This window comes from Pagrus pagrus (genome assembly GCF_965226575.1).
Source record: "Pagrus pagrus genome assembly, chromosome: 6".
Taxonomy (NCBI): domain Eukaryota; kingdom Metazoa; phylum Chordata; class Actinopteri; order Spariformes; family Sparidae; genus Pagrus; species Pagrus pagrus.
In genome coordinates, this window is record NC_140190.1 from 30827140 (window position 1) to 30928358 (window position 101219).

At 41.3% G+C, this 101219-nt stretch overlaps 1 protein-coding gene across 1 annotated transcript; it reads right to left on the bottom strand.

Annotated features, from left to right (window-relative positions):
• Positions 1–46002: 46002 nt before the first annotated feature.
• On the bottom strand, positions 46003–99935 carry tns3.2 (tensin 3, tandem duplicate 2). Its single transcript, XM_084354372.1, has 27 exons — positions 99826–99935; positions 93714–93888; positions 92078–92128; positions 91875–91997; positions 91728–91792; positions 88753–88836; positions 88504–88616; positions 88000–88060; positions 87822–87897; positions 86810–86939; positions 86499–86564; positions 84931–85035; positions 79416–80318; positions 74654–74784; positions 72717–72810; positions 72568–72636; positions 53715–53871; positions 51673–52127; positions 51402–51485; positions 51131–51262; positions 50109–50204; positions 49279–49356; positions 48953–49030; positions 48550–48718; positions 48379–48447; positions 47757–47786; positions 46003–47221 (listed from the first exon to the last, which is right to left on the bottom strand). The coding sequence occupies exons 2-27, from the start codon at positions 93861–93863 to the stop codon at positions 47080–47082; spliced, it is 3711 nt and encodes a 1236-aa protein (XP_084210498.1). The 5' UTR covers positions 93864–93888; positions 99826–99935; the 3' UTR covers positions 46003–47079.
• Between the last annotated feature and the right edge of the window lie 1284 nt (positions 99936–101219).

The following is a 101219-nucleotide window of genomic DNA, read 5'->3' on the forward strand; positions in this document are numbered from 1 at the left end:
GCGTCTCCCCTCGACCCCACAGGATTTCAAATTATTAGAGAGAAAATGTTCAGATTCTGCAGGCTCAGCATCGCCCCCCTGTCCGGCATATCCTCCTGTTCTGCAATAACAAACGCGAGAGGGGGGTACACACTGAGAAAATAAAGCAATCAGTATCGGCCATTGTGTGATTTCCACCTCAGTAGCAGAAAAAGTGTTGAGACTGCATTATGAAAAACAAGCAGAGGGTAAAGAAACACCCCCGGAATAGCAAAAAAACGTCTCTGGCTAAGATTAGTTTTCTTATTACTTGACGTTTCTTTTCTCTTGCTGCATTTTTTCATGCTTGAAATATTCAGCTTCTGACCTTTGGCTTGTTTATTGTCGGGGGTCTGATTTACCTAAAGCGCCCTTACCGTTTAAACTAATTCAGCAAAAAGACACTTTTGGGAAACTGTGCCCGCTTTGTGTGAATCCAGTTTATTTTGTTGTACTGTAAAGGTGGCAAGGTTCATCCTCATGTGCTGTTATTGTTTCCCCAGCTGAACCGGCCTTGAGACAATATATATACAGCCTAAACGGATCTGACATTCTCAAGTTTTATGACATTTCTGCTTGATCAGATATCTCGCAGCGCAGAAGAGATAGTGGAGATGTGGTAAAGGTCAACCAGTCAGGACATAGCATAACATTCACTTTATCCTGAACATCCACAGGGATCCTCCAGATCTCAAGATTGGACAGTCAGTGTCTTATAATTTGCCTTGGGACAGTTTGGGTTTCATAAAAAGATAAATCAGATAACTGCTGGCACCTGCACATCTCCTTTTCCAAACCATATGTTCTGTGCTGCAGTCTCAGCGAACTCTAATAAGAGACGCTATTCGTCTTACTCAACGATCTTGTCTTCACGCACCTTTGTCTTTCACCCCTCTGTCTTCTCCACCTTAAGGAAACTGATATTCTCTCGTTATTAATCTCTCCTTTGTTGCAGCGTCTCTCTCAGGCAACATTCCTCTGCGTTACATTCCCACAATGCAGCACATTTCAGGCCGTAAATCATTGATTGGAAACTGAAAGTCGATGACGGTCCTCAGTAACACTGGCACAATGCACTTTATAATTTGAGGTTTTGTGGGAAAGAAAGGATCTGGATAGATTTATTTGTTTCCTTCCTCCGCATGTGATTCAAGCAGCAAATGATCCCGCTGTCAACATACGCTGTCTTCATATGTGAGCTATACCCTCAGTATGCACTGCACTCCCTGACCACGTTATGACCTGCATATCACTTCATACATAAAACAGACATTTTACATGCTGCGCGCCGTGGATCATGTTGACAGCACTGCTATTTAGTGTTTTGTAAGTTGGACGACTTTCAAGCTCATGACAATGCGCTATAGTTGGTCCGTATGCTGTACAGTATGTTTAAAGTTCATCTTGTTTCTGTGTTTTTCACTGTCACATCAAAAGCTATTATCTCTGTACGACGGTCAACTGACAGAAACATTTATGAATCGATTAATTAACAAAATAATTAATATTTATTATTATATTATATATTATTATATATATTTTTATCCCAACTTGGATCCTATTTTTTTCAGTCTTTGAACAAAAAATATTTTGTTCAAACTGAAGTTGTGAACAGTTTCAGATTCTTTAAAACATTTTATCTGGACGCACCTAGAAAGTCAGAAAAATCTCTTATTGCACAGGAAAACTTTGTGCACAACTGTGACTACTGTTTCAGTGTTCAAGGTGATTTAGTTGTCTTTACACAACATACGGCTGCATAGCAAAATGAATGTTTGTTAGGTCCTTCATGCTAAACAAGCAACTCTGACTAAATGTGAGCACCAAGCATCATTATTGTAAACATGGAGTCCACCTCCCCTCGCCCTACCTTAGTCCTGCTCTTTGTCGGCTCAGAACATGGTCGGCCTGCTGGGTACTGCAGCTTGATCCAGCGTGGTGTGGTTGAGACAGGTCTCTGTAGCGTTGTGAGCCTAACAGTCTCTGATTTCCTGCCGCTGTCAAAGCTGAAGCAGAAAAGGTTTTTGTAAACTTTAATAGATGGTTACAATGGACATTTACCGTCTGCTTGTGTTCCTGTTGTTGTGTTTCCTGATACATCTTTGAAGCGACATTGAAGTGTTCCTAGACCATAGCGGTTACTTTCATCATTACTAGGGCTGTTGTTTTATTTGAAATCATTGATCTGTATGAATTTAGCCACTAAAGTCCAGAAAGGTGAATTTTTTGTGTCTTGTATCCACATAATATGGATCCTCTTCACACAAGATAATAACTTGTTTGCACAAGAAAACTCTCACTTTTTGAGAGCTTTTTTAGTAGCTCTGTCGATCTGTAATCACATGCATGAATTCAAAATTACTGTAACATTGTAATCTGATTCCACTGTCATGTCATTAATGCTCGCAATAAATCTAGCCTTGAATCAGGACCAAAATCCGGCATGACAGCAGCTGCAATGAATTTTAGGACAGGCAGCATAGGTTGCATTCAAATTAAACTAAAACAAATGATGTGTTAGTTTGAATTTGTAAAGTTTGAAACTTTATATTTTAATGCAGTGATAGACAATAGTGAGCCCTCAACGGGGATATTTGCATTATTACAGGATAGCAAAAATAGAGAGCATCAGTTAAAAACAGCAATAATAAATATGTAAAAACTAAAAAGCAGAACAGTATCAATAATTATATATAAAAGAGAAACAAAACTTGAAAAAAAATTACTTTTTTCTTTCACAATACATTCTTTATCAAGGTTTTTAAAACTATTTGTCTGCGTCGTCATATGTTTTCTTCTAAAAACATTTTCTTAGAAGATTGAGAACATTCCAGAGGGCTAACAGATTTGAAATTAATTAAGCATTCCTTTCCACAGTCGGGAAAAAAAAGAGCTATCGTCAGAATGTATTTCAGCTCGGTAAATATCTGTAGAACACAGCCCAAATGTTTGCTGCTTTGCTATCAGGAGAATGATTAAAATGTAATTCTGTTGAATGATGTTGACTGTGGCTTACAGTGGAAAAAGCATAAATAATGTGCGCTGCCAGCTTCGTGTTGAGGAAAATCATTCGGTGCTCATTAACTCAGCCGGGGTGCTGACAGCGAAGACAGGCCTCGTCCGTCATGGGGGAACAAGAGGATCTGCTAATGAGGAGGGGTGATTTCTGCAGGCTGATAATTGCCTCTGGGATGTATTGGGGCTTTTAAACAAAAAGACTCCCAGCATTTAGTACAATCCAGCAAAATTACAGTGGAACGATTATAGGGATTAGTTTACGGCTTCATCTAATCAGAATTGATATCGGGCATTACCACCTAATGCTTTCAACCATGCTTTTTACTGTAGCACAGCAAAGAAGATGGGATGTGACTGATGTTGGATGCCAACTTGGGTGGTAGACATCTGCCTTTGTTAACCACCATCCTCAGACCCCATTAATTTGGCTGTTTTGAGGTTAGGACTGACAGTGAATGGTTTTCCAGAGTGTTCAAGGTCTACAGTTGTTGTTGTAACTGTATCTGAAATACTTTCTCATTAAGGTCTGTGTGGATATAGGATGCAGGTAAATAACTGTGTCACTAAGGTCCTGTTTAGGTTTTATGTGTTTTCCACTTTGGATAATCCTGAAAGTTTCCACATACCCCACAGCAGCCGTCACAGTGACCTTCTTGGAAAGCACAGGGCTGACTTTTGAGTAAACTTTCCAGAAATTCTAAGTGTTGTCGTTATAACGTTTGAGACTTCTGTAGCACAAGTTGTCACCCTTTTTTCTTTAAGAGATAATGGTGCAGCTTTTATTGAAATCTATTTAATGCCACGCACGCTTTTAAAAACAGCCGTTCTTTATTGATGCTGTAATGGGGGATGCTCGACAGGAATGAACTCTTCCTGTTATATCTGTTTTCAATATATTGGTGGAATGAACATGGCCTGACTGCTCTCTGTCACAGTCTGCATGACATGATTAGAGAAACATCTGGACACAAGAAGAGGGAGACAACAAGGGGAATGTGCAGAAAGAAAGGTGAAGACAGAACCAAAAAAAAGTTAACTAGCTGAAGGTTTTTAATCAAGGCAGCTGTGGGAGCAAAGAGAAGCAAAGAGGTTATGGTTCAAGCATGTGTTATGATGTGTTTGTGGTAAAGTCTGTGCTGTTTGTTTGGGCTGCAGTTAGATATGCCTGGCAGCTCTCAGCAGGAGGTCTGAGTCCTGCCCAGCAGAAGCTCTCTCTAATTGTGTTATGATCAACGGGGGAAACCCAGAGGCAGGACTCAGACTCAGAGCTGGAATGAATAAGAAAAAGGTTTCTCATGGAGTGAAGGATGATGAGGGCGATGATAGTCAAGTCTTTAATTGCATCCATGTTTCCCTCACTTGCATCAACTCGGTACTCAAAAATTTCCAACCAAGGTCCAATGGAACGCCTCACGAGGGAGCAGTTGTCTGAAGTCATGCAAGAATGGCGGCGCTCATGAGGAGGGGGGAGCATGAATTGTATGTAGATGTCAGTATTTGTATTCAGCCATTGACTAAAATATGAATAAACATTTTTTGTTGTTTTTCCTCATACGTTTTGTTTATATATACAAGAAAGCTGTATTGCTGAGAGTTCAATTGTGTGTGCACTTGCCAAAGAGATGTAATCCTGTTACAGACAGCCAAGTTTTTTGTTAACGTTTGGCGATGTGCAGCTGGAGTATTTGGAGGCCGGATGTTGGAAACTTCTGACTTTGTGTAGATTGACAGAATTGGTCGTTTTCATCAAGGATGCCTGGAGAGATGCAAGGAAGCCATGTAAAGAAAAAAGAATCAAGGGAAAGTGTAATCAAACAGTAATCAGACGGCCTTTACTCCGAAGTGTCATGTGAAGTGATGTTCGCCATTTTGTTCAAATGTGCCAGATGTAGAAGCTGAGTATTTATACATTGTGGCGTTCAGCTGAATATTTTCCGAGAAGGCTGGTCCCGTGTATTCTCGCTCTTGGCTCCTCAGATATCCCTCCTGGAAGCAGAAATAAGAGCTTTGGAACGGCCTGCAAGATGGGGGACAAGGACAACTTCCTGTTAAAGCAAGGAGTGAAGAAACGTCAAATATGAGACTAGAGCCTCGTTTCCAACAAGCAATCTAGTTCAGTTCCTTGCACACTTTTTGCGTTTCCATCGTCAAAGTTGTAGATGGTCCCAAAAGAACTGCCCCATGCCTCCCTGTTTTTCATTTCCCTTCTGCTGAGGTACCCAGCTCAGTGACTTGATACTAAAAGGTGGAGTCAAAACATTGCAGACCAATGATTGGTAAATCAGAACGACCAGAGTCGTCTTGTTGAGAGGCAGAAAAAAGAAGGTAATGGGAGCGGAGCAGAGGAAAAAAAGATAAACTATTTGTATTTTGTCAATCAACAGTCAAGTAACATATATGTCACAGTGTGTCAGTTAATAAATGCATCAGCGTCTAAAGAGTTAAGAACTTATCCCACTTTTTTCAGTTTGTTTCCTAAGTGCTGGAAAAGTGAACAAGGTTTCCCCTGAAGCCCTGGTAACAACAACATCTAAGAGTAGCCTACTGTCAGCTGTGGAAAAACCTTTCAGTATAGTTACCATGGGTTACGTACAGGTTTGTATACCAAAAGTACTTTGGTGGAAACAAGGCCAGGGTATGTACCCAGTGATGTGAGTGTGGCTGGGTGAAGCTAGCTTGGAAGCTTTTAGAGGGTCTACACGATGACCGGGCTGCAGAGTGATGAGTAGGAGAACCGGCAGGCATGCAGTGATCCTGTTGCATAGGAATACAAGGTAAGTTCAACAAAATCATAATAATTTCAAGTCACTTTCATTTTCACAGCCTAAAATCACAATCACATTGCCTCAGCGGGCTTCACAATCTGTTCACTGAATGACATCCTCTGTCCTTAGACCCTTGAGCTGAGCAAGGTAAAACCTCCCAACAAACAAAACAACGGCAGGGACTAAACTGAAACAACCTAAGGATGGGCTGATGAAGAACTGCGGGTCATAAACAGCTGAGTAGATCGTAGGTGTGTGGATTGGAGCAGGTGCGAAGGCGGGACAGGAGCCACGCCCACATCTGAGCCACACACAAGGAACACAGGAAACACGGGGGATAAACTGGAGGAACAGCCGTGACTGTGACAAATTGGTCAAACAGGCAGTGTGGCACCTTGGCTTGAACTCATGCCTGGAGGCCAGGTACAGCATACTTAGCAGCATACTGAGGAAAGATCACAGTCATGTGCTCACAGCGACCGACTGTCTTTAGGTCAGCAGTCCTCCCACGGCTGGCCGGGCGGAGGAGGAGGCTGCCATGGGAAGGAGATACAAGGCTAGACAATCTCGCCTGGCGCTCTCAGGTTGACCAACTCAAGTGACACTTTCCTGAGTGTGGGCCAATTCCAGGCTGCTAAGAGGATCAGTTTCCCCTTCCTGTCCTGACACACATACCCAGCTCGAGCCACTCAGAAGTCTTCAGGCCCGCTGCTCACCAGGCACAGCCGCTTCGAACACTCCTCCACACCAACTTTCTAAAAGCCATGCGGCCCTGCAGCATGGACGGGATCAGAGAGTGTGTCGCTGCAAAGACAAAGTCCTCACTAAGAGGATTGAGATCTTAAACGTAACTAACACAAAGTCTAACTGTAACCACAGGTAGGCAGCAGGCAAACGCCAGCAGTGCAGTTCATAAAACTTCAAACAGACTGGAATAGAGTAGTAGACAAATGATTTCTGAGGAATGCACCTGGGTTGAGACTAAAGCGCCTGAAGGAAGAGGAGCATAGAGAAGAAAAGCATGACACAGTGGGGGTGAGACACAGAGAGGTGTCTAATCTTGGATTTTGGAATGGCGAGGCTTGTACCGAGTCACATGTAGTGATGTCACCTCCGGAGGGCCGGCCATGTGTTACAGGTCAATAGATCCTATCGAAGAATCTAAAAATGGACTCCTGGGAGAGAGGGATGAAGAGAGGAATGGAACCATTTGCTAAAATAGTCGATAAACCTAAATTAGAAAACAAACAAACAAAGAATACATTTTCTTACTCGCTTTAGTGTCATCAAGACATGCAATGCTCTCAGGTTTCAAAAGGACTGTTTCCTCCAGGGAAAACTGCTGCATTAGTAGTCTCACATAGCTCCACACTTTGTACAAAAAAGAGTCGAAGGGGACTTATTTTTTGAGGAGAAACATTTACACGAGGTGAGCCCTAGCATTAAATGGGCTAAATCCTTGCTCAATAACCAGCAGATGATCCAAATCTTCATCAAAACATGCAGTTGTCAGCGTGTTGTTTTCTAGGCCGGAGCTGGTTGTTGTTTCACGTAGCTACGATGGCTATTTGAACGCCTGTTTGAAAAAGTCGACCAATTGGTTGCTTATACCAACAGCCTACTTCCTGTGAATCAGGAAGGACTAGATTATATCCAAACACAATGAATTAAAACAAACATACAGTTGAAATCACAAGGTGTTGCTCTTGGACCCAGAGAATTTTTTTACACGACTTAGCTTAACCCATCAGGTCTGTTTTCATTTTATGGATTTACATAACTTTACTGTTCTGGTTCACTCTCACTGCTGTCATCATCAGCAATTCAGGCCATTTCAATGAAAAATGTCTGATTAGCCCACTTTACACTTTTCCTCTGCAGCACCAAATGGTAAACAGACGAGGTTAACAACTAGCTGGTGAATGTAGTGGAACACTGAGCAGCTGAAGCCTGATATTTGATGAAAATTCAGACCTGAGCTTGTGTACTTGCCTGCTGTCAGAATTATGCCTTGGTCGCACTACATGACGCTCAAAGTGGTCAGATTGTTTAATTTTTCTGAGCCTTGAAGTCATTGTGGTTTGCACACTACATGACTGATGTGCAACAGGGGTTATACATTACAAGACGTGACACTGTTATGACACGATCCAAGCAGCCCAAGCTGTTTGTGCGCTGATTTGCAGAGAAAATACAAGGAAGAAAAAGAAAAGAATATGAAAGTTAGGATAGATTAGGGTGTGTGGGCAGCAAGGATTATTTTTGCAAACGTATAACTGTCTGCTTGTATTGTTGCTCACAGCAGCAAGTGTAAATTTGCTTGTAATCTAAAACAAAACAAAACAAAAAAAACCCATAGGAGAGTGAAAAATCAGGGCTAAAGTCCTGTAGAGTGAACTTTACTTTACTTACTCACTTACATTAGGACAAACCGCCCTTTAAAATGTTATTACAGAGAGATGATGAAAAGCAAAGGGAGCTTATGGATTTGAAATCAAAAGATGAAAGCTGTCTCTCTGATAAAGGGACAGGTGTTAGCGCTGCAGAGTGCGCTGCCAAAAAGGCCAGAGTACAGCCTATTATGTATGAATGTAACCCCTGTATATTCTGACACATGTTGGAGCCTGACCTGACACTGAGCAGGTGTGTGCCAGAACGGGCTAAAAAGGCAGCATGTCCTGCACACCAGCTGCAGAGTGGCTCTGGCTGAACCCTGCCGTTTGCTGAACCTGTGCGCCTGACGTGCTGTTTGGATTGCGGGTGACTGATTAGGTTGTGATGTGGAGCCCTTCCACAACGATGCATCTTAGCTGCTGCACTCAGGCAGTTAACAGCTGCTCTGAGCAGCACCTAGCTGTGGTCTAATGGATGGGCTCCATGTTGGACATGTGGAGGGGCTGACAGGCTGTATAGGAAAATTCACTTGCGGTCATGATGTGCGACATATAAGATGGTGTACGCAGCAACCTCTCAGACCCCTAATTTATCAGATTGAGCTGTTAAAGTAATGCTCAAGCAAAACTGTAGGGTATGAACAGGGCTGCAGCTAATAGTTTCCTTTCAGATTAATCTTTACAGTGTTGTTTATGGATGCCGTGACAAGTTCCAAGAGCCTAAGATGAAATCTTAATTGCTCTTCTTATCCAACTAATGCTGCATTCTTATGGGTTCAGGCTAACGGACAACACCTGGACGGCACAGGAGAAACCAAAGAACAGCCCAGACGGTAAAACAAAATACACATGACGATATGTTGATATATTGATGTCGCATTGGTCGTTAGTTAAGAAATAGGGTCCGCTGACCCTATTTCTTAACTAATGTTAGCTACTGTTGCTCTCTGTTCGCTGAGCAGAGAGAGGCACTGAGAGGAGGAACTCAAGAACGCACACAAAGTCACTGTCGCGGAAAATCCTCCTTCATAAAGAAATCCACAGTCCAGCAGCATTAAACGACTTCAACACATCATCCGCAGGCTTGTTTAGGCAACCAAGAGAGACGGGGAAGGTATCATTTTTCATGTCACGTTACAATCTGCTCACATATGGACAATAAACAAGTGATAAGACATGTAAATTGCTATTCATTGTTACACAGAGCCCCTTTAATAGCGTCTTGTTGTCCAGATCATGTTATTTTTCTCATGTGAGGGAACTACGTGACATCAGGTTGTAAATTCCATCATGAAAGACGGCGCCTGCAATGTTGTCCACCGTTACCATTGCCTGTACTCTCTGCCAGACTCACCTCCAGGTGAGTGCAGCAGAACAAAACAAAACGCAAAGATTCTTCTTGTTTACTGGTACAAAACAAACCTAAACATTCCATGACCAACATATAAGTAATCAAGTGAATATCAGCTACATTACCATCTTCGTTGTATCCCAGCTGCTGGGCGATCTCAAGCCATATATTGTCCTTAACTTGGTTGTTGAGGGAGTTGTTGTGGTGTTTGTCATACAGTGTTGGATGCTGTGAGACCAAATTAATAAGGTTTTCTTCCAGTTTGACCTGGACATCAGCTGAAACAAAGGCTTTCTTTGGTCAAACATAAATCTCTACATCATGGTCCATCTAGATACTTTACTCTGCACTCAGCTTTTCAAAGCACTCCTACAGAATAATCCAGTTCTTCACAAGTTCTCTGTTTGGCCAGTTTAATCCAAACACTGCGAATTAGCCAAAAAATGGCTGAACACAGCTGCTGTTAACCGTTTGTGTCTGTTGGTCACAACTGTGCTTGCTTCCTTTGGTCAAAAAGTATTTAGTATTTTGGTATAGTATGCTAAATATAGTACACAGTTCATGTATATATGGTTGGAACAAACTGCTTTTAATCATATTTCCACCAGAATTTGGGAAATTGTACGGCTTTTGTTTGTTGCTAGCATGTTCAGGTTCAGTAAACAGCTAACCAAGCCGGCCAAAGATTTGGCTTAGATTGGATTTTTGTACCTTCTGGTGAATGTTTGATACTAAAACATAGCTTTTCTGTAGATTATTTATATAAATTACACAATGTGTGTGCGTGTGCTTACTGTATATGCACACATGTAACTGTGCTCCTCGCATCAGTGATTCTGCAAAGGGCATGTTGAGCTCTGCAGATTGTTTAAGTGAAGAGAGAGTGAGGGCGTGTGGGGGGAGAAATTAATGGTTCCCCCTGCTTATCGCTTAGCAGAGAAGTGGGGGGAGTGAGGCTGTGGTGGTAGAGGCAGTAAAGTAGGTTGGTAAAGTAAATACTCCGTGCTCCTCTGTCAGCAGTGGAAAAAGACAGAAGAATGAAAATGTAATCTCACTCCAGTTTTTAAATCTGTCTCCCCCGCAAGACCTTGAGAACAACACGTTTCCCATCAAACGGCAGATTAATCTTGTGTAACTCATGCACGGTCACAACCCGGTCCTCTCGCAGTGCTGGGAAGGCTGCGTGGGAGTCCGGCGGCAGAGGGGTGAGGGGGGGGACGGGAGGAAGGGCTCAGTGCGAGCATCATATCATCTGATTTGTGGGGAGTGTGGGGGGAGAGAGCAATAATGAAGATGCCGGGAGTGAAAGCAATATCGCTGTCTGGGCCAACATCTCTCTGAAGAGCTGCCTCCTATAGGTCGTGTTTCCATGCCACCTGCTCTGCATTACAAGGCTGCAGAGCTGCTGACGGGGAAGTCTGTTGGCTGGTGTTCAAGCAAACCTTGTGGGGAAAAAAGCTAAATATTTCCTGAATGAGATACCAATGCAGACAGATGATGAACAAATCATTTTATAGTGATTAAAAAAATAAACCTGTGCAGACTTAAGGACTTAAAGTGTCAGTACAAAGACACAACTTCTACAGCATGGCAATTATCAGTATTATAAAATGAAAACAGTCACGATTGATGTCCCAGTCAAAAATGTGCCCCAAAAATGCTTAAGTGCTTCTGTTGCAGATTTCAACCCCTCAACTGGAAGAAGATAGTGAATCTTGACACCACAAATCATCCAGCTCATCCTGTTTGTAATTAACACGAGGAGAATGACATCATCTTTTTTCCCAGCTCGGCAGATTGTATAAAGCAACAATCTTTCATTTGAACACATGATATGTAACTTGCTATGGCCAGACAAACAAAAAAGGTGAAGACTCCAGATGGTGAAATGTTAAAACCAAGTGATAATCCAAAGCTGTCACGCATCGTCTACGCACCGCAAATACTGAAACTGAAAATATGCATTCTGTTACGCTACAGCCTACATTTGTACTTTTTAAACAGAAACACATTTTAAACTGTGGTATTTTGATGTCTCTCTAATGGAAATGACATACAATATGTCCAACAGCAAGTAGAGATGGTGTGTTTTCTCACAGAATCTTTCAGTTCCCTGGTGATCGATCTCCTTCCAGCCAGCAGGCACCTTATTAAGGTTTTTTTGGCAAAAGGACATTGCAGTTTATAAGATAAATCCTCAATTCAATTATATGAATCCACTCCTCGTCCATGTTGTGCTTTCAGTGCGAGTGACAGGATAATAGAAACAGGGTGTCAAGCTCAAAACGGCGTGTTATGTCGCTCACAGCCAGTTAGCACACTTGAATAGGAAACAAAGAAATCAAGCTGATTTTGTCACTGGCGCTCACTCACGTCGCATTCAGTTAAGACACGGTGTTAGATAGCATGCAGGTGTTCTGGAAGTGAGAGAAGCATGATGACAGAACAGCGCGTGTAACGCCGTGTCAAGTCTTGCCGTGTCACCCTTTTTACACAAAAGTCTCTCCGCTCTGTAACTACCTCCGGTGCCGGCTTTAAAGCGGAAATGCCTCCCCTATTCCGCGTTCGTACGTTTTATACAGAATGAAGATATAATTACAGCACAATGATTCTGCCTTGAACAAGCTGTGTTTAAGGATTATGGTGCTCTGTTTGGTTGTGGACACGAAAAGTGAGAGGAGAAAGTTTTGTGAGGAATGAACAAGAAAATTTGAGAATTAAAGTTGTGGAAGGCAGCCGAACACCTATTTTCTGCCTCTTTGAAAGGGATTTTGAGGCATTATTGACGCAAAATTCACCTTTCTTTCTTTTCTGTGTTTTAATAATGCAGGACCTAGTCACAGTCCAGAATGAGTGAAAATGAACTGCTCAGCTTGTACATGTCAGATTCATATTTCCTGACCATATAGTCTAATGTATTTTTGCCACGACCGCCTGTGAAATTCCTCATGTGAACTTTATTTCTGACACAAAATATTTGGGAGCTACTTGACATAATGAAGACGAGAAAGTGAGTGAGAGGGAGAAAAAAACACTGTCACGCACGCACATGGACTCATCAAGGCTCACATACACACTCACACATGCACACACGCACATACATATCCTTTCTTGGAAAGCCACAAGTTTCTAATTATATCCTGGGTTTCAAATAAAAAGCGTTTACAGCCAATTCGTTTGCGTAAATGCCATTCCTGTCTGTGTGGAGAGATGTAACCATTCCTACCCCCGAGACAATAAATAGTTTATTGCTTTTATTTGTCATGCCTTTATGTTGTATTGCCAAGCCCTCAAAAGAATAGAAAAAAAGCATATTTTCCCACTAATGACTGTGTGTGATTTATAGAGCCTGTCTTTGACATGGGGGTGTCTGTGCTTTCAAACTGAGCATAATTAGACCTCTGGAGCTGCATGCAGCGCAAAACACATTCGACAGAAGCGCTGTGTTTCCCAGAGAGCCTCTGCTGTGTGCGGTTTGGGTACAATGCTGAGCGGACGGCGCATGAGAAAAACGCCTGGAGGTTTCCCTTCCAAACACACGCACGGATCCACGCACGCACACAGAGGTCAATGATATCTGAAACAAACATAATGATTGGCTTTGACACACTTTCAGAATCAGATACAAGGGGAGAAGAAAGAGCATATAGATTGGCTCAGTGGGGATCCAAAGAGTTAGTCAAGCATGAGCTGTTCCCTGCAGAGTGGAGAAAGAACAGATTCCCCTCCCTCCTTCGTCCTCACTGACCCTGAATGCTCACCGAGTGATTTTAACAGGTCACAAAGGAGCAGGAGTTCACACTTTTTTTGACGCCCCTCACCCCCTCTCACTCCTCCTCTTCTCCCCTTCTTCCTGTCTCTCTTTGCCTTTGTCTGTCTCTCTTTCCTTCTGTGTGCGGATGAGATGAAAAAGAGTGAGAAGAGATGTTTCTGTTTTGGGTCTCCGTCAAGTGATTTCTAATGACACACTGCTCTCGTACCCACAACATGTATTTTAGAGTAAATGAATCAGGCAGTACATGGCCTCATTAAGTTGAAAGTGCCGCTCTCTGCCGCAAAAGTACATGGTGCTTTGGAGCCGGCCCGTTCACACCAGGAGGCTGGCAGAGCTGTAACGGCAACATCACACACGTGCAAATAGAGTTTGTGTGTGTGTTTGGTCAGTTTGGTGGTGTACTCACTGGAGAGGCTGGAAGTGTGTGTGAGTGTTGAGCAATAGGTTAAACCAGTTGAGACGTAATCAGATGAATTCAAGAACTCAAACACTTTAAAGCCACAGCAAGTTGCTTTGAGTTGGCTTGTTTAGAGCTCGATGCACCAAGACGACAATCGCATGTAGCAGTCAATCGTCACTTAGTGTCTTGCGGTGACGACTTCGGCTGTAGTTGGCTCTTACCACTGGGTGTCTGGCTGATGATGGTGCTGAACGAGAGGTGTCTGATTTGCTGATTTTCTCATTTGGTGTGATTTCTTTTTTTTACTCTACCGACTTTCCATTTCTCTTTACGGCAAGGAAAAAGACATTGTGCTGAAAATACGAATTCACTCAACAAAAAGCAAACAAAGCAAAACATTTCTAGTCTCAGTTGCAAGTTTTAATCAAACATGTTTTTGTTTCCTTATTTTTAGGAACACCATGTACGGGCATATCAGCAGCCAGCTAGCCGTTGACTGTGATATGTACAGTGTATTCAAGTTCTGCTTTTAAACATCTGATAGATAACCTTTGGTTACATTTTGTCATTATTTTGTCTTTGAATTGTGTTGTGTTACCTCTCAGGACACTAAAGAGTGCCTGGTCAAAGGTGTAATTTTTAAGAAATGGACAGAATGAATAATTATAAGAGGCAGCAAACTGTTTCCTGCCACTTGCTATACTCTTTTCTGCAGTTGTTTTTTGGAGTCTGCCGGCAACCTCAGATGACGTGGGGAGTCACAAAGGTCAATGGATGGACCCCAGACTGGGAGTGAACGCAGCCTCTTAGACAAGCCGATGCCAATTTGAAGATAGGGCATACAGTACAGAGGCGATTTACAGCAGCTCTGACCAGGACTATGACTCTGGGGAGGAGAAGACATGGCAAGCATGGACAAGAGAGGCATGAAGCAGCAACGGAGCAAGAGAGTAAAAAGATCACATCTTACTCTGTGAATTGAGGATGTATTTTGACCAAAAGTGATTGTGGTACTATAGGATTAACCAAGAGTGTGTTGGTGAGTTTTATTTAATTTATGTTGAGTACGATAAGTTAACGAGCTCAAGCTTAAGCTCAAGAAACTTGAATTCAGGACGGGCCGGGGCTAGTTGGTTAGCATGCTAACTTCAGGGGACATCTCTGCAACATGGTGTTAGATAGATAATAGTTAATAGATGTCTTTTGATGTCAACACTGTTGTCATTTCACATCTGTTGATGATGTTAGTTCACTTTTTGAATATTTTAAACTTTTAAAATACTGGCCATATCTTACATATTGCACCTTTAACTGTACAAATGGCTTTTGCTCTACATAGCTAAATATATTTAAAACATGTTAGTAGTGCTGCTGCATCAGTACAATAAGGCTCATAAGTAAAATTATTAAATACAAAAATATGATCCAGGTCTAACAAAAGAGAGTCTGCTTTAATTTGTTAATTTTTAAAATCTTTGCGAAACGTCCAATAAATAAACACATTTTTGTTTTGTTTATACTGGACTACACTTCATAAACTTCTGAGTTTGAAAATAAAATGGAAACTCTCATTCCTCTTTACTTCAAATATTAGTCATTTTCAGTCCATACCTACTATGTTTAATCATGTTGGAGAATTAGAGACCTGTGTGTGTGTGTGAGTGTGTGTGTGTGTGTGTGTGTGTGTGTGTGTGTGTGTGTGTGTGTGTTTGTGTGTCGGTGCAGAAGGGGATAAACACAGCATTAGGTCTGACTAACACAGATGTCTAAATGTGATAAAACACTGTCTATGTTGTGCAAGAAACCACAAACGCTGCAGAACCAGGATGTGATGACAGACACTGCACATCACCCAGACACAGATTCATACGCACAACCCCCAAAACAGGTGGAGGAGTCATTGGGTTCATTTCCCATCAAGCTGTGTCAAAACAACTTTATTTACCGGGTACTTCTGCTTTATTAGGCTTAATTCTGCTGACTAAAAAGACAAGAGAGGAGAAAGAATGTCATATGAAGACATTTCTGAGCCAGATTGAAATTAGAGACATCACAAACCTGCAATTTATGCCTCAGCAGTTCTTTGTACTGATCATATCTGCCCAATAATAGTCACAAAGATTCATTGTTTATGAGGCCGAGAGTTAAAAGGAAACACAAACTGTTTACAGCAGCTCATAACTGGTTTGATCTCCTAACCGCCTCATTATAAATCTAATCTGTAATAAACCACACACCACAGAGGAGGTGAAATTAGGAGAGAAATGGGAACAATTTATTGCATTGATAAATTTCAACTCTCCATTAGCGGTGGTCCTGCTGATTGTCAGGACAGATTGATAACATTGATTTTGCAGCATGTCACAGTCACCTGACTGGCGAGGACTGGTGGAGACAGATCAGGAGGTTTCAGCAGCCAATCACAGCTCGGCCGTGCAGTCTGTCAATCATTTCACCACAACCAATGGCCCACCCTGCAGCTGGGCTGGAGTCCTGCCTCCTGAGCTGTGCAGTCAAAGGGTTAAAAAGAAATTCACTATGGTCAAATCATCTGGTGGCTCGATCAAAAGCAAGAGAACACAGAGAGGCTTATTTCATTCCTCTGTTCTGTTACCCAAAATGCAATACAGATGATTGACTGAAGACTGTCACCATGCATCTCCAACTATGTTCCTTAATATTACATACAGCATGTGTTTGTTTATTTTATTATTTATTATTTGACCTTTATTTAACCAGGATGGTCACATTAGAGCCACTGGATTGCTTCCCCAGTCGCAACACAGAGACTAAATGATAAAGAGGAAGAAGCATAAGGGAAAGGTAAATTCACATTTCTTTTTATTATATAGCATTTATTTATTTCACAAACCATTTTCAACAGAATTGTTTGTTGAAATCTTATTCTCTCAAGAGTGTGACATAAAACAATACAGGGTCAAAATGAAGAAGAGGAAGCAAAAGGCATAGAAAAAGCCTGGAAAATAATTGAATGGAAGCCAACGGTAGCCTGAATGGTAGGGAATAGCATTCATTCATTTGACAATCAATTTAAGGTCCAAAAGCCAACATCAACTGCAAACAAAGATGAAGAAGGAGATAAAAATGAAAGAGGGGAAACAATGTAGAAAAGAATTAAATGGAAACCCATGGCTGCCTCAAAAGGTTGAAAAGTTGCATCCTAAATTGTAAAAAATTGGACCATATGTTGAGATGCTCTGTCCTGCACGTTTGTGTGGCATGAACCAACACTGACACTGTACACTAAACAAAGGAAATGCATTGAAATGAATGAAAACAATGGCTGCCTGCAAGAATCCAAAATGCAGTACCATTAATTGATGTAACCATAATAAGGATGGTTGCTTGTGATCTCTTCTGTCGTGGCCGAAGTGGCAGCATGACTCTACTTCACAAAGAAAAACAAACAATACCACACACACAAAACCACACATGACCCACATATGTAACAACAGTGGTGGGAAAAAAGAACATGAAATACTTTTAAAATGTAAATCTCCCAGTTTGCAGCTCCAGTTCTCCCAGTATGAGGATGGTCGAGGCTCTAGGCTTTAATAAGATGTTGCAACTCCTCTGTGCTCTTACATCAAGCACAGCTACCTGTGCTGCGGCCATCGAAGGGTTAACCCCCCCTGGCCTGAGCATATACATGCAGTAATGCACAGATCATTAAACACATGTTAGCCATGCATGCATTTACTCCACGTCCCCCCTAATCCTGCAGCCTCCATGTTCTTTACATGTCTTTATTTTAATACCCCTCTCCCCTTCTCTCTGTCCCACCACCCCCACCTCTAACCTAAGTGGCAGGTGGGACATAAAATGTTGGGAGGTCTCAAGCTCAGGACATCAAAAGGATGCATCATGGGTGAGTCACCCCCACTGGCTCCAGATCGCTGCCCCGCATCATGAAAGCAGAACGGCTCGTTGGCGGCGAGGAGAATGGAAAGTGGGCTACGATTGGTCACAGAGGAATGTAATCATTGTGCGTTTTATTATGTTTAGCAGCAGGGCCACAGGACGCTGCAGCCCTTACCTCACACGTCATTCTACTCAGTCACTGTATGTGTGATGCAGGCTTGCTTTGATTTTGGAGTGTGTGTGTGTGTGTGTGTGTGTGTGTGTGTGTTCAGATGAGTGGGCACGCATTCCTCTCATTCGTTACATGAGTGTGCTGCATGCCTGCATGCTTTTGAATGGTTTTCGGTAAGAGGATGCCTGGACCGTTGTGTGTAGCATTTGTCATGTTTAAAGGACACTTGGGAGTTCTGTGTGAGCAAATAAGAAAACATTCTTCTAAATCGATCTGGATTTGTTATAGTGCAAATTAACAAAAATCCATAGAATATCTAACCTCAAAACAAAAATGTTTTTAGGGGCCAAAACTGTTGGATCAAGGTCAAGCTGTATTTTAAAAGAAGTAGTTTGTGAGAAGGTAATACGTTAGAATGTTTGAGTGCTTATACCTCCAAGCTGGTGACAAGACACATTATTGTCTAAATGGCTTTTCTATACAAGTGCTAGCCTGGCTTGACTTGGTTTGACTCGGCGCATCAGCCAAGTACGGCAGGGATTTGCGTTCCCACTACTGCAGGGCTACCTGCTCGAAGGTGTGTTTTTAACTAATGAGGCGCTTGTCTTGACCAGTGGTCCAAGGGGCGACTGTAATTACTCGTCCACTCTTCAGTATTATGGAAGAATCACCACGAACACAGCTCTGCTTATTCGGAGATAAACACATTTCATTTTCTATAAATTCTTCACAGTAAAAGTCCCTCGTAATTTAGTTAATTAAAAGTTTTTACTGTGAAGCAGCAAAATCAGAAAATGTTGGGTTTTCACTCGCAGTGTCTTAACACGACTCCCAGAACAGCTGAAAGCGAACATGAAGAAACAGTAAAATTAAAGCAGATGTCTGAAAGTACAAACAGGAACGCAGGAGAGAAACTAAACTTGATACCAAAGAGAGGTAGAAGTTAGAAGCTACAAAAATACTGAGAGCTGAACACAGAAACTTTTAAAAATATCTTTCTCTCAGGTTTCCTGCACAGACAAGAGTTGAGTCTTGTAACATATGTTTATTTGTGGGGGATAAAGGGGTCATCATGGATTAGAGGCTCATGCCTGTGAGATGTAAACATTAATTGCATACTTATCAAGCTGATTTGTAACATTAGCTATCTTGGTTAGCTTATACAACTGCTCACAACAAGGTCTGTGGATTATCTTGAGTAACCGGCTCATGATTTCTGTAAAAAGTCATTGCTGTTGAGTTTTTCAAATGTATTTTGTTTTTGGCACTTTGAGCACTACAAGTCAAGTACTCTCTAATTCCATTATATTCAAGAGAAGGCAAACATCTCTTCGACTGATATCTCCAAATCTCTGCCACTTACACCAAAACATCTAGATGGATAAAAAGCACTACAGGTAAGAGGAAAAATATGTCCTTTTAATTTTCACATGAGTTGTCACTTTAACACAGTCGAATTTGATTATCCCACTCACATGTGGGCGGTATCAATTATGTCAAGTTGAATCATTTTTTGTTCAGATCATCCAGCTGGAACAAAGGTCTTGGACCATCCTTATTCTATTTTTCTTCTTCATGTTTGGGATTCATGTAATGCTGAATAGAGCCTTTGTGATAACAGAGGATGTGAATCACAAACGTGTGTCACACCCGTCTCTGATATTCATTAAGGATGGTTAAGAATTTTTTCCATCCTCATCCTCCAAGATGTTAGTCACACAAACGGTATGAGAAAAGAAAGGAAAGGAAAGGGTGAGGGCTGAGTGATGGCAGAGTCGTCCGATGAATTACCATCTCCTCCTTGGAATAACCTTAGTGTGCGGAGAAGTGTTTCGGGGGAACATTTCGGGTGGAGAGGGTGACAATTTGCTGGTCACCTTTCATGGCAAGCTGGGGGAATGAGGAGGCAAGTGTGACAGCTCTATCAAGCAAAGGAATGAGGGAAAGGTGGAAGGCTAATATGGTAGGAATCCAAAAAAGCCCAAAAATGTAAAAGGTCCACCATGACTGAATGCCTGTGCCACTTTAACACAACACCTCCTTGCAAATCCACAGTAGACAGACTGTTTCAGGCATACACATGCACTCCACAAATGCGATGGACTGCCATGGAGAATGGAGGAGGGCAACGGAGCAAGAAGGAGAGAGAGCAAGCACAGGGGTTTAGACAGTGCCATTTATAAAGCATGGCCCTCTGCCTGCCTCATAAACTGTGCATTATTCTGGGAAAGCAGGAAACCAGCTGGACTTCAGGAGAGAAGGAGACAAAGTCAGAGAAAAAGAAAAAGAAAAAAATATAAAGAGAGCCTTTTCTCTTTGTTTCTCGATGATACAGATGGCTGTTGAGAAGGACATCAAGGCTATCCACTTACAGGCATCAGTATACCCCAACAAAAGTACATGTTGGATCAGATCTTTTACCCCCTTCCCCAAAGTTTTGTTGCCGCTGGAAGTACAGGAACTGGCTCCAATAATTTCTGTAACTTGGTTAGGCATGGTTGGACAGAACTTTGAACAAACTCATCTTTCAAGCATAGCCCATCCTTAAGGATGCTTCCCTTTAGAGATTTTCTTGGCACATCCAAATGGGACTGACCACATATCCTATCTGGGCTGGGAATATCTAGGGATCCCCTAAGGTAATCTCCAGGACATGACTGTTGATAAGGACATCTGGGCTATCCTCCTACAGGCATCAGTATACCCCAACAAAAGTACATGTTGGATGTTCAAGCAGCATCCTAAACCACCCTCTTTTTTGTTTTGTTGCAGTGGGAATTGCATCAACTGCTTCTGATATTTTCTGTGACTTGTGGACAACTCTCTACAAACAAGCATGTTCTGCCCTTAAAGGGACTTGGGGCCGGATCAAGAAATAAGACTCAATAGTGACACGACGGCCATCAGCCAAGCCGGTGCGGGAGCGCACATGAACTCTTCACAGCAGTGCCGCTGATGCCTTATCCCCTACACACACGAAGCAGCCAGGAAGCCGGCTCGCTGTGTGTAGTGACGCACAAGCGCTGCGATTTACCGTTACGGTTGATGCAGTCTGAAAGGTACAGGCGAAAGCAAAGACGGCATATTGGGGGACAGAAATATCGTCTCTGATATGGGATTGCTGTGTGTAAGCGGCTAATGTTACTACACAGACACAAACAAACCGTTAGCCTGTGGCTACATCCAGCTGCTAACGTCACCTCCCAGATAACAGGTTGGGCTTTCGGTCCCATATATAAAGGGACATATTTCTATTATTAGAAATAGTTATTTCTAACTATTCGGTTTCAGACTAAAGGGCCGTGGAAAATGTCTGTAACTATTCAGTGTTACACAGCGGTCTGAACTGGAAACATCAAGGGATCCCCCGAGATAATCTCCAGGACATGGCTGTTGAGAAGGATGTCTGAGCTATTCACTTACAGGCATCAGGACACTCCAACAAAAGAACATGTTGGATGGTCGAAAAGCATCTAAAGCCACATCCCAAAGCAACTATCCGACTTCTGATATTGGAATCCACCAATTTCTGTAACTTCACCACCAATCCTGCACACTTCTTGCAGTTATTGTTGGTGAGAAAGTAAGTTACACTTTTCTTTAAAGCTCTCTTTTGTCCACAACTATTTCTGAGCCATACTTTATACAAATGAGGGCAACAGAATGCCTTCGTACGAGAGACTTTCTGAAAATGTGCGCTGTTATCCCGCTGCGTTGTATTTAAACAATTTTGAGCATGGCCATTTGGAACAGCTATACGGATTTTCTGTCCGGCGTTGTTGGACAACCTGTTCTTTTTGTGTATATCCTGGCATTAAGCAGGCTGTTACAACAACCTGGACCCAGCGAAGTGGCTGAAAAACGATGTATGAATGGACTGCTCTTTTTCGCCGTGCAGGACCTTCTCTATTAGTAGGAAAACCTAAGAGAAAAAAATCTCCCTCCTGGGGCTGGATATCTTTTGATTTTTTTTCTGTTGTTTTGAAAACGATACCTAAACAACAAATCTGACCCATTTGATGCTAACTTCCAGAACTTGCTATCGTACAGTGTTGGTACTTCAAAAGGTGGTAGATACCCAACCCTATGTTGATGAAGGTTCTCAGTCATCCAGGTCACGGTAATTCTAAGTGCTATATCGTACGATTAGTCAGCATTTCTAAAAATAAATATCTTTTGGTATTTTTGACTCATTTCAAGAAACAAGATTTTAGTGAAAAAGAAAGACGACTTGATCAGAAGGAGACTACACAGTGCATAGACCTTTAGAAAAATATAAGTAAGGGTTAAGGTCATGCTATCAAGACTGGAGTACAGCTGTGAAATGCACCGCCACAGCCTGATAAAGTCAAGTGAATGTATAAATAATGATAGGCTGGCAGGGGAAAAGAAAGAGAGCTGATCTCTCCTTCTTTCCCTCTTTCTTTCTTTCAATGCTGGTCTCCTTCGTCTTCCCCCAGTCTACCAGAAGGTCTATGTTTAGACAGGATAGAGTTCTCCAGGCCAACATGGGTAAAGCTCTGTCTCGTCTCTGCATGGCGAATGTGTCAGTGGAGAGAGTTATAAGCCGTGCTCTCCCCACCACCCCCACCTCCTTGGCAAGTGGCAGTCAGTCAGCTGATTTGTGCTGCTGAGGGGATTTGGTGTTCCACGAAGGCTATTTAAAAAGCACCGACACCTCTCACTCCCTCTCTCTCTCTTTTCCACTCTCTCACTTTTTCACTATCTCGTGCACTGGCTCTCTTTCAACCACACAACATACCCCTCACCCATTCCCCTATATTGCTCTCTGCACTCCCTTCCCCCACCCCCCTTCTTTTCAATCTGTCTTTTTCTCTGCTCTCTCCTGCCTCGATGTCTATTGCTGCATGTATTCCCGATACTGTATCTCTCTGTGAGTCCAGAACCTCTTTACATCTTCTGCTGGAGGTTATGGACAATTTGAAGTGACAAGTTGAAAGGTAAATTTATGCTTCTCCATCATATGGAGGTAAAGGTATTGAGTTATGTTCAGTCTGGGACTCAATAATTGTCAAAGAAGCCCTCATATATGAAGGGATTGTCATTTAGATAGAGATGACTATTTCCAAAACCAACTCAAATGAGGATTTTCTGATCTGGTGTCTTTTTGCTTAAAGTCTGGTTGCCTTTCAGAAAATAAGCATACTTGGTTTAGGTCAGAGAAGATTGCATTTGTGTTAGAATTAAACTATCTGGAGGAAAATGGAAATAAAAAGCAAATAAATCACAGTCTCACTTATCAAAGTCTCACGGTCAGCCAAGAAAGTACGCCACACATCGGCTGTGTCATGGGAGGTTGACTCTCATAAAGCCCATTGGATGTATACAGAAGAAGCAGTCAAGTAAACAAAGAAAGGAAAAGCGCCTATTTGGCAATATTTCAAATTTAGAACCAAAGCTAACAGGGAACCTGATAACATTAATGAAGAGAAACTAGTTGGTTATTGCACTGAGAAGTTGGAGGTATGCAGCCTGTCACCTGCAGTTCTTCATATAACAGCTAACTGAGGCTACTAATTCTTGTTCCATTATTCCATTATTATTCAAAAAAATTATCTTTTCCTTACATCAACCAGGTGGTTTTTGTGCACAGCATAATCACCAAATAAAACAGATAACTGTACCTAAAGAAATTCAAAGTTGCAACATATCTTTGGTTTGCAGAAACATAAGTTGCCAGCTGTTATTCTTTTTTTGTTTGTTTGATATTTTTTATTAAAGATTATGGCACAAGTTAGACAAAACATTGTTCATTCAGCACTGACAACACCAACTGAGTGTGACACAAGCACAAGTTGAGCTTGTGTGAATTCTATTGAGGGCAACATCCCACCAGTTCTCCCCCAAGCTCGACCCAAGCTCACTCTCCCAGGCAGCCTTGACTTTGATGGTTGGTGAACTGTCATAGGTCAGGAGCTTGTTATGAACTTTTGAGATGAGCGACTTTTGAAAGGAGTCTGAACTGAGAAACTCATCCCACAGATGACTTGGAGGTGAAGAGGGAAAAGTTGGGAACAACAAAGATTAAACGCAATGTCTAACTTGAAAATACCGAAAAATGCCATCCTTATACAAATCTGTGAAATTATTTAAGGCCTTTGTCATGCCTTTGGGAAAACGATGAATCTGATAAGGGGGGTTGAAATAAGTGATTTCTAGGTAAGCTAAGGTAGACGCTGAAATAAATTTAAAATGCCTTCTGAATTGGTACCAGATTTTGAGAGTGGAGCTTACCACTTGGCTATTTGTACAGCGAGAGGGGTTAGTTGGAATAGGAGAGGTAAGTAAAGCTGATAAGAAAGGTGAAACACATGGATGCAGCGCCAGCGTACACCATGGGGGATTTGTTGATTTAGACCAAAACATAATTTTGTGAATGTGTGACGCCCAATAATACCGAGAAAATGTTTAAGAAGTTCAGCATCAAATTTACAAATCTGAAGTACATAACATATTCTGGGTGCCTTTCCACGCCATAATAAACAGGAAATATCTTGATCAATAGTTTTGAAAAAACATTTTGGTAAAAATAGGGGAAGGCATTGGAATAAAAAAAGAAACTTGTGCAAGATATTCATTTTTACTGTGTTATTTCTTCCAATCAGTGACAGAGGCAAACTCCTCCATCTTTATATTAACGGTGAGTAATTGGCAGAGAAAGGAGAGGAAACTGTTCTGGTTACCCCGAGATTCCATACGATTTTGCTCCGTCGTCCTCGTCCGGCAACCCCCACCAGCTGCGGTTTGAGTCCACCACGGCGCAGCTCTGCCGAACAGCTGTAGTTATGAAACCAAGGAATTCCCGCGATAATTACATAATCACGCACGACTGCAAGTATAAGTATGTGTTAACACACAAGGATTAGAAGAAGAGCTTGTATTTGTCTCTTTTTTGAGGTTTTTGTGCTTGTATCAACACGGAGTGTTTTATTGTGAAAATTAATCGGATGTCTTGTTGTTGTTTCGTGTCTGACTTCCTGTCTGCTCTGTGCTAAATTTGGCTGAATTGCTGCGTTGTGCTGTGGCATCCGCTAGAATAGAAGTCCTGCGTACCTGCTCCGCAGGGCTGCAGACTGCCGGACCTGGGACGCAGCAGACACGCAGCGCAGCGGACCTGGTGGAAGTTAACACATAGACTAGAGTGCAACCGATCAGCTCTGCTGCTGTGACGGAGCTGTAACGCAGCCGTAACGTATCCGGGGGAATCTGCGCGTTACATTGATCCCTAAATACTTGAAGCCAGAAGGGCTCAATTCAAAAGGAATAATAGGAGTTGTAATGCGGGAGCATTGATAGGATAGCATGTGCTCTTAGAAATATTAACTTTATAACCAGAAAATTAGCCAAATATCTGGAGAAATTATAAAATTGCTGGTATACAACAATAAATCATCAGCGTAAAGTGAAAGCTTGAATTCCATCCCCAGTCGTGATATTCTAGAAAAAATGGGGGAGGACCTCAGATAAATTGACAAAGGCTAAGTAAGGGGGATAAAGGACATCCCTGATGGGTGCTGCACGACAGAGTGAAAAAATAGGATTGAACGCCATTGGTGGAAATACGAGCTTGTGGGGATGTGTAAAGGAGGCGTATCCATAAAGTAAATTCATCATCCAGACCAAAATTTCCCATTAGACACTGTCAAACGCTTCTTCAACGCTGAGTGAAATCACTACTTCAGAGGTCGTTTGAGACCTTAGCTAGGATCTTCCATCCACATGTATCAAAGAGATGGGTCTGTAAGAGCTGTAGAGATTTGGGTCTTTGTCTTTTTTTAGAAGAAGACTAAAGGAGGCTTGTCTTAAAGTTGGAGGGAGAGAATGATGCAGAGATTCCTTATATACAGAGAGCAATAATGGCACCAATCCGTCTGGGGCATCTGTCCGGGCCGGGAGCTTTATTATTTTGCATACTTTTAATAGCAAGGTTAATTTAATCTAAGGTCAATGGCTAGTCAAGTTTTTTAGCAACAACTGAATTTATGACAGGAAAACTGAGGCTATCTAAGAATGACATGGCCACTCCTCTTTACTCGCTTTAGAGTGGAAATCTGAGTGAAACACCTCAGAAATCCATGGGCATTTCAACCTGACCTGATCTGTGGTACACATATGAGTTTCCTGCAGAAACACTGTGGCAGCTTTGAGATGTTTCAAATGATCTTTTAATGGGGCTCCCCATACCTTTAATATTCCAGTTTACAAACCTCACTAATGAGCTAGTAGGTGTGATTCCCGAATCACAAATATCAGTAGACATTTATGAAATACTTATATGTAAAAAGAAATTGAAGCTGAAGCCACACCCACAGGAAAGGGAGAGAAGAGAAAAGATGAAGGAGGGGAAAAAGAGAGCGAGAGAAAGAGAGAGAAACAGCCACCACAACATGAACACAGGGTGGACCTAAAACTAAACAATCCCTCCCCCCTCCCCCCAAAGCACTTACAACGACCCCATCCCCAAACGATGGAGAACCCAGTGCTAACAATCCCTAACAGAAAAGCTCATGGATTTTGACCTTAGAGTGACAACTTAACTTAGCTTTAGGCTCCTGCTAACTTAATAATGACATACAAACAGGAACAAATTAGCAAATCCACTTAAACTACATAGATGTAACTTGGTGTATAGAGTAAAGAATTAGTTATTGTCCATGCTAGTTCAGAGATACATCATTAGCTTCAGATCTCACTTCTCTTACTTGTTCAATGTCTCAATATATGCCCTGGCGACCTCTGCTGATCTAAACTCCTTCTGGGTTCTGTTATGCGTAACACGGAGGCGTGCCGAATACAGAAGTCCAAATCGTATCCCTGGTATCTCACTGAGCTGGCGGCAGATGTCATTGAAGGCGGCAAAATAGAGATGACCATTTCACCAATCTTGATCCATTGTTGGTCTCTGGCTCACCGCAAAATGTCATCAGAATCCACATGATAATGTAGTCGAGCGATAATAGGGCGGGGGCACTCACTGGGTTTCGGCCTCCACTGCAGAGTGCGATGAGCGTGGTCCAGGAGGGGCTCTTTGTCAAGCTTAAGAGCAACCTTGAGCAGAGTGGAGATAGCTGCGATTGTGATGGAGTTGTGTTGGAGAGTCCTCAGGAACACCCACTATCCTTATATTATTGTGCCGTGATCTGGACTCAAGATCTACACATTTATTTTCCACTTTAACCAGTTCAGCAGACAGATGCTCCACTTTAGCCTGCAGTGCAGCAATGTCATCAGTGCAGGTTGAAGTGAGGTTTACATCTCACCTACTGTTTTCTTCAGAGCGCTCACATCAGGCTGAATATTTGTAATACTGACAGATAATTCAGAGCCTGTAGCTCTGTCTTGATGGAGTTAATTTTCACTCAAAGTCACTTGTAGCTCTGTCTTGAAAATAGCCGCCATCTCGTTACGAAGTGAAGAGAGCAGTTCTGCCTCGGAATGAAGTGCAACCATAACACCTGTGGGCATGGCAGCTCCATCTGCTGGTGGAGAGGAGTCACTACGAGGTGGGGATTCGGTGTGCAGAGGAGGCCGCTGCAGTAACGCGGCAGAAAAGTTTCCCGTTTTGGGTTTAGGGGGCATTTTGAACAGTCACCAGTCCAAACTGAAGTCAGAGAAAACTTATACCAAAACCAAAAAAAAAAAATGTTTTGGAAAGGATTGTAGCAGGAACACCGAAAGTCACGTCCTACTCCATTGATCGCTAAACCAGAAGCTCCACTAGCTGTTATTCTGCCGATTGTGTTGCTTTTGTCACAACATGGTTGAACGTTGAGCGCATTGTGTTGGCCAATCAAATACATGTAGATGCACGTTCCTGGTAGATTACTCTAGAACCCACCTGTTTCCTTGGCCTGCAATTGCCATAACAAAGGAGAAAATACCACCATGATAGCAGTTTCCAGAGTTGCAAAACCCTGTTTCACCGCATTATCCTTTAAATCTCTGTGCAGCGATCTGATGTCTGATAAGTCGTCAAACTCAGGGATCTATTACTGCAATCCTCCTCACACCCTGAATCATATTAACAGTAATCTCCTCATCTGTACTAGTAGCAACATGCTCACACCTGGGCAGCATTAGTGCTATTTTCAATTCAACCATCTGCCAACATTATTTCCGCCGTTGTTACTGTTAGAGGGTAATCATTCACATGACCACAATATTTCACTTGTCAGGAAAACTTAGTTCATTTTAAGCCTTTGAACAAACATCCAATACTGTCATTCTTGTGATAAGTAAATGGAGTACCATCAAAACACTAGATGACTATGTCATACATTGTCAGGCCATGCCCTGCATGAGGTCGTCAAGTTTATCCTTCTTTTTTCATTCACTCCATGATGACGAGAGCTAGATCACAAAATGTACATTTGTTTGGCGCTTCTGAAATAGAGACCCTGGTATGCTGTTTTTATTAACATAATCTGTAACATCCATCGAGAACAAGAAGCACAAACTACCATTAACAGTTATTGTAGGCTCTATGGAGTCTTTGAAGCCCATTTCCACCAGTGAAAAAAAAAAAAAGAAGATGAACATGAACCAAATATCCCCATGAGATTAAAAAAAATCATAACTATGAGCTAAAAAGTCAACATTTATCTCATAAGTATGACTTTTTATGTCATAATTTCAACTAGCTCAGAATTTTCATATATATATATATGCACGTATATATAATGTAATTCTCTTTTTAAATCAAGGCTACGTTTTTTTTCTTTAACTGGCAGAAATGGGCTTCCATACTTCACAGCCCTGACATGTACTCTATTCTGAGAAGGTACATGTCAGCTCCACCACACCCTGATCCATAAATACAGATCTGTTTTAACATGCAGAGATGCACATACCTAAAAGGTATATTTCTTAGATCTCACTTACTTTCTCAGTGTGAATCTGCTTTAATCTACATAGCACACATACATGCATATAGTCAAACTGACAAACACACACATGGATACAGATATATCACACACTGTAACACATACCCTTTCCAACCAGTGAAAGTAACCATGCAATACTGCAGGCTTTACATTCTGGGAGTGTCTCCGGCTCTTGGGCTCCTGTGTCAGCAGTGGTTGCATTCACACTGTTACATTTACAACGGAAACAAAAACATGGCCTTGGGACTTGGCAATATATAACACAGGAGTGTGTCTCGGTGTGTGTGTGTGCATGAGCGTGTGTGTGTGTTTGCCTTCTGAGAATGCATGTTTATAGGTGTGTGTCCGTGTAAAATGTAAGGCAAAAAAGAAGAGAGTTATCTGTTATTTCTACAAATTGGTGCAGAATCCTCAGAGTGAGACATGTACAAAAAAACTGAGCCCAGCATTAAGAGGAGATACCAAAAATGGACTAAGAAAACAAGAGAGAAAATGAGTAGCAGAGGTAGAGATTAGCAACATGAACCAGCAGGGAATGAGTACATAATACATTTTGCCCTGTTATTAGTCCCCCGAGTTTAAAACATTAGGTTTAAAATACCAAATGAGTTCACTAATAGAGAGTAGTTCACTTCTTCCTGACAACAAAGGAACCTAAATGTATTGTATGCATGAAATCCCAGGGTTATGAGCTGTGTGTCCTTATAAGGCTGTAGGAACTGTGCAGGGGTGTGGTGAGTTTATCAGCTCGTGTTTTAGCTACTGGCAAAAACTTTCTGCATCTGACCCGGTCACATATTTGATTACTGCGAATGTGACAGGATCAAAAAAAGACTTAATGACTCATGTATTAAGTTGGACATGAGTCTCATGACTTGAAAGATGTGATGTACTCCCTAAGCCCAAAAAAGAAGAGTCTTGGCATTCAGAGACTCAGCGGTAGGAGAAAGAATAGCAACTCTTATCTTCTACAAATTTGAATCAATTCACAAATGCTACAAATCAGTTTCTGTAATGACATAAGTTAATAAGGTCATCCTGACGGGAGGAAGCAGGCTGAACTTAACTGCAAGGGCACAGAACAGCACCAGGTCAGCATATTGCCCCCACATATTGGAGTCATTTAGAGTACTATTGGAGTATTTTTTCCTTTTAACTCAACTCGTCCTGTTCCCACTTATCTCACTCTCCTTCACTCATCTTTCTTAAATGTTTCTTCTCTTTTCTCACAGTTTTTCTTTGCTTCTCTTACCCACCTTTACTCCCCTTTCTTCGACTTTCCTCATCTACTACAAATTCTCTTGTCTATTTCACCTATTTGTTCCCGTCCTCTCTTCTCTCCTTCCTATTCTCGGCTTTATCTAGCACTTCACTACACATTTCTTCTGTTGTTTCCCGTCTTCAACAAACTGAAACACGTCCAGTTGCCTACGATACAGCACTTGGAATTACCATGACCTGGATGACTGAGAACCTTCATCAACATTTTCCTGTCTTTTCTTCCTCCACTCTCTTCTTTCCATTTCCCTCCCTTACTCTCTTCTTATCCTCTTATCTTATCCTCTGTCTGTCTTCTTCCTCTTTCATCCCCTTTTCTTCAACTCTTCTTCCCCTATTTGTTCCCTCTCTTTCTACATCCGTGTCTTCTAATAATTGTTCTCTTTACCATTTATCACGCTCTTTTCTCTTTCTTCTCTTTAGTTATTATAATTATGTGATTGTTGGCTTTGCAAAGGCATCTAAATATTTATTGCACAGAACAATACATTAAAGGTTACATCTCTTTAAGATGTAAAGATACAGTCTTTAACACCCCCTCCCTGCCTCTGTCTCTCTTTTTATTTCTCCCTCTCACTGTTTAACTGTGTGTCTCTCTGTGTGTGTGTGTGTGTGTGTGTGTGTGTGTGTGTGTGTGTGTGTGTGTGTGTGTGTGTGTGTGTGTGTGTGTGCGTGTGTGTGTCTAGTCATCTCTGTGGGACAGCCTCTGCCTCCGTCCTCAATCGTTGTGCCGGGCAGAGCAGCTGAATAAGCTCATTGTCAGCCTGTGGAGAGTGCAGGTGCACCTCTTCTTTTTCACCTCCGACCCTCGGCCCTCGACCCCACAAAGCCCTTTGTGAACTCTATTTACTGGCGACTCCAATGAAACTGCAGTCCATTACCAACATCTCCTCTCTCCCTTTCTCTTCCCATTTTCTACTCCTCTCAAGAAACCAATTAGCAACAATACAAGTAGGTTAGACTCTCTATTCAGAGTGGGCATTGTTGAACACAATACCAGGAAGCATTGTGAGCTAACAATTAGTGGCAATGGGGCAGTGTAGAGTGTCACTGACATTGTTGGGAGTTGCACAAGGCTAGGTTTGTTCCCAAAGAGGGAGTTAGACGGGGTGGAGGACGAGAGCCGAGGGGTTCCCAGGTGCTGAATTAGCCCAAACTCGGCCCATGTGTCTTGGTCACACAAGATGCTTATCGGTGGCAGGGCTCAGGATACAGGAATGTGTCCCCAAGAGGGTGTGTTGCTCTCTCTGGGTGTAGATGTTTATGTTAGAGGTAACCCTACCTGGATGGGATTGTGTGTGCATGCATGCATTCCTGTATTTGTGTTTGAATGAGTGTATGAGCTGAAGTGTTTGGATGTGCATCAGGTTACTTGTGTTTTTCCATTCCTCTCTTTTGTTTTTTATTTTTTGTGCAGACATGCAGCTGATTGGGCTTTGTATGAAGGTGTGTGAGAGCACTAAGAGAAGGAGGTGTTGGCTGAGGGTCTTCCCCTGACCTTCTGGCCTCAAGGTTGAGACCCCGGGTCATTAGCCCATGCTAATGCTAACAGCAGCCTAGTCGCCAAGTGAGGGCTCTGCCCCCACCTGCCGCGAAGAGGTTTTACCCGGCTGGTGACTCTGTGCTAGAAGGTCACGACCAGAAGGTCAAGGGTTCAGCCATCATTGTTATCTTGCTCCCGCGCCTTCCACTACCAACACCCCAAACACACCCCCAACCACACCCCCGAACACACCCCCGCTGCAGCATGACATCATAGCACACAGTCAGGGAGTCTGGAGGAGGAGGGCCGGGCCGGCAGCATGGAGACTGAGCCGCCGCTGACAGCCGACACTGGCTGGGCTCGGCCTGAATACTCGCCTGTGTTCAGTAATGACAAAAGTAAGACAACCGCGAGATTTCATCAGCCCTGTCTGACACAATTAGATGTTCCAGGTAAAAACTAAGAAGGTAGATTCTCTGTAGAGGTCAGAGAGAGATGAGCTTTAATCCAGTAGCCTCGTGTAAGACTTTGTGAGACAAATTAGCCATTTCAGGAACACATCTGGTAATTATCATGGTAAACCTCAGTAAACTCAACGTTCCAGAGCAGCTGCAGCAGAATAAGGACACACTCACGCCTGCAGTTTGTTTTCTTTGATTTGAATCATGCCTGAGGCCAGTCTCACAAGGCAGGATTATTGAGTTAGCTGGATAAATGAACTGAGTGAAACCCAGAGGAGCTATTTTTTACTTCACAAGACTTTTTTATAGTATCTGAGGGTGTTTGGCAAATTATCCTGATAATTTAGTAATACTAAATCTAGTCATATTAAATTTAGCAATTCTAAATTTGTGATAAAAGCGCCAGTTTCATGTGAACAGAAGAGTAACCCAATCACTTGATTATTTTGGTGACCTGTCATGCTGTAACACTGGACGGCTTTTAGGATTTAGGGGGCGAATTTAAACGAATTAACAGGTCATGCTGCACTTAAATGTGCTCATAGTGTACTTGTTTCCTTTGATGGTTACTCAATGAAAAACCTAATGAATCCGAGAATCAGCTGAGACTGGACTTGTAGGCTCAGCTGATGCAGTCAGTCTCTTCTGCAGCATGATATGAGGGACCATGGTAGCCATGATCCGAGGAGGTGTGAGATGATTTATAAATTTATGGAGTTCAAAATGGTGCAACATAACTGAAAGTATTTTACAAGAAACCATAACTTAGATCACGCAGTCATGGTTATTACAATAGACGGTGATAATTCAAAGCAATTGGTGGACTTGTCATTCTCATACCCAAACAGGTTGATTGCCAACTCCCAAATCTGACTCCCATACAAGATATATCACCGTCCCCAAAACAACATGACTGCTGAAGTGTACCAGCAACAGGTGTACCCCACTTTTGTTGTACGTTCAGTTTCAGAATCAGAATCAGAAATACTTTATTATCCCCGAGGGGAAAATGTTTGTGTTACAGCTGCTCCCATTCAAAGTTCAGAATATGCAGAAATAATAATAATAATAATAATAATAATAACAATAATATCAATATCAACAAAAACAAAACAAAAATACAAGAAAGGTACATATATGCAGCGCAATAATGCCACACTCAGAGCGAGGAGTTGAACAGTTTGATAGCCACAGACAGGAATGATTTTCTGTGGCGCTCTGTGGTGCACCTTGGTGGGATCAGTCTAGTGCTGAATGTTCTCCTGTGGCTGACCATCACATCATGGAGTGGATGGGAGCCATTGTCCAAGATGACATGTAACTTGGACAGCATCCTCCTCTCTGACACCACCGTCAGAGAGTCCAGCTCCACTCCCACAACGTCACTGGCCTTGCGTTTCGTTAGGGTTTAAGCAAGAAAACTATTGAGTTAGGTTTAGGAAAACTTAGTGGTTTGGGTTCAAATAACTGCGTAACTTCAATTATAAACATGACACTATACATAACTACATTAGTAAATTAAAATAACTCACTGTTTCCTTTTGGTACGAACAGCGGTCTCCTGGAAGAAAGTCCTGACCTCCTCCTCTTTATACTGCTTTGTCTGACTTCCTCCTTTGCTGCTATAATATTTACTGCAGCCACTAGAGGTGGCTGCCTGATAACAAACGTCATATGGGTTGTAATATGTACTTTCACAACTTATATGGTTGTTTTTTTGATGAGGATAGGAAATGCTGTTTTTGGAAATGGATTCACCTGTGGTGAACAGGATAGATTTATCTGAACGCACCTGACAACTCGGAAACACGACTTGCCGACTTTGAGGTCATATATGCAGAAACATGGGGACGAAAGTAAAGGGAGAGTTTGCCTAGATTAGTTGGAAAAGCATTTTTGAACATCAACAAGTCTGGCAAAGTTGGTAACAAGTCTGGCAAAGCAATATTTTAGTCATTTTAGGGAATGTAGTGGTAGCAGCAACAGGTCTGGGACAAAATCACTTTTTAATACGAGGAATCATCCTGTCGAGTCCATGTTGTTTCCACATTGCAGCTCAAAAGCTCATGAACACACCATAGTCAGAAGAATAACTTCCCAACTCGCAAAATGGGACCATTGTCTTAAAATTCACTGCAACATGGCCCGATTTGTGTTCTCGGCACAAAAATCCTCAACACTGTAGTACATCTACTCTCAGAGGAAGATTAACATACATTTTTCATTTCAACTACATCTTTCCACTTGGCTCCCTAAAACTGTAAAGTAAAAGGCTAAATTATCTTAAGTTCCTAAACTAAGCTTCGGTTTCTCTATCCTCAAAATCTGTTGAAATATAAGGAAGGCAACCTTAGTGAGAATGGACCTCAACTGTACTCAGCAGCAGGGCAAAAAGCACATTAGTGGCTTAAATGACGAATTAGACATGACCTGTGTGCTGTGACTCATTCTAACCATCTCTTTGTACCTGTTAGTTGCATTTCCTGTGTAACACATTATATCAGCATGTGTTTTTGATGTGACTAACAGTGCAGTGATTGCACTGCACTGTTAGTCACGTCTCCTCACCATGCTCCTTATGTTGCCTGCCAGCATGTCCAGCGACTTAGCTGGAAACATTGGTAGGGCCGTTTTGATGGCAATACAGAGTTTCAGCAATGCGTCTGCAACGACAGTTACAGCGACAGCGACAGCATCCACCACAGAGCCACCACAGCACAATCACTCCGTCTGACTACCCGAACAAGATAGCGCTCATTCGTGTCAATGAGCTTTTATTTTGGTACTTCTGGTGACAGGCAGTGTGAATTTGCTAAATATTTAGTTTCACCCATGACATTTAGATTTAACATTTAATATTTAGATTTAGATTTAACATTTAACATTTAGATTTAGATTTAGATTTTTTATTTAGATTAAACATTGACATATTTATACAAGAGAAGTAAATATCACAAAGTTCACAAATACTGCTGTAAATCTGGTCAAAAGTAACATTAAAAAAATTCACGTTTTTTTAACGTGGTTTGTTTCTAAATGTGGCGAAAAGTTACTGTTTATTTTAGCATGCACAACTTTACAATTGGCGCCCCATAATTGCCTTCATGTGTGTTCAATCAAACTGATAAGGTGCACCTGCAGAGTTACCTATATATATGGTGACTTACCACATATGGCTTGTTTTGTCCTCAAGGAAGTCTAATTTGGACTGAAATGTTTGCATTTACATTTTTTTCACTGGCTGTACAGCACTGTAATATATAAATTGAGACATTTAAATTCCAGATTCAGAATCTGTTTTTTGTGTTCTTGTGAAAAGACACAAAAAAGACACATTAAAACACTGAAGTCATATTTATAGTTTAGAGTTAACTTTACATATTTTTGATCACGCTGTTCCTGTTTGTATATTGCATTATGCTGTTTACATAACTCCATAAATTAAATAATGATCAGTTTATTAGTGTGCATATAAACATACTCATTGTGTTAGAATATGTCACATGGTTGAGAGCCATAATAAGATTACACCTGATCGATCATGACTTGCCTTCTTTCATGAGTTCTGATACATACATAAGCCATGTTGCCACTGCAGGAACTTTTACAAGAAATGTTTTGAGGACTTGGTAGGTGGTTCTTTCCAAAAGTACAGGAACTTTAGGGGTGGGGCTTGCAGCACTGAACATTTCTGATTGGTCAAGCACTTGCAGCATTTTATGTTAGCTAACACTTCCATTCCATTCCATTCCACTTCTGCAGCTACCAGTAGTCTCACAGTCAATCTCCTGAATCTCCTGAGTCAATGTGTGAAAAGTTTTCCATACGATAGTGGACTAATTTACTTAATTAGTGCAAGTCTTGAAATTAGTAGAAACGCACGCGATAGGCTGAAGGAACATCTTTAGTTTCTTTTTAAAAAAAAATAAAAAAAAAAACTTCCTGGGACAAAATGTTTCAGGTACTTTGGGTGGAAACACAGCTACAGCTGTCTGTCCAACAACCACCAGGTGGCACATGTGAGCAGTCCAGACTACAGTGAACACATCAGGGCCCTGGGTTTCTCTCTCCTCCCTCTGGAACCAGACACGCTGTTCTATTTTCTCATTGACTCAGTCCGTATCTACAGAGCCCTTCTAGGGTCGTGGTAGAAAAAAAACTGGATCTGGAAATCTGTGCAAACGGATTTGTAAACCATGCTCTCAGATTCAGAATCTGTGTGCACGGCTTCAGCATGCTTCTCACTGATCAGCACAGCACAGCTACTGACAGTCCTATCTTTCTACATGGAGTGATGGAGCTCAGGACTTGGGAGATTTCAATAATCAGTGAAGTTAAATGTGTGTAAACGTGCACATCGTCTCTCTTAAGGGGGAGACACACTTAATGTTTCTGCTGCTGGAGTCATTTGCAGGTAATGTTATTAATATGTTCCTCATCAAAGATGAATTATTTCACCCACCCACACCCCACTCCTATTAATCTCAATGATAGTTCTTATGACCTGTCCAGTCCGATGAGGACTGAGATCCGCTCACCACATTACACACTCAGAGACACGACCACAGTGCTCCTCCTGCTCCAGTTAAATACAGCATTTCTTACAATGTAATCTGTGTCAAAATTTTAGTTTTTAAAATATGTATTATATGCCGTATACCTGCATCGCTGGTTAATGTAATATCACAAGTCATCTGGGTTAATCTGGGTGTACCGCAGTGTGCCACAGCTAATTAACAGAGATCTCCACACTGCCTTCGAGCTGGGCATAAAGATATATGTCAGACTGTATGTTTCACTTATAGGCTTGTGCAAGTACAAACAGTAACTTAATGTTACACATCTTTAGTTTTTATAGCTAAGTTCACAGAAGGAGGTTAAAGTTAAAAGTCATATTAACATAGTGTTGGACTACATACACCCGCTTCCTGTGGAGTCAACCAGCCGACATATGGACAGCGTCACTCTGCCATTGCTGAGCACATTCTGGTCATACGGGGTACAGGGTAAAATAGTCATCAGGATCTTCAGGATTCAAGGACTCTACCACCACCTAGCGTCAGTTATCAAGTGCAGACCCCCTTTAACCGCTTGCTCACTGCAGTAACGCAGCGGCAAACAGGTCATATGAAAGGAGAGACATCTGTATAGGTGGTTGTGAAGGACATGCCTTTAGGGACAGATTTCATTTTTCAGCACTAGTTGAATCTCCTTAAGCCTCAGATATACTTGCCTTTTTAACTGTGCAACCGGCTGCATCGTGAATGTAGTTATTCACACACTTGTCTCCGTACTTCACGTACTACCACACTAGTTGGCACACCAGAGAACTCACTCCATATAGAAATTCCATGTTTGCATGATGTAAACAATAAACATGGCAACACTTGTACCATTTGTTTTGCAAGCTTCTACATCGACCTCTGATACTGACATGTCGCCAGCTGCTTTAACAAGAATATATGTCACTGTGCAGCGGCAATAAAACATTGTACAGATGCAGGCAATTGTGGATATTGTCTATTAGCTTGTCTTCAAAACTTTCCACAACTGTTGTCCATGCTGCTGTTGGCATGCTTACTGACCCTTGACCCTGTCGCGTACTGTGTCTTATGGACGTGTAGCATTCATTTCTGAGGATGTGCACAACCAACACTGCAAATGGTCAAGGATACACAAGACTGTGATCATATGAATGCGCCTGTCTCGTCATGACGGTATTGGGCCTGATGCTCATTTGTTCCCGACTTTGCTCATCTGTCAGTTGGGGCCATAATCGGTCAGATATCCTAGTCTGATTACAACATAATGGAAAACTACTCAGCTGTTCTCACTGAGGAGGTGAACATCATGTAGTAATGTTCCTCGATTGCAGACAGTCAGACAGTTGAAGCTGTTGTGGGCATTTTTAATTTTTCGCCTTTTGTTTCCCCCTGTACTCCGGGCAACCCTTGGTTAAATTTGAGGGTTGTGACTGGAGCGATGTGGGGCAGCGAGCGCCGATACTGGAGATTCTCCACACTGGTATCCATTGTGCAGCCATCCCAAACGACCCCATTCTATTCCTGACTGCCCTTCTCATTTTATCCCTCGCTCTCACCCTCTTTCGCTCCTCTCAGAGTTTGTTTCTTTCTTGCCCCTTTCCTTTCTTCAATTAATGAGTTCATTGATTTTCATTTGTTGATTTCACGAGTACCCCCTCTGTCCTGGCCCCCTTTTTTAGGCTCTGCTTTCTTTCCTTGACACCAAAGAGAAAGAAATCTGGGTCATGGCATCCAAAAACTCACGAGGTAGAAATGCTGAATGAGAATAGTGACAGGGCAAAAAAAAGACAGAAAGAGGAAAAGAAAGATGGATGCAGAGGGCCAAACAGGACAGGCAGCATGTGTCTCTCTCCACAGGAGACACACGTCAACTCACTGCTTTGTTCCCACATTCTGTAAAGTTTTTAAGTGCACAGGAGAAGCCAAATAAAAGACAGGAAATAAAAGAGAAAAGGAGAAAGAATGAGGCTGAAACTGAAGATGGAAAAAAACATAGTTGAAACGTGAACCAGAGGTACGTCGGGTCTAATAAAACACTGTGGAGGGAGGCAGGAAGCAGCACAAAGAGACACACACAAACACCATTCCTCTGACGTCCCTCACACAAAACAACACTCGCACAGCACACTAACATGTACATTGTGTAATCTTAAAGGGAGATTGCTGTTAATTGCAACTCCGGTATTATTTTAGTAGTTTTGTCCATCATTTGTATTAGTTAAGAAAAGAAACACGAGTGATCAGATTATCCAGATGATCAAAACCATGTAATTTGAAGCTAAACTGAGTGCATCTGAAATGTTGTAAATTATCCCTCCACGCACATAAACACTGTGCACAGGTCAAAGCGCTAACACTTTATTTGAAGGGGTGTCCATAAAACTGACATGACACCTGTCATGAACATTAAGGAATCTTCATGAATGTTTATGACTGCTGTCATTGTCAGTTATGTCACTTTTAATGCAAACTTGTTTTACATGTCTTTGTTAAGACAACTGGACATAAACCAAGACAACATAACCTGTTATTAACATGTCATAGCAGGCCTAATTAATATACTTACAGAAACTTTTTAGCTTTATGTGTTAATGTTACATTAAACTGTTGTGTGTGGTTGGTTTTGACATTAGCTGTCTTGAGAACATTATACATATGTCATGAATAATTTTCTTGACCTCAATTAAAGTGGTACAGTTTGGACTTGTCATTAAGATGTATTAAATATTATAAGCCCAGGTTGATGACAGCTATAGGGTCCCATGGTGTTTTAGAATATTTTACTCGTTGCTCAGGTAAGCTTACCACTGATGCCACTAACTCTAGCCAACTGCCGTTAACTAGTTAGCCATTGCTCTTATTTGCTGACTTGGCCCTGGGGTGTCAAAGTTATTAAAAGAGTACCCAAATGCAGGACATTAAAGCAGGGAGGTTAAAAACCTAATGATAATGATGATTAATGATAGCTGATGTCTAGGATAAAAAATACAAACAACAAAAGGCTGGCAACAAAACAAAACTAAATTAAGTACAAACCAGTATAACACGAGGACACAGGCAGCAAATGTAGGTAAAACATGAAAGGAAGACAGGAACAGGTTACGGACTGGAAACAGATGAACCAACCAAGTGTGAGAGGAAAACACAGGCTAAAATACAAAGACAAGATTAACTCATGGAACACAGGTGAGGAGGAAAAAGGGTAGGAAAACACAAAGACAGGAAATGGAAAGTAGAAAGTAACACATAGGGATATAATCTACGAGATAAAACGGGAAATGAGCAAATCAAAAATCCAAACCATGACACACGGTGCCAGGAGCCAAACCTGGAAAACCACCTGGTACTATTACTTTTTGTCATCAAACTTGCCTCAATCAGTAGCCCCATCAACATTGCTCTTTCAGTGCAGGAATCATGCGCCAATTCTCCACATTGGTGTCTGTGTTAAAGTTTCAGATGCGGAGAGGGGGGACAGTTTTGCTGCGACTCTGATCCGCCTTCGGAGGTAGTATCAGAGCTGCAGCAGAGGCAAGCATGGAAAAAGGCGGAGGCGTGGATCAGGGGTGTGTTGGTCTAATGGTGTTCACAGTCTGACAACTAAACAGATCCTTCACTCATCAAATAAAAGAGAAATGTCCCACACTTCAACCCACAAAGCAATGTTACAGGACCAAACAACAGTACTGAGATAACTGGTGGTGTCTTTGGCAACTTATGAGGAAAAAAATACCGCAGTTATACGTGGAAATACGTGTCATCCTGTCTGTCATCCTGTCTGTCCTTCCATCACATTTCTGCCCGAAAAACAGCGTCCATCCCCGGTAGCAGAGCCAGGCAGCTAACGCAGATGAATGGTGGAAATTATGTGACGTGATTCAGAGCAAAAAACTTTAACTCACCATGTGTTTGTCACCTTCCACTATTGTGTTGTTGTAGTTACTGTCTTGAAAAAGTCACTGCGACGGTCAGCCCTCCGAGACTTCAGTGAACTTTCCCCCAGAAAACAGCATCCCTCCCCGCAAGTGAAAGCCAGACAGGGTCTGCTGTTTACTGATGGTGATCATTTAATTATGTAATTTAGACAAAAAACATATTTTTTTCTCTTTCCATGATGCATGGTGGGTCACAATACATTATAACTGCATCCATAAGATTATAAACGGTCGGCGGATACGTGTTTAGATTAACAGGTGGAAACACGTTGAAAAAACACGGATGTCAACGTCATGATGTGTACCGTCACGCCACTTTTGGATCCGCAGCGCAGACCAGATCGGATTGGGTATGGGCAAAAGTCTAGTCCAGAACATCACTGGTTCCATCTACAGAGCATCAGTGATATAGCTGAAGTGAGATGTCTGCACAGAGCCCGAAGGATACTAAAAGACAACAGCCACCCAGCCACAGTCTGTTCACCCTGCTGCAATCTGACAAAAGATACAGAAGTGTCCTCTGCCATACCACCAGACCACTAGAGCAACTTCTTTCCTCAGGCGGTGAGACTTGTGAACTCATCCTCAACACTCAATGACAAATAAATGAACCTTGAACCTTGGTGCAGGGAGGGGTAATGTGGGTTTATCAGCTGGAAACTTTGATGAGATGTAGTGGGAGTTAACCCAAACAGTAAAGTTGTGTGCGCTAAAGTGTTCAGTAGAGTTCTTGTTAATTCTCAGTGGGTTCATCACTGTGGGCAATACCTTTCACATCACACATTATCATTTGATTTATTATTATTATTATAAAAATATTGACTCAAGCAGCTTTAAGAACCAAAAGTACGTTAAGATGCCGAACGCACACTGAATCAGCAAAAGTGAGTCATCGCATTTAACTTATAACACATAATGTGAAAACCTACTTGGCAATAAACTTCTTTCTGATTGTGATTCTGATTAATTAGTGATGCAATGGCATGAGAGCCAACACACTCTCACACACACGCGCGCGAACACACACACACACACACACACACACACACACACACACACACATAATCCCTCCCTCATTAGGTGTATTGTGGGGATGCTGATGTAATGCAAGTTAATCTGTTGGCCTCTAGTTGGCTCGGTGGCCCAGCGGGAGCTCTTTGTGTGGGACATTACCCCAGCCCCGCCCCTTGGAGACAGGTTCATTAAGACTGACGCTGATACCCAAGTACCCAGGCCTTTTGTGTGTGTGTGTGTGTGTGTGTGTGTGTGTGTGTGTGTGTGTGTGTGTGTGCGTGTGTGTGTGTGTGTGTGAAACAGCATGTTTCAGTCAGTTATACCAGAGACAATGCAATGAAGAGGCCGGCCATAAAGGCATTGCTTTCTCAGCATGTGCCTGAGAGCACGTAGGCTCAAAATCTTGATCACTGTGTATGTGTGTGTGTGTGTGTGTGTGTGTGTGTGTGTGTGTGTGGTTGTAGTAGGCGTAAGGAATGTGTGTGTCAACTTTGTAAAAAAAAGTGTGAGTGTCTGATGCCTCAATATATTAAAACCATATTTCTGTGATGTTGAGTAACACTGATTTCCTGCACATACAAGTGCATTTGTGTGTTGATGAGAGGGAGAGGGGTTAGCTAACAAAAGGGGTCAGTGATATGTCAGTTGAGAAACAGTAAATTAACCACAGAAGGATGATCCTACGTTGCGATTTTAAAGACGGAGCTACTTAGATATCGAGAAACTTTCAAACTCCTATCATTTCACAGCATATTTTGTCATGTGACCAAACAAAATTTACTGTAATACAATCAGAGATATTAAAGAAATAGATACTTAAGTTAAAATAAAGTTATTGAAGTGGTTTAACCTGTATTGTAGCCTTAAAGTCCACCATGTGTGACAGTATAAGAAACAGTATGTGGCCTGTTGTGTATCAGTTTGTTCCAACTCTTCATTGAAGTTGTGTAAAGAAAATTCAGATAGAAATATTCTAAATGTATTTTGTAGAATTTAATTTACATTTACAAAGAAAATCCTATTTGATATTTTGGAAAGCTTTAACATCTCCAATAAGGTTTAAAGGAGAGTTCTGTGGGTTTAAACAAAAGGGTTTGGCTGTACAGTTTTGTAGCCTCCAGCCGATGCTACAAAACTTTTGAAAAGTCTTAAGTTAAAATATACATAATGAAATATAATGCAGTCGGAGGCTGACGAAGCACGGGCAACAGAGAAGAATAAAAAAATAAAGAATGAATACATTATTTTGATGTTACAGAAAGCCCCATTTTTATCTTTAAAAATCTTTGAAATGACCTGATCACCAGAACAAATGTTGTACGTCTCAGCAAACCTAAGTTTCAACTTGAAGGTCTGTTCAGGTTTAAGCACGAAAAAAAAAACACTTGGTTGGGGTTAGGAAAAGATCAAAGTTTTGGTTGAAAAATGGTTTCATGGCAATACACATGGCTGGAAAATGTCCCTGCTCAAAGAAGCCAATTTTGTTGCAACAAACACGGCGGCAAAATGTCCCAACGGTTGCTGCATTGACTCGGTCAGTGTCTTAAAAGGTACCCAAAGTCAAAATTTGAGTATAAGTTTAGTCAAAGTAAAGATATCATGTTGAAATGTTACTTTGGTAAAAGTAAAAGCAACTCATATGGATAGTACTTGAGTTAATGTTTTAAATGTACTCAAGTAACAAAATACAAGTAAAAGTAAATTATACATATATTTACATGTATGTATATCCTGTATACTAGAGGTTGAACAATTATTGGATCTGAGAAGATAAATTAAGATAAAAAATGAGCCAGTTTGGCAATAAAGCAGCCAGAAATATGCAAAGTAACTAGTATGTTACGTTATCAAATAAATGTAGTGGAGTAAAAAGTATAAAAAAAATAAAATAAGTAATAATTGCCTCCAAAATGTGTAGGTTGAAAAGATAAAGTTAAATGAAATAGGTAATAAACTTTTTCCCTTTAAAATTTTAGTGGCGAAAAATTACCAAGAAGGACAAAAAGAGAATATTCAAACAAAGTACCTCGACTTAACTACAGTGTTGAGTAAATGTGTGTTCCACCTGTGATAACTGAAAAGAAGAAACTATTTCTACCACTCAAAGCAGTCATACTGCATGACTGAAAGCTATTTATATAATAACCATAGTCTTCGCAGTAACAAAGCACCACATAACAAATAAAATCACTAAGTTGTCGGCCTGGTCTCACTCAGCCCTGCAGACTGTGTCCCTTCAACCCACCAAATTAAAAATAGGAGAGGGATTATTTGTGGTCCGGTGTGGTTTGTGTGTGTGTGTGTATGTGTGTGTGTGTGTGTGTGTGTGTGTGTGTTTGCTCCCCTGTGCAGCCAGAGCAGCAGCAGCAGCGCACTTAGCATGGGCTTTAAATAGCTAACTCAAATAAAGTGAGAGGAGGCCGGGGATCAGAGGCTGAGAGGGACTCTGTGAGGGAGGCATTCCTGAACGGAAGCTGGCCTTTGGATTTCCAAACAGCATTCGGAGCGAGCAATGCCAGGAATGTGATGTCGTCCAGCAGCAGCGGCAGCGGCGGCGGCTGTGAAAACCACCGGGCCACCAGGTGCTGGTGAGCCGCCTGACAGGAAGTGCAGCCGGAAGTGCAAACAGAGGTCCAGCTGGGGGACAAAATGGCGGCAGGTGACTCAGCAGAAAGAGAACAGGAGCCAAACTGGAGGTTGCTACTGTGAGCAGAGTCTCTCTCAGGCCTTTCTGAGCCGAAGCAGAGCTGCTATCAACTCCGAAGATCTCTATATCGCTGAAAAGGGAAGACGTCAAGTTTCTCCGCAAGAGCCTCTTTCTCTTCGACTAACCGCTCTTCTGCCTCCTTTTTTACACACTGTGTTAAATTTCTATTCTTTCTCATCCTTTTTACCTTTTGACGGCCTTCTTTGTGTGCAGGCTGTGGGAAAGTTTCCCGTAATGGTGAGGTCATCCACCACCGACAACCCCCCCATCAACCTCACCCCCCACACAGACACACACACACACACACACACACACACACACACACACCATCACCACACACCCCCACCCTCCTTGCTGTCCCTCTTTCTCCAGGCCAGGCAGGACTGCAGGACTGTGAAGTGTCCCCTCATGTCTCTGTCCCACTTCCAGTTCCTCAGCTCCCTCCACAGAGACCAGAGCCTGAATAGAGCCTCATTCAGAGCTGGTATCTGCTGATCTGGCCTCTAAAAGTCTCGAGCAGCACACAGAGGCTGGAGACAGACAGATCAGCAGATCTCTGAGGCACCTGGAGACCCATCAGGCATTTAAAGCACCTCTCTCTTTCTCAAACCTGGACACACTTTGACACTGCCAAGTTTATTCAGGAGGGTGTTTCTCCCTGCATGCGTGGACCTGCTCAGCTCCATCTGAAACTGTTGCTCGGTATAAAACTAGTGTGATTATGAAAGCAAGATGGAGGAGAAATGCTGGAAATTAAACTTATTTTCTGTCCAGAAACTTGAAATATCTTAAAGTTCTTTGCATTCTGGTGACTCCTCAACTCATCCAGATTTAGCTTGCAGTGTCAAATTTGGTGGCTGATTACTGCCATCTATTGGTAAAACTGTAAGCTGCAACTCTAAATTTTAAAGGGTCAGTTCACCCCAAATCGCAACACAACTATATTGTCACATAAAGCAGAACTTCCACTAAGTTGTAGTATCACGTCCCAACTACCAGGTGCTGGCTCCCAAAAGCCTCGTCCACAATTTCATCTGATTATCGTCTTTGTTTCAAAATGGTGGAGGGAAGAGGAGATGCAACAAGTACCTCTGGAATAACTGTCCAATCCTCTTATTCTGAATAAACCAGGGAGAAAAAACAAACAAATAATAACTAAATAAGGTGCTAGAAATACTTTTAGCCACATTTTACTAACATTTTTCTTGTAGTTTTTTCTGTGAGTGAAAATACATATTTCCAAACCTACATCCTCATGAGGAACCAGCAGGTTTGGGACTTGGGTGTTATGAGGGCTGTTGCTGGGTTGTGAATATGACCATTTGTATATGCTGAGGAGCCTCCTACATTTGTTTTAGTCAGTTATCATTCTCCATACGAAAATGTCACATTTGAAATTTTGCCTTTTCATATGTGAAAAGTTGAGTTTCTTCATTGTGATTTGCTATTTTCACATGTGAACACAATGTGAAATGTTAAGAAAATAATGTCAAGTGAACTGGAGGTGTTCACAAGTGAGCCACGTTTTTCACACCTAAATGACAGTGAAATTTACATTTTCACACATACATTCATACAGTACGTGCAGCAGCGGACTCAGGATAAAACTAGATAGATAAACTCAGAAAAAATAAAAAGGGCACCAGCATGAAGAAAAGGCACAAGAAGGCCCTCCACCACTGGGGCATCTAAAATCACTTTTGGAGCATTTCTTGAAACATGTTTTCACATGTGGAAGTTCTCACGTGTGACACAATAAAGCACACAATTTCTCATTTTCACACATTTCCAACTGTGCATCGCTATTTTCACATGTAAGCTGGTTGGCTTGTTTGTTGTAAATATACATATACATATATACAGACTGATCACCAGGAATAAAATGTTTGAACAAAAACCAAACCTGTCTGTATATCCAGATACCTCTGGAAATAAGTAAGAAAATCGTTCTGTGATTTTGGCGCTTTAATAAGACGTCAGATGAACGTTCACTTCAGCAGAACATGATTACTGAGGAAGCTGTGAGTGGAAGAAAAATACTGAGGTGGACTAACTTGTCTGACTTTTATCACAGTGAGTGTATTTGATCTCTTATTAGAGAAAATATGATTGGCACAATAATTGTACATAAATCTGTATTACTGTGTTACTGTAAAGGAACATATTGACATCTATATTAGTAGTACAACAAGTTTACATGGGCTGCTTATGGAGTATCTTACTGGTGTGTAAAACACTACATCTTATTCTTCCTACAACAATATGTTACATAACTGTTTACATTCTGAGGTACGCTGCCTTTCATCCAAATGTACAGTTTGTGTTAATATACAAAAATATATGACAGGTACATTTAGGAAAAAAGAGACTTTTACACATCTGTAAAAAGGGATAAATACTATAAACACAACACAATAAATCCATCTTGAGTACAAGGCAACCACATTCTTGGCTTTGTCACATGACAGTCATTTTGTTTTAACGACTAAAACTGGGCCAGTGGTTTGCACAAAATCTTGTTGAAACCTGATTTACGCATTTTAGCCAAAAAGAAAAGGTTTCAGAGTTATAGTCATACTTAAATGTGTTTATGTTCAGTTATATGTTCCAATAAATGTGTTATATTTGTCAAAGACAGTGTAATATGGTGCATTTACAGTAAGTTTGTAGATACAGGTGACAAAATCTGATTGTCATACTAGATCCAGTTGAGAAAAGTATCTGATTTTATACAAATTTTATACAAATTTCCAAAGATGCATCTCAAAGTAGTCACAGCCTCCAGTTGATGAGTTCATCTTTATACATGACAGTCTTGGCTCCCTCTTGCGGCAGCATCCTGGAGTGCACTCAGTACAAAATATACCAGTTTATTCTGCAGGATGGACCGACAGGACCAGGTTCAGGAGTATGAGGCTTCATAGTTTTTCTTTTGGGAGGAAAAGTTGGTTCTTCACTCTGCAGCAAGCCTCTTTCTCTTTACTTCTTATGTGACCCGATCATGACTTTCGAGACAAAGTTGACGATGGCGCTCGCCGGCTGCTCAGGGTCGTGTTCAGCAAACAGATGGCACATATTTTCAGTCTCACTCTGAGATTTCCTGGCAACAAATCCGAAGATCCTGGAGGAAATGGAGAGAGATGGACAGGAATATTTATACAAGAGCAGAGAGACTTCAGAGCTTAACTACATTTTACAGTCCAACAGTAAGCAGGCAGAAGTTCACTGTCTTGTTTAAAGCAAAACCCCTCCTGGATCTGTTGTCTGAATATCAAACAGGTTTGAAATGTCACTGTGAAAAGTTTGGGTTGTTTGTAGGTTTGTTTTTTCCTAGTTTTTGTGGGAGAGTGCTTTATATTTAAAGACAAAAGAATCTCCAAGGCACCTAAACATGACACAGTCAGCTGAACATCTGTACGTCACATTATCAAAACATCAATTTCTGTGTAACAGAGACACACTTATTTATCTTTTGTTATTTCTTTCTTCCTGCAACCCCTCAGAAGACTCCAGACCTTCCTTAATTATCAGTTTCATCACCATTCATCATCATTATCAGTACAGTTCATGTAATAAAAGTGTAAACACAATGGTAATAATATAACAGGAAGGAGCAATGAAAGAGACAAAACATCCAGTAAGTAAGAAGGACTTACTTTGCAGTGGAGCCACTGTCTCTTGTCCATCTGTTTGGGGCAGAGTCACATTATAAAGTTATCACAGTCATCATTTACATGTCTCATACTGTATATCCATTAACAGTATATTAAATATAAATGTATAAATGACTCCTCTGACACTGCTTATAACCCTGATTCCAAAAAGGTCAGGATGCTGTTATATTTGGACTTGTTTGTGATGGTTTGTGTTCCACTGAGCTTGAATGCTTCACTTTTTCGGTCTTAAAGTGTCCTCATTAATGTTGGATCAGGTGAAAGTCAGGTTTTGCACAGACTTGAGGAGTCCATTCCAGCTCCGGTGCAGACTTTTTGTCTCCACGGTATTTTCTCATCAATTCATTGGTTTAAGATTGATCAGTTTTTTCTACCGCTCTTCCAACACGTCTTCAGTTCTTTAACAATTTGATCTAGTCAAAAATATTTCTTTTCTGCATTTAAATCAACACTTTCCTGTAACTGGTTCATAAAAAAATCACTATCACTGTGTGAATTTTTAAGTGGATCTTCAATTCTGCTTTAATCAAATAAGATAACAAGAGGACTGCACAGCCTGCTCTGTCTAGGATCGTCTACTTCCTCCTGAAGTCATGATACTCACTTCCTGCCCTGTGGGTCCAGAGAACAGAAGATGACCGTGTTCACAGCGTAATGTCTCCTGAAGAACAGCCTGCAGTAATAGAGACAGTCTGTGTGTGAACATGTGGATTCTCGTGGGATCACATTTCTATCTGTGTGTGTGTGTTTGGACTGAGCAGGTTTGAACACTCACTTCCTCTGGTTGTCAGTGAGCGTGATCCCCTGAGCCGACACTTTGAAGTGGACGACGGTGGACGCCGGCGGGGGGTCCATGGAGAGCGTCTGTGTGGTCGCCTTCTGCACCGCCTGATGTCCCGTCAGAGACTCCAGCGACACAGAGCCCAGGTACCACACGTTACATGCTGTAACACGCACACACACACACAATAAAGGAACAGCTCAACACAAAATGAGAATTAAACATCTTCTGATTTTATTCACTGAAACAGACAGAAGGGATTTTGTGCACTTTGTAGCAGATATAGATAGGTTAGGTTTCAATATTTGCAGGGTGTGTGTAGATATCAATGAATGCGCTGTCCACACACACACAAGTCAAACAAACACACAGATTTGTGTACAAATCTATCCCATACCTGCTCCCTGTTTGAGGAGTTCAGCCGCGGAGTTTGTCGATGTCTGTGCAGACGAGTCGTTCAGGTCCTCCACCGGGTCTGAGAGCAAACACACGTGTTATACACACACACACACGAGTTTACTGAACATGAAACACACAAACTGCATCTGTGCACACTCCAGTTGCAATACAAATATCACCAGTGATTTAGAGGCAACTTCTGGTTGTTCTGATGGTCAAAGGAGTGTAACACGTCTCTGGGGGCTCCTTGGTATCCAGCTGTACTTACTTGACTGACACTATTTCATGCCTTAAGCAAATAATTCACCCATACACACAGCTTACCTCTGTCAGGCAGGATGAGTTTGCAGGGCAGAGCCAGAGGAGTGATGGAGTGCTGACAGACGAGAGCTGTGAGACTTCCTGACAGCCAAATAGAAAGATCCTTCAGAATCAACATTTTACAAACAGCTCCACTATACAGACGGGCTAACACACTGTGGCTAATCTACTGTATGATGAATAATGGAGCCAGCTGTACCTCATCGTACTGACCCGAAGAGGGCAGCAGATGAGACACATTATAATATTGAGATCCTGTCCTACAACAACCTCAGTGGATCCATCCCAGTGAACTATTAACATGGATTGGAGGAAGCAGACTGCTCAGTGACTGACTGAACACACTTTAAAATGTCAGCTTAGTCTAAATGTACAAGAGGACAGCAGTCCTGGTCTGGGATCAGTGGAGAGCACTGATGCTATTTTCCCACAGAACACTTCAGAGGGAACAATGATCTTTTTACAGTTTAACATTTATCTTTATTTTTATCTCCTGGAGCAGCTTCCACATTAGAGTTCTGCTTACTATTAACACAACGACTGTTTCATTGTTCATTTTACTCCTGTGTGCTGAAATATTGCTTCCAGTTTGCATTTCCTACTTGGCACAGCTTCATTATATATAACACTGAAGAGTGATGGGTGACATGATCACATACAAGAAAGCAGACGTTTGTTCATAAGCCATTTCTTAGGAAATTTACAATATCACGATGTCCATATGTCCATGATGATATAGAATTAAAGACATTGTGAAGAATTAGAATTAGATATTAGATCAATCAGCACCAAATGAGTGAGTAATAATCAAGACGCTTCACACTTATTCTCACCGAAGTACGGCTCGTTGGGGCAGCCTTTCAGACGAACTCCTTTCTGCGTGCACTCTATCAGGAAGTGTCTCACCAGCTCATTGGACAGGTCCCCTGCTGCAGAGACGTGGGGAAAACTATTTCAGTATATTTGCATCCATATAGTATGTTGTTACTGACTGGTAGTTGGGACGTCTTGATAATTTTAAACAAAAAATGTGTCTAAAAAAGATGACATCACCTTAATTCACCTTTAAATCAGCAGCTCAGACAATGAATTTCAGAGAAAATGTAACTTTGGAAATCAAATGTAGTGATTCACATTGTTTAACATATAAAACATCACTGAAAAGGTGAATTGGATGCTGATAACTTAAACTTGTAATAAACTCAACTTTACTTGTGTGGAACCTCTCATACAATAAATAGAATTTTGCAAAACTTAAGAATAACAATGAAATTATTAAAACATTTTTTTTTATATATATATAATTCAATAAAAACAAAAAATTAAAGTCAGTGTGTAAGAGCCGGAGTCACCATGACATATTGTGTTGTTGTTAGTGAGGGTTGTGTGTGTGTAGCTGGTCCTTCTGTGATAAACAGTGCCTCCCTGTGTTACAACCAAGAAGTCAGATTTAAAAGCTTAGCCAGCAGTCAGTGGAGGAAGGAGGATACTTTATGGTCAGTTCAGCTCGATTCAGCTCTTCTGACTGTTCATTTTGGATATTTGGATTACCGTTTCTGTAGACTGCACTCTTGTGGATACTCGTGTGCAGAAGGGTTCTACTTTGTAAATCATTCTTGCTGTGTTCAAATGAGGATAACTGCATTTTTGTCTGCTTGGAGAGACAAGTAAAGTCTACAAACAATATTCTTTTGACAGCTCTCTGATGAGATGGTTATAAATTACAAAAATGCAAATACACAATAGATAGCATGAAAACCAATGACCAAAACCGGGATGTCAGCTGCAGACGATCATTCTAAAAGCAGAGATTAAATCCATTTAAAACACAGCACTCGTCAGATTTTCCGCCTACCTTTCTTACTCTGTTGTATCACAGATGGAGGGGGCGTGGCCACCTTCATGGCCAACCCATACGCCCCACGAAATGAGTGACTGTCCCTGACGATGAACGAGCCCGGCTCCTTGTCCTTTAGCACTGTGATGGCTGTTGGACGGGGGAGGAAACACAGATAAGCAAAAGGTAGAATCGTGTTCACACTGTACAGTGAGCAAACCTGAGCACAAGGGCATATTATCGGCTTGGACGTAGCCGTTCGCCTCTCCTGTCCAACACCAATATTTACCTTGGTCTCTGGAAATGTCGGGCTTGTACCAGAACTTGGACGTGTCCTGAACAAACTTCACAGTGTCCTGCTTACTGCCAAACTCTGCGAGACACAGATTAAGACTCTACGTTAGGTTTCAGACTGGCTTTGACCCAAATATGACACGGCAGCAGAGAAAAATAAAGTGAGAGAGAGTTTGTTAAAGGGTCAGTGCACCCAAATGGCAGACAGATGTGTTATCACTCAAGCATATTCATATCTAACCATGCAGATCTTTAAGACAGTCTACCTGGTCCTGGTGACGGGGCCCCACCAAATCCTCTGAGGGGGTCGGGGGTCATTGGGGACGAGAATGGGATGCTGAGACTACTGCCACTGTGAGGACTGGAAAACCCGCTTAGAGAGGGGGACTGAGAGCCAAGCTCTCCCCCCTCACCCCTCCTCTTCTCAGGCAGCAGCGGAGGGAGGCCCCCGTGTCCCCCAAGGTTCAGACCCCCGAGGCCCTCCACGGCCTCCAGCAGGCTGTGCTCCAGGCCGCCGTTCCCAAACAACAACAACGAGGACAAGTCTGCGCTGTCCGTCTCCCTGTGGACACTCAGACCACCACCCAGGCCTTTCAGGGGGCCCCGGGGAGAGCTGTGGGCATTGGGAGTGCTGAGGGAGAGAGGAGGTGAGGGCTGGGGGGGATACGGGGAGTCCTGGGAGCTTGGAGTCCGGTCATGCCACACAGGAGGAGGGGTGGAGCTAAAAAGAGAAAATAAAGAGGATTAGAGTTGGAAATAAAGACATACAAGCACACAAATAATGAATAATTAAATCAATACTTTATAATATTTAAGTCCCCGTGTAACTGCTATTTGCTTCAGCATAGTAACATGTTTCCTGTGAAAACAGGGAGCTAGGAGGGACTTGTTGAGGATATTTATTGTTGTTACAGTAGCCAACAGTGCTGAATATGTGTGAAGTCCAGACCGGGATGGAAAAAAACAACCTCCCAGAAGATGGAGGCCAGTTTGAGCGCAGTACTGATGCTGTACCGGGGGAGTCTAGCATGGCTGCGAGCTAAGTTGCTCACGACAGCTACATCTACAGTAGCAGCAGTTAGCGGTTACTCTAGCAACAATGCTATCTTATCTGTCCATCAGGAAACCCCATGAGTCACCTCAGTACTATGTACTTTGGAGGTCTTCATTGGGAGGCTACTGGTTAGCAGTAGTGAGCATGTAACAAGTAAAGCTAAATGTCCAGAGTCGAGGCAGAGCAGCCGGAGAACATCAGAGAATACATTCTCCACAACATTTGATCCAGTTTCACCCACATCAGTGAATCAAGTTATAAAGGTGGGTCTTTGTACAGTAATCAAGGAGGCAAATACTTCATTCTGGTGGCCTCCTTCTTTTTATACGTCCATCGCCGGAAATTAGAAACTCTAAAAAAACAAAATGAATAAGAACACCTCCAAAAACACTGTTATAGATATTAGTATATAGATGAGATAGAGTAAGACATAAGTGATAATACGCTTAAAAATGGATTTTGACCTCATGCAAACTTTAAAAGTTGATTATTAATGGCAGTAGCAGCAGTAGTTGCACTGTGAAGGTGCTCTGAGGACATCACACTGTTTAAAAGATTCCTATTTTGTGCCATAAAGCTACTACCCTTTGTGCTGCACAGCATTAAACAGATTTCCTGCAGAAAGGTCAAACTGGTACTGGCGTGTGCACAGGGCCAGAAAGTAAACAGGGCTCTTGGTTGTTTTTGTTGTTTTTGAGTGAGGAGAAATATTTTCTCATAGTTTATGTGGGAGTATATTACGAGTAAATAAAAAACGTAATATGATTAATAACATATTTGTCTAGGGATTTATTTGGTAGAGGCCAGTTTAATCCCTGTGACTTGAACAAGTAAAAACACATTTCTACTGGAACTGCAAAGGTTAACTTTAAAAAGAAGCTGGAATCACACTAAGCTCTTTGTTCTGCTACGATCCCTCTAGTTTGAGAAATATGTCGTATCCATCTGATAATCAGAAATATTCCTCAAATGTTAATGATTAAAGACAAACCAATCAGAGAAATGTTGTCATAAAAGAGAAAATCATTCGGAGTTTCATTTAAATGGCTTCATCAATGAATGCTCTTCCAAGAAGTTGAAAGAAAGACAATACTTTGCAATCCTGTGCAATGGGAGAGGGCACAGGCAGCACAAACAGCAGTCTCATTATTGCTTTTACTAATGTTTGAACTTTATCGTGGACTTGATTTGTGTTATATTCCACCGTATGTAATAATGCAACACGTAGCAGCATCAGCCAGCCTGTGTGTTTACCTGTCTGTTTGTGGGAGGGGGCTCTCTGACGACACCGAGCACATGGAGCCAAAGATCCTCTGACAGGAAGCAGGAGTGACCGACACGTCTGATCTGAAGAGCTCTCCGTCTGTGGAGCTGGTGGAGTGGTTCATACTGTCCAGGAAACTCCGGGAATCTGACAAAATAAACAAGACAAAAAAAATGATGTCAACCCGTTTTTACTACATACTGTAGTTCTAAAATACCAACCAGACCACATTCCACATTCACATTCATTATAACTGCCTAGTGACTGGTACTTGTGTTTGCTGTCATTGGGACTCTATCTTTGTTTGGATGATACACCCATCAACGTGTATCAGCAGAGGATAAACTCGCCTGTCATTTCTGACAGGAGTGTGGTAGCTTTCTCTCACTTTTGTTCTTTCAGGGAATGAATCCTGGCGGCGGGTGGCATTTTTTGACGGTAAGATAAATATTGCAAACCTTACCCTTTAAACCATTTTCCCACAGTCTCATTTCATGTCAACTCCTTTAACTTCTTGTAGGCAATTAGTCAAACTTAGCCTAAAGACTGGAAGCAGGCAGAAACTTACTGTCTCCCTCCGAAGTTTAAAAAACGTGCATACCAACACCTCTTTGTGTATAGATAGACTCTTGTAAAGAAAGTAAATGAAAATATTTCCCCAAATGATTATTATTTCTTGGAGCTGGACCTTGTACAACCTGCTTTGACAGTATGAAAGCCAATAAGGGAAATTTGACTGAAGTTTGAATCCTCAGAGGTTGACATCATATAATGTAAGTTGTAGTGTGTGTGACGTCGGAGCGAGGGCACGCCAAACATCCCGACATGACATCCTGACGCTCTGACAACACAGTGTGTCATTCAGCAAACATGTGGGCAGGCCTCCTCAGGCCACAGACAGGCCTGTGAAGTACGATGAGTCAGCGTGTAAAGAGTCAATCATTATAAAGAGCTCCTTGTTCGGGCCGGCTGCACCCCCCCGACCCTCCCCCGCCTCCCCCCTCCTCCTCCTCTCTTCCGCTCCTTCTCCCCATTCAGGAGCTCAGAGATGGAGGAATTTGGACTCAACAGCCAGCTTTGTTGGTGATCATATTGGACCAGTGGCATCATCTCGAGTGGATTATATAATCGCTCGTGTCCTGTTAACGAATTTGAAGAATGTTGTGCGCACACACACACACACACACACACACACACATAGATCACTAGATTCATTAGAAACTTGTTTTCACGTTCCTTATTGCTAGATTAAGATTTGACAACCTTTGTTCATAGAAGCAGATTAAAATACTAACAGTTTACAGTATATTGTAATTAGAATTGGCTCCATCACAACCGACTACAGTACTAAAATGCTGTTTACGTGTTCATGCTTGTATTATTTTTTTTTTTAGAACTTGTTTTTTTATTTCCATTTATCAAGTGCAGTCATACAGTATGTACAATATGTTACAGTAAGATGCCACAGGTAAGTCTACTAAAAGGTTAACAGTCCATAGATATCTTCATCCTAATCATAATGTGAGGTAGGATCTTTATCCTAGCGGTATCACATTCCTACATATAACATTTGGTTTCACAATGCAGATGATCGCTGTCTTTAAGAATAAACAAATTAATTAAATAATAAGAATATAATATACATATATATATATATATATAAATAAAATCAAAAAAAAAAAAAAGAGAAGCCAAAAAAGAGAAAAAAAAAAAAGGCAAAGCACCCACACCCACAAGAAATAAATAATAATAATCTGCATATCATTCATATCAGGTGAAAGTGTAAGGCAATGGGTGACCATTTATTTAGGAATACATCTGCTTTCAGTTGCACCAATGCTGTTGTATACTCCATATTGTAAACGTCCTGGATTCTATCCCTCCATTGTGTAACTGTTGGAGGGTGTGGCTTCAGCCAAGAGGCTGTGATTACTTTATTCGCTATTAAAAGAAGGACTCTCAGCAAACATACTTCGGTATGCTCTTCAAGATCGGCAGGCAGTACCCCCAGCACAAAGTGTGATGGTTCAAGAGGTAAATCTATACAGAGACATTTTCTTATTTCTTCTTGTACATTTTGCCAGTATTCTAATATCTTTGGGCAGTCCCAAAATATATGTGTGTGGTCTCCCACCAAGCCACAACCTCTCCAGCAACAATCTGGGGTGTTGCTCCATTTTGATATTATAGATGGAGTCCTAAAATATCTCATTTTAATTTTCCATCCAAATTCCTTCCAGTTTGGGCTGCTGGTTGCCCTATGTCCTTGACTACATGCCATCTCCCACTGCTCATCTGGGATTATTGTATTCATTTCTAGTTCCCATTTTTGTTTAATATCTAAGTTATTGTCTTTAAGCTCTTCCTGCAGTATCTTGTAAATATGTGATATGAACTTTGTCTTTACTATTCCTTTAGTTATTGATATAAAGAAGTGTTCTATTTTTGTTGGCAAAGAGCAGAGCTTTTCCCATTCTTGATGTTTTTGTAAATAGTGCCTGATTTGTAAATACCTAAAAAAGTCCTGGCTAGGTAAATCATATTTTCATGCTTGTATTAAAACACATTAAATGCCTCTATAATGATAAAATACAATGAAAGGGAGCATTCTACTAAACAAAGATGTTTGCTTTTGATATTTAAATAAATTTTTTTGAGGAGAATGAAGGTCAATTCTTCACTTTGGGAGCACATAAACTGAAATAAAGATTTAAAACTCAAGGTCCACTTACTTTGTATTTTAGTGACAACCCTGAAGATTCCAGAAAGGCCACAGATTCACTGTGCGTCGACTCATTTCTGATAATATAATGAATTACTTAAGTATAATGTCAATTAACTGTGGGTATGCCCCATCAGTAACAACTCAGTTTGGACTTTTACTTGTACAGGAGTGTGTTTTCACTGTGGTCTTAGGATCTGAATACTTCCTGGTCGAGAGTTTAGGATTTAAAACGCTGTTCCCACAGCTGAATGCTTCCCACGCACATTTCTATAGTGCCAACATTATGTACGGTGTCTCAGATGTCCTTAAGTGAGAATTTAGTGGCAGCTGCAGCAAGCAGGACTCATTAAACAGACTGGGAGTTATGTATTGTATGTTCAGTATCTATCTGCCTGTCAGCTCATCAATTTATCTGGTACAGGAGTACACAATATACAGACTGCTTCAACAGCAAATGTAGAATATAACTAAGTACATTTACTCAGGATTTGGTGGTACAAAAAGTTTGTTCTTTTTTGTACTTCTTGCGAGTTACACTGCATATTTAAGGTTTCCAGTATCAGTGTTATGCCTGATACATGGCATCTTTAATGTATTTATTAATCTAATCTTGAGTCCCATTTTATAGATGCAAAAAGTTGGATGCTAGAGTGGTGTCGTAATGAGTCCTTGAACCCTGAGTGGGTTTCCAGTGAAATTCCTGAAATAAGGTGTGTGGTTACCTCAGGCTGAAGATATCTACACGTGTTGTTCTCCGACATAAAATCCATCATTAAATGTCCCACAGTTTAATTATAAAGCTCTTCTGTGTGTTAAAAATGGTGGCTGCTAACATGTGTGTAAATGAGACTACAGAGGTCATCCGGGATATAAAACTTCATCACAGTGAACACAGACTCATCTACTCACTAGTCCGTCTTCACAGGCCCACTTTAGTTACAAGCTGTTCTAACTCTGACTTTGCAACTTGTACATTGATCAGTTTATAGGAAACCTGTATAGTAATTGTGTAGAAAGACTCTTAGTGGTGGTGATGTCGAAGTCATGTGACCGTGATGTCATCTGTTTATAGCCTAACATTAGCTTTTTACTTCCAGAGATTTAATTTATGCTTCAAAAATCACAATAGTGGTGTTTATCTGTGAAGATTATCTTGATGAACAAAACCTGTAAATATCATAAACTCGGTTTGTCACAAAGGTTATTTCCGGTAGTTATCCAAAATCACATTAAAAAATCCCAGACTTGTTGTCAAAGGAACCAGGGCGATGCTAACTTCCAGGTTAGCCTACAAAAATCACTACACCACTGTATTACGATGAAGAAGAGAATAAAAGTCAGCCTCATGTAATCCATGATTTTAAATCCAACATTCTCAACACATTATTTTCACATGGTGTGGTGCCATCTGAAACCCCTCATGGTACCTCAGATACGCCATAGGCGGTTGACACTCAACTTGAACTCTCAGGGGTTAAAGGTGAGCACAGTGCAGGTTATGTTGTGGACCTTCTCATTACTGACACACAGACACACACACATCTCAAATGAATACATTTGTAATGAGTTTTTAAAATCTGCTGATGGAACAAGTGACAACTGCTTTAACACAAGTCTCTATATCACACTGAAATATTACTTTCTAGATCATTGTCTTATATTAAGTGTCTTATAAGTAATGAGATATTTTGATGAGAAACAGACTACAAATATACTTGGTGAAATTGATATTTTTTGCAGTGTAATCCATAGCTGAAGTTGTTGCTGCTTGAAGTAAACAAACACAAACAGAGGGGAATGCACTGAGGGCAGGAGGATTCCTCAAACATTCCCACAGACCATCGCTGTCAGTTTCGCTCTCTCGGGACGATTCCCAGAAAGCCACCGAGCTGCGTCTCTCTCTCTGTTCCCACGGCTGACTCTCTTCACCGTGGTTTGTCACATCTGCTGCTCCACAGCTCATCCAGTTAATTACAGAACAGCCCCAAACTGTGGCAGCACCGGCTGACCCCAGCCTGACCTCTGACCTCAGACCTGACTCTGCTCTGCTAGGTTCTGCTAGCCGTTATGACGCTCTAATACACTTTTCACCTCCTGTATCCATGCTGCTCAGTATCCATAGCTACTCACTCTGAGCTGGACCTGGACTAATGAAGAAACCTGAGGAGAGAGAACAATCTGTGCCAAGTCTCAGTGACAGAAGTTCATTTAAATAAAGAAGTCAAACATGACATTTTCTCTTTCCCTTCAAAATAAGAGCTCTTCTCTCTCAAAGTGAATCTGTTAAGGTGCCAGAAGTGTGGCTGTTTATCTAACCTTAATCCCTACTAGATAATTCTGTATATCATACATTTTAATAAACTTGAATTTCCCTTTTGTCTTTTTCTGAGTAGTTTGACTTCATTTACATCATCTACCAGTGACCTTGTCTTTTAAAATGTAAATGTAAACATTGTACTTTAAAGGACTAGTTCAGCAAAAAATAAACAAAAATTCAGCCATCATCTCCTCCCCCCATGCTGATGGAAAGTCAGGTAAAGTTTCGTAGTGTACAAAACATTTCTGGAGCTTCACAGCAAAACAGAGTTGTGCTAATCAACTGAAGTAGCTGGAGATTTGCTTTAAAATGTAAAAAAAAACAACCATAAAATGGCAGCATATACAGTAGCTCATCAGGCTTAATCCAAGTCTCCAGAAGCCCTGTGGTCCCAAATTGATTTGAAAAGACATCATTTACACCCTCGACCCACAGTCAAGCTCGTGCACCAGCTTCAGGCATGATGTGTGCTAAAATCTTTAGCTTAGCAGTTACAGTAAAGATTTGGGCATAAAATATGGTGTAAGTAGCATCTTTTCAAATCAGTTTGGGATCTCTGACCTTCTGGAGACTATGATCACACAGGACGAGCTCTATGGAGCCAGTTTATGTTTATTTTCTGTTGTTTTTTTGTGTCTCCAGCTACTTCAGTTGTTTTCAGCTGTTTTGCTGTGAAGCTCCAGAAATTTTTGTGGACTAAGAAACTTTACCTGACTTTCCATCCACAAGGGGGTGGGTAGATTTAATTTATGAGTGAACTGTTCCTTTAAAGTAGACCCAACATCGTCTGGATTGTTTCCCTTCTCTTAAACTGTTCTTGGTGAATCTGATAATGTGCCAGAAAGAGGGCAGGGTGTTGATCTGGTAAATGAAACAGAGGTCATGTCTGCAGACTCGTTTAAAAACATAAAAACATCTGACAAACTTCATTATTTTTCAAATATCTGAGTTCACTCCTCTTCAGTTTATTCATCAGTGTTTTTCTGTCCATTGTTTTCTCCTCACTTTTGCAGCTCCCAGTGAGCACAAAGCCTCTTCAGTTTGGGTCGAACCGTGCAAAACCAATTCCAGATGGCACAGACCCATATGGGCACGACTACCAGCCTCCACCAGCCAATAACTCCCCGAAAAAATACCCATAACACACACAGACACACACTTTCCAGATCTCAGAGTGTGACGGTTATATGGCTCCGACTGAAGATGTGTGCATACCTTCATGCTTGGTACGGAGGCAATCCCATTAATCAATAAAACCACAGTGAGGGTATCTGGAGCTAATATTTCACCTCATGTTTCCACCTCAGACCACCAAGCTGACACATAAGCAGGAGGGTTTGAAAGGAAAGGCAGCGAGAAACAGAGAAGAAGAAATGCAGGAAGATGAACAACATACAGCCGTCACATGTTGAGTGGAGCTGAAGTGCTCCTGTGTTGTGTTGTGACAAAGAAACACTTCTCCTCATCTCTCTTTATTTCTTCCACTCACGCATCCAAACATTTACTCTCTGAGCAGCGTCTCAGTGGGCAGACGGGAGAGCCTACACACCAGCATCAACACAATGATGCATATGGAGTTATGTAGGACAACAGTGGGTTTGAAGACTCCCTGATGACCACAGGAATGTGAGTGCAAGCACTCTGTACACACACACACACACACACACACACACACACACACACACACACACAGTGAGGCTGACAGGTCTGAAGCTCTGTGGCATGTTACAGCTGTTCATAGCGATCACAGGCTGCAGCGTCTCTGGGGGATGAAGGGAAATAGGAGTGAAAGAGCGACTCTGAGAAGAAGCAGGAACACAATGAGGAGGAAAACACCTGCTGTGATCCTGAGGCCCACTGAAAGTCCATTTCACTGAGTCATAATCATCAGATTTTTTAAAATTCAGTATCTTAAATGCACAGTATGTCATTTTTTGCCGTTCTCTGAAGCAAAACAAAAGATGAAGGTAGTGTGGGATCATGGCAGTTGTTTTCTTTATTGTTAAACATCCACCATCGCTGATGAAAATCTATGTGACGTGATTTAATTTTATTCATGTTATATTTATTCATGTTATATTTATGTTTCATCCGCCAACTTCCGACCTCATTCTCTGACAAACCATCTGATGTTTCCCTGAAGTTATAGTAACAGGTGACCACATGAATCCCACCGTTACCTTCTCTCTGGGGCTGTACACAACTCAACAAAAGATACACAAGACACAAGTTTGGGAAGCAAAACTTCCAGGATGACTGCAGAAAGTTGAAGTGTGTTAAGTAAGTGAAGGTGCAGAGCAGGGATTTCTGGCACAACTTCACCAGATTCCAGCATGCACGGCGAGGGGAAAAAGTCTGAAAAGGTCAAAACGCTGCACTTCAGAATGTGACCAGGGAGGCTGAGTCAGTCTCACAATGAAGTTGTACTTTATTCTATAAATGTTGAAGAATTATTAATGTCTTAAGCTACAGCGGTGCTGCCGGTGTCTTAAAACTTAATAACTGACAGATCTCTTGCCCCTTGAACACCACAAACATCTGAAGAACACAAACTTATTGTTGTCTGTTAGCTAGAATTGCACATGGACACTTCCAGCGCAACACAATCACCCCATCAGACTGTATGTGTCCTCCTGATGAATACAAGTCTAATAGTCTTTATACTCCATTTAGCTCTGTTTTGGTCTCTACCATCTCCTCAGGAAATATCAGACTCTTTAGCTGCTAAATGTTCCACTTTTTCCACCAGCTCATTTCTTTACTGTCTATCTGTCTGTTCGCTGCCAATCAGGCAGTCTACAGTTGGTTTGATGAGAGTGATGAGACTGAACTGTACAGTAAATGTGCGGTTAGACCGAAACTAGCAGCCAAAAGAGCAGCAGACTTTGTGATAATTCTGTTGGTGACCTCTTATTTGATCCTTCAGTAATAAAACATGAATTATAAGACCTTTAACAATCACTTCTTTCAGAGGTCATGCAGCTCTCTCCTTGGTATCACTTGGCTCTGCACCAGAATGTGATCAGTGTCTCCCTCCCTCAGTAAAAGTCAATCAACCTCAGGCCCTGCTGAGTCTCTCCGCCTCCTCCTCCTATTCAGCAGCTCCGAGCGTCCGAGCAGAGCATTTTTCTGTAGAAGAGGACAAACTAGTAGGCGGTCGTCTGTAAATCAGATTCCTCCGCTCTCTCACAGCTTTATCGTCTCAGTGAAGTGGCAGAGGAGAGGAGGGAAGAATAACAACAAGGAACAAGTGGAGGGAGAGAAACAGGGTGAAGGCTGACAGTAAAGAAAAGGTTATGGGAGAGAATGCTGTCACTAAGGTGTTTACTGCTGCTGAACTATTGAGACTACCGGTTTGATTTATGAAGAATATCTGACTGGCTTCATTTATCACAGCCTGGATCAGATGTGGAGATATGTGGTGGTGATGTGATGGTGCTCAAAATGAAAATTTATGTTTTTCAAGTATTAAGTTGGTCTGAACGGCAGAAACCTTCCAGATATTTGATCATGTTTTGAAGCTGAAGTGAAATTCCTCAGACTGTACCCATCTGGGGAAGTGATCACGGACCATAAGTGGTTCTCCTCGTGGGTTTATACATGTTATTTTAGTTATAACATGCATAACACTCTGTGTACCTGACTGTGTAATGACCCTAACAAGCCACCATCAGTCTAATCATCTCACATTTGTGTGAAAAAAGGATATTTTTAGACGTCCAGGTAATATTTCAATAACAGTATATTAAGGTGTATTAAGAACCTGCTTCACACTGAAATATAGTCAATGAAGTGCTGTTAAAAACATCCATATGTAATATCAATGTGTTCAAGCTTCAAAATAACTTATGTATATAGTTAGTTAGTTAGATAGTTAGTTAGATAGTTTTAATCATGACACGTAGGCATAATCAGTGTTTACTGGAGGATGCATCAGCTCTGTCTGTCCGCAGCTCTGATGTCATCACAAACTGACTCTAAGTTCTTCCTTAACTTGACTAGCCTTGTGTGTGTGTGTGTGTTGTTTCCTGCACGGCTAGCTAGCTAAATGTAGCTGCAGCCAAATATCAACAGAAAAATGGCATCAAGCATTGTTAAAAAAACATTAACTGTTAAATAGACATGTCTTTGTATGTATGTCTACAAATATTTCTTTTCCATACACACGTTCTGGCTTGACTCAATTTGACCCTCCATTACAACAGGGTTACCTGCTTCATAGGTGTGCCTTAAACGTGCTTGTCTTCAGTTGATGACATTAAAAGCAGCGCTCTCTTTAGCGCGGTTTACTACTGCACTGTGCAACAGTTGTTGCTAGCCAGCTTGATATCATATCATCACAGATTTTCAGGCTGTTGTTACAATCTTGCTTTGCATCTAGCACTTATTGCTTGTAAGACAGAGATGGGATGAGGAAATGGATCCAGAAGAGGAACAGGAAGCTATCATTCCTTCCTGAATGATGACAAAGCCCATATGACGTCAACACAACCCACTTGGAGACAGTTGGGCACAATTTAACCCGACTTCAGAGATGGTCCATCTTGAGCACAACTCAGCACGTTTACAATAAACTTGTGATGGACATGCAAATCAACACAGCATGGTGCCTATGGAAATGACTTCACTTAGCTAACCCTTAGCCTGAAGAGTCAGGCTAAGTGAAACAAAAGAGATCACATGGTAATTCAGTCTGTTATCAGGGTACCACAGCAGTTTATTTGGCACATTTCAAGTATTAAACCTTAATTGTAAAATTGTGCATCTTCAGTGGTGTCTGGCATCTCAGAGACTACAAACTGGACTTCTTACTTTGTACTTGATCTTTAGGGCCGAACCTGTAGAAGCAAACACAGCGCTGTTGTCGGTCTGTACAGCCCTGTATTTCCTATTTTCTTTTCTGACACTCATCAGAGCGCATACCTTTGCCAAGGCCCAACAGTCCCCTTGAATTCAATCCAGTGTAATCCAGTATCAAACTCTACAGTCCTTGATCAATTTTTAACTGCTTAACCATACTGTAATTCAAGCTCGCCAGATCTAGGATCCGCATAAAATTGTACTCACTTACAGATACCAGCCACCTAAATTCACCTGATTTTTTTTTTCATCAATATTCATGCATTATTGCCTGAGAAGTTAACAAAGAATTTAGAAAAATCTCACAATGTAAAAGGAAGTGAGAGGAAACTCCTGGATCCGTCCCTTTATCTGGAGCTGCACAAAAAGTTAATGGAGTCTATTCTGGGCTGCGACCCATCCTCCATCAAAGTTTCCTGGAAATCAGCTTTGTAGTTTTTGTGTGATTCTGCTGACAAACCAACCAACAAACCAACAAACTAACAAACCGACGTGGGTGAAAACATAACCTCCTTGGTGGAGATAATTACATTTTCCTGCTTTACTGCAGCTCTTACGGAGAACTTGACCCATTGTCTGCATATAACTTCCATACTTCCTGCAGTATCACCTGTCTCATCATGTTGTCTACTGTTGTGTAGATAATCCAGACATCATTACATCATCACATGTAGGACCACTGATGCTCTGGCACATCTCACACAGGCGGAGCTTGTGACACCACAGACCACTTGTTGATGAATGCTCAGAGGAACAGAATTTCCATTCTGGTCTGTGCAGCCTGAACTAGCCCTCTGTCCACTGTGTTGTCAACATTTTCCATCGTTGAGGTTTAAAGTTTTCTGCCTCTTTGCCCTTCATTTCCTGCAGTCCTCTAAAAGCCAAATGTTTCTCACACAGCAGAAGCCTGTACAGAACAGCACTCGTCACTGACTTTGTCCCTCAGGAAAATGTCCATTTTCTCCACACTCACTTGTGGCAGCTAATGTCTTCAGCCTGCTTTAACACTGGCCAGAAATCCCTGGTGTGTTTGGGACTGCATATAGTTCATTATCCATTAATCTGCCAGTTCACTTCTACATTTGAAGGTCATTTCTTCTTTTTTTTCATATCTTAATACTCAGACTGTCTCTGGTGAATCTGTCGTATTCACTCCAGAAGAAGTTCCTGATAGCAGCTGTATTTGTGTTCAGACCAACAATAACACTGCTCGAAAATACAGAAAAATAGTAAGGCAGGAAGTTAAACCTCGCTTGACTTTTGCCAAAGTGCTATCCTGGTTCAGGACCTCTGAATCAACACCCACATCGCTGTTTTATTCAGAAATTCAAATAGGTCTGGTGTTGTGCCCACTGAGAAACAGTCGACCAATCAGAGCTTAAGATCAGAAAAAAAATCCTGTTGTGTTTAGTGCTGCATGTCTCTAATTAGTGATTAATCTGGCAGTTATTTTCTTGATGAATCCCTCATAGTTTGGTCTACAGTTTGCCATAAAATAGAGACACAAAACGCAGCTTACTAAAGCTCTATTTGAAGGGTTTGTCGCAGTTCTAGGGATGGGAACCGCAGAGTAACTCACAATATGACACGATTCACGACACGTTACCATCGATAATGACTGTATCACAATACAGCGATTCTGCATCTGTCTAAATAAGGAAAATGTGGAAAGTGCAGGAATTGTGTATTAATTCACTGCATGGTGGTGTCATTTTCAATACATTTGACATGAACTGAGATGAAACAATAAGTAGTAATTGTATTGTGTCATATGTGCCAACATTTAATGTAAAGTAGCCATAAACTGGCGTCAAAATGTTTAAAGAAAGGATACATGTATGACTTACTAAATGCTTTTACATCTGTGTCTGGAGTCATGAAATGGTGACTTGAGCATGTTTTTATAAAAATATTGACTTTTGGTGCCAGCGAATCAAAAAACATATTGCAAGAGGAAGGGATACAATAAACTGCTGTATCGATATTTTGTCCAACTCCTAAACACAACAAAATATATAACAAAGGTCTTGAAAAGGCTGAAAACTGTATCCACTAGTTACTCCCTAGTTTATGCAGGCAATGTATTGGAATTAATCACTTGAAAATAATTTTCCAATCTTTATCACCAATTGACAAAATTATTTACAGGACTTTCTGTGAAATTATAGGAAAAACTTGTGCTGATGTTCTTTTAGTAGGTTTAGGTTTGAAACTAATGAACTTGTGGCTCAGCAAGATGTTGTTCCATCATGTACGACATCTCTGGGAGCAATAAGCACACCAACAAAAACACAAACCTTCAAAGACTTTTCGGTTCAACTCGGGTCAGTAGAGCAGAAAAAAGGGGGAAACAGCCTCCCTCGGTTAACCACCAATACATCAGCCTTCCATGTCTGCACGATGGAGGCCAAAATAGCCTTTAACAGGATGAGATCATGAACGCAGCAGTGAGCAGTGGAACAAACCATCTCATCATCCCACCAAGTGTGAGCTGTCAGAGTGGCTGCAGATGCTGCTGCTCACAACATTAAAACCACCAACAACAACAAAAAGTCTGTTTCATGCACAAGGAGACAGAGAGACGAGCCTCAGAGGGGGGTGTGTTTGGAGGAGGCATCTGACAGAAAAATTCCAAAGGGTGTCTGCAAATACCAGCAGCCTGGAGGAGAGAGGGGAAGCGTCTCTGTGCATGTGTGCCCTCCTTAAAATTCCCAGGAGGGACAGAGATAACAAAGCATAAACAAGAGAGAGAATGAGCAGAAAACAGAGGAAAACGCCCAGAGAGAGGAGGAGTGACTGAAGGATGGAAAGTGAAGAACTTCATTCAATCACACATTCTTTCAAGCATTCTGGCACACGTGTGTGCACGTACGTACCCAGGGATGCAGTCATGATGTCTCTGATGTGTCCCGTTACTTGCCGGTTTCCTGTTGACACCAAGCTTTCAGATCTCTCCTTCAGCCTCCTGCTCCAAAGTCTCTATCTCTTTCTGGTATGCTCTTCCTCTCAGTGTGAATGAAACTCTCCCTTTACTAGACTCTCCTCCTCTCTCTCTCTCTCTCTCTCTCTCTCTCTCTGCTAGAAAGCAATCTGAGCTCGACTCGCTGAAGCTTTACGTTGTCAGGGGCTGGATCGTTTCACTGCCATGCCCAATTCCTTTCGTCCCCCAGATGGAAAAATAAGCTCCCCGTTTGTTCCTGGCTTGTTGTGACACCGCTCGACTTCTGGGTTGTATGGAGGGAGGACAAGAGGTAGAGAATTTCTCCCCCCCTTTTCCTCCCCTCCATGCATGTCTACATACCCTCCCTCCCTCCTCTTCCTCTCACTGACCACTGAGCATTGTTCCTGCCGGGCCACAGCGAGCACTTTCACCCAATCAGAGTGGATTCCAGTGGGGTCGGAGGTCGTGTGTGGCCTTTTATGGAGCGGAGAGAGAGGGGGGGGGCCTCTATGGCCTCTCTGTCAGTGCATGTGTGTCCACTCCCACCATCTGCTCGCCACAAACACACACACACACACAAAGGCATGCAGACACACACACACTTCTTGCCATGTGTCTAATCTTAGCACATCATAAATTACACCGTGAGGCTCCTGATTGAATTGTGTTCAGTTTACTTTAGTGTCGGTAGAAGCATGTGCTGCATGCCTTGTTTTAACCTCTGTGTCACAGGAAACGGGCTGGAATGGACATCAGCTCGGTCCATCTGTGACACTCATTTAGTTTAAAGACCCGAGTCTTTGTCTATTAAACTACAGGTCAGTTACTAAATATGACAGAAGCAAAAACCTTTAACAACTTCAGAAACACGGTAGTAACCTGCAGTTGCTGATTGTTTCTGTCTGCTGTTTGGTGCTGGGCAGAGTTGGTTTATCAGACATTTTTTTCTGAGTCTGCAACTGGAAAAAAAGTTGTTGATGTGAGTGAACTGAAACAGTAAAGATGCAGGATGTAGAAGTTGGGTGATAGTTCTCTCAGACATTTCACCCATTTTTAATATAGAAATACTGATTGGTGCAGCTTTAGGATTTTAGATATAAGCGTGTTTCAGAAGCATTTCATGACCCTTTATTCCAATGTTATGTATCAGATTCATCCTAGTTAGACCTCTAGACGGCTTTTGATCCACAGAATCAAGTCTGCAAAGTCAAATCTTACAGGGATCACTTCAATAAACTATGTATGGCGTGTCCTGATGAACAGATGGCTTTACTTGCTGTTGATGTAGCTGCTAACAGCGGCTAACTGCATCTGGCTCCAAGTGAACACGGCTAGTGTCTGATTGGACACAAACTCAGCGATCAACTGTGGCCAGTTTGACGACAGGGAATCTACTGAGGTGGCTTACAGACTTTAGCTGCTGTCTGCTCCTATGAGCTCACAAAACCACCTTGGTTCTGTATCCCATGTCATCAGTCTCAGATGCATCGAAAGGTCCTGCTTGAGCCGTATTTGGTCAACCCTCTCATCATGTAATCAGTGGTCAGACACTTTCAGCACTAAAGCTATTGGTTATAATAAACACTAATCAATATCCTCGACAAGTCCCTCCCTACCAGAACGTAAATACTGTATGTGGAAGCAAATAACATTCCGCCTCCGGATTCACTAGGAGTTTAAATAAAGAAAGTGAGAAAAAATCCTGGATCTGCCCCTTTATCCAAATCAGCACCAGAAGTTATGGGGGTCTATTCTGGGCCGAGACCCATCCTCCATCCAAGTTTCATGGAAATCCATTCAGTAGTTTTTGTGTGATCAAACCAACCAACCAACAAACGGACTCAGGTGAAAACATAACCTCCTTGGCGGAGGTAAAGATTTATAAATGATTTAGTGAAAGAAATCACTGAAAAGCAGCAAAATGCTTCAACCACATACAGAAACACTGAAATCAACATATTTATACAGCTACATCATCGTCATACAGCAATCTAATGTAATGTGTCAGCTGATGACAGATTGATGACAGTTTTACATCTCTCCCAAACCTTATCCTCTGCAAAGTCATTCCAGTGTTTTCCTACAAATCAACCTAAAGATGAACTCTGCTGCTGTGCACTTTCATTTCCTTGTGACAAACAAGCTCTGAAATGTTACATAACAACATTTCCTTTGTGTACTTGTGGCCAACTGAAAATAAACAGTGATATATATACAGAAGCTCTCAGCCAGCGGAAGCAGGTTTCAGCCAGAGGAATGTAGATGTTATGAGCTGAGGTTCAGCAGAGGCAGATGGTCCCTTCAGACAAACACTTGACTGTCTAAACCTCAGGGGTCAAAGGTCAGGAGAAAGTGCAGGGGAGTGAGCTGAGAGGACAAAGGGAAACCTCTCCTGCTCCTTCAGATGATTGCCAGAGATCAATGAAATGATGAAGTGCTGTATTTGATCCTGAACAGGTTTTGTGGATAAGATGATTCATAGTCTAATTCTAAAGACTGCTACAGTTCTGTTGTCATCACTTAAAGGAGCAATTAGTGAACAAATGTAAACGATATGAGCGATACACAGTCAACTACCAGTCATTCTTACTTAATAGTGTTTTCAGATCCTGTTAAAGGTTTGTTCTTAAATACACGTTAAACTCATGTTTGTCTGCTAAATATTAAGCTGGAGGCAGCAGCCAGTAAGCCTAGCCTAGCATAAAGACTGGGGACAGGGGGGAGCAGCTAACTGTCTCTAAAGGTAACAAAATGTATCTGACAGTTATGTGCTTTGGTTTTATGCATCAAACAAACAAGATTTAACGTGCAAATGAATGAACTTTTGAGCTGCTGGTTGGCAGATTTTAGTTATTGTTGGACAAAGCCAGGACAGCCGTTTCCCCCTGTTTCCAGTCTTTATGCTAAGCTACGCTAACCAGCTTCTAAACAGAGTCTAGACTCTTCTTTTTTTAAATCTCAAATGACCAAATTTAATGACTGGATTATTACTATTCCCAGCTGGATGGCAGTGTGATCAGCCTGGTGATAACACAGTGGAAACTCAGCTGTAGTGTTCACATGGCTCACTGTTGTTCTGGAGCGGTCTGCTGCTGCAGTAGCCTCAGGTCAAACTGTCATTACAGTAATGACTCTAAACATTAAATAAAAAATCATTTAAATAGGGATTCTGACTGTTCTGTCTCGACGTTCTAAATTGTTTCCCACACAATCGTCTGTCTGCCTTCAACGCGGGAAACAGGAAACATTTGTCTGCCCCCCAAAATGGGAGCGAGCCGCAGATATTCTGCGTCCTTTGTTAATTCTTCTGTCCATCCAGCAGAGAGACAGAATCAGGTGTTTCTCTGTAAACAAGTAATAATTACTCTTTCATCAGCTCCTTCTCCATCCTGCCGCCACTCCGCTCTGACAAACATGTTTACAATAAACAGGCCGACCTGCCCTTTAAAGGAATGACCCCATCTGTCTGCAATACACAGCTAAATGCCATCATAAATATTACTTTGGTTTTGTTGACAAGAATCGGATTACTATATGCCAAGGTCACAGTGTTGTAGGATTATTTTCAGGAGAAGGAAAACGGTTTGGTGGATGCATCTCACAATTGTGAACTGATTATAAAAAAGATCTGATGTTGACATATTTGTCATTAAATCTTAAGTTGATTTGATTAAAACAAGCTTGACTTGTTTAAAAAAAACATCTGTTAAACAGGTTAAAGGACTTGAGCTTCCCCGGGTGGAGGTCAGGGTGGAGGTACTGACCCTGCAGATTCAAGGACAGTAAATCTTTTTTCCTAAGTTCATTTTGTACTCGATTAATTTGCACCTTCTGTGCATTGTTTACAGCAATGTTGCAGTGCAACACTGTCCCAGTTTGTTTTTCTTTCCTTGCTTGTTCGTATATATTGGTTTTAGTACAGCACAACTTTGGACTTTTCCTCCCTACATCTGAACACAATGTCTGAACTTTCTCCTCCTCACATTTTCAAAACAGGCTCGTTACTTTAGTTTGATGCATTTGAGGGAAATTATGGATTTTTTTTATTCTGAGTCTTTGCACGCCGCCTTCCCAACGTCACAAGACTGATGTCAACCTATCAGAGCACATCACACACGGCAGACGCAGCGAGATGAAACAAAGACGTAAGAAGACGTAAACAGACAGAGAGGGAGGCTGGACTGGGGAGAAAAGGCGTGTTAGTGTCTCGTATCTGCAGAGATTTTCTTATTTTCTCACTTTGTTGCTGCTCGGGACGCTTTAACAACCCAAAATGTGGCTATTTGACGTCCTGGGAATGAGACTCAACAATCAACTATCTTTGTGGTGCGTTCAGGAACAGCTGGGACAAAATTCCACTGACTCTACCTTATACTTTAATAGTCTTTGAATTAGATTAATGTGACGTGAGCTTCAGTTAGCTTTGACCACACATGTCCTTCAGAGGGAGACTTTTTACTCTGATACTCTGAGTACATTTCAGAGCCTGTACTCTATTACTTTTACTGGGGTGAAGAAGTTGACTCAGTCTTTTTTACGCTTTTCAAATGATGTATTTTATTCTGCTGAATCGGTTTTAATGTGCCCTGCTGAGAGCCAAATTTCTCACGCAAGAAAATAAAGACCAAAACATCTTTATAGTTCATCACAACGCTGTGTAAAATGTATCATTCAGCATTTGCGGTGGTGTGATCATTTATCATCTAACTAGGGATGCAGGATATTGGAATTTTTCCAATATCCAATAATCTAATACTCTCATACTCATTTTGGCGGATTGCTGATATATTAACACATTTTTTTCCATCTCATTGCAGAGAACATTTCAGAAGCGGAATAACATTATTATCATGATGGCCCACTGGTAGATGCAGAATTAAAATGCTTTTCAAAACATTTCCTGGGCAAAATGTGAAAACTGCTTCGTCAGTGATTTGCATCACATGCACATAATTCGTTTGGGGCCAATTTCATTTCAAAGCCTGCTTTCCCTCCACACCTACACTGCATCTCCTTCATTACAACTGTTTCCAGTGCTCGTTCTAGCAGATCAGCTCCTCCCTGCTCTCCTGGTCCCTCCACTCATTCCCCTCAGCTGCATTTCTCCTCCTCTCTCTCTAACTTTGCAATACTGAGCACACAAATGGATGATTGTATTTCACATTATTTGAAGTATTGAAGGCTGCATGACTTGTTAAATGAGTCTCTTTAGATTTTGTACTGTAACAGACAAACTGAATACAGCTGCTGCTCATCCTAAAGCAACGAGACAGAAACTGTCTCAGAGGCCCTCAGGGGCGATTGTTTGACTGTAAAAGGAGAGCTCAGTTTCAATTTGAGAACATTTCAGAGTCATTATTCTGAGTACATTTCTACCACTGATAAATATGACTGACATTATACTGTATGTTGTCTTTGCTTCCTCAGTGGGAATAGTTATTATCATGACAGCCACCGACATCAGATATGAGACATGACCGCTGAGAGACATTTGTGTTTCTTGACACTACAGTGAATTCCTTCTGCAGCTGCGGGGTCCATATCTCCTCAGGCAGGATGTCCTAGCAACAAAAGACCCTCCCCTCTCCTCCCGTCCCCTCCCAGAACAGGACGTGAGTGGACATCCTGCCAGCAGTGGTCTCTTCCTCTGTTAAAGTCGACTATTATTAGCCACAATCAGCTGTCCTGCATCCCAGTCCACTCTATCAACGCCGACAAACATTTTTTATGTCGAACCTAAAAATAATAAACACAAAAAGTCATGCGTCCACGCCGTCTGTCTGCCTCTAGTCAGACATGACTTACCAAAAACAGAGCCATGCCCACAGAACCAGCCAATAGCAACAGAGCGCAGGCCAGGTGTGTGTATGTGTGTGTGTTATATGCCAGGAGGACATTCCAACCGGCTCTTCAACCCTGTCCGACAGCCGTCAGGAGTGTTTGGGTCCACACACACACTCATACATGTATATGGTCACACACACTCTTGGGAAAGCGTACCTTGTGTCCAGCTGTGTTGGTCCCACTGCCCGCCCATCCTTAGCTGGGAAAACTCTGAGAAATGTTTCACTGGGAAAAGAAAACAGACACTGATTAGATTATAAAATGCAAACACATCCAGTCGTGTCCATTCTGACTTAATCTCTTACCATAGGGCGTCGGAGGAGACACAGGGAAGGCCGGAGTAGGAGGGACGATGTCTGTGTGTCCCCGATAGTCCACACTGTTGGTTTTGTAGAGATGCTTTAAAAAAGAACAACAGAATGAAATGAGGGAAAAAGTCAACATGTTTTTATTAAGATTTGCTGTATGGTGTAACAATCCCACACACACAGCTGAAGACATTAGTCTTGTGATCTGTGTGTGGCTAAAAGCTCGTGTTTTGGTGTAAACAGTTGGGCCATTCATGCCACCCAGCCACAAGAATGAGGCAAGAGCAGAAACCTCAACTCTTCAACAAGGAAGGCAGGGAGAAAAGAAAGAGAGTTACATAACCATCATCTATTAAAAGGATCGCTGTGATTTATTTTTCTTTCAAATAATTTGGTAACAAATAAATTAAAGTCTTTGAAAGTTTGTTGTGTGACTGAATCCAAAATAATGTGGTAAAATCTGATCAAGGCTGTTGAAGATTGACTCTGAGACTCTGCTCAGTTTTGAGCTTGAGTCAAGACATATCGTCCAATTGGGTGTTCAGTCTGATTCAAAACTGAAGTTAAACAAGCTTGAGACCAAGTCAAAGACCAAGACTAACATAGATAAATAAATAAATAAATGCACACAACAGTTGAAAATTAAATTTAAAATCTGGAAAGAAAATGCAAAATGTTGCATTATTCACAAAAACCCCGATTACAACTCTGAGGGAAAGAAACTATTGGAAACCAGGGCTGTCATGATATCATATTTTACTACATGATTAGTGTGGCCAAAAGAATTCTTGATAAAGATATTATGGCGATATATAACAAGACTACAGGTAGAGTGACTCGCTCTGTCCTTCATCTCCTTGGACATGATTCTGTAGGGCAATATTAGCCACACACTGTGGTAGTAGCTATAGAGCTAGTTAATGCATCTTCTTCTCCATGTTTTGTTTCTATTTTAAGGCGAGAGGCAACCAGCATGAAGGTGATGATTCAAGAGCCACTGGATTATTGCACAATATCATCATATTGTCAATATTTAATTCTTAAACATGATATTGTGACAGCCTATTGAAACTAAATGTTCTTGAGATAAATATTTGGCTCTTAAGTTACTTCATGCTATGGGTGTATTACAGAGAAACTGCATACAGCGGCAGAAGCAGAGCCCCGTTGTTCCTAAGTTACTCTGTGGTGAAGCCAAAAAAGCTACTTCCACAAGTGCCACAAGCATGCACACCAGCTGAGCTGGCTAACTTCCTGTTTAGCATTCCACCAACTTAAATTGGGATAATATTATTTAATGGTGCAGCTTTCTGGATTTTCAGGCTGTTTTTTAATCAAACAGATCCAGTTCTGAAATGAGTCATGTTGTGGGGGTTGTGATGCTCAAAAAAAATTATTTTACATTTTACAGCCACTTCGTTCATAATGTAAGCTTATGGTATAAAGTCTTTTTGGGCCCATCACGTGATGTTGTAATCGTACGTTTTGGCCGCCATGTTAAATTGGCTTCAAAGCCTGGCGCTCTTGCTGGGGGCTTATTAAATCCTGCACACTGCTAACCAGCTAGTCTCTACCTGTGTTTGTCTGCTACTTGTTACTGAGCAGGTTGTGTATAGTGGGTTTTTAGACCTTTTTCTCTAAAAACAGCTGCCCACTGTGGCTGAAAATGAAGCCATGAGAGAAGTGACATGAAGCCAAAACACTGTATTTGTAGCCGGACAACCAAACGATAAAGCTCTGTGAACCAGGGTGGAGCTGCAGAATCAGGTGATGATTCTCTTCATGTTCCTCACTACGAGCACCCTCTTTCACATTATTTGATAGTGACTATGGAAGCTTCAAATAAAACAGCTATTGTCAGTTATACCCTGGTATGGGTGAAGTTGGCAGTCAGAGCTGCAGTCAGATGAGCTGAACGGGGAAACTGTGTTTACCTGAGTTTGTGAGAAGGAGGGACTGTGCACCGGGTGGCCTCTGAAGCTTTGAGAACCACCCTCTCTCCATCCTGGACTATGGAGACCAGCGTAGTCCACCACATCGCTGACCTGCTTCTGCTGCCTCCAACCTGATCAGGAGCAGAGAGATAACGAGAGGGGGGAGGGTAGGAGGCAGAAAAGAAGAGCCAGACAGTCAGACAGATTATGATCTGAAATAAGATCAGTCATGTCTTCCTCTATGAAATGAACACAAACAGTTATGTCTGTTCTCGTCAAAAACAATAACATTGAGCAGTAGTGACGCTGACCAGATGCCAGCGTGGCAATAAAAGGTGATGAATATGGTTCATGTTTAGAGCGTTTGTCTGACAAAAACATCTATCAGCAAGTTGATCAGCGGTGTGTAGCTCCTATCATCAGGCTGTGTGAGTAAGCAGACTTCAGCAGACCAGATGGTGGAAAAAACATGGTGGAAAAACATCTGTTGGAACACTCAGTCGCTGGTTTTTCACATATGAGTAGACTGAAGAACTGAACATTTCAGTTTGATATAAGTGGATTTGAAAAAGATTCAACTCAACAAATGGATAAGGAAAGTATAAGAGTTCTATGAGTTTACTCAGCTCAGTGCATCAGTATCAGACTATGTTTCGGCCAGTAAATAAGAAATGGCCACTTCTATCCACTACACAGCACTGAGAGGTTTATCTTTCAATGGTAAAATCAGTACACAGCTTGTTTACAGTTCATTAATAAGAAAACTTAAGGAATCCTTGTCAGACATGTTTGGTAATGTTACTGAACAAGTTGAAAAACTAATATTGGATTATATTGTTATCAGATTCTCAAATATAGACGTCTGTACCAGCCGTGTTTGTTTTGTTCAAGTGCTCTGGTGGGATGAGCTGACAAGGTCACGTAGCTGCACTGTATTGAGCTGTGAAGGAAGTCTGTGTCATGAAACTGAAGTGTAACCTTTGGGAAAAAGGTGTTTTAAACCTTATTTTGGAGCAAAGTCATCAAACTTTTTAAGCATTTTTAATCAGATTTGACTGGTGTTTCTACACATGCAGTTTTTATGTCCCAGTGACCATTAACAATGTAGTGTTGGCTCTCTCCCCATTCATTTCGAAAGGGGCCTGGTCTTGTTGCCTCTTGCCTGAAAAAACTGCACAGGTTGCCAAGATGACTGCCGATTGGTAAGACTTACCTATAAGGACTTTTGTTCACAGCCGCCAAATTAATATGAGCTTGCGAGGCAGCAGTTCCATATTGAGTCGTGTGAGGAACTACTGTCGGCTACACACAGGCGTGCTTTAGCTGTGGCGACCAGTGAGTGAAGCGACTGTGCATTGGAAAACGGCAGTGGTGACACTGAGGACTTTCCTCGATGGGAAAGATTTGTTCACTCATCTCTCAACTGACTTCAGTAAGAGTTTGATTCCCTAACTAGCTCTGCTGGTGGACGAGCTCTCTTACTGACTGGTTTAATCATTGGTTATTTCTTCACATTTTGTTTAAAATGTTCATTTTTTTAACGTTTTACATAAAACTTCTGCCCATAACTTACAAGTTACCGCTTTTAAACAGATACGTCACTGGTCACACTAAATAGTGCAAGTAGAGAATTGACACATTTTGATGTGACTTACTGAAGTAGAGCAAAAAGTGAAATTAAAAATGCTTTTATTTCACTGGACTGCAGCCTCTGAAGACAGTCTAAACACCCCCAAAACACACCATAACACAGACCCTGACGTGTGTGTCGTGACTCGTGATAGAGCCCGTCCTTATATGGGACCACACTCAATTGTGCATATCAACCATAAACAGCGATGTGGAACATTGTGAGCTCAGCTTTCATTGTGAGCATCCATCATCTCAAAAGCACATGAGAGGCCGAGCCAGTCCAACTGAAACTAATCCAGTTACTCTGCTGCACCGGAGGGCCTGCTGAGGGTGCTTCCACGCAGCTTCTTACAGCGTCGAGGATCACTTGAAACCCACTGTATTTGGGACGGGGGGCTATTCTCTTTTGAAGACTGCAACTCCGAGATTATGAGAGGGAGAAGGAGGGCATGACGCAGAGCAAAGTGTTGTGTCAAACTTCAAAAGCATTCCTGATCGCTTACAAACTCCTTGCCTCCAAACAACAGCTTGAAAAACACACGTTACAAAGAGACATTTCCACACACACATTGCTGCAGTAACCACACAGTGAAATATTACGGTTACAGCTTCAAATATGCCCTGGGGTGATATCAGCCCCCTGACAAACCCGCTGACCTATACATACAAACATGCACGCTCCGTTTCCTGTGCTCAAATTCCACGATTAGAGGAAGAACCAGAAGACCTCCCATTGACCTGACTGTGTATAAAAGCACAGGGTCAGAGGTTAAATGTCAGCGGTATCCAGAACCCTGCATGGCACATGGCTGCGGGTCACCCATAACTACCACAGAGCCCCTGACAGATATGATTTAGGAGCTGTCACAGCCGGTTATGGCGGGAGCTCCCACATGAGCCACCGGGCTGCTCCGAGGTCAGCTTTGATGGAACAGCTGCTCCGTATGTAAAGAGCTGGGAAGTGATGACATCACTCGTACACCTATGACCCGCAGTCCTCAAACAGAGTATGAATCAGGGATGGAGTTAGCAGCAGAAATGTGCCTCTTCCTCCTGGCTGCGTCCCGATGGATATGAGAGGGAGTAAATCTGTCATACGTGCCAGCAGAGTGAGAAGAAATAGTGAAGAGGAGGCAACGCTGACAGACACAGGTCAGGAAAACAGGCAGTATCAGTGTGACACGCTCAGGTTCAAGTTTTCACTCCTAAACTTCACCTCTTTCCACAAACCGCGATGTCACATTGATTTAGAGAATATTGTGAAGAACATGAAGAGTTTATTCGCTGCACACCTGGTTTGTCATGGTGTTATTTGGGTTGATAGAGGATGTCAGGTCATTTCCAAGACGAAAGGCTATAACCCAGGAGTGTCAAAGTCTGTTTAAGCACAGCCGGGTTGGCAGCCTTAATGAGATCAGATGTCTGACTGTTATAAGCCATTTACATGATTCCTGAATTATGTAATCAGACCTGTTGGAGAAATTTAGATAGGGCTCAGTTATCTTAAGAGGTAATATTAATGTGTAATAACAATGTAATGTTATTAAAGATGCAGCTGTAAAGAAGGAGGCTGTCGGCTGTAGGCTGAATACTGATAGTGGTACAACTGAACTTTGACTTCATTGAAGCTTTTGGTTCATCGTAGTTTCGTGATCCAGATGCTTCGATGCAGGTTGACGGACTACAGATCAGCAGGGCTGTGTCATGTTATTTGAAATCACCTCTTTTTTGAATTCCATAAATCTGTTAAATTTAGTTGCTTGTTAGAGAAAGTGGAATAGTTGATGTGAAGGACCCACCTCTGGCTTCTGTGGCTTGAATACCGTGATACTTTTTTATTTTTAACAGTTAAACTTCAATTTAAAACTTCTTGAACTTCTTTTTCTTTATAATCAGAAGATCTAAATCTACTTAAGCTTTGAGCTCTACGGCCTCATGAGAAATCGTATTACTAATATCCAGATTTAACAGCATTTCAGTGTCTAACATCCTTGACTGAGTCTTTGCTGATAAGAAGTAACTTGTTTAATCCCATTCAGCTGCCTCAGACTGTAGCTCTATCATAATGTCAGTGGATTATGTTTGGATGGCTTTAAATTATCCTGAGTGTCACTGTGATGAGAGGTCAGGTCCATCTCTCTTCACACATACTTTTCTTCAAACTCTGTTTATTTCCATTCAAACTCAGACTGGAGAGTAAACACATGATTGAGATTTAATACTGCTTACATCGCAGGAATATCACCGCCTGTTTAACTAAAAGCTTCCACCCTTTCAGCAAACACCGTGAACACTAACAAACACACCTTCTGATGCATCCGTCTCTCTCAGGTGGAGATTTCCACAATCAGGCAACGCTTCAGTCCTTCAGTCGAAGTTATAAAAGCTTCTCTGTATGAACTGAACTGAGCTCTACAATATAACAAGGCCAGCCTGCGAGCTTCAACTGCCGACCAGCTTGTTGGCACACCTGTATTTTCTTTAGTGTGGCATTTCAACCAGTCATAGTTTCACAGTGGACTGTTTTATGTCTCTGGACAAGTAGAGTTGTGTAAAGGTACAGTGCGCGGTCATAATGAACCAAGCTAAAGGGTCAGTTCCACCAGAGTGTTTTTCTCCACTGGGTGTTAAAATAGAAATTCAACTTTTTTTGGAAAGAATGACAAGAGAACAACTTGGAATCTTTTGTCTTTCAGTCTTCAGTTAGCATGCTAACATTTGGTAATTAGCAATAGCCAAAAAGTACAGCTGAAGCTGATTTGTCATCAATAACATTTTGGATCAGTTTGAACCAAATTCCGTCACAATCCAATCAAGTTGTTGAGAAATTTCCCTTAAGGGCACATATTGCAACCTCATGGTGGCGCTAGAAGAAACGTCACCAAATTAGGATTCATCCTCTGAGGACCATGAATGACTGCACAAAGTTTCATGTCAGTTTGCTCTCAGAGCAACTTATTGATTATTAGGTTATTACTACAACCAATAATATTTTAATCCAGAGGCAGTTTTGTAAAATGATAACAAGAAGATACATTTCTATAAACTTACATCTATAACTGGCCCTTTGAGGAGATGATAATGATGATGTGGGCATATGTTTGTCTTTGCTCATTTTCAGTGGTCTTACCTGACTGATGGCTGTTTCCTTGGTGGCTGAGGCCATTGGTGTGGAGGGAGGCGGAGCGGGACAGCTGAGCACAGCGGGTGGGAACAGGAATAAAGGTGGGGTCCAAATCCAAAATCAGCTGGTTCAGCTGCTCTATGGACTCATCAACGTCTGTGGTTAACGATGCCAAATCGTCATCTTCGCAAGACGACATGTGTGTGTTATTGTCAGTGTTTTGTGTGCCGTCCTCGTCCACCAGCCCTCTCTGCACTGCCTCCCTGCTGCTCGTTCCCCGAGTTGGTGCGTGAGGAACTACCAGAGGTGGCGGCCTCTCTTTTCTCAGCCTGTTCACCCTCTGTCCCCCATCAACTGCAGGGTCTTTATCAGTGTTGACATCAATCTGCTGCTGCTGAACCCAGGACTGTGTGGAGTACTCAGTATGAGTCTCAGGCAGGTTGTCGGAGGAGAGCGAGCAGATGCTGCTGGAGCTCGGCAGGTCGACAGCAGAAGCTTCACCGTCTACTTCATCCTCATCATCTAATATATCAGTCTCCCTCTCGCCGGATAAAGCCTCTCCATTGATAGTAAGTCCCAGTCCAGACTCATCTCCAGCCATCCCCCCCTCTCCATTGGCAGCAAACTCAGCCATGACCTCGAGAAGAGGCTGAGCAATCTCGAAGTCCAGCCCAGTGACCAGCTTCCGTATCTGGGCGCTCTTTTCCCACGCAGGCCCACTCTTCTGTCCTGCTCCAGTCCGTCCCTGTGAGGCCACAGACAGGCCTGAATCACTGCTGGCAGACGGTGTCCGGTCACTGTAGCTTGGGCTGGTGGTGGTCAGAGAGAACAAAACTCCGTCCTCACTACTCTTCTTCCTCACTCCAGCATACAAACCACCATTACCAGGGTCCAGAAGGTGAGGTGGAGCTGTGGAAACAAAATCCGTGCGGTCAGTAAGAGGTGAAAACAGATGCAAATGTGACCTACTGAACCAAGGTTATAGGTTTGGTGTAAGAAGTGAGGCGGGCATGATGAAATCAGAGGTTCTTCAACAATAAAAAAACAATTTCAAACTATGTAAATACTTCAATGGGTCTCACTAAAAACAGCTCCATGACCATCTCAGCCATTGATTTGACCTCACATCTGTGCATGGAAAGTGGTATTCTGTCCTGTCAGACTGTTTGGGTGGTTTTATCAGACGTTTTCAGCTGGAAAGCCTTTAGGAAGTAAAGGGATAAGGTATAAAGATGGTCAAACACTCAAAAGCAAGCCATGTTGGTTGAAAGGATTGTGCTCATGATGTCAACGTGGGTGATCGTGGGAGGTAGTTCATGTCCCGTGTTGAGAGGATTTGATTTTTACTTTTAGAGCTGCTCAAAAATGTTTCCTGAACTATAAAATGTCAACGTCTTTCCATCAGCATGGGCGTGAATTTTAATTTTTCAGTCAACTTATCCTTTAAGAAAGACTGAAACTATTGATCGATTACAGTGTTTATGTGGTTTCAGGTCTAATATTAATTAATCATTTTCTCAGAAAGTGTGCGGCAGTTCTTCCAACCAGAGGTTTACAGCAGTGTGTGTGCCCAGGGCAGCACTTTGACAAAGCACAAAGATTATTGATGTTACCACAGGGTTACAATTGAAGGTAAGGTAGAGGAGCTTATCAATATTGAATTTCCCCATGGGGATTAATAAAGTATAAAATACATTTAAAAAACCTCATCTCTAATCTGTATTATGGCAGCTTCAATGAAGATTCAGAGAGATTTTAGTGATTAAAACAAAAGTATTTAAATTGTCAAATTTAAACTACAAGCAGAAATTACACTGATGTATTGTAGATGTTGTTGTTACATGACTCCATACCTGCATCACTACTGTATATGATTCACTATGACGCACATACACACTGAAACACAGCACCTGTTGGACTGCAGCCATCACTCCAGACACACTCCATGTAGATAATATAGAGCCTCTTTGTGTGGGCAGGCAGATGCATACGTGTGTAGTTATGTATGTGTGTGTCACGCAGAGGATGCGTCTGTCACAGACATCTACCTGAGGTCAGATTGAGCAGATTATACACACACACACACACACACACACATGCATTTTGTAATACTTTAACTGTTTGTATCCAAAAGAGTGCACACTTCTAATTGATTAATCAATTGGTCAATCGGCAGAAGATTAATCAATAACGGATTAATTGTTTGATTTGTATTTTTCAAACAAAAAAGCCAAACAGTCTCCCATTTGATTCTCACAATTTTTTTTGCTTCTATGACAGTAAACTGAATCTTTTTGGGTTTTGGACTGAAGGAACTTGTGATTTTTAGACATTTTGTGGACCAAACAAGTGCTCGAAGGATGAAAATGATCATTAGTTTCACCCTAAAACATACAGGACAGTCACGTGCAGTATTACACCTAAAAGTTCTTTCCTGATAAAGGTTGCTCCATTCAGATGAGATAAGCCTGCCTCGTACAGTGACTGCAACAATACATACAGTGCATACCAGAGCTGTATGAGCACAGCCTCTTAAGAGTCCAGAGAGGCAATAAAACTCAAATACCAGACATGCATGGTAAAACCTCACAGCTGGTCTCTGAGTTCTCACACACACAGATGCACAAAACTGATAAACACTCTGTATAACTTTCACAACAGTGTAAGAGCTTCATAATGAACAGAACTTTATCACTTCAGTAAAAAGACACACAAAAGAGAAGCTTACTTCACCGGCACTCGGGAGGAAACTTTCACTGTTCCCACTGCAGACTAGAAACAGGATGGAAATGCTCGCTGAAGCGTCCCTTCGGAGTCCCAGAAAGGAAAAGAGAAGCAGATGACAAGCTGAAAGGAAAGAGGGGCGAGGACGAGGACAGAATGAAAAGGATGAGGAGGCAGAGAGAAAGCAAAAAGGATCCAGACCGGCTCAGCTGAAGTCTCTCCTCTGCTGTCGTCCTCTCTCTCAGGCTGCCACAGGAAGACAAGCAAAGAACATTCTTTCTCTTAAGGTGCTAACAGCCCCCCGGTGTCCCCCCTCCTACCCTCTCTCTCTCATGTCACTCTTGCACTCCTTCCTCGCCTGCTCAGTCCCTGCACTATGAATCCCCGCCTTCACCGTCAAAATTAGCCTCATTCCTCCTCCCCCTCCATCCTCCCCCTGCATCCTGTCCCAGCTGACACAGGTAGCCGTGGAGAGAGTGCGTGCTCATGCATTTTCATGTCCGAGGGGAAAACAGTGGAAGGAAACTCAAAGGTGGATCATTCACTCGACTGCACGCACACACACACACACACACACACACACACACACACACAGGTGGAGGAGTTTGTGCACTTTGAAGAAAAGAAAGCAGAAGGACCTTGAGCTGGCCAAATATGGAGAGGGGAATGTAAACATGGGGGCGGGCGCTGGAGTGTGTGCAGAAGGGGGATGGGGACATGTTGGACAAATTGCAACCTGCAACTTGAACCTGAAAGCAACATGCACCGCTCGAAAAACTGAGACCGAAGACGAGATAAAGGTGAAGAGAAGAAAAGAAGGATGGGAGATGGAGGCGGAGGGGAGGGGATAAGTAGAACCACCTGTGGTTGAAAACAACATTCTTGTGACTGGCTGCGTTGCTAACTGGCTGCCACCCTCATTATGCTCATGTGCATGCGTGTGTGCTGGTGGTTAAAGGTAATGGCCATGTGTGTTTGCATTCGTGTGTGTGTGTGTGTGTGTGCGTGTGTGTACATGTGTGTTTACATGCCACTTTTCTGCATTTCTGCCCCAATGATTGGTCTATCTAAATTACATGGCTGGTAGAGGCAGATTTAGCAACGGCATAAAACAGCTGGAACTGAAACCTCAACCGCCGGTTTTAAAGTGATTGTTTCAGCTGTCTGAATGTGTGTTTTCGTGTTGGTGTGTTTCTCTGTGTGTGAACGGTTATTCTAACTAAATGGAAATGGAAAAACAGTCGCGCTCCAAATACACAGGTCTGGTCTGGCTGCTGTCTGAATGATTGTCGTTACACCCAGTCCCAGGAACGTGGAAGAGGCCTTTTGTGACCACAACAGTTGTAAGCTGTCACACTGATGACCAGACAATTACCCACAGAACTGACCACGGTGAAGGCTGGAGTCCAAACAGAACTTCTCAGAGACTGGATCTATGCCCGCAGAGGAATAGAACTTCTGAAGAGCAGCCAGAGACACTCTTAGATTTTTTGGCCAATTGAGGGGAGAAAAAATCCACAACAAGCTAAAAAAAAAACAACTTTAACATATCATTGTTGCAGCTAATATGTTGGCAAGCATCTGTCTACTTCCACATCCAGCAGTGAGAGCAACATGATCATTTATTTGGAGCCATGTTTGTGTCCAAATGATGAATGTAAGATCAATATTCTCAGTCCTTTTAGCTCTGTTTTTGGTCTCCACCAACTAAGAATGGCTTTATCTGTAGCTGCTAAATGTTCCGATATTTTCACCAGCTAGTCTCTGACTGTGTGTGTTTGCTGTTCATTGCTGAGCAGGTTGTGTACTGTGGAAACACTAACTTACATGCAAATTTTCATGGTTTTGTCTTTGTTCCAAAAAAGACAATACTCCTACTTAGCTTGGTTTAATAAAAAAATATATATATATAAAGACATTGCACTAATATTCCCATTTACATGCAGCCATGCATACTCCCAGTAACATGTCCTAATAACAATCGTTTATCACATCAAAATGTGGAAAAAGTGGAACAGCTGGATTCGGTCAACATAAACATAAGTTTTCTGACGGTGGCAGAGTCCTGAGTGTGTCATCATAACAAATTATTGTCCTGGAGGCTACTTTTGCAGCGAGAACTAACACAGGTGCGGTTTGTCACGAAGTTTAACAGGTTTGTGGTAAAGATTAAAATGAAGGACAAGTTGGAAGTTGGCTGTGGTCTGAGCGAGCGGGCCAGACGCGAGGTCGTGGCCCCCCACTCGATTTACATGTGTGGCCCACATTTGTTCTTGATGCAGTCAGAAAACTTCACAGGTGAACATGTTAATGGGGGTTTTTGTTGCGCTTATTTTATGTACTGTGTTGCTTTGCTAGTGTCTTAGATAAACCAGATCTGCTGAAGCTGGTCAGACTAACTGCTAGTTTTTGGTAAACTCAAGCTGTCATGTTCTCTAGTCTGTAGCCCAACAGGTAAATCAGGTCTCCAACCTAAAGTTAAAAGCTGTTTCTATCTCGGCTAACAGACATACAACTTTGTCAAAAAATAACTTGATGCTCATTGTGATGGACTGTACATCCACAGTATAGCAGTTAACTGACTTTCATCATGTGTGAAAATGAATGGTAGCCAGATTGGTATTCTAGTTTTCCTAAGAATGTCGTGGACACAGACAACTAAAGGTCACCGTTTCCCTGTTTTCCTGTTAAATCCTGACTAATAAAGTCAGAGACACTGCACAAATTCTCAACAACGGGAAAAGAAAGTGAAAGAAGTTCTTTAGAAAGGGGGATTCCTGATTAAAAAGCACCTCACCTGTTTCAAGAGAAGAAGTGTCTTGATACGAGTCTCGTCTCACCAGAGGATCCAAGGTGTCATAGTCCACCGTCACAGAGCCTCCGTTGTGCCACAGCTCTCTGCCTGCACATGGAAATGACAAACAGAGCAGCAGACAAAGAGGCAGCGCTGGTCAGGAGTCAGTGAAACAACAAGAAGACACACACACACACACACACACACACACACAATAACACCAGCTCATTCCAGATCTCATTTAAAATTTGATTAGAGAAATAATGAGAGCTTTAATTTTGTTTTTTGTTTTTTTGTTTGTGTGTGTGTGTGTGTGTGTGTGTGTGTGTGCGTGCCCTGGTTTTCCCCTCTGTGTGTTTTCCCCTGTGTACAGTCTCTGCAATCTGAATTCCTGTCAGATGTGTGTGTGTGATAACCCCTCATATTACTTCCTGTTGAGAGGCGAGGAGTGTGATTGTCGGAGCTGAGGGCCAGTCGGGCTGCTACACCCTCCTCCTGGTGTCCAACACTGCCCCCACCTGGAAGACTGCTTGGTGAACTTGGTGAAAATGTTTTCATTCATGAGTAGTGAGTGTGTGTGTCTGTAGGTGTGATGCTCCAAACTGAGTCATTTCTGTCTCTTCTGCTTGAGCGAGGACACACAATGAAGCTCGGTTCATCAGCAGCACTTGTAGCCCAAATAATGTGTGAGCGTGTGTGAGTGTTGGCTGTGAATGTGTGAGTGTGTATCCAGGTGTGTGTGCATCAGTTAGAGGAGTGATTCCCTAAAGTGAGATCACAAGATCAATTTGAGGGCTCATGGGATGAGAGAAAAAAATATTTTTTTCTTATTAATTTATTCTAATCTTTACTTTTTCTTGTAAATTACCAGATATTTTTTACAACTTTAGGATTCCAAATGTCAAAAAAAAAAGAGAAAAATAAGAAGAAGAAAAGAAAAAACAAGAAAACAGCTGTCTGTTAATGGTGACGACAGGCCATAAGTACACATTTCTTAATTTTAAGGGGTCACAAGCCAAAAAGGTTGGAAACCAGTGTGAAGAGATGATCTTACTCTCTACCTAAGAGGGTGTAGAACAGGGCTGGCCAAAGTGGGGTCCACAGGCTGGATTCAGCCCACTATAAGGTTTAATTTGGCCTGCAGATGTTTCTAGTGATAAAAAGATTTCAATCATATTTTCTACAAATCATAATATACTTAATTCTCTGTGAGATAAAAATGCTCTTTCAAGGATCCGTATATCCCTGATACATTATGCCTTTGTTAGCATGCTGACATTAGCATTTAGCACAAGGCACAGACTCACAGAACCACAGAGCTGCAGACTCTTCACTGTCTTTCCTTTGAATAATAAATAAATATGAAACATTGCACATATGCTGTGGGTTCTGGATCAAAGCCTGGCAAAACATCAGAAACATCTGAAACACATTTTCACCTGCATATTTATTGTCTGTTGTGTAATCCATTTCACTGTAGTGATGTGTGCTGGTGCCAAATGTTTATGTAACTGAAAGATTCATTTTAAAAGTCAAAGAAAATAAATGGTCTTTTCTGAGAGGACGTTTACCTCGAATCTTTTCAGGGCTGTCAGAGAGCAGCAGCTCCACTTTTCCATCTTCTGGGAACCGTGGATCTGGAATATTAACAAACAGAATCAGACAGCTGGACAGTTTAACTTGGCACACTGAACATGTTTCCATGTTTGCTTCACACCTGCACACTGATAAGGGGTCCAAGGTCAGTTCAGGTAGGAGATATTTACAGAGAAGGGGTGGGGGGGGATTTATCAGTTACACATTAAGATGGACACTGCAGCAGAGTGGAGTCTGATTGTAGCTGAAACAATAGTTGGCAGTGAAGGCAGACGGTTATAAATACCTTCACTGGCACAGTCGAGGTCTGGCTTGAAGAAGGTGAGGGTATGTCCCTGCACGAGGCCCGTATGGAACTGGAGACGGAAGACGACCTGACGGCTGGATGAACGGCTGTTTTTGTCATAACAAACCACCTAAAGTAAGGAAGAAGATGAAACATGTTCACACCTGCTGAAAAGTCAATACAATGAGATAAATAACTGTCTAATGAATAGCCAGTGACGCAAAATAAGAGACAAAGTATTTAGTTCAGTAGGGAAAATGACCAGCTCCTGTTCATGTGGTTTATGCAAGAGAACTCAAGTTGTGTTGTGTGTTTGTTTTATTTTATTTTCAGGATTACTTATGTTGTTGTAAGTAAGTGAGCCATTATAATGGAAAGCAGATTTTAATGCCATATTTGACAGGTCAGACTTTTGTAAATACCATTTTTCCAATCATTTCATGGAAATAATTATGCAACATGGTGCAAATTATGAGAAAAAACAGACAGGAATTCATTCAGATGTATCCTGAACATTTAAACATGTGAAATGTGTCCACAGGTAAGCTTTTAATAAAACACATACGGAGAATAAAAAGGAAAAAAAAATAAAGAACGAAAAAACTGTGAAACAACTAAAAAATATATACATAAAAAATTAAACAAGTGTTTGGAGAATAGTTTTCCAACAATCGATAATGAATTCATATTAACTTTGCTTTAATTTGTACTTTTCTTTCAAGGAAATTCCCATTTTCCCTACAATTTGTACAAAATTTTATTCCAGGAAACCTTTTGAGAAAATATTAGGAAATTATTTGTCAACTGGAACAAAACTTCAAGAGCTTAACTGTATTTTATAAATGTATTTAGTAAGTAAAATAATATATAAAATGCATTGAAATATGAATTAAAAAGAACAATAATTAAAATCTAATAAATAAACACATACCATATGCTGCTGCAGTAGTCATTACCTTTATAAGAAAGCTGCTTAAAAAGAAAGTGAGTACTGATGCAGACTGAGCCTCACCATGATGTCTCCCTTGAGCAGCTGAGCTGGCTGGAGCACCACGTAGAGCCGGTCTGTCTGTGCTGCATTAACATGGCTGAGATGGACATAAACACATGTTACTGTCTGTATTTTATTCTGAAAAATCCTGACATGTTTACAGATTATTATGTGATTTAATGTTTTCGAAGTTTCTTACTAGACTGCTGATGTGCAAACAGCTTGTAGACTCTGGTAGACTCTCAGGAAGAGACAGCATCCTAGAAAGAGTAAGTCTCATTATGAAATGAATTCATTTGATAAAGAAATGGTCAGAATTGTTCCAGAAGCATGTCACTATAAGAGAGTTGTTGATTTAAGACTTTTAAGATACTCAAGTACTGATCCAGTTAACAACCACAACAGTATCCAGAGATTAGTAATATTTGCATCTTTACTTGTAATGTGCTTATGAAGAAGACTGATCACATGACTTGGATTTTCACTTATGGCCACATTTCAAGAGACTCAAAAAGTACTTAGGAATGAATTTAAAGGTTTTTTTGGATTTTAGAACATGCATTAAATCACAAACATCTACTGCCTTAATCAGATGAACAGAAAACATACAGTAGATGTCCTAGAGGGCTTCTAACAACCAGCTACTGATATTTATAATACTAAATATCTACTTCCTGTAATTCAGATCACACGTGCTCCTCACCTTCATCTGGTCTCATTTTGGGGATACCATGCAGAACAACACAGAGGAGGAAGGATGGAGACGGACTCATCCTCAGTCCTCCCTTTAACATGCTGCCCAGCATCCACACATACCTGAAGAGCACAGATACATTTATTATAAGTATCTGGAATAACATTATGACTGGAGAAAAATGATTTTTGTAGCATTATTATGGTGCCTTTATCACAGGAGGATACATGAGGTGACTGTCATCCAGCCTGTTCTTACCGTTTCTGTGAGGGCATCATCAGAGCGGACAGCTTGTCGTTGTAGAACCTCCTCAGGGCGAAGTGGTCGAGAGAAAGGTCTGCACTGAGAGAGAGCAGATAATAACATGATGATGCATGAACACCACTCAGCTCACCTTAATTAGCTGTAGCATCTATTCATGCAGAGAGTTTGAATTTCATAGGAGAAGGTTTTCAGATGTTTTCTTTCGACCTTTCTAAACATCTTCCTTCTAACATAGAAATTCACTGAGCTTGGATTCACTGATAAAGATCACGCTATATGACCAATTATTCTAGAACAGCTACTCAACAGTTCTGGTGGTTTGGTTGTTTTTCTCAACTAATGCTTAAAAAGTCAAGGATAAACTTTGAAACAACATGGATGAGAAGTACTCAAAACTTTGAGCACTGTCATTGAAAAGACAACAGGGCAAACTACATCTGATGATGAAGATGGAAAATGACATGATCGACAGCTCCAGAACAGCTAACAGACCTTTGGCTGAGACTGTTCTCCAAACCACAAAGTTGTATCTCTGCTAGAGCTCCCAAAGCTTAAACAACAATATGTCAAGTTACATTTTGGAAAAATATGTATAAAATTATGGATGACATCAAAACTATTTCCATTTGATAGAATGACGCAGTCATAGAGACTTATATTTGAGTCACAGCACGGCTGCTGCCTTCAGGGAGAAAGAAGAAAGTAAGGAGCTACAACAATATGTGGCTGAAAAGCTATGGAATCGTTCCTAAGTGATGCTGATTGCAGTGGTACACGACTCTGTCGGTTTCAGACATGAAGAGTTGATACAGAACACATTGATACAAAATACTTAGAAACAGGGCCAGGCTGGGATGAAGGGAAGTCAGGAATGATCCCTGTGTTCAGGTTGGGTTTAGTCACAAAGTTCTTTGGACAGAAAAATGCCACCCTATCAGCACTGTATTCCAGCGTAACAACAACATTGTTTCTCAGAAAAGATGCTGATTTTATTTATTTTTTTAGTTTTAATCACTAATCTCAATTTGTCTCCATTTTTGGGGGGCGGCAGCAGAAATCTCAGAGACAGAATCTCAAAAGAAAAACTGGAAAAATAAACACAAAATATCTGCATGACTAGACACGACTAAGTAAATATAGTTTCCTTTGTAACTTGGGTGAACTGACCCTTTAAAAACCAGTTATGTAAGCCTGGCACTCGTTCACAAAGCTTTGCATACCTGCACTCACTCACTCACAACAACACAGATAATTCTCAGAGGGACAATGGTCACAATCAGGTATTTCACAAGACTCTCTGAGTCAGCCATGTTCAACGTGCACACACACACGTGCACACACACAGTGTAGAAATCAACCTCATCTTCCTCTTTTTTCTGCACTTGCCTCAGACTGGCCTTTCCCTTCACCCTATTATTAGCCGATGTGTAAATGAGGATGTGCTTTTAATAGCTCATATTCAGACCATAAGATAGAAGAAATGTTGCCACATAAACTGCAAACTGTGATGTTTCATTTAAAAATATCTTGTGTCTGAATTTAACAGTATTCTGTGTCAGACTCTGACATTCAGGTAAATTAAGAGTAGATAACTTCACTGGTGTCCAACAGCAACAGGATCCCTGCCCAAAAATCAAACAGTGTAGTTCAAAGTCTCTTCAATCAGCCGTCCTGCCCTTTGCCTGCTGCAGTGCAACAGTAGATCAGCCTCTGTTCACTCTGTCTATTGTTCTGTCAGCGCTCTTTGATCCACAAACATGGCCAGTAAATGTCATGATTTTACACTTCCTTGTACTGGAACATGGAGTTCTGATCTTGTATGAATGAAGACAAAAGACTTATTCCAGAAAGTAACGATGTTAAGAGCCATTAGTTTCTTCTAGATGCAGGAAGGTTTGTTGTTAGATGGAACAAAACCTAAAAAGGATCCGTGTCCATGTGGAAAGTTTCTATAGATACGTTTATTTGTATGTTTTATAAATATCATATCAACTTTTCTGCAGATTGTATCATATCACCAGATTACATGTATGTGGGCTGACTTTCATGTCGGCATGAGGAGTGGATGGTGATGGCGTGACATCTGGGCGAGACAGCTGCAAAGCCAGAGACCACTGTTTGAGACAGGGTGTCAACATGTGCAAGTGTGCAACCACTGGATATTTTTTTAACCATACGTCAGGACATTTTCCAGCCGTGTTTGCGGTGATAGAACCAGGTATTTGAAGCCCACACATGATGTTTTCGGGGCGGCTGTGGCTCAGGAGATAGAGCACCAATCAGTAGGTCAGTGGTTCCATTCCAGGCCCCTGCAGTCTGCATGTGGTTATCCCTCCTGATGAGCAGGGGGCACCTAGCCTCTGTCAGCGAATGGGTGAATGCTGACTTGTGTTGTAAAGTGCTTTGAGTGGTCACTAGGACTAGAAAGGCGCTATATAAGTACAGTATAGTCCATTTAGGTTTTCCTCACTGTACTCAAGTGTTTTTGTGCCTAAACCTAACCAGACCATAAGCACAGTGTCGCAACATTAAAAATGCAAACTGAACATACAAATATGTAAGGTTTTAACATGAACACATTAGCGACCTTCCTGGTGACTGGACCACAGACGAAACCTTTGAATTTGTCCAAAGCTTCTGACCGATTACCTTCAAAACCAACGTCATTCCCATCAGCCTCAGCTCTACTGTGTTTACTGCAAATTAGCAGATGTTAGAACGCTAACATGCTAAACTAAGATCTTCATCATGGTGAACATTATCTGCTAAACATCATGTTAGCATTGTCATTGTGACCAAGCTAGCATGTTGTGCTGTTGACTCTTGATTGTCTGAGAATTGTTGTTTTGGATTGTCACCAAATTTCCTTTGTTATGCAAATAATAATTAAGTTGAAGTTGAATTCTTCTTTACGTCCACTACTCCGACACAGTTTGAACAAACTCAAACTCACATGGCGTCAGTGTTACCTGGCTGACATGTTGCTGAAGTGGATGTAAGAGGCCACCAGAACTCCGAGTCCACCTTTACCCCCCTGTGGAGAACAACCACCGAGTCAGGATCAGTAAACTTACATGTTCCTACAGTACATAGATCCATTTAAAGAACATGTTTACCCTGCAGTGTAACACCAGGACGTGTTTCGGGTGTGTTTGCAGCCAGTTCTCCATCGTTGTGCACACGCTGAAGATCTGATTCAGGTCAGGAGCCAAGAGATCCACCCAGCCTGTGTCCAACACCTGACAGAAAGACCACACGCACTGTGACACACGTTATACTGACATGTTTAACCTCTCAGACTGCTGCTCTGAAGTCTTACCTTGTGGTTCATTCTGGTGACAGTGTCATTCTTCTGTGAGAGGTTGATGAGCTGAAGAAGAAAGAATTGTTTTCATGAAATGATATCAAAGTATCAGTAAAAGTATGTATGTGATCACTTTGAGCTCTATATCTGACTTATTTTATGGTAATGTGAGGAAATACTCTGCAACAGTAACAATACAAATCTGATTTTCATACTTCCAAACACTAACTGGTTTTGTAATTTAAGCTAGAGACCAACATACCTATTTCTTATGAAATTTAAGGCTGTAAAAGTTTAAATCTGAGGAGGTTTTAAATCTGTACAAATCATCACTTTCAAAATAAATGTCTCCTTAAGGAAGGATGTTTGTGGAGTTTTTCTTCATCCGATTCAAGGATGTAATGACAGAGCGTCTGATGCTGAGCAAATTGTAAAGCGAGACAAATATGTGATTTTGGGCTTGTGTAATTAAACTCGTCTTGACATTAACGTAACCAAAATGATGTTTAAAATGAGAGATGGCCACTGTGACTTTAGAGGAATGTGTAGTTGAAGAAGTGAAGGAGAAGAATGAACGTATGAGACAGATAGTGGAGGGAAATTTGTAATCCATATTATTTTAGGATCACTCTTCTCATCTCAGCATTTTAATCTAAATTGTTTTCTTTATTTATTCATTAATTTCATGTTCTGTTGTGTATCATGTTTCTGTGTCTTGATTAATTCCATTGTTCTCCATTGTATCTTATTACTTCTCCTGTTGACTACACATTACTTTTTACATTTACTCATGTCCCTCTTGAAAAAGAGATGTCATTCACCATGAGACTTATCTGAACAGGTAAAAGTTGTTGTGACGAATTGAGAACATGTAACAATATTCAAGTTTCAACGTGTTTATCAAATTATACAAATAAACAGATAAATGTATGATGTACAGTGAAGTGTGATTAAAATCTCTCTGTTTTTAACATCGTTGAAATATTTCTGCTAAGGTTGTGACACTAAACACATTTTGTTTAAATAATATTTAGAATATTTTCATTTGTTAGCTCTCTGTTGTTTTGGCATATTATCATTGAACTGTAAATCTTAATCAAACAAACAGGAACTCTCATATTTAGCTCTTTTTGGTGGAAAGTAGCTATATTTACTCAAGCATAGTATTATTGTACAATCTTGAGGTATTTGTACTTTACTTATTATATTAAGTTGCTTTAAACTTAAACCACTACACTTCAGAGGAACATTATTGAATATATTGAATATAACTGATAATAATATAACTAAAGACATTGTTACTTTTTACTTTGCCAGTTCAGTTTCATTTACAACAAATAAAATCAACACATAATGTATTTTGTATTATCAAAGATACAACCAGTATATATATCAGTATATAAAGCAGTAAAACTGTGTGCCACATTCACCAGCTGCAATATTAAACTGATGCTTACACACACACACACACTAGATATTATTCTGAAAAGGGTCATTCTGCATAATAAGTAGGTACTTTGTAAATATGTTTGTACTTCCACTCTAGTGAAATTTTGAATGCATGACTGTAACTTGTAACAGATTATTTCCACACTGTGGTATTTCTTCTGTCACTTGGTATCTGACTTCTTGTCTGTTCCAGCCGTCTCACCATGTAGTTGTGTCCATGCTTGGACTGCAGCAGGAGAAGAATCTCCCGCAGGTTCTGCAGGTAGATCTCCTCGGGACATTCAGGAGGGCAGAATATGGTAATGATGCGTTCAGTGATGTAGGTCAGATCGATTCGCTGCGGCTCCTCCATGACTGATGTCAGTCACATGGGCACCCTACAGGAAGTGAAACGCAGAGTGTGTGAATTAAAGTTGTGGAAAATTCAGGGAAGTGAGAATTTTTCTCTGCGTGTCAGCAGATGTTTACAGAGCGTTTATCTGAGTTTGTGTCGTATCAGCTGGACCTCCAGAGATATGTGAGTTCAAACCCGGTCAGCCTTATTAATCCTCAAATCCTTTTACTGGACGTGAAGCTAAAACAAAGTGGGGTCAGGGTCAGATAATGAGGAACTGGACCAAAAGCTGAGTCACTGGAATCCCTCACTGAGCTTGTGACTGGAGGAGATGATGATGAGTCAGAGAAGAATGATGCTGCCCAGAAACAGGAAATCGTTACCTCGTTACTCATCAGTACAAATCCATGAACTGACACAGAGTCTGATAAGGATGGAACACCATGACCTGAGAGTTCTAAAGGTCTGATTTTTTTTTTTTAATTCACACAACTATAACATCTTGAAAAGCTTCATTTTAGTGATGATATGCATCTAAGTACATTTGCTCAAGTACTGTCCTTAAGTACAATTTTGAGGTACTTGTATTTTACTTGCGAGTTTCCATTTTCTGCTATTTATATTCTACTGTGCTGCATTTTGGAGGCAAACGTTGCACTTTTTAACCACTACATCTATGTGATGACTTTGGGTACAAGTTACTTCGCAGACTGCGTGCTGCATCACAGCTTAAGTGGTGCATTTTTAAATAAATGTATCTGGACATGGCTCAAAGAAAAGCGCTGACTCCAATTATCAGACAAATGCTGAATATTGGATACTATTATCGGCCAGGCCAGAGAATACAGTGTATACATACAGTACATGTAAATATATGTATAATTTACATTTACTTGTACTTCTGACACATAAGTACATTTAACATCAGATACTTTGAGACTCATACTCAAGTACTATTTTTACGGCTGATGTTCACTTTCAGGCACAAAATCTTATGACTTTGCCATCGTATGACTTTCACAACATTAGTTTACATTTTGTTTCATGCTTGAATGGTCCTGTAACTAGAAAAAGGAAAAGGTTTATTCTTCAAAGTCAGTCCATAATTTGGTTCCAACTACAAAACCAAGGGAGCCAGTCAAGTTCTGATAGCCTCCTGATTTAGCTTTAAGATTATTATCACTACATGATTAAGTTAAAGGAGCTGGAAAAGAAAATGGAATTGTGCTCAACTGGAGATTTTAAGACTTCATTATTGATTATTTCATCAAGTTAAACATGAAGCAGTGTTAATGACCTGGATAAAGATGTCACCTCAGTTGAGAGTCATGTTGTTTTATCTTGTTTGAACTGATTAGCTACCATGCTAGCAGATAGAATTAATGGTAGTTACTGTGATTGTGTTGGAGGTGACAGAAAATCAGGCTACAGTCTTGAGGGCAAAGGGATAGTTTTAGACATTAAGGGAAATACCCTTTTGCTCTTACTGGTAGCAAGTTAGATGAGAAGATATAAATATGACATATGAAAACATCCCTGACATAATCCTGCACAATACAGCCCAGCTTATTTTTACACTCTGGTTTCTGTGTGTATTAAACAAAAGGAATATGAGGTGTCCATTGGTGAGCCTTAGAGGTGCTAATAAGCAGATTGTGTTCCCCCTGATTCCAGTCTTTGTGCCAAGCTAAGCTAACCGGCTGCTTGCTGGAGGTTGGTATTATTGTGTGACTACATTCAGAGGACGCTGACAGAGAGATAAGGCTACTTTGAAAAGGTAGCCGTAGTAAAGAACAGATAGCATTAGCAGAAATAAGTAGAGAAACATTTTCTCAAATAAAGTTAAACTTTACAAATATCATTGTCAGTTCTGTCCTGATACGAGCACGCTGCTGAACTGTTTTCTGTGCCCCAATAATTTTGTTTGAGTAAATTAAAAAAGTAAAAGCAAACTGTCAAAAACAGTGATGGTATATGAACCTACATATTTAGAGTACCCATAGAAAGCTGACCTTATGACTCAAGTCCTGAACAAACAACAGAATGTGATGCTTCTGTAAACCATGGAGCTGGTAATTCTGTGGTATATGTGGCCTCTATATGTTAGCATATGGACCAGAGGAATTACATGCATGTTAGTGCATGTCTATGGGAGCGAGACAGACAGTCAGGGGAGCTGTGGTTAACCTCGCCTTCACCCTGACCATATGACCACAGCAGAGTAAACAGTGATAAAACCATTTTCACCAGAGCAACATACAAGAATAACCTACTGGAAACCAGCGCAGCGTGGAGGAAGATGAGACGCTGTGCTTCAGCTTCAATACTGACACAAGTTTACACTTTATAATTTATCAGAACATAACAAAACAGGATGTATCGTGAGGATTCTCAGACATTTACGTTATGGGAGTCACAGAACAGCTATATGATCTCTCAGTTCACAATCAGCATCATTTGATTACTTGTATTCTTTAATATGTGTGTCCTGTAAAGAATAATAAAGGATGCAAAGTTGCTCAAATTAAAACGTGGCATCATTCTATCATGAGGTCTGATGACTTATTGATTTCCAATTCCAAAGAAAAGATCAGAATCAAAGTGTCAGAATACAATCAAAGTACTCAAAGTTAAGCTTTAAGTTTCATTCAAACCAATCAAAATGTTCTATTTTATTGCAATCTAGCATGGTGAAGTTCTCTCCATCAATATTAGTACTGATTTTTATTTCTAATTGTATTATGTAGATTATGTATGGGAGTATAATGGTGTATTAAAAGGAATAGAGATGTTGGGTGGATATTGGGTGTAATATAATCTTTAAATAAGTTTTAAAGGTGCAATATGTAAGAATTTGAGTTCAGAGCATTCAGAATGAAATTACATTTTTGATATCATGTCAAAGACAAGCTCCTGTGCTGGCAGTGTACACAACACCAACACTCCCCAGCGCTCCAACTTTATCTAATCGTTACCAAATGTGGATGAGAATCATTTCCCATATGGATAAGCTGCACAATCGTTTGTTTTTTTAATACAATAAAGTACATCTATACTATCTTTTATACACAGGTATATCGAGGTGGAGTTAAAAAAAATCAATCATCAATCAATTCTTTGATTCCTGTATTGATTTGAATTAGCACTTAGTCCATTAGCCTGATGCTAGCAGTGTAAAGAACACCAACACTCCTCCAGTGCTCCGAACACCCAGTCTGTTCAAAGTAGACGTAGTAACTGTGATAGGACCGCTAGCTGCAAGGTAACTGAGCTAACCAGCTAACAGCACAAAACAGTTATCAGCAGTTAGCGGTTAGCCTGTTCTGGTGATATGCTACCCCACATGAACTCCACAGGTGGACAGGTGTGTGGTGTCTCCTTCCTTTTGGGGACAAAACGTCAGAGGTACTAAAAATACAAAAAGGCAACTGTAAGTCTGTGGCTGGTCAGTGTCATCACACTACCAATAGGGTCAGGGTCAGGGTAAGTCTCCAGGAAATGAATCTACATCAATGTAATGTCCTCTGAAGTGTGTGTGTGTGTGTGTGTGTGAGTGTGTGTGTGTGTGTGTGTGTGTGTGTGTGTGTTTAATTAAAGGATAACTACCGTTTTTTACAACCTGGACCTTATTTCTAGCAAAATATATGATCATTTACTCACCCAGATAACTTTGGTGTCATTTGAAGTCGTTCGGACGAAATTAGATCCAGTGTAGCGCCGATATATCCATATAATGCGAGTGACGGGGCATCAACACACAGCCTCTATATAACGCATTATCTGCCACGAAACTAGTTCATTTCACCAATATTTTGTCATGATATGCTAGTGCTATTCCCCTCTGAGTCCGGGCTCGTCTGTTATCAACATCCGGGGTCAAACTAGCAGTAGCAGCTACAGGTAAACAAGCCGGGCTGTCGCGGGTGCGTGCGCAGCTCAGAGACGACATCTTCCAGGTCAGAGGTAGTAGATCAACCTACAGACCCCGGATGTTGATAACAGACGAGCCCGGACTCAGAGGGGAATAGCACTAGCGTATCGTAACAAAATATTGGTGAAATGAACTAGTTTCGTGGCAGATAATGCTCATAGAGGCTGCGCTTCGGTGCCCCGTCACTCGCATTATATGGATATACCGGCGCTCCACTGGATCTAATTTCGTCCGAACGACGCCGAATGACACAAAAGTTATCTGGGTGAGTAAATGATCATATATTTTGCTAGAAATAAGGTCCAGGTTGTAAAAAACGGTAGTTATCCTTTAAGTTCCTACTGGTAATTTTAACATAACTTCCTTTTATTTGCTGATCATAAAATCAGTATATACAGTAGTACATTTTGGAAGTAGAAATACACAAGTTACACATACAGTATGTACTGTAACCAGAATACACTGTAATCACTGTGCTACTTTTTTGTATAATTTCCCTTTTTTCCTTTCAGTTTATGGAGAAAAAGGAAGTGAAATATACCAACCTAGTGACTCACTGGTGCTATGACAAGACCTGATCCCTCACTGGCTCCCCACCAGAGCTCGATGGGGCACAAGCCAGAAGCACCGCTGCTGAGAACTGAGACCAGGAATTTCCCCTGAAACACCCAGGAAACTCAGTCATCATGCTGCTGACCTTGTACAGTCCCTTTAGTTGAGCATGAATGAGACAAATGTGTGCCACGAGCTATACGTCAGTAACTTCCACCTGGTTGTATCAAATCTGTTTTGGCACACGTGTGAAAAATGTCCTGTTTCAATACAAACATGCAGTTTGTGTTTGTGAGCGTGTCTGCTGCTGGGTTGGGCGAAAAATCTTAATGAGCGACTACTCTCCAATTATGTATTTCTGGCATGTTTTTTCAGCATTTTTAGACGGCTGCAATCTAAATTTGTCGGTGCTCCGTCTAAGGAACCAAAACAAACGGAAGTGTGTGACCAAACCACACGTACGCACACACACACACACACACACACACACACATGCACGCACACGAGTTGCTATAGGGAGAGCTGCTTAGCAAAGTCCTTGAGCTCAAACTGGCCACATCTAATTATAGTCTCTATTTCCCATTTTAAAGGAAGGCATTCTGAAATGGATTAGCCATCTTTATTTCTTTCTGTTCTCTCCTTGGCACACGTTGGCGGTGAAAAACATCCTCTGCTTTTTTAAATGCAGCATGAACAGCCATCAGACACGCTTTGATTAAAGTGACAGATTATTTAAAATCAAAAGTGTTTGTAGAAAACACCAGAGGTGAAATGTATAGCAGCTCCTTCACCGTGTGCTCTCCATTTAGCTCCTCTTCTTCTCCCTGAAAGCTTTTTATTAGAGCTGTAAACTAATCTCCCTTCAGTCCACCTGATTCCCACAGAGACTCTTTATTGAGTCACACAATCTTGTTTTATCGTAAACACATTGAATTAAATCCTCCAGCAGGGTGAGGTAATTTCATTTTATCCTGCTTGCATCAAGAATATCTCAATCAATTAGTGCTCTGTCTAATTAGTATCAAATTCACGTCACTCTAATCGAGGATGTTCATTTGCATTGGTAATCAGTGTAATCACCACACCCCCCACTGGCAGGGGTTTTACGTGTCCCAGTAGCTTTTAAGGCTTGATGCAGGATTAAATGACCTCTTCAAATGGACTGAATCCCCGGGGAAATGCATCCCCTGGAGTTCAGTGTCTTAATGTGTCAGTAGGCTAATCTCCCCCCTCTCAGTGCATCTGCAGGGGGGAGACACTTCTCGCTGCTAATCCCCCCCGACACCTACCATCCATCACACGCTCCTTTGTTTACTCAAAGTGGTGGTCGGCACTAAAAGTTGGACCAGCGTTAGGAGCTGTTAACGTTCAAGGAAAGAGAAACAGCATGAGGAGTTTGTCCTCCATGAATGAACATTGAACTGCATGCTCAGAGAGTGAGACGCCTCAAAACTTTACTGTAACTCAAACATTTTAGAGAATAGAACTGGGACTTACCTTTGCTGGTGTTGAGACAAACAAGAAGAAGTGAAAATCACAGTCTGATGAGTGAAAGTCTGCAACAGAAAACAAGGTGGAGACTCGACCGAAGGGAGGGAGGAGAGAGAGAGCGAGAGAGGGAGAAAGCATGATAAAGTGTCACAATGCAGCTTGCACTTTGCCCTCTGGTAGACTGTAAAGTGACGGCTCTCCACCCTGGTGTGCATGTGAAAGTAAAAGGCTGAGACACTTGAAACATACTGATGATAACTTAGTCTTCAAAACACTGTCAGAGCACACAGCAGATGATTAAAGTGTGTGTGTTCCAGAGACAGAAACACAATTGTTATAACAAATGATAAAAAATGAGGACACAGATTAATGTGTTTTAGAGGATAAACCTTCATCTGATAAGCCAGTGTACTGCTCCTCTGAGTCATATGAATGAATGACTTTATTACAGTGGCGGCATGTAGTTAACACATTTACTTGTACTGAATTTACTCGAGGTAATTGCATTTAAGTATTAGCGTTTTCTACCACACTGCATGGGAAATGTTGTTCTTTTCATGTGTATGAAATATGAGTAGTTGTTCTAGATTAAAGCCAAAAATAAAGCACTGCAATACTTCAATATGATCCAATATTACATTAAACTGCGAGTTACATGGTTAAATAGGCTAATAAGTAATTAAAATATAATGATATAACACTGACAGGGGCCATTCTGTTGCATAATGAATGCTTTTCTGATTTTGATACTTTAATTTGACCTTTACTCAAGTAACACTTTAAATGCAGGACTTGAAGGATACTGATGGGGAATCTGGTCACACTTTATGAACAGTATTAATAAATGCTCAATTTAAAGTCATATACAATTTAGTTGATAGTTATTTCACTGTTCACACAACAAAATGCTTTTTGTTTTATTTTCCAATTGTTTTCTAAGTTTTCTTGTATTTCCCCAAATTTTGTCAATTTTTATTGTTCTGGGGTTTTTTTCTTCCTGAGAGGGGAGGTCCTTTGTATAAGCCTGATGATATGACCTCTACTGACACATCTCTTTTCTTTAAATCATCTGATTATATGTAATCTTATGTGTGCGCAAGTAAAAAATAATGAAATGATAGATAATAGAAGCTGCAACTGGTGTTTGTAAATGGTTGATAAACGCTGTGTAGTTCTATAAACATTATTTGGATACATTTTACAAAGGTGTTACTGATAAACCTGTTCTATGGCTTTACAAATGGTTTATAAAACATTTCCTTTTGTTAAGTGAAAAAACAATTAACTAAAGTAGTGATCTGGAAGATTTTCGTGTAAATAAATAAGTGTTAAGCCAGTAATTGCCACTAACTAACTAACTAACTGACTGACTGACTGACTATACATTTGCCATTTATTAA

Excerpts from the sequence above, each read along its gene's own strand:
- tns3.2 (XM_084354372.1), bottom strand. The coding sequence starts at position 93,863 with ATGGAGGAGCCGCAGCGAATCGATCTGACCTACATCACTGAACGCATC. Across the intron at positions 80,319-84,930 it reads CACTTCTTCTCTTGAAACAG|CTCCACCTCACCTTCTGGAC; the intron begins GTGAGGTGCTTT and ends TTGTTTCCACAG. Across the intron at positions 48,719-48,952 it reads ACTCCTCAAACAGGGAGCAG|CATGTAACGTGTGGTACCTG; the intron begins GTATGGGATAGA and ends TGCGTGTTACAG.